The 129,646-nt window shown below is 43.0% G+C and overlaps 1 protein-coding gene across 1 annotated transcript; it reads left to right on the top strand.

Annotated features, from left to right (window-relative positions):
• The first annotated feature begins 12,789 nt into the window (after nt 1–12,789).
• On the top strand, nt 12,790–126,112 carry FOXJ3 (forkhead box J3). Its single transcript, XM_089688883.1, has 13 exons — nt 12,790–12,873; nt 67,944–68,009; nt 68,740–69,200; nt 89,488–89,562; nt 91,104–91,187; nt 95,290–95,391; nt 105,409–105,540; nt 107,167–107,326; nt 109,320–110,165; nt 112,959–113,048; nt 119,247–119,438; nt 121,684–121,788; nt 123,781–126,112. The coding sequence occupies exons 3-13, from the start codon at nt 68,877–68,879 to the stop codon at nt 123,891–123,893; spliced, it is 2,223 nt and encodes a 740-aa protein (XP_089545009.1). The 5' UTR covers nt 12,790–12,873; nt 67,944–68,009; nt 68,740–68,876; the 3' UTR covers nt 123,894–126,112.
• The last annotated feature ends 3,534 nt before the right edge of the window (nt 126,113–129,646 follow it).

Here is a 129,646-nt window from a genome sequence, read left to right as displayed (position 1 = left end):
AGTCTGCCACTGACCACCAATGCTGGGGGGAGACCATCACTACAGTCTGCCACTGACCACCAATGCTAGGGGGAGACCATCACTACAGTCTGCCACTGACCACCAATGCTAGGGGGAGATCATCACTACAGTCTGCCACTGACCACCAATGCTAGGGGGAGATCATCACTACAGTCTGCCACTGACCACCAATGCTAGGGGGAGATCATCACTACAGTCTGACACTGACCACCAATGCTGGGGGGAGATCATCACTACAGTCTGCCACTGACCACCAATGCTGGGGGGAGACCATCACTACAGTCTGCCACTGACCACCAATGCTAGGGGGAGATCATCACTACAGTCTGCCACTGACCACCAATGCTAGGGGGAGATCATCACTACAGTCTGCCACTGACCACCAATGCTAGGGGGAGATCATCACTACAGTCTGCCACTGACCACCAATGCTAGGGGGAGATCATCACTACAGTCTGCCACTGACCACCAATGCTTGGGGAGATCATCACTACAGCCTGCCACTGACCACAAATGCTGGGGGGAAGTCATCACTACAGCCTGCCACTGACCACAAATGCTGGGGGGAAGTCATCACTACAGCCTGCCACTGATCATCAATGCTGAGGGGAGGTCATTACTACAACCTGCTACTGACCATCAATGCTGGGGGGAGATCATCACTACTGCCTGCCACTGACCACCAACGCTGGGGGGAGGTCATTACTACAGCCTGCCACTGACTTCCAATGCTGGGGGGAGGTCATCACTACAGCCTGCCACTGACCACCAATGCTAGGGGGAGGTCATCACTACAGCCTGCCACTGCCCACCAATTCTAGGGGAGATCATCACTACAGCCTGCCACTGACCACCAGTACTAGGGTACTAGGGGGGAGATCATCACTACAGTCTGTAACTGACCACCTATGCTAGGGGAGATTATCACTACAGCCTGCCACTGACCACCAATGCTGGGGGGATCATTACTACAATCTGCCACTGACCATCAATGCTAGTGGAATTTCATCACTACAGTCTGCCAATGACCACCAATGCTAGGGGAAGATCATCACTACAGCATGCCACTGACCACCAATGCTGAGCGGAAGGTAATCACTACGGTCTGCCATTGACCACTAATGTTGGGGGGAGGTCATCACTACAGCCTGCCACTGACCACCAATGCTAGGGGAATATCATCAATACAGCCTGCCACTGACCACCAATGCTGGGGGGAGGTCATTACTACAACCTGCCACTGACCACCAATGCTGGGGGGAGGTGTCACGGATTCCCCACACGCCACGCCCACAGCAACTAGCTAACCGAGGAGCACACGTGCGGCCGTGACTGGGGGTAAGAGGGAATAAAGGGGACTTAACTTTGAATATGTAAAACCGTATATAAGATCAGACTTGATATACTTTCACAGCCCGCATTACCTTTTGGCCACCACTAGAGGGAGACTCCACTCCAATCCAGATGGCTGACCACACACTGGCAGATGCAAATCTTACATACAATCTGGTGCACTGATTAGAGTTGAGGAGCAGATTAGTAATTACACACCCTTCTAGGATCCCTTCAGCTATCCTACAGCTTGAACCCTGGTGTTAATCACTCTTCCACTGTCCACACACCCCCACACCAGACACACCACAAAAGGTAGCCTGCCACCACCCAACAGTTTATCCACAGAATGGTCTGTTGGGACACCCCACGCACACAGATCTCCGTCTGGCAGATCTGTTACCTTTTACAATCTGCATGCAATCTGCCCAAACGCAGTGCAATTGCATACAGATTGGCAATGAGTTTGACCGAGCGTTTAAAGGCACTAAAATACAATACAATCTAATCTAATCCAATCTAATCTCTCCAAGATATGAGCCTTAAATACACAGAAGTCACTAAGACACACAAATTACTATTCACTATAAAATAAAAGGGAATAAAAAACAGAGATAAAACTTTTATCTAGATCTATCCTGCGACTGGAGCAAGTCAGGGAGAAACAGCAATCCATTGGTCGATCGAATCAGCTCCATACAAATTACCATGTCCCAATGCCAGGGTACTCAATTTATGGGGATATGGATGTAGGTGAGACATTAGTCCTCGGCCAATTGACCCTGTGGGGTGTTCCTGTACCCTCCCACAGGATGTTCTGGGTGCTGACCTGCCCCAGGTCAGTCGGACCAAGACCGGCTTGGATTACCAAGTCAGGGATTGGATTTCCGACACCAGTGCATCAGCCCGATCACGACAGTACCAATCATTGTTCGACTGTCGCGATCCAGTGCCACTTAACCATTTCCTGCATTTTCCTGGCATTCTACTTCATCCACAAATACGGTTTTTATATGTCGATGTGACCCACAGAGTGCCCAATCAGAAGGAAGTACACCCTGCCAGTGACCACTGGGGGCTAGAAAGAATGTCTAGCTTCGGCACTGCACTGACCACCAATGCTGGGGGAAAATCATTACTACACTCTGCCACTGACCACCAATGCTGGAGGGAAATCATCACTACAGCCTGCCACTGACCACCAATGCTGGGGGGAGATCATCACTACAGCATGCCACTGACCACCAATGCTGGGGAGGAGGTCATCACTACAGCCTTCCATTGACCACCAAGGCTGTGGAGGGGGTGGGTTATTAGAACAGCTGCCACTGACTTCTGATGCTGGGGGTGGTTCTTATTACAGCCTAAGTGTGTCACTGACCATCAATGCTGGGGGGGAGAGGTCATCACTACAGCCTGCCACTGATCACCAATGCTGGGGAGGGGATGGGTTATTAGAACAGCCTGCCATTGACCAGCAATACTGGGGAGAGGGTGGGTTATTAGAACAGCTTGTCACTGACCACCAATGTTGGGAGGGCAGTCATCACTAAAGCATGCCACTGACCAGCAATGTTGGGAGGGCAGTCATCACTAATGCCTGCTACTGACCACCAATGCTGCGAAGGTGGTGGGTTTTTAGAAGAGCCTGCTGCTGACCACCAATGTTCTGGGGAAAAGGGGGTGGTCCTATTATAGCCTAATGGTGCCCATACACTAGGTGAAAAATTCTTTGAAAATCTGTCATATGGGCAGTTCGTTTTTCATCCAGTTCATGGGCACAAATAGAAAATTGGTTTTGGAGGTTTTAGAGCCCCCAAAATTTGAAAGCCGAAAAGAAAACATTTGGAAAGTTTCTGCCAAATGGATGATAAATTGGAAAGTTATTGTGTTTCTCACCTGTTAAAAATCAAACTGTTTGTACACATGCAGTATGTGACAAAACAAATGAAAATCAATCATTACATAAAGGCAATATCACTTGCTGTCATGCCTATGTGTTTGTTTTTTATTTAAATAAGTTTGAACAATTTTTCATCTAGTGTATGGCCACCATAAGCCTGCCACTGACCACTACTGCTGGGGAAAATGAGGGGGTTATTAATACAACCTGCAAATGAAGGCCAATGAAGATGGGGGTCTTGTTATAGCCTAAGTCTACCGCTGACCGCTAATGCTGGGGAGGGGGTTTGGTTATTATAAAAGCCTGCCACTGACCACCATTGCTCTGGTGGAGGGGGGTCTATTACAGCCTAGGCTTACTGCTGCCCACCAATGCTGTTGGGGGTCCTATTATAGCCTAGGTCTGCCACTGACCACTAAGGCAAGGAAGGGGGTGGGCTGTTAGAACAGTCCGCCACTGACTGCTGGGAGAGGAGGGTTCTATTACAGCCTTATCTTGCAGCTAACCACCAATGCTGTGTGTGTGTGTGGGGGGGGGGGGGTCCAATTATAGCCTAAGCCTGCCACAGACCACCACTGCTGGAGAAGATGAGGGGGTTATTATTACAGCCTGCAAATGACCACCAATGAAGGTGGGGGTCCTGTTAGAGCCTAAGCCTGCCATTGACCACTAATGCTGGGGAGGGAGTGGGTTATTAGAACAGCCTGCCAGTGACTACAATTGCTTTGAGGGGGGTTCTATTACAGCCTAGGCTTGCCAGAGACCACCAATGCTGTTGGCTGTTGAGGGTCCTATTATAGCCTAAGCCTGCCACTGACCACCACTTCTGGGAAAGATGAGGGAGTTATTTTCACAGCCTGTTAATGATCACCAGTGAAGATGGGGAGTCCTATTAAAGCCTAAGCCTGCCACTAACCACTAAGGCTGGGGAAGAGGTGGGTTGTTAGAAAAGGCTGCCACTTACTACTGATGCCGGGGGGCTTGGGGGTCAGCTGCAAGCTAAGGCTGTAATAACAGCCTTAGCTTGCAGCTGACCACCATTGCTGTGTGTGTGTCACCACCAATGACGGCAAGGGGTCCTATTACAGCCTAAGCCCGCCACTGACCACCAATCCTGGAGGGAGGTTTCTATTGAAGCTTAAGCTTATCACTGACCACTAATAATGTAGGGGAGGGGGGGGGGGGTTATTATAGCCTAAGCCTGCCAATAACCCCCACTGCTGGGGAGGATGAGGGAATTATTATTACAGCCTGCAAATGACCACCAATGAATGTGGGGGGGTCATGTTATAGCCTAAGCCTGCCACTGACCACTAATGTTGTGGAGGGGTGAGTTATTTGAACAGCTTGCCACTGACCACCATTGCTTTGTGGGGGGGGGGGGTGTTCTGTTAGAGCCTTAGCTTGCAGCTGACTAACAATGGTGTGTGTCTGTGTGTGTGCGTGTGTGTACTAAACTGTGTGCAGGCAGATCATATTAATGAATGGATACACATCGGCTGTATTGACTTACTCTCACTTATGCTACAGAGACTGTCACATTTGCTTTTTAAGTGAATAAAAACAAAAAAGCACGGCCTCATTTCAAATACACACAGAGATTAAACAAATCCTCCTACATACGTTGTACCTGTTTATCTATACATCCATTCAAAGTAGAGAATTTGCACTAAATTTCTCAGCTCAGAAAAGCAGGGGCGGGGAGCTGAACTGACTCTCAGTAAAGCGAGCTCTGAGAGCTGATTGGAGGGAAGGGGCACACCCCCCTTCTGAGGCTGTCAATCAGCTGGAGGTCCCTTCCCCTGTCACCATTTTTCTCTTGGTGTCAGAAACACTTGTCAGAAGTGATTCATGCTGATAGTAGAGGAATGATCCAGCAGACAGAAATTGAGACAAGTACACACTCGGGAGGGATATGCTTTGTTTATTTTTCATGTCCGAGTTTTACAACCGCTTTGGATAAAAAGATTTATTGTTAGCCATAAACTGGACTGATATAATAAAATGTACCCTGATACGCAAAATTAAAAATTCCATTAATTGCGTGTCTGTCCTTGTAAAAGCAATGCCATTAGCTGATCAGCGATGGTAATGGACTTTTGTAAATTGCCAATGCACATTATAAATAGACAGTGCATTTTAAAACTTGGAAGAAATAAATACACACAATTGACCTCACTAACCTGTTTTATTGTTCATCTGACAGCAGGCACATTTCTTCTTAAACAAATATTCCAGATACAAATGTTAAAGGGGAACTGAACTCTGGAAGCTATGCCTAATAAAAGGTAGTCTGAGGATTAAGGGTGAGTCCTCATAAAAGCTTGTGGTCTCTCATCAGCTGATCTTTTCCTTTTACTGACTTACCATGTCTTGTTCTATGGTGTCTCTATGTGGAGGCAGCCATCTTGGTGGAGGCAGGGTTTTGCTTCCTTATGTCAGAGCCTCCAGCAAAGAGAACAGTGCATATCACAGTAGTGACATCATGAAATCTCACTCCACATCTGGTGAAACTAGCAGTCAGAGGCAGCAGTGCCTTAGATCTCACACTACAGATGCACACCTAAGAGGCTGTAGGTACACTGCCATACATTGCAGTGATGAGATTTGGTTTCACCGCTACCTTAGGTTTACAGCAAAGCCCAGGGATTTGTGAAGTTTGCACATTGTAAATGTTTCCTTTATAGTCTACTTCTCCCCCATCAGAGTGTACCCAGCAGTGATACATACTTACCATCATATCCACTCTGCAAACTGTTACTGTGCAGCTTTGGCTGTCAGCAAACAGCCATTCATTGTACATAGTGCTGGTTGGGTCATGAGTCTACTGTGACTTATTCATTTCTTTGGATAGGTCATCCAAAGGAGTACATGGCCATTCATTGGAATACAGTCAGGTCCATAAATATTGGGACGTCAACACAATTCTAACATTTTTGGCTCTACACACCACCACAATAGATTTGAAATGAAACGAACAAGATGTGCTTTAACTGCAGACTGTCAGCTTTAATTTGAGGGTATTTACATCCAAATCAGGTGAACGGTGTAGGAATTACAACAGTTTGCATATGTGCCTCCCACTTGTTAAGGGACCTAAAGTAATGGGACAATTGGCTTCTCAGCTGTTCCATGGCCAGGTGTGTGTTATTCCCTCATTATCCCAATTACAATGAGCAGATAAAAGGTCCAGAGTTCATTTCAAGTGTGCTATTTGCATTTGGAATCTGTTGCTGTCAACTCTCAAGATGAAATCCAAAGAGCTGTCACTATCAGTGAAGCAAGCCATCTGGGCTGAAAAAACAAAACAAACCCATCAGAGAGATAGCAAAAACATTAGGCGTGGCCAAAACAACTGTTTGGAACATTCTTAAAAAGAAGGAACGCACCGGTGAGCTCAGCAACACCAAAAGACCCGGAAGACCACGGAAAACAACTGTGGTGGATGACCGAAGAATTCTTTCCCTGGTAAAGAAAACACCCTTCACAACAGTTGGCCAGATCAAGGACACTCTCCAGGAGGTAGGTGTATGTGTGTCAAAGTCAGCAATCAAGAGAAGACTTCACCAGAGTGAATACTGAGGGTTCACCACAAGATGGAAACCATTGGTGAGCCTCAAAAACAGGAAGGCCAGATTAGAGTTTGCCAAACGACATCTAAATAATCCTTCACAGTTCTGGAACAACATCCTATGGACAGATGAGACCAAGATCAACTTGTACCAGAGTGATGGGAAGAGAAGAGTATGGAGAAGGAAAGGAACTGCTCATGATCCTAAGCATACCACCTCATCAGTGAAGCATGGTGGTGGTAGTGTCATGGCGTGGGCATGTATGGCTGCCAATGGAACTGGTTCTCTTGTATGTATTGATGATGTGACTGCTGACAAAAGCAGCAGGATGAATTCTGAAGTGTTTCGGGCAATATTATCTGCTCATATTCTGCCAAATGCTTCACAACTCATTGGACGCCGCTTCACAGTGCAGATGGACAATGACCCAAAGCAGACTGCAAAAGAAACCAAAGAGTTTTTTAAGGGAAAGAAGTGGAATGTTATGCAATGGCCAAGTCAATCACCTGACCTGAATCCGATTGAGCATGCATTTCACTTGCTGAAGACAAAACTGAAGGGAAAATGCCCCAAGAACAAGCAGGAACTGAAGACAGTTGCAGTAGAGGCCTGGTAGAGCATCACCAGGGATGAAACAAAGGATTTGCAACCAAGTATTAAAAAGTGAAAGTTTGATTTATGATTATTATTCTGTCCCATTACTTTTGGTCCCTTAACAAGTGGGAGGCACATATGCAAACTGTTGTAATTCCTACACCGTTCACCTAATTTGGATGTAAATACCCTCAAATTAAAGCTGACAGTCTGAAGTTAAAACACATCTTGTTCTTTTCATTTCAAATCTATTGTGGTGGTGTATAGAGCCAAAAATGTTAGAATTGTGTGGATGTCGCAATATTTATGGACCTGACTATATGGAGAAAGAGGTGTGTATTCGCAATGAACACATGGCCTGGTTGACACTATGTACAATAAAGGGCTCATTCACACCTATGGCAGGCCTTGTCTCCACTCTGAAAAGCAATCTGCAGTGGATCACTTTTCAGGAAGGTGTAGAGCAGTGACTGCCAGGCATTGAGGAGATGATACTGTTAGCTCTTGAATGCCCTTTTTTAAAAAAAAAAAAGCTGAATAGACTTTCAATATGCAAATAGGCAAGCATTTGGATTGTCTTTGTGAAGTGACCCCAATCAGCTGAATGGGTGGCAATTTGGCACTAGTACTATCCACTAAACTCAACAGAGGGTGTCATTTTTGTTGTGGCCATGAAGCAAAGCTGGCTACCTGTGTGAATGAGGCTGAAATTCTGTAAGACTCTGGAGAAAGGTGCACAGTAAATATCCCTGTAATGGGGCCAAAGGTAAGTATTTAACACTGCTGCATACTGAGGGGAGTAGGGAGGTCCTTTGCCTGACTACTTCATACTTAACCACTAAAATGAACTATCACCCCCCACACCAACTGTAGACACAACCTGTCCCTGGATGCTTAACCATTTCTCCAACTCGAATATCTAATCAATAAAATGAGCCCTTAACACTTAAAGCCCAATGTCATAGTTTTGTTGCCTCTTCCCCACTCCATACATAAAAAAAAATCATAGCTTACTTACCTTAAAGTGGTTGTGAACCCCTACATATACCCAGTAAAGTGACCGGCCTCCTACATAGGTTGTACCTGTTTATCTGCGGAAACCTTCCCCTACATCCATCCAAAGTGCAGAAGTTACATAGGATCTCTCAGCTCTGAAAAGCAGGGGGCGGGGAGCTGAAGTTACATCAGTGAGGTAGAGATCTGAGAGCTGATTGGCAGGAAGGGACCCCCTTCACACAGCACACAGGAATAGAGATGAGCCTGTTAATCACAGGCTGTGCCCTCCCCATCGCCATTTTTCTGTTGGTGTCAGGAAAATTCATCAGAAGGGACTCATGATTATAGCAGAGGAACAAGGCAGCAGACAGAAATGACACTTAGTGCTCTGGACTGAGACAAGTATACACTATAGAGGGATATGCTTTGTTCATATTTCATATCTGAAGTTTACAACCACTTTAAATCCAGGTTTTTTCCAGCTGGACACATGACAAGGGTCCTTCTGCATCTCTAGTATTGGAGGTTGCCAGTCCTTACTGCTGGATAGAATGGTGCACATGTTGTGACATTGAACGTCATTCTCTTCTTTCTTTTGTATGACCCCAGCCTGTTTGATGATGCATCCTTGGGGGCAGGGAAGGGGGGTGGTCCACAACAGCTTGAGCTTACAGGAAGTGTGTTGAATGACACAGGACAACTAGTAGAGGAGGTCCCTCAGAGGTTCTCAGGGTTCTTCCAGACGTTGCTATGAGCAGTAAACCATTTCTGATGGACGGAACCACTGGTATCAATTATATTTTAGCTGTCTGTAAGGGGACAGCCTTCCCAATGACCAAGAATGTCAGGGTATCAATCTCCCACTGACCACCATCGTAAGAGGGCACCTCTCCCAGTGACCACCAATGTAAGAGAGCACCTCTCAAACTGACCACCATTGTAAGAGAGCACCATTGTAAGAGTGTCAAATCCATATCTGTACCAGTGATCAACATCTGTCACAGAGTACCAGTGTCAAATCCATATCCGTACCAGTGGTCAACATCTGTCACATAGTACCAGTGTCAAATCCATATCCGTACCAGTGATCAACATCTGTCACAGAGTACCAGTGTCAAATCCATATATGTACCAGTGATCAACATCTGTCACATAGTACCAGTGTCAAATCCATATCCGTACCAGTGATCAACATCTGTCACACAGTACCAGTGTCAAATCCATATCTGTACCAGTGATCAACATCTGTCACACAATACCACTGTCAAATCCATATCTGTATCAGTGATCAACATCTGTCACACAGTACCAGTGTCAAATCCGTTTCTGTACCAGTGATAAACATGTGTCACACAGTACCAGTGTCAAATCCATATCTGTACCAGTGATCAACATCTGTCACACAGTACCAGTGTCAAATCCACATCTGTACCAGTGATAAACATGTGTCACAGAATACCAGTGTCAAATCCATATCTGTACCAGTGATCAACATCTGTCACACAGTACCAGTGTCAGATCAGTATCTGTACCAGTGATCAACATCTGTCACACAGTACCAGTGTCAAATCTGTATCTGTACCAGTGATCAACATCTGTCACACAGTACCAGTGTCAGATCAGTATCTGTACCAGTGATCAACATCTGTCACACAGTACCAGTGTCAGATCAGTATCTGTACCAGTGATAAACGTCTCACAGAATACCAGTGTCAAATCCATATCTGTACCAGTGATCAACATCTGTCACACAGTACCAGTGTCAAATCCACATCTGTACCAGTGATCAACATCGGTCACATAGTACCAGTGTCAAATCCGTATCTGTACCAGTGATAAACATGTGTCACAGAATACCAGTGTCAAATCCACATCTGTACCAGTGATCAACATCTGTCACACAGTACCAGTGTCAAATCCACATCTGTACCAGTGATCAACATCTGCCACAGTGCACCAGTGAACATCAAAATCTGTTACACAGTACCAGTGATCAACATCAGCAATATCAGCAGTGCAGCATCATGTCTAAAAAATTATACAGCAACGAGGAGGCTTTCTGGATACTGAGTATGATGGATGAGAGTAACGGGGAACTATCTCTGTCAGACTCAGATTCTGAGTATGAGCCAGTTGAAAGCTGTGGGTCAGCAATGGATTGTGAGGAGGAGAGAGTCCAAACAAAGAGGTTCAGGAGATCTGAGGAAGAGCAGGCATCCACCAGTGGCACTGCAAATCCTGGTGCAGTGACGAGTACAAGCAGGGCAGCATTCCCAGAAGATAGGCCAGGCACTAGTAATGGGGTGTCCTGTCCACAACAACGAGGTAGGGCTCCTACTATCCTCCCAGACTTACATTTTCCCACATGGCTGCCAACTAATTCAGCAGAACCTACAATTCCCCCTTTTACAGCACAGCCAGGCACTCAGATACATACAGAAAATGTTACCCCAATTTATTTTTTTCATTTATTTTTTACTGATGATCTGATAAATTACATGCCAGCCAAAATGTTACCAGCAAACCTAATTCGTCATATGCCTGCCCATTTGTGTAGAAACCCCTCACTGAGGAAAAGTGTAAAATTTTTCCTTGACTTACTTTGAACTTGAGAATGGTGAGGGGGGTGCGCGCCGCACTGGGTGATACCTACCGCACGGGGTGACACCAGACCCGCTCCATGAAAAGGTAAGTTGTAAAGCAAGCCGATGATCCCCGCAGGATGGATCAGATCTGCGGATTGAGCATAATGGATCGGAGTCCGATCCATTATGCTCAATCCACAGATCCGATCCATTCTGCGGGGATTGTTGGAGGGGGTGTCACCAAGTGTGATCGCACCGGGTGACACTAACCCTAGGGATGCCCCTGCCCTGTTTAATTTGTATGTCATCTTTTCTAAGTGCACCTACCTGAAATACCAAGAAGACATTGTTACAGCCCTTCTCTATCTGCATGGCCATGCCCATGAACAAATTCGCTCTGATTCATTGACCAGACTCCATGAAAGGCATTTCCCCGATGTCCTCCCGATATCCAGGCCGCAAACCCCAAAGAAAATGTGTATGTTCCAGTAATGGAATTTGATGTGACACCCAATACTACTGTCCCCAATGTCCCTCCCAGCCAGGCCTCTGTATTGGAGAGTGCTTCCGGATATATCACACTATTATTGAAGTATATGTGACGTGAAGATATTTTTCCAGTGTCTGCTATTTCCCTGTATGTCCTGCACTGTTTATCAACAAGGCCTCTGCTTGCTGCCTGAACTGACCCTGGACTGTATGTCTTTAAAAATAAAAATTTACATTTTTGGAATGCATTTACAAATATATGTTAAAATGACTTTTTTAGATGTAAAAAAATATCTGAAGAATATATTTAAAATATATATATTTTTAAAAATATATTTTTTTAAAATATATTCTTCAGATTTTTTTTACATTTTAAAGCTAAGCTTGTCACCCGCAAAGCAGCAGCAGCAGCCTTTTTTGGATGACAAACACACATAGGGCAGACCCTATGTGAAGTGAAGGGGCTGCCTTGTGCGCAACTTGGGTGAAACTCACACAACAAAAATCGTGAGTAGCAATGCTCGTTCCCACTATGCGATATGATAAAACAAAGACATATGCACACAGGGCAGCTCTTAGAAACCACAGGGCAGCTCTTAGAAACCACAGGGCAGCTCTTAGAAACCACAGGGCACCATACAGCCAACCTGACAGGGCCCTTTCCAATAGAAACACCGTTCACTATGCTTCAGTTTATGAATGAACACAGTGAGCAATCAGTACCAATCACTCATTGTGTTCATTCAAGAAAGCAAGGGCCTGGTAAAAGTGACATATTTACCAGACCCTTCCCCCCATCTCCCTCCTGAAGAATCCAATTGAGTGCTTGAAGCTGCCAGAGGGAAGGAGAGGAGGAAAGCTGGCAGTACTGTGGGGGTACACAGGCAGCTGGGGGGGGGGGGCAATTACTATAACCAATCCCCTGTATGTCTCTCTTTGCAGCAGCTGATAGCCAGCAGGAGGGAAAAAAGAAGCTTTCAGATGCTACAGAGACAGCCATTCATCGGTTCCAGTAATTGCCTCCTCCCCACCTAGCTGATCACTCTCCCTGCCCACATCTGATTCACCCAGCTGCCTGGACCCCCCTGCTGACCTGAGCCCCATGCAGGAGGACTGGTGGTGCCCCCTTATCCTCAGCCCTGTATGCACAGTAGAGGAGCTGAGAGGCAGAGCAGTCCATGCACAGTGGAGTCCTCCCTGTCCTCAGCCCCTCTGTTCACACACTGCTGTCAGTGTCAGTAAAGTTGTGACGTCTTGAACCCTCTCCCACCTTCTTCCGGTGTCTGCAGGCGAGGCATGCCGGGAGTTGTAGTCTCGGCGCTCCTCTGCATTTGTTCCTCTCCTGGCCGACACGTCGGGACCGCACGGAGCGGGCGATCAGGTGAGCTGGCGGGCCGGGTGGTGTGCGGGCGGGAGCGGCCCGGGGAAGGGAGGTGAAGGGGCCCCGGGCCGGGCTGTGTGTACACCTCTCCGGAGTGATGGCTGCCGTTGTGGAATAGAGCGCCTGGCTGGGGCCCGAGGCTGCCCCCTGGACCGGGGAGGTGTGTGGAGGCGCCTGGCTGCCCAGGAGGGGGAGCTGAGGGCCCTATACAGGGGGGCCCCTGTGTCTCCACACCTCTCCTGACTGGGCCCGGCCCTCCAGCTGCTGAGGAACCATAAATCCCAGCATGGCCTATCAGAGTCCGGCTGGAGGGGGGTGTGTGGGGCCCCTGTGGTGGTGACATGGGGGTACAGGGGTGCAACACCTCTCCCAACCACAGGGGGAGCTGCATTCCAGGGGTGTCATGTCTGTCCTCACACACCATACAATGTGATTGTACAATCTCCTTCATATCTATGGTACCAGGCTGACAGATTGTGTGCAGATCAGGAGCTCCTCCTATTACACGGGGGTGGCAGGTCTAGGGCCACATTTATGTCTTGCAAACTGAAACGCGTGTTTTTTTAAACTTGTTTTTTATACACGTATTTCCCACGACACACACAGGGCAGCCCACTGGAGCTTTGTTCCTTGTTCTGGTTTGTATGTTAATTTTAATATTTTTAGCAAGTTTTATGGAATTTGTCACTTTTTTTTATGTGTGGCAAAACGCACGATTGCTTCATGCGTTTGGGGTGCCCTTAACAATTAGCATGGCGAGCGTCAAAAATGCCACGTTTAGGCCGTGTCCGCGGCAGAACGTGATACGCCTGTTTGGGTGCTGTTATTATTAATGGTGCCTCAAATGCAACAAAATCGCACAGCAAAATATACGGTTAAAATCATGCTAAGCGTATCAGAAAAGAGGAGGAGCTTCTTTTGGGCGACAAACGCGCACAGGGAAACCCGTTGATGTGAATGGGCTGTCCTATGCATGGAGTGTGTTTCCACGTATAAATCGCACTTTAACAATTGTATAAAGGAGCGCTCGTTACCGCTCTGCAAGGTCTGAATGGGGCCTAAGGGGCGTGGGACGCTTTTTTCTGCCTCTAACTGCTCCTCCATGTTAGCCTGTGTGTCTGTGCAAACAGGTGTTTACTGGCATTTAGAGGCAGGGATGTTTAGAGCAGTTGTGGTCTACTTTCCTGGTATGAGGGGGGCTTCATGTGTGGCCCCCAACATGACCAAAGGGATACTTATAAAATTGTCCTTGTCAGGGATAGCAGAAACTCAACAGGGTATAGTCAGAGACTGCGGGCATGCTAGAAAAGACGGTCATAACCTACGGACATAGTAGAAGAAACGGTCCGAGGCTGCGGGCATGCTGGAAGGGACGGTCCGAGGCTGCGGGCATGCTGGAAGGGACGGTCCGGGGCTGCGGGCATGCTGGAAGGGACGGTCCGAGGCTGCGGGCAGGCTGCAAGGGACGGTCCGAGGCTGCGGGCAGGCTGCAAGGGACGGTCCGAGGCTGCGGGCAGGCTGCAAGGGACGGTCGGAGGCTGCGGGCAGGCTGGAAGGGACGGTCGGAGGCTGCGGGCATGCTGGAAGGGACGGTCGGAGGCTGCGGGCATGCTGGAAGGGACGGTCGGAGGCTGCGGGCATGCTGGAAGGGACGGTCGGAGGCTGCGGGCATGCTGGAAGGGACGGTCGGAGGCTGCGGGCATGCTGGAAGGGACGGTCGGAGGCTGCGGGCATGCTGGAAGGGACGGTCGGAGGCTGCGGGCATGCTGGAAGAGACGGTCGGAGGCTGCGGGCATGCTGGAAGGGACGGTCGGAGGCTGCGGGCATGCTGGAAGGGACGGTCGGAGGCTGCGGGCATGCTGGAAGGGACGGTCGGAGGCTGCGGGCATGCTGGAAGGGACGGTCTGAGGCTGCGGGCAGGCTGGAAGGGACGGTCGGAGGCTGCGGGCAGGCTGGAAGGGACGGTCGGAGGCTGCGGGCAGGCGGGAAGGGACGGTCGGAGGCTGCGGGCAGGCGGGAAGGGACGGTCGGAGGCTGCGGGCAGGCGGGAAGGGACGGTCGGAGGCTGTACTCTACTATAACTGGGCAGTAGGGAAGCACAGATTGATGTCTGCACAAAAAGTGCCGCATGCAGCTCCTAGACTGCATGCAGGTTGGGCACTGGGTGTTTAGAGGCAGGAAAAAGAATCCCAGAGCCAGTTCAGAACCATTCAGAAAAGGAGCATTTTGCACCTAAATGCACAATAATTGAGGCGTGTGAAGCACTTTAGTGTTCATCCATTTCAGATGGCAGAATAAATGAATATAAATGATTATTGCGGCCAGTGACATAAATGAATTCCCAGCGTTTGAGACGCCTAAATGTGTTCGTAAAAACGCAGCTTTAGGCACCTCTTGACACTGTTTTTTTCCTGCCAGGTGAAAGAGGAGCCCCGTGTACATGAGGCCTCAGGCTGCCTTCACACCTGAGTGTTGTGTTTTTTGCTCGCTTCATTTCAGCGTTTAAGCTCCAGGCGGTTTTCGTATTGGCCTATAGAGTTCTGTCAACAACAAAACGCCCGTATTTCGCGTTTTTGCACGCACCAGTGCAAATCTTTGTGACTGGGAACTCCCCAAAACACTGCAATCTGCCCGAAGTGGCCTACAGAAGAAGCTCCAGAACTTTGTTGAGCTCCAGGCGTTGGTCTACAGGTGTTTCCATGTCCAGGTGTGAACAGGCCACAGAAAATAATCGATTTTTCTGTTTGAGCGTTTTTTAGCTTTGATATACAAGACGCTCAGGTGGGCATGCAGCCTTAATGGCACCACAAGTGTGGAGTGCGGTTTTCACATGTTCCGGGAACACAGATGTGCAACTCTCCCTGACTTGATATGCATGAGATATTTACACGAAGCTCACAGGTACACACAGATAAGACGTGAATGGAGCCTCAGGCCTCATTCACATGTTCGTGTTCTGGAAGCTCATGCATAAATACATGTATGTTCCCAAAAGCTCAGTTTGAGCTTGTGCTGCCATTATTTATTAATGACACCCCAAATGTGGCTAGCAGGTGCACGTTTTGTGTCACACTGCCAAAAAAAAAGTGCAGGAGGTATTCTGGAGTGCATAGGGCAACCCCATACAATCTTTGTACAATCCGGTTTAGATTTACCAACGCTATGTAATATTAGCACCTATTCAATCTCTCCAATCAGGCAGGCCCTTGTACTACACAGTTGTTAGTAGATCTGAAGGAGATTGTACAGTCTGATTATGTGTGCTGAGCTAAGAATAATTGTACAGACTGATTGTAAAGTGTATGGTGAGCCTAAACCTTGCCATAGATGGTTATTTTTTTTTTCCATTTGCCCAGCAAGCAAACAGATAACAGATTCCTCCATATACAAGTGAAGTATTACCCCACCACCTGGACATTGTATATTGACAGCAGGACCTGGCACTGTGAGAACATGCTGATCAACATTTGGATCCAGGGGCGGACTGACCATTTGGAAACTCGGGCACTGCCCGAGGGCCCGGGGTCAGTAGGGGGCCCCATGAGATGCCCCTGGTACCTTTTTCATAGACTTTTTTTGAGTTTGGGCAAGGACACAGGGGCCCCATGATCCCCTATTGCCCGAGGGCCCCATGAGTTGTCAGTCTACCCGTTTGGAACTGATCATCGAGACGTTTTCCAACATTATCCTTCAACAAGAGGCAATCAAATGATAAACCTCTGTCAAGCGGGGACAGCCAAACACTGATCATCGAACTTTGTCCAGTCCTTGCTGAACCATCTATGGCCAGTTTATGGCTGATTGTACAATATACAGTGTGCTTTAGGCTCATTTCACATTAGTAGCACTAGTTACCGTCCCCTGAAAAGTGATCTGTGGTGGATCACTTTTCAGAGGCTAGTATAGCAGCAGCTGACAGGTGTTCAGGACTTGCTACAGTTGCCTTTTGAACTCTTATTATATATATATTTTTTTTTTTATTTCTACTTTGATTCTTGAACTGTTGAACAGCATTTTTACATTGTGGGGCTGCGCCTCATGTCAAATTCTGCACCCCAACCTAAAGCCGCAAAGCATCATGGTTGAAGCATGTGTACAGCCCTGTCTGGCTATATAGTTACACTGAAAGAAAATCCCAAAGTTTGGTTGACAACAGAACAGGAAAAGAGGGGAAATCTTCCAATGGGGATGCTAGATCTGGTGACAAGCAGGGATTCTCTCACTTCCTGTTTTGGCTATGGGACGGGAAGTGAGGGGAAATTTTTCCCCAAAAGTTTTACCTTCAGTTATACTTTAGGATTAGTCCCAGCACAGACTCTGACCTGACAGGGGGGGCATGTGGTGTAATCTTTTTGGGGGCCGGGGGTGGTGCTAGGTTTGTCATGTTCAGTGTTCATGCCATGTGATTAGCTGTGAATGATATTAATACCAGACGTCTAGTAGATGTGACCCTGATCACTAGAATGTCAGATTAGCTTCATCATGTCAATGTGACATCAAAAGTCATTTTCATTTGATTTGTAAATCAGCAACTCTCATTAAAATGACGCCTGGATCCTGCCATGAAGGGCACTTCCTGTTATAGGGTGACAGTCCTCTGTCTCTGCCTCCCCTGGTTGTCACCCTGTACACTTATCAAAAAAAAATATTTTTAAGCCTGATGATTAGTTAAAACAATCAAACAATAAAGATTTTCTTTTCCGTCGAGAATAAAATGGTAGCTCCAATATTTTTATGTTCTAGGAGTGCAATGGTTTATCAGGTGCAACATTTCAGTAAAAAATAAAGTGCAGTTAATGTCATTGGAATGCACTACTTAATTGGTAAATATAAAACATCGCCCCACGTAATTATACACCCAACTGCGTGTGACCATGAAGTGGCAACAAACTTCGCTACCCAAATTCTTCCATAGGCAATGCTTTAAATGCCCCTACAGCTCATCCGTTTAGCGTTCAAACCTAAACTCACCCCCACATTCCAGCGATGCATCGGTGACCACGCTCGCCACTGACATCTTCTCCCCAGGTTTTGGACTTCTTGATTGGCCAACGGGATGACATTGTCCCACGTGTTCACAGAAGTCATTTGGCGCAGCTAAAGTGTGCAGGAATTTACTTTTGGGGGGTCTGAGTGCTTGGGTGTACCTTTTTCACACTTTTATTGTTTTCTATTTGTACTCTATTGCTATCACATAATAGATCAGTACTCCCCTATGTGACTGCAACAAATAGTGACAGGTTCTCTCTATTGATGCATGACTCCTGCTGTCTCCCCTGCACTCCACTGAAGCTAATAGAATGCAGATGTGCGAATTTCTCGTCTCCTCTGGGTTCACTTTAGCCAGGGGAGTTCAGCAAATGGATTTTCACTGGGCTCCCTTCCTTCTATCCAGCAACATATGGGTCCCAAGCCGCAGGTGGGATAGTGGACGCCCAGGTGGGGGCGTTGCACTTGGGTGGTGAAGGCCCATTAGAAGCCAACAGTCAGCTTGTCAGACTTGCACACACTCCCAGCTGCTGTAGCAGCACACAGGTGCAGGGGAGACCTCTAACAGATCCCTGATGTCTCAGTAAGGAGAACCTGTCACTAGGAGTATGCTGTAGCAGTCAGGATTATGTGTAAAACCTGGGTCTTAATGGCGGGATAGACTTGGCTGTCATAGTGGTCACGTGATCAGGAGTCCATTCCTCCAGCTTCTGATCGCATGAATTTACGTGGTCAGTAAGAGGTTTGAAAAGGGCATTTGTATATCATGCATTGGTACTTTAGCAAAATAAATGTCATTGAAGAGTCAAAACAACAACAATGTAAACAAAAAAAACTAAAATAATGTGGTTGCATAAGTGTGCACACCCTCTTATAACTGGGGATGTAGCTGTGTTCAGAAGTTAGCAATCATATTCCAAATCATGTTAAATAGGAGTCAGTACACACCTGCCATCATTTTAAAGTGCCTCTGATTAACAGTGAAGCATGGTGGTGTCAGCATCGTGCTTTGGGGCAGTTTTTCCTCAGCTGGAACTGAGGGCTTAGTCAAGGTAGAGGGAATTATGAACAGTTCCAAATACCAGTCAATTTTGGCACAAAACCTTCAGGCTTCTGCTAGAAAGCTGAACATGAAGCGGAACTTCATCTTTCACCATGACAACGACCCAAAAGATACATCCAAATCAACAAAGGAATGGCTTCACCAGAAGAAGATTAAAGTTTTGGAATGGCCCAGCCAGAGCCCAGACCTGAATCCGATGGAAGATCTGTGGGGTGATCTGAAGAGGGCTGTGCACAGGAGATGCCCTCGCAATCAGACAGTTGGAATGTTTTTGCAAGGAAGAGCTGGCAAATATTGCCAAGTCAAGATGTGCCATGCTGATAGGCTCATACCCAAAATGACTGAGTGCTGGAATCAAATCAAAAGGTGCTTCAACAAAGTATTAGTTTAAGGGTGTGCACACTTATGCAACCATATTATTATTTTAGTGTTTTATTTTTACTTCCCTCATCCTAAAAGATTTCAGGTTGTTGTTCAACTGAGTTGTACAGTTTATAGGTCACATTATCTTTGTCTCTTTTTTTTTTTTTTTTTACATCATAGAAACCTGACATTTTAACAGGGGTGTGTAGACGGTTTATATCCACTGTATAGCATCCTATGATATGGTTCCTATGTGTTGTACCTGTTGAATATCAAAGCAGCTTTTTGCTGTAAAATTTTTGTTATCCCCAGTGCTGTACCCCAGATTGAATGGCAACCATCTTTATCCAGCCTTTTTCTGTGGGCCCAGACTGCTCTGGACTTGGAAACACACCCCCTGAGGGTCCACTATTGGCTAGCATGGACTACCAGCAGTATTGGACTGAGCAGTAATAGTAAAGTAGCCTAGCAGTTGTTGCACGGACAAAGATATCTGCAATGTGAGATCCAAGGCACTCCATGACTGCTATGCTGAGATTTGTGATGTCACTACTGTGCTGCTCACTGTTCTCCTTGCTGGAGACTGACATGAGGAAGCAAACCCCCTGCCTCCACACACAGACACACTAGAAAGCCAGTAATAGGGAAAGAGTAGCTGCAGGGAGATCAAAGGCAATACTGGTGAATAGTCCTTTATCTTCTGGAGTTAATTTTTTTTAAGTATTTAGTTTTTGCCAGTGGAGCCATTTGGGGCAAATTGTAAGAGTTTGTAATCTTGTAGCTTTTAAAGTGTTACTAAACCCAGGACCCTGTATTCACTATATCTGGTGTCCCACAGTACACAGAACATGGAAATGCAATTATTTTAGTAAATATTAACTGCTAAATGCCTTTTCTCATTGGCAGTTAGAGCAGTCTTGTGCTTCTATCAGTGTTCAGCAGAGCACTGGTTAAAGCATGTAAGAGGAGTTTTCTTTCAGCTCTAGGAGGATGTAGAACACCTGATCTCTGTGTGGACATTGCTGATTGGCCCTGTGCTGATCACATGCACTCTCCCAAGAAAAAAAAAAAAACCTCTCTAGCAATACACACCAAACTGAGCATGTGCAGAGTGTCTCCACACTGTCTTCTCAGGAGATAAGGGGGGGGGGCACTGGAAGTTTGATCCAGAGAAGTCAGGATCAAACAGCCTTTTTACACAATGCAGAGGATTAACCCCTTAGGTTCCCCAGTGAGTATAAGAAGCCTGTTTGCTGCATATACAGACTGTTGTGGGTTTAGTAACACTTTTAAAGAGCCATAAATCTAATGTTTCTCTGCAAAATAAAAATCTGGAACAAACATGATCAAAATTTGTGTGTTCAGCCGGGTCAGTCACTGGTGTTTGTAATGTCACATTTATTTCTATCCAATATAAAGGCTGTCATTTCCTATAGGAAGATATAAATGTTGAAGTATCTCTGCTACAGAGAACACATACTGCTGATGCTGCCATTATTGTCTCAGGTGTTTCTTAACCTATCACTTGTCACATCACTTGAGAAAATTGACATGCATCTCTCTGGGGCCCGTCTTGGCTGAAGTTCCTCCTCTGCCTTTGTTTTTGCAGTGCGGAGAAGTAGATGTCTTGCTACACTGATTCACTGTCATGACTTTTAAAGCGTGTAGTTGTGGAAGAGGAGCGATGAAATCATCTGTGTGATACTCGTATGAATGAATATTTTAGTTGTGCATACTTTCTGGCAAGTTTCTATATGTAATGTACTTGTCTGCCCAGGGTCAACGTGTGTGTACAGGGTGCAGATTACTACCTCAAGTGTAACTAAAGGCAATTTGTTTTTTGCTTTGGATGGAGCGGACAAGGATTAGATCACCAGGTTTTTATTGCTGTCTGTGCCCTCTTTAGGGAGATTCACCCTCTCCATTTGTCCTGTTTACTGTTATCACCAGAAATGAAAGTACAGTAATACCTCGGTTTACGAATTGAATTCGTACTGCAGGACTTTTCGTACAGCCAAAAATTCGTAAACGGAAACGCCGCTTCCCATAGAAATGCATTGGAAACCAATTAATCTGTTGAGGAGATCAGAAAAAAGTAAATGCTACTAAAATATCGCATGAGTTATTTTATCAAGTCATGCAGTGTTTTAGTAGTGATAACCATGTGTTAATGTTTCAGCTGTCAACGGGGTTCCCCACTGACAGCTGAATGTAAAAGAATTGCTGGCAATTAAAAAAAAAATGGCGTGGGGTCCCCACTCCCATCCATACCAAGCCCTTTGGGTCTGGTATGGATTTTGAGGGGAACTCCCACGACAAAATAAAAAAAAAGGCGTAAGGGTCCCCCCCCCCCCCCCCCCAAAATCCATACCAAACCCTTATCTGAGCATGCAGCCCGGCAGGTCAGGAAAGGGGGGGGGGGTGAGTGAGCGAGCGAGCAACCCCCCCAAAGCACCTTGTCCCCATGTTGATGGGGACAAGGGGCTCTTCCCCACAACCCTGGCCGGTGGTTGTGGGGGTCTGTGGGCAGGGGGGTTTTCGGAATCTGGAAGCCCCCTTTTAACAAGGGGGCCCCCAGATCCCGCCCCCCCCCCCATGTGAATGAGTATACAGTACATAGTACCCCTACTCATTCACAAAAAGTGTAGTGTGAAAAAAGACAGCACACGGTCTTTGGCAAGTCCTTTATTAAAAGAAAAAACTAAAAGTGTCCCCCGCAGTAGATCCACCATCAATCACGATGCCCGCCGTCACTGGCGCCGCTGCTGACCCGAAAAAAATTATTAAAAAAAAAAAAAAGGCTCCGCTTACAATGATGGCTTCCAGCCTTCTGCCAGCTTTGGTGGTTTGACAGTTCTTAAATATGTAAGGGGCGAAGCCACCCGGGGACATCACGCATGTGACCCCAACCCAATGTGACATCAATGATCAATACGTTGATATTTACATGTCAGAAGTAAGCAGTGGCAGCGGCCAATAGGGTTCATGTACACTGGATGCATGTACAAACAGCAGCATGCATGGACCCATAGCACCATAGCATAAAATACTGCTACATTCCAAAATGTACAACTGTGTGCTCAGCCCTGCTAAAAATGACTATAGCTACAGCATACGGTCTGTAAAATGTAGATGTAATACATAAAACGTGAAAGCTGATAATACACCTAGAATATTTGTAAGGAAGAACGTTTTTTTAACATGACCTGCTCTATGTGTCAAAATCATTTTTGGTCTTTAAAAGAAAGGTATGCCCAAGGCTTTTCTGGCCTTGCTTCTCAGATTCGGCCAACAGTGGGCTAAAGTCTACTGTCAGCTCACGCCATAGAGCTGCTCCAAATTCTGGAGGGATCCAAACCATGTTAGGATCCATACCATATTTCAGACTAGCAGCTGGCTTAGTGTCTGAGCTCGCTGATGAGAGCCTGAGCCAGCTGCTCCCACTCCTCCTATTCTTGTCTGGTGCTCCAGTGAACATTGGAGAGGCAGAGCACAGAGCGGTGACTGACAGTTATCGCTCTGTGCTCAGAGCAGACCATGAGCTGTGTGATCAGCAGTTCAGGGACAGCTACAGCAGGGAGGTGAATATGTATGTTCTGTTATATGCCTGCACTTCTCCTTTTAGGAATTAAACAGGTGATCAGTGGGAAGAAAAACTTCATTGGTAACTAATGTACTAGAGGAGAGGAAGCACTGGTCCCGCTCATATGGCTCTGGCCAGAACTATGCAGGCACCACCAGGTGGTAGGTCAGTCTGCACTAACCCATAGTGGAAGGTGAGTGGACCCTAGGGTTTCACTGAACCTTGGTTGAGATCGGCTGACCTAGGCTATGTGACAGTTAAATAGCTTTACATGAATACATGGGCCACCCTATAGCTCCATGGTTGTTTTTGTGGCTAATGGGTCAGCCAACCAGACTTGATGTGAATTCCCTCACCTTGTAAAACAAATCCATTCAGTTAGAAATGACAGAGAAATGTGTCTATACATATAAAAAAAAATTATAAAGACTTTTTTTTTCCCTTTTCTTTTATAAGTGATCACATACCCTCTGTTCTCAGCTGCACAATGAACTCCAAGAGCTGGGGGAGGAGAAACAGCAGCTCGCGGATCTTCCTAGTGAATGGCTGTGTGTGTGTGTGTTTTTTAGGTCTCGGGGTACGGTGGGGACATGTCAGCAGACGTCTGATCATTGGATTAGATCCCAGTACATCCAGAAAACTGATCACACTGTGGTATATCAGGTATATGTAATGTTGGGTTTACATGTTTTCAACCACTTGCCCTCCTGAGGATTTACCCCCCCCCCCCTTCCTGACCAGGCCATTTATTGCTTTACTTTAACTGACAATTGCGCGGTCATGCAACGCTGCACCCAAATTAAATTTTCGTCCTTTTTTTCCCACAAATTGAAATTTCTTTCGTTGGTATTTGATCACCTGTGCGGTTCTTATTATTTTTGCGCTATAAAAAAAAGACAATTTTGAGAAAAAAAAACAATATTTTTGACTTTTTGCTATTAAACATGTCCAGTAAAAAAAAAAAAAAAAATCAAGTTTCGTCAAATTTAGGCCAAAATGTATTCTGCTACATGTCTTTGCTAAAAAAAAAAATAATCTCAATATGTGCGAATGAATTGGTTTATGTGAAAGTTATAGCGTTTACAAATGGCATAGATATTGGAATTTAAAAAACAATTTTTTTTCTAGTAATGGTGGCGATCAGCGACTTATAGCGGGACTGCGGCGGGCATTCTGACACTGGGGGGAACTGACTTGGTGTAACTGACATCCCCAGTGACACCAATACAGTGATCAATGCTAAAAAAAAAGTGCTAGAAAAAGCTGTTTACATACAGTTCTCCCCGACAGAGATACTTGGCAATGAGTAATCACCGGCCGGGACCCGGTGGTTGACAGCTGTGGCCGCGAATGGCGGCGCAGTTAGGGCACACGCACCCCCTACCCAGTAATACAAAATCACGTATATATATATGTGATTGTGCGCGCCCGTACCACCCTGTAGCACTATCTCTGCTATCGGGCGGTCGGGAAGCGGTTGACTCAGTTTACCAGAGTCCCCCTCTGGCTCCTTGTACCTCTTGTTGTACTTCCATGATTCTATTTTGATTCTATTTTTCCTTTCCAATCTGCAGTGCTGTAATTTTCTGTAAAATGCAAAGCAATATGGCAGCTTAGGGACATTCTGTACACCGATTGGTATACACAACGCCCCCAGTAATGTAATTTCCTGCTTGTGTGATTGGCTTACCAATTTTCACAGAAGCCTGCACTAAGATATAAGTGAGATTTTTGGCACCCCCTGCAACAAAAATGTCATTTTTGGTGAGATACTCCCAGAGGGGAATCATGTCTAAAGGGATACAGACCCTGCCACTTTCTTCAGAGCCCTGCAGGTGCTGCAGCTGATCGAGGACTATAAAATCACTGCTATACAGATTCACTCGGCACATGGACACAAACATACAGCGATTTCTTCAGAATAAAATAAAGTAGGAATCTGCAACAAAGTTTGTTAAAATCCTTGTAATGTACATAGATCACCCGGAGGGGAATGTTTTCTCAAGGAAAATGGAGTTACCCTTTAAAAATGGAACAGGTGAGCAGTGCTTCTGACTGTGGTGTTATGATTTTGTTATACAAGGGATTATAGAGCAACCTGGAAAAATACTCGCCTACGACAGCCCAGGCTGAAAAATCATGCCTTTTGAATGGCTATATGTGGGCGGATCTGTCCCGAATAATGACAGGCAGTGATATACCTTTCCCTTCTTGTTGGGGCCTTACTTTTCCTTTTACCTGTCCAATCAGTACTTGCCGCACATGGAAGTGGTAGAGTTCATATCCTCTTCTCTGCAGGAAAAGTATCTTTGGCAAGCGGGCATTGCAGAGATTATCCAATAAGGCACACAATATTTTCCTGCAAAATTGTGTTTTGTCCATGCCTGGAAGTATGGAAGGATCTGATGTGAATCTCTGCATACCATTTCCATACAGGACTTCTCCCCCACAGTACTTTGTTTCCACCACATGATCCCCTCTGTCTTCTAGGTTGAATGATGACCAGCATCTTCATGTCCTCTAAGCCCAGGCAGTCACTGAGCTTCCCCCAGCCTGTGACTGGGCATTGAAAGGAGAAGCAGCTCATCTGTCACTTTGCTGTCTCTTCTTCTCATTAGCATTATGCTCATTGTTTGCACATGAACTGTTTGGCTTCTTGTGCTGCTTCTTCCTTTGCTAGCCTCAGCTCTTCTGTACAGGTACTACCGAAGGCTGCTAGCAGGTCAATTTCAAGTTTATACAAAGCTGTCATTTTAAAACTAAAGCGTTAACCCACAACAGTAAAATCAATCTGAGTATGCAGAAAAGCATGCTTGGTAAACTCACTTGGAACCTAAGCGGTTTATCCTCTGCCTTGTGTAAAAAGGCTGTTTGATCCTGTCTTCTCTGATTCTCCCCTTCTTTTGATGTCCTCAATCCATCTGCCAGAATCCAGAGCAGCAGTGGCAAGTCTGCACATGCTCGGTTTGGTGTGTATTGCTGAAGAGGGTGCATGCAGCCAACACTGTGTCCAGACAGAGGGGCAGGGGTCATACAGCCTCATAGGACAGTCAGAGCAGAATGAAAACGCCTCCTACAAGATTAACCAGTGCTCAGCTGGACATTGATAGAAGTCACAAGACTGCTATCCACTGCTGAGGAGAAATGGTATTTATCAGTTTATATTTAGTGAAATAATTTCACTTCCATGTTCTGTGGAAGACTGGATATAGTGAATGCAGGGTCCGGGGTTTAGTAACACTTTATGATCATAAAATGAAACTGATGCAGTTCTGTTTTCATTATTAATCTAACTGGAGTTTGGTGGATTAACTGTGTGTTTTTTATTTATTTTTTAATCCGATCTGTTGAGTCCATAGTATATTACAGTAGCTGTTTGCTGTGATAATTGCAGTGGGCTGTTTAGGTAGGTCCTGCAGTTTCTGATCTGGCAGCTCAAAGCTGAAACAACACCTGACCATAACTACCCGTAATATGACTTGTGGCAATGAGACCGGCCTGCCAGCCACACCACCAACCTCAGAAGCAACAATTCGGCAAGTTAGAAAACCCTTTGTGCTTGGAGATGAGCCTCCTCCTCCCCTGCTCCCTGCGGTAGGACTGTTGGGATATACATAGCTGCCCAGCTACCTTCAGGTGTCTGGAGTGTGAGAAGAAACCAGAGTACCTGAAGGATAATCACACAAGCACAGGGAGAACATGGACTACATGCAGATAATGTCCTGGTCAGGAATATGAACTAAGGACCTCAGTGCTGCAAGGCAGAAGTGCTAACCACTAAGCCACTGCTTTACAAGATTCCAAGTTACTGTACGAAGGGCGCTCAAGTCAAACCAGGACTGTTCATTTTCCAGGTATAAAAAGGGATGCTAGCGTGGCGGTACTACACGCAGTAGTACGTGGCAGGTGTGTCCTATTACTGATAGGCGGCGCGCATGACGCGTGCCAGTCCAGAGACCGTTAATCAAGATGGCCAACAACCGCGTTAGTGCGTGCATGGAACAGTGTGTGGTGATGCAGTTTCTTGTGAACGAAGGTGTAAAACCGGCAGATATCTACAGCAGACTTCAAGCACAGTATGGTGATGAGACGCTCCGCACAGTAAGACATTTGAATGGTGTAAACGTTTCAAAGATGGCCGTACATCCGATACTGGCTGTGATGGTCCCCAGCCCACAGAAGTCATTCTTGTGAACATTCAGCATGGGAAACACGTAATCTGTCGCGAAATTGCGCAAGAGACAAATCTTTCTTGAACGGTGAACACAATGATGACGAAGTGAAGCAAGCTGTCCTAGGAAGGTTCAGGCATACTGACAAATCTTTCTATGCTGAAACTTTCCAGGCATTAGTTAAACACTGGGATAAGTGTATAAATGTAGCAGGGGAGTAGGTTGAAAAATAAATGCAGTTTCCACCCCTTGAAATTTTTCCTTTTTTTTTTTTATATAAACGCTAAAGTCCTGGTTTGACTTGAACCCTCCTCGTAGTTCTGTCCTTACCAGAGAGTTGAGAAAGCTTGCATTGTTGGTGGGCATTGAGGGCAAATGTTTTAGCCCTCCAGGCCCAGCTTCATTGATTTTGTTACGTGTGGTGATTAAACAATTAATGTGGGTAATGACCGTTAAGTGATGCTGTTTAATTCATCGGAGATAATGAAGTGGATGCAGACAGCTGGCGGTGGGTTGGGTTTTCCTTATGGTAATTGGTTAATCCTGGTATTTCGCACTTAAATACTAAACCATTCTCCCCTGCGTTCCCACTTGTACACAGTAATTATTGCTAACGTGCTTTCTACTTAGTCATTTGTAATGAAAACTCCTTTGCTGCGTTTTGATGATATACTTCTGGTGATGTCTCATTCTGGTTTTATATAATTGCAGCATTTCCACTGACATTTGTGGTCACGGGGGCCTACTTAGGATCTTTTTGACTTCTCATGTAAAGGAAACCAGTCTTCATAGAAACTTGGAGGCTGGGATTTTTTAAATCTGCTGGAGATGCTAAGCCTGGTTCTGCCATGCTGACCCTCATTCACACAGGTGCACTTCAGCATGGACCTGTGTTGTGGCCATGTTTGGCCCGCATGAGATACTTGGGTGTTCTGCGAATCCACATGCAGGCAGGTGAACATAGCCCCTGGTGCCAGTTTGACAACTGTGTGGACTACCTGCACCCACAGGGCTGTCAGATTGGGATCAGCTGTTGTCAGCGCAGATAAGGACATCTAACTGTTCTCTGGCAGCATGGGTCCATTAGGCTACGTTCACACTAGCGTTGTGTGCAGGCGGCAGAGAGGCGTTTGGGAAGCATTTTTACCGCTTCCCAAACGCATCTGCCAATTCTGCACATTACAGCACATGGTGCTGTTCTAACCGGAGCGTTTGCTTCGTCTTTGTGTCACGGCAAAACGGACGCCTCTGGTCGAGTCAGGAGGCTTTAAAGCCTCCTATTCTCGTCTATGGTGCCGCTCCACAAACGCCCGGCCGGCGTTTGCGGAGCGGTAACACCACTCAAACTGCATTATAGGCGTTTGTGGGGCGTTATTAACGCTCGGCAAACGCCTAGCAACCCCCACTAAACCGCACATGCGGTGTTTGCGGAGCGTTAAAAAACGCTCCGCAAACGCCGGACCAACGCTTGCCAAACGCTATAGGGGCGTTTGGCAAGCATTGGTAAAACAGCAAAGTGTGAACGAGCCCTTACATTGCTTGAGGGCTGGTGTAACAGCCAGGCCGTTGGCATTTCAGAAGGTCAGCAATGACAGCCTATGAGTTCACTGCACAAGCTGCAGAGTGCAAGATCTCCACCATAATAGAAGCAGCTTCATTTGGCACCTCGCACATAGCTGAAGGCTAGATTGGCTGATTGTTGTTCTGGAAATGGCTTTTTGCCGCCTTTTGATATGTTTTGAGTATGTTTCAAGGAAACTTTTTTTTTTGCTGTAATTGGACTCTCTTCTTGTAGAACAATCTGTGATATGAACTTCTTATTTGGTCTTTTTTTAATCTGTTAGTGATATTAAAGGCTTGATGATGTGTGTATTATTTATTTTTTTATAACATTTCATACTTACCTGCACTGTGCAGTGGTTTTGCACAGAGCAGCATCGATCCTCCTCTTCTCAGGTCCCCCACCAGTGCTTCAGGCCCCTCCCTCCTGTCTAGCGCCCCCATAGCAAGAAGCTCGTTCCTGGGCCGCTGCTCTGTCTGTCCATTCAGATATGGAGTACGGCCGAGGCTGTCCTGCAGATTGCTGGATCGAGATGGGACTTGGGTAAGTATTGGGCCCCTTTCACATGGACTTTACGCCTCCCCGTTTTTAAGGTGGAGTCCATTCCCCTTCCATCCATCGGATCAGATGGCAGTTGGATGGAAATACACAGGCGGTCCATTTCCATCCAACCGCCCATAGAGAACAGGGGGCTGTGTCCATGTTCGCTCTGCATGAGGGCTACAGAACAACACCCCTCTATGATATGGAAAATAGGAGAGGGATGGGATTGCGTATTCCTGTCTTGTTTCTGCTGTCTATACACATCACAGGGTGTGAGCATGGTCACCCTAGGGCAGGAGGTGTGTTACTGGCAGGATCATCGGGTAACAATAAAAGAGAGAAAATGATGCAGCCACCACACATTAGGACTGGATGCTGCAATGTATTACATTTTCTTTTTAAGTTTAGATACGCGCTATAAGCTTGGAGATGCACACAAAGTCGTCGTCCCCCCCCCCGGAGGCCAAATGAGATGAGGCCATTGATTTCTCCCATCTATTCTAAACAGCACCGATTAGCTGCTGGCTGTATTTAGCAGCTGCGGAAGGTCAGGTATAATTTTAAAGCAGGCTATTTAAAAAAAAAAAAAAAAAAAAAAGTCTGAATCTATAGTACCTAACTGACCAACGGGTTAACAATGTAACAGGTCTGCTTGCACCACTACTTCCCCTCTGTCTACTCCTGCATTGACCTAAACAAGAACGCTCGCCAGACCTTAATGTGTTCATGTTTAAGAAGTGCTGTACATTCGTGCCAACGGTGGTCAGAGCCGTTTCTGCATTGCGTTTTTGTGTTGTGTTTTTGCCACATTTTTACTGCGTTTTTGTTTTTTTTTCTTGCTAGGCAGATATAAAACACAAAACGGGGCAAAACCGCAGTACATGCATTTTCTGCAGCATTTTCATTGAAGTGTAAAGAGCCTAAAACGCAACTTTTCACGTTCAAAAAAGTCCCTGACCCTTTCCAAAAAAAAAAAGGCGGGTGAAAACGCACAGGTGTGAACATGTCCCATAGGAAATCATGTTAAATAGACTGTACTGCGTTTCTACAAAGGGTAATGCAAAAATCACATCCCGTTGACTTGCAAAAACAACAGTCAGTAGCAATCCTATGTGAACCCTTATCTCTTATACCACTCTACGCTATCACTTGTGACTCTGGGACACAAGCAAACTCACACAGGACCCTTTCCGTAGTGGCACTCAAAACACTGCGTGTGGATCGCATCTGTGTGAACCACCTCAAAAGAGAACCCGTAATATCTAGCCTGTCATGTAAATCTGTGAGTTTAAAAATGCATCCAGAATGGCACTGAAACCGTGGTGACGTTTTGCCGTGATTGTTGTGCGGCAGATTGCATCGCTTGAAGCTTGTCTCCCAAAAGTCGCCTTGCCCCGAACGCTGACAACCCACACTACGCTAAAAAAACCACTGGCTCCTAGATTCAAAGCAAATCTGTCAAGCCCTGATTTAAACAGTAGAATTCTTAAGCCTTGATGAAGACGAAGTATGTTTGGTCCCCAAAATGTGTTGGCTCTATTCTGCTATGAATCAATTTTTATCATTTCCTGACGGTGGCTCTCCAGTTCTGGGAGGACATCCATGCCACCTGCGCTCCCCCTGGGGCTCACTCTGTGACCGATGTGTCCTTTGGACACAGCTGATCCCAGCTCACGGTAAAGTGCCAGTCACAGCGGCCCTTTACCATGTGATCAGCTGTATCCAATCACAGTTGGTCACATGTAAACAGACTTGCTGGTTATTGGTATTTCTTTCCTGACTTGCAGTGTGAGGAAAGGAGAGCCTTTAACCGGCAAGTCTGACAGGGCATGGTGAGTACATTGTTTACACTGATAATCGGGGCACTGATCATCAGTGCAGCTTATCAGTGCCACCTTATCATTGCAGCCTCAGCAGTGCACATCAGTGAAGAACAAAAAAATTACTTATTTGCAACATTTTATAACCGAAACTAAGAAAACCTTTTTTTTTATTTTCAGTCTTTAATGTGTTTAGCAAAAAAAACAAATTCCCAGTGGTGATCAAATACCACCAAAAGAAAGTTCTTTCTGTCTCACAAAAATGATGAAAATTTCATTTGGGTACGATTTTTGCATGACCAATCAATTATCATTCAGAGTGTGACAGTGCTGAAAACTGAAACATGGCCTGGACAGGAAGGAATTGAAAGTGCCCAATATTGAAGTGGTTAAATGACCTTGGACTTTGATGTTTGGCAATCTCATCTGTCTGTATGTATGTAGATTCATAGCTCTGGATCCTTTCCCTTTTTCATAAAGGCGATCCCCATTTTGTGGAGTGCTGCTGAACTGGAGCCAATGTATCTAGTGGCAATTTCAGTGACCCTTACAGAAACAATTGAGTACTGTCCGTGATACTTTTTTTATTTATTTGCACTAACATACAATTTTGAGTACAAGCTTTCGGGGTATGTCCCCTTCTTCAAAGTCCAAACAGTACTATCCTAGTATTGTTTGGATTTTGAAGAAGGGGACATACCCCGAAAGCTTGTCCTCAAAATTGTATGTCAGTGCAAATAAAAAAAAGTATCACGGACAGTACTCAATTGTTTCTGTCGCAAATGCACTAATATGGCTACAATCACCTCAAGCAAAGTGGAAGTGACCCTTACAAAATCTGAGTCCAGACTCCTGTTTGTTCTTTTGTTTGTTCATTTGATAGGATGCAGTCACTGTTAAACCAAAGATTTTCCACCTATCTCCTTTGATTTATCAGTGGAAGGGTGTCAAGCAAGGTGTTACGAACAGAACCACCCATTGCTCAAATTTCGTCCACTTCAGTCATGTATGGCCAGCTTAACTCTACCTAAAAGAAAGAATTGGTTAGCGTAGGGAAGCGTAGTCTTTCCGTCAGATTTCTACTTCAGTGACCCTAATACGGAGATTTTCCCTTACCCCATGCCCATGTTGCACATCTGGAAGAAAGCCGGTATGTTGTCATGTCCAGGATAGGAAGACCACAAATTTTGTGTTTTGTCTGTGTTCTCATTGGAGAGATTTCTTATCACTTCCTTCCTTGACAGGGAATTAATTGAATCCTCTCCAAAAGCGGCACGCAAACCCCAATTGAGGTTAGAACCCTTCCTTGCCCTATCCAAAATAAAATAAGTTTTGGAGTTGGCCTTTAGAGATGGTGTCACATCCAGTGTCTCCTTTAATGGAGACTCATTGAAAGATTCAGCCTCCTAAATCTGAATCTACATTTTGGATGAAGACGGTTTCTCGTACTTCTGCTATTTTGTGGTGTAAATGTGGCGGTGGGAAATCATTTTATAAAGCTTGGTCATTGGTCACTTAGCTTAGTTGCGGGTTGAAGTTTTTTCTTCTTCTTCTTCTTCTTTATCCGTCCTTATGAATGAAGGAATCCTCTTCTCTCGAGATGAATAACTTTAAATATACACTTTGAAGCTTGCGTAAAACATTGCTTTTACCACAATGTTTTCTCTCTGGCCTGGATCTTCATATGATCTGAGGTTTCGGTAATCACATCTAGTCTCCTGTAGATGCGTCATTGCTTTTCTGTAATACTGAACTAGGAATCCAGCTTACTAAACCATTATACATTTTTGCCAGGTGGTGTTAAAGTTTTAATAGATTTAGTAGTGAGATCTGTCCTACTCATCTCAGATCTTCAGTTATGAATCATAGCAAGAAGTGTGAATTGTATGTGTCACTTTTACAGTAAATGTCAGTATAAACCCTTTTCTAAAATGAGGACATCTGACTTTTTCATTTTTTTTTTCCCCCTCCATGTGAAGAAGCTTCATCTGAATGTACACCTTAAAGTGACTTCTCTTTTAGACACTTAAACATTTAAAATGTGTGTTACCACAACACATGGGAGTATGTATATTACAGAATGCCGCAATTTCTTTTGAATGGCACATCAACGCACACATTCACAATGCACCTGTGTTTATAGCGCACAACAACACACATGTGAATGCTTAACTTTTGATGAGCTACCTCAACACGGCATGCCATGTGTGCTTTAACCTCCCTGGAGGTATTCCCGAGTGTAGCTCGGGGTAAAGTTTCAGCACCACAAGCGGTAACCCCCGAGCTACACTCGGGAACTCCCTGCAGCGTTGCTCCGGGATCCCTCTAGCACTTACCTTGTCCTTCGCTGCTGCGATGTCCCCCCTTGCAGCATCCCTGGCAATGTCCTCCGGCCAATGCTGGCATCTGTCTTCCAGGTTCCGTTCCCTGCAACGTCAGGACATACAGGGACGGAACTGGCGGGAAAGTTAAAAATGTCAAAAAGTGATATTCACTAAATACACTAAAATCACATAGTAAAACATTACTGTATCAAACCATTTCACATACATTTTGTCCTGAGTGCTTTGTCCTGTGCCCTGCCTGCATTTTTACTGTTCTTTCTGCCTGGAAACTGAGAAATGTCCATGGCGTCCAAAAAGCGTCCCTTTATGTCGAAAGCGGTTTTAGACCAGCTAGAATACAGCGATAGTAAATTAGAACCACTTGCATTCGTCATCGGACACTGAAAACGATTCTGGGACTTTGCTGAGTGATGTGCGAACTTGGCACTATATTTCAAATTTCAGTGTTTTTGGTTTGATTATATTGTATTAAATTTATTATTATTTTATTTTTTATGATTATTATTAAATTATAATTTTTGATTTCGTGTTTCAAATTTTAACATACCCAGGTTGTTTACTAGACTCTTGTTTGGACAGATTTCAGTGAGTTATTCCTAAAAAATTACAGGCCTACAATAAAAAAAATGACATATTTCCATGCAAAAAAAGTACCGCTTTGAGCACAGAAATACTGACATAATCAGACTGCTAGGGAGGCTAATGCTGAGACAAGTGTGAATAGGACCCTAAAGGTCATGCTGACAGGCAAGGCATTGCACCCATTGGATTGTATGTGATAGTTAGCGGTTTCCATGCATTAAGGTGTGGTGCTTTTGGACAGCCCATTATTTCAATGAGCTGCTCAACGTGTGGAAATCCTAAGTAAGAAGTGTGTGCATTTCACTAAGGTACAATTTCACACGTGTTCCCCTAGTGCATAGGTGGGAAGGGGGGTGTTTTAAACTGAGCTCTTGTAGCTTTGTGTAAAAGAGAAAAAAAAACCAAAACCTTTTTTTGTTTAAATATAAAAGATGAAGTTACGCCGAGTAAATAGATACCAAACATGTCATGCTTTAAAATTGCGCTCACTGGTAGAAGGGCAACAAACTTATGTGCTTAAAAAATGTCCGTAGGTGATCCTTTAGAAGCCTTTACTGTTGACCAGTTTAGAGTTTTGCAGGTCTGATGCTAGATTTTTTACTCTTCCTGTGATTTTCGCAGCAATACCTCAGATGTGTGGCGTGAACACGATTTACATATGCGTGACCTATGTATGGGTTTGTCTTTGCACAGGGGAAAGGGACCACTTTAAATTTTCTCATAATTTTATTTATTTTTACGCCATCTCTATAATTTTTGGTTGATCAACTTTATTGCGGTCACAGGGGATGAACAACATCCTTGATAGCATGGGGCTGTGACACATCCCCTTTATAGAGAGATCTGAGGTCTATTAAACTCCAGATCTCGCCTCTAGCCTCCAAAGTAGCGATCAGACGCAGATCGGTCTGATCGGCTGTTACACTGACTGATAAAAGGCCAGTAAACGCAAAGCCAAAAGTGGAAATGACAAAATACTGGTCGCTACTGGTTTGTTAGGCCATTTTTGTTTTGTTTTTTTTGATCAGTTGCTTTATTTGAGTCACTTTATGTTTGTAAGAGGTTTACTAACCTTATTGGAGCCAGTGTGTGGCTGTTCTCCCTCTAGTTGTTTTGTAGATGGAGGAGGTCTGAACTGGGAATCTCTTGAGATTTGGATGGAGCTTCCCTTCCTGTGATGGTGTAGAGTTGGAAACAGGCCCACATACTGCATGACTGAAGATCAATACAAACAAATTTTTCTGGGTGTCACTCTAGGAGATTAGCTAATTATCTAATTAATAAACAGCAGTAAAAGAAGGTGTGGTTCACGTTACATGACTTTATAATCCCCGTCTGTACGCTGCCCTAAAAGACTGGGGTTGGTTTTCCCAGTTATAAACTTTAGTTCATACAAACATTGATTACATGGGTGCTAAATTAGAGAGGTGCATTAGAAGTTCTGCTTCTGTTCTGCCACTAGGGATCTCTGCATCCATTGTAAATGTCTGCTCCTCCTTCCTCTGTCTGACCCCCAGTGATCTCCCTCCCCCTTCTTCTTTATTGCTCTTTCCTGTTCTATGACTGGAAACTGTGTGTTCCTGCCACAGCAGGGGTAGGCAGTTGATAAGATTTGGAGATCACCTGGGTTTGGTGCTCTTCTTCTTCTTTCTTCTTCCTTCTTCTTCCTTCTTCTTCTTTCTTCTTCTTTCTTCTTCTTTCTTCTTCTTTCTTCTTCTTTCTTCTTTCTTCTTCTTCTTCTTCTTCTTTCTTCTTTCTTCTTTCTTCTTCTTCTCCTTCTTTCTTCTTCTCCTTCTTTCTTCTTCTCCTTCTTTCTTCTTCTCCTTCTTTCTTCTTCTCCTTCTTTCTTCTTCTCCTTCTTTCTTCTTCTCCTTCTTTCTTCTTCTCCTTCTTTCTTCTTCTCCTTTCTTCTTTCTTCTCCTCCTTTCTTCTTCTCCTTCTTTCTTCTTTCTTCTTCTCCTTCTTTCTTCTCCTTTCTTCTTCTCCTTTCTTCTTCTCCTTTCTTCTTCTCCTTTCTTCTTCTCCTTTCTTCTTCTCCTTTCTTCTTCTCCTTCTTTCTTCTCCTTTCTTCTTCTCCTTTCTTCTTCTCCTTCTTTCTTCTCCTTTCTTCTTCTCCTTTCTTCTTCTCCTTCTTTCTTCTCCTTTCTTCTTCTCCTTTCTTCTTCTCCTTCTTTCTTCTCCTTTCTTCTTCTCCTTCTTTCTTCTCCTTTCTTCTTTCTTCTTCTTCTCCTTCTTTCTTCTTTCTTCTTTCTTCTTCTCCTTTCTTCTTCTTCTTTCTTCTCCTTTCTTCTTCTCCTTTCTTCTTCTCCTTTCTTCTTCTCCTTCTTTCTTCTCCTTTCTTCTTCTCCTTCTTTCTTCTTCTCCTTCTTTCTTCTTCTCCTTCTTTCTTCTTCTCCTTCTTTCTTCTTCTCCTTCTTTCTTCTTCTCCTCCTTTCTTCTTCTCCTTCTTTCTTCTTCTCCTTCTTTCTTCTTTCTCCTTTCTTCTTCTCCTTTCTTCTTCTTCTTTCTTCTCCTTTCTTCTTCTCCTTTCTTCTTCTCCTTTCTTCTTCTCCTTCTTTCTTCTCCTTTCTTCTTCTCCTTCTTTCTTCTCCTTTCTCCTTTCTTCTTCTTCTCCTTCTTTCTTCTCCTCCTCCTCCTTCTTTCTTCTCCTCCTCCTCCTCCTCCTTCTCCTCCTTCTCCTCCTTCTTCTCCTCCTCCTCCTTCTCCTCCTCCTCCTCCTCCTTCTCCTTTTTCTCCTCCTTCTCCTCCTTCTCCTTCTCTTCCTTCCTCCCTTTTGGGGGGTGTTACCTGACCCCTGATGTTTCACTTTTGAGACAGTGAAAGGAGATTCAGGACACAGTCCTCAACATCCATCTCTGCAGTCTCAGCTGCACCGAATAAATGAACAGGAAGAGCTCTGCACGGTCTCGTTGTCTGGTATTGGCAGTGCAGTGATGGGGGCGAGGGACAATGGGAGCACATGGGGCCTGGGCAGCAGAAGGAAGGAGAACTTCGACAAGAGATGCGACGGTTTGCCACATTTACAGGAAACGATCCCCTGTATTTTCCTCTTGCAGCAGCTGAATTCCGGTGAGAGGGAGAGGAGCCAGCTTCGGTTCCTGGAAATGCCACCTCTGCTCTTGTCCAGAATCTGGCAGTCAGCAAGGACGGGACATGATCTACCTGTCGCAGTTGATGACCCCCATGTTGATGACTGCAGTCTCCACTCCCTCATCCCACACCTGGACTTCTACTGTTGTGGGGGAAGAACTCACACAGGGCTTTCTCATACATTTGCTAACCGGCTTGGGGATGGAACACTTCCCTACAGTGGCGGTACTGGCAGCCTGAGCAATTTAAAGTATAGAAGCCCTGATCTCTGGGGTTGGCATGGAGCTGCTCCTACATATGTACCAACCCTCACCTGCAAAATCGTTCCAGAACCCATACATGACAAACCCAGCACCACACCTAGGCCAGGGGTAGGCAACCTGCGGCTCTCTAGCTGTTGTGGAACTACATTTCCCATGAGGCATTGCAACATTACAAAACTGACAGTTCCAGCTTTGACTTGCAGAGGCATGATGGAACTTGTAGTCCTGCGACAGCTGGAGAGCTGCAGATTGCCTACCCCTGTTCTAGGCTCTTCTGCACGGGTCCTGGGCTTTGAGAAGGAGAAGCTTAAAGCTTTCACAGCTGCGAGCAAAGTAGCCAGGATGAGCACACACGAGAGATGAGAGCCTCTTGCATGAATGATATGCTGTACCTGTGGGAAATGTGGGGATAAAGTCTCCAACCCTTTTCCAAAAACGCATCCTCCAGGGCAGCCACACCTTATTTTCTGATGTGTGGAAGTGCTATTAAAGTGTGCTATTGGAAGTGCTGGTAAAGAGCACATTTTGGCTGTGGGTGCAGGAACACTTGTGATTTTCACAGGTTCCTGGATATGTGTGAGCCTAGGCTAAGGGATTATAGAAAGCCAGTATGATGCATTTATTAAGCTGGCTCCTGCTTTCTGTTAGGCCAGCCTTGATGTGTTTTAAAATGGATGTAAACCCTTCCATATACCCAGTGAAGTGACTGGTCTCAGGTGATACACAGAGATGAAACAAATCCTCGTACATACGTTTTACCTGTTTATCTGCAGTCTTCTCATCTCTACATTCATTCAAAGTGTTACATTTACAAAGCTTGTCTGAGAGTTTAGAAAAAAGAGGGCGGAGAGCTAAAATTACACACTACAGAGCCCAGTGAGGAGAGCTCTGAGAGCTGATTGGAGGGAAGAGACTCACCCCCCCCCCCCTTCTCCACACAGCTCACAGAAACAGAGCTGAGGCTGTCAAACTGCTTGAGTTTCCTCCCCGTCACCATTTTTCTCTTGGTGTCACAGTGATTCATGCTGATAGAAGAGGAACGAAGCAGCAGATGGAAATGACACCAATGCAGGCCATACATGGTTTGAATTCCGAACAATTTTTCATCCGAAAATCGGAAACGTTCGCTCGGTAATCCGATGGTGCCATCATTGGTTTTGAAAATCGGCCGACCAAGTCATAAAGTTCACCTCATATAACATTATTATTATACAGTATTTATATAGCGCCAACAGTTCGCTCAGCGCTGTACATTACAATGGGAGACAATACACGAGACAGTACAATAACAATGCGATACACGAGGGGTTCGAGGGCCCTGCTCCTTGGAGCTTACAATCTAGGAGGGAGGGGATAGTGGTACGGGAGGAATAGCTGTGGGGGATGGAGTGATAGGAAGAGTGGAGGAGATCGGCAATTAGCAGAGGGCGGGGTAGGCTTCCCTGAAGTGGTGGGTTTTCAGGGTGCGCCTAAAGGAGAGGAGAGTAGGTGATAGTCTGATGGATTGGGGTAGGGAGTTCCAGAGGATGGGTGAAGCTCTGGAGAAGTCCTGGAGGCGGGCATGGGAGGAGGAGACCAGGGAACTATAGAGAAGGAGGTCTTGTGAGGAGCGGAGAGTACGTTTTGGGTGGTATTTGGATATCAGGTCGGTGATGTAGTTTGGGTCAGTGTTATGGACGGCTTTGTACGTCAGCGTTAGCATTTTGAATTTGATCCGTTGGGCAATTGGAAGCCAATGGAGGGATTGGCAGAGGGGGGTGGCGGAAATGGAGCACTTGGTAAGGTGGATGAGTCTGGCCGCGGTATTCAGGATTTACTGAAGCGGGGATAGCCTGCGGTGAGGAGGGAGTTGCATTAGTCGGGTCGTGATATGATAAGGGAGTGAATGAGTTGCTTTAGTAGTTTCCGGGGTTAGGAACGGACGTATTTTGGAGATGTTGCGGAGGTGGAGTCTACATGAGTTTGTCAGCGATTGGGGCTTGAAGGACAGATTGGAGTCTAGGATGACACCAAGTACTCTGGCTTGCTGGGTGGGACTGATGGTGGCATTGTTGGTCGTGATGGAGAAGGGGGGGGCCCGGGCTGGGGGGAAAACTAGGAGCTCGGTTTTAGAAAGGTTCAGTTTGAGGAAGTGGAGTGACGTCCAATCCGATATGACGTTCAGTAGGCTAGTGATTCGGGTGGAGACTGAAGGGGTGAGGCGAGGGGTAGAGAGATAGATTTGCGTGTCGTCGGCATAGAGATGGTATTTGAAGCCGTGAGAGTGAATCAGTTGGCCAAGGGAGGAGTTGTAGATGGAGAACAGAAGGGGCCCGAGGACAGAGCCTTGAGGGACCCCAACAGAGAGGGGGAGGTGGCAGCGTTATAGGTAACCCTGAAGGAGCGCTGTGATAGATAGGAAGAGAGCCAGGAGAGAGCAGAGTCTCTGAGGCCAAGAGAGTGTAGTTTTTTGAGGAGGAGGGGGTGGTCAACTGTGTCGAAAGCTGCAAAGAGGTTGAGGAGTAGGCGCACTGAATAGTGGCCATTAGCTTTGGCGGTTAGCAGGTCGTTGGAGAGTTTGAGTAGGGCAGTTTCGGTGGAGTGTAGGGGATGGAAGCCAGATTGTAGGGGATCAAGGAGGTTTGTTGTCGTTGAGTTGGGAGCTTAGGCGATTATAGACTAAGCGCTCAAGGAGTTTGGATGTAAATGGCAGCAGGGAGCTGGGTCTAGGGTTGTTCAGGTCGGTGGGGTCCAGGGAGGGCTTTTTAAGTATGGGAGTGATGTGCGCGTGCTTCAGAGGGGAGGGGAATGCGCCAGTAGAGAGGGAGAGATTAAAGATGTGGGTGAGGGAGCGTAGGATGGAGGAAGAGGGAGATCGTAGGAGTTGTGAGGGGACAGGGTCAAGGGGGCAGATGGTGAGGCCACCTGCCCCCTCGACCCTGAACACATGCAGAACTTCTGTTCCTTCCAGGTCACGGCTCATGCGCATATTCTTTTTGGAAAAACGATCGTACAATTTGACCATCATTGAGTCGAAAATCGGTAGTTTTTCACAAATTTTCCAACATGCCCGATCACTGAAAAGGGGAGGAACCATGAAAATCTGTCGGTGCTATTGACCCACTAACAGAGCGAAAATCAGCCGATTATTAGGTACGATTTTCGGATGCAAAATCGGTCAATTTTCGATCCATGTATGGCCGGCCTTAGTGCTCTTTACACTCCACTAGCAGTTTTTTTTTTTTTTTTTTAAAGCACAAAAAATGCTGGATAGAAAAAGCGGGTAATAGCATGATTTAGGAGCGTTTAAGAATATTAGTGTTTTATAAGTAGAAATAGAAAAAATACGAGCGCTGGATAATCGACCAGAGAGCGGCTAGCATGAAAGGCAAATACCAGGAGCCTCAAAAGTAATATATATCCAACAACCATGCAGCACTAATACGTACAATAATGCATGCAAATAATCATTTGGTGCAGGTAATAACTAGTGAAGTGAACACCACTTGATATTAAAAAGGATCTTAATAGTTATCTAAAAAGTCCAGGAGTATTAATGATGATGAATATAACTCATTTAACAAGCGTGTTCTTGCGGTGCATAATAAATAAGAAAATTGACACAATATGTGACTTTTGTGACCATATTCCTCCCGCAGAAATGAGTGTAGATTGCACTAACCAGAGAGCGCAATCTTAATGCGCATTTGAGTATTAACCAACTCCTGGTCATCCGGCTAATGCAAACTGGAACTGGATCACAGAGTGGTCATCTGGCCTGCATCAGCTGGGCAAACATCACAACCTCAGGGACACCAGATATTAGAAGGCGTGTAATCGTCTCACCACCAGGGGGAGTCTAACCAGTCCTGATGTGGCCACCAGATCATCCCAATAAGCCTTAAAGGAGGGGGGGGCTCGGAAGTAACGAGCCAAGACAATAGAAGATTCTGATAGTGTAGTACTTTTATTATCCACATTAGAACAGTAAACAAATAGCTGAAAATCTTACTCACATGTGTAGTGAGCAGCTGGTAGCAGGGAATTCCAAAATGGCCGCCGGCCTTCCACAGGGGCCAAGCAGAGTGACGTCACAGGGTATACAGGCACCTCCCTAGTGTTTTATAAGTGTTTTTACAGTATTATTATTACATTGAGTTTATATAGCGCCAAAGGGTTTGCTCAGCACTGTACAATAGAGGGGGGGCAATACATGAAACAGTACAGTAACAACAAACAGCACACGAAGGGTTAGAGGGCCCTACTCTTTCGAGCTTACAATCAGTACATGTAGCGGAAAGAAAAAAAGCTCTTAGGAGTGTTTAGCATTTTTTTTTTCTGCTGGAAAAATCTCCCCAAAACTCTACAAACACAACTTTTTTTATCCGCTTCTAAACACTGAAGCTTCAAAAACGCTACTAGCCTAAAATAGTGTGCATGGACATTGGCTTCTATGAGCAGACAAAAAAAAAATGCTGATAACAGCTTCTACAAGCTTACAAAAGGCTAGTAAGTGTGGAGCCTGACTTGAGACCATTACACACTATAGAGGGATATGCTTTGTTCATATTTCATGTCTGAGGTTTACAACCACTTTAATAGCAGTTGACTTGCGCTGTCTACTTGCTGTCCCATGGTTTTGTAGGATGTGTGTAATTGTGGGTAAAAGGTCTCCTCTATAGTCTATGTATGTGACATTTTGGTGGAGATTCCTCCAAACGTGGTATGAAGACGTGAGCTTGTTTGGACTTCTTGCGGACTCGTCATTTAGCAATTCAAAGTGGTTTGTGGCATTCTGTTGACGCAGTGAAGTAGTGTGACCTTGTAGGCCATGTTTGTTCATTTAGACTTAAGCCATGAAGACGGTTACACAGTGGTACCAGTTTGTTAGTCACACATGTGTAAGCCAATGCGTATTTGATATCCATGTACCACATGGGTGCTAAAATCCAGGAAGACTGAAACCCAATGTATAACGCTGCTAGTGATTTTTTTTTTTTTTTTATCTTGCATAGTGAACCTAAGTTTTATAAACAAAAAAAAATATTGGAAATATTACTTGTAATTATTCCTCATTTTATTCGCTCTGACTGCAGCCAGTGTATTTTGGGACATCATTAGAAAGTGTAATCTAAAGCAGTATTAAACCCAAAACCAAGGCTGTAATATATTGCAGATTACCAATCAGTAAATGTGGTGGATGCAATAATGTATTTTAGGCTTTATCCCCTCTGTTTTCACTTGATGATCTGGCCAGTAACATTTCTCCTATATTAGGCTCCATGCACACTAGTAGTTTATTTATTATTATTTTTTAAGTGCAAAAAACGCTGGATAAAACCCACTGGTAATAGCGTGTTTTAGTATCTTTTAGCAGCATTGACCCTAGGTTCACATCTGTGCGGGTGGTGCCGCTGCGGATCCGCACGAAAATCCGTGCAGCCTCACCACCCGCACAGAGAAATGCGGACCCGCGGGCGGGTGCTATTAGTTCTAATGGCACGCCGCCCACACGGGAAAACACAACCATACTGGGAACCGTGTGGGCTGCGTTTTCCAAAGAAGTGCAAGGACCTCTTTTCCTGCGTGGCACGGGAGTCCATTCAAATGAATGGGCTCTTCTGCCTGTGCAAAACGTGGCCCGCACGGCCGCATAGATGTGAACCGGGGGTAAGAGCTGATTTACACATGTGCGGTGAGGCTTGAAGCTCAAGTTTCACAGCTAATTGATACAGTACTTGTTCACAGGTTTACATCAGGTTCAGAACAGAATTAACTCACAATCTTCTGTTCACACATATGCGGATTAGAAACGGTTCCCATAGACGTCAATAGCCTGTACTCTGCTCCTGAACCGGACCGCACTGCTCCGAAATCGGACATAACTCTTTTTAAAACCTCACTGAAGCCACACCGCCAGTGCTCCGGACATATGTGAACAGGCACCATTGAAAGCAATGTTTTTTCACATGTCATGAGGATTGGATGAGGTTCAAATCGCATCCAATCCACATATATGTGAACAGGCACTCAACGTTTTTTTTTTCTGCTGGCAAAAAAACTTTTTTTTTTGTTTTTGTTTTTTTTTTGCTCCTAAAAGCTGAAGCTTGAAAAACGCTTCTACGCTGTGTGCACAATTATTCGGCAAGTGACTATTTTGACCAAATCCTAATTTTTATTCATATTGTCCAACTCCAAGCTGTATAACCTTGAATGCTTATTGGATGTAAGCATATCAGACGATGTGTATTTGTGTAATGAGGGAGGATGTGGCCTGAGGATCAACATCCTATATCAAGGTGTGCATAATTATTAGGCAGCTTCTTTTCCTCAGGCAAAATGGGACAAAAAAAAGATTTAACTGACTCTGAAAAGTCAAAAATTGTAAAGGTCTTTCAGAGGGATGCAGCACTCTTGAAATTGCTAAGGTATTGGGGTGTGATCACAGAACCATCAAATGTTTTGTTGCAAATGGTCAACAGGGTCGCAAGAAACGCGTTGAGAGAAAAAGACGCAAGTTAACTGCCAAAAATTTAAGAATCAAAAGTGAAGCTACAAGAAACCCATTATCCTCCAGTGCTGTCATATTCCAGAACTGCAACCTACCTGGAGTGCCCAGAAGTACAAGATGTTCAGCTCTCAGAGACATGGCCAAGGTAAGGACGGCTGAAACCCGACCACCACTGAACAAGACACACAAATTAAAATGTCAACACTGGGCCAAGAAATATCTGAAGACAGTTTTTTCAAAGGTCTTATGGACTGATGAGATGAGTGATTGTTGGAGGACCAGATGGATGGGTTGTGGTTGGATTAGTAATGGACACAGAGCTCCACTTCAACTCAGGCGCCAGGAAGGTGAAGATGGGGTACTGGTATAGGCTGTTGTTCTTAAAGATGAGCTAGTTGGACCTTTTTGGATTGAAGATGGACTCAAAATCAACTCCCAAACCTACTTCATTTTAAGAATACACTTTTTCTTTAAGCAGTGGTACAGGAAAAAGTCTGCATCTTTCAAGAAGACCATGATATTTATGCAGGACAATGCTCCATCACATCCATCAAAGTACTCCAATGCATGGCTGGCCAGTAAAGGCCTTAAAGATGAAAGAATAATGACATGGCCCCCTTCCTCACCTGAAACCTTATTGAGAACTTGTAGACCCTTCTTAAACGGGATATTTATAGTGAAGGAGAACAGTACATCTCTCTGAACAGTGTCTGGGAGGCTGTGGTTACTGCTGCACAACAAGTTGATCATCAACAGATCAAGAAACTGACAGACTCCATGAGTGGAAGGCTTATGACTGTTGAAAAGAAGGGTGGCTATATTGATCACTGATATTTTTTTTTTTTTCTTTGTTTTATGTCAAATGTTTATTTTGTAAATTTTGAGGAGTTTGTTTATTATTTTCACTTTGAGAATTGTGCGGTCATGCAACACTGCACCCATATGAAATTTTTATAATGTTTTTCACACAAATAGAGCTTTCTTTTGGTGGTATTTAATCACCACTGGGTGTTTTTATTTTTTGCAGCCCTGATGGGCACTGATGAGGTAGCACAGATGGGCTGCACTGATGAGGCGGCATTGATGAGGAGGTACTGATGATACTGCACTGATCTGCAGCAATGATGGTCACTGATAGGCGGCACTGGTGGGAGGCACTGCTGGGCACTGGTGGGAGGCACTGCTGGGTGTTACTGCTGGCCATCACTGCAGGGCACTGATCATCAGTCCCGATCTGCTCTGTGACAGCTGCCAGTTATCGGCAGTACTTTCCTCACGCTGTGACAGTGTAAGGAAAGTGCTGACTATAACCGCAACTCTATTTACTCCGTGATCTGCTGTGTCATTGGACACAGCTGATCACATGGTAAAAGGCCATTGTGATTGGCCTTTTACCTCGTCATGTGATCAGCTGTGGCTGTAGGACACGGTGATCATGGAGATCGCCGGGTGTGCAGGAGGGTGCGTTCTGGGAGGACGTCATATGACGCCCTCCCAGAACTGGCCGGCCGCAGTGCAGCCGACACAGCTGATCACGTGATGTGGTAAAAGGCCAATCACAGCGGCCTTTTACCACGTGATCAGCGGTGTCCAATGACACGCTGATCAGAGGGAAATGCAAGTGCCGGTTCTCGGCTGCACTTTCCTCACGCTGTCAGATCGTGAGGAAAGTACTGCCGAGAACCGGCAGTTGTCAGAGCGGGGATCGGCACCGATCATCAGGGCCCTGATGATCAGTGCCCTGATGATCGGTGCCCAGCAGTGCCGCCCGCAAGTTCCGCCCACCTGTGCCCAGCAGTGCGCCCACTAGCTCCGCCCAGCAGTGCACCCACCTGTGCCCAGCAGTGCACCCACCTGTGCCACTCTGCAGTGCCACCTACCTGTGCCCAGAAGTGCCACCTACCTGTGCCCAGCAGTGCCACCCACCAGTGCCACCCACCAGTGCCGCCAGTCAGTGCCCAGGGGTTGTGCCAGTCAGTGCCGCCAGTCAGTGCCCAGCAGTGATGCCAGTCAGTGCCGTCTATCAGTACCAATCATCAGTGTCACCTATCAGTGTCACCTATCAGTGCCCTGATGATCGGTGCCCAGCAGTGCCGCCCGCAAGTTCCGCCCACCTGTGCCCAGCAGTGCGCCCACTAGCTCCGCCCAGCAGTGCACCCACCTGTGCCCAGCAGTGCACCCACCTGTGCCACTCTGCAGTGCCACCTACCTGTGCCCAGAAGTGCCACCTACCTGTGCCCAGCAGTGCCACCCACCTGTGCCCACCCACCAGTGCCACCCACCAGTGCCGCCAGTCAGTGCCACCAGTCAGTGCCCAGGGGTTGTGCCAGTCAGTGCCGCCAGTCAGTGCCCAGCAGTGATGCCAGTCAGTGCCGTCTATCAGTACCAATCATCAGTGCTGCATATTAGTGCCGCCTATTCGTGCCACCTCATTAGTACTGCCTATCAGTGCCCATCAGTGCCGCCTATCAGTGCCCATCAGTGCTGCCTCATCAACGCACATCAGTGAAGGAGAAAAAATACCTGTTTGAAAAATTTTATAATAGAAACAAACTTTTTTTTTTTTTCAAATTTTTTACACTTTTTTTATTTTTAGCGCAAAAAGTAAAGCGCCCAGTGGCGATTAAATACCACCAAAAGAAAGCTATATTTGTGAGAAAAAAATGATCAAAATTTCATATGGGTACAATGTTGCATGACCGCGCAATTGTCAATCAAAGTGCGGCAGCGCTGAAAGCTGAAAATTGGCCTGGTAAATAAGGGGGTATAAGTGCCTGGTAGGCAAGTGGTTAAACATTGACTACATTTTTTGAGCCCATGCTATGCCTATCTTTATGGACATTTGTAATATGTCATGTGCCGACATTGAGCATGCTCACTGTGCTTCTGCAAAGTTTGCTAGGCAATGCAGAAATTACCCAGCAAGCACTGCAGGCTCATGAATGGAAGGGAATAGACATTATGGTTGAGCTATTGTTATGGGCTTGAGCTTGCCTTTAGTCACTTGCCTTTAGGAGCACAGAAAGACTGCACTATGCTTCCTCTAGTAAATTCTCCATAGGAGAGTATGGACTGTATGAATTCCTAGAGAACCCAATAAATACATTTGACAATGGTAATCGGTTTTCTAAAAAATGGTTAGTCTATCTTGCTGCAACTGCAAGCTCTGAGAGAGCCATAACAAGTCTTATAAGGGATTGATCCTTGTCCCACTTGGGATTCCTGTAGATTGTGTTACATTTTAAAGAGACCTTGTTGTTTAAAAGAAAATAGTAAAGGACAGTTATAACCAGTAGCACCTCTTAGCTGACTCTACAGAGCTAGATCACTGCCCGTACCTTTAGCACCCAACACTTCTGGGTGTGTCAGATGGCTGTGGCTGTCCCAGAGGGGAAGGATACATTAGTGACGTAGCAGCTGTGGAGGTGGATGCCACGATGCGCAGTAGGAAGATGCAAGTATCCAGTTTATTGTGAAGTACAGGTGTACCTCGGTTTACAAACGCCTCGGGTAACGTAACTTTCGGTTTACGAATGAAAATCCATTGAAAATAATGCCTCGGTTTACAAGTTTTTTTTTTTCCTTCACTATAGCTCACAGAGTTAGCTGTCGCTTTCCCTGGAGTTAAAGGAAACCTTGTTTCTTTTAACTTGGGGAAATAAACTAAAAGGAAATTTTCTTTCTTTTAGCTGGGGGGAAAGTGACAGCTGAATCTCTGAGCTATAGTGAAGAAAAAAAAAAGGTAATTCCATAATAAATTTAAAAAATGGCGTAGGGTCCCCCCCCTCCCATACATACCAAGCCCTTTGGGTCTGGTATGAATTTTGAGGGGAACTCCCACGCCAAAATAAAGAAAAAAATGGCGTGGGGGTCCCCTCCAAAATCCATACCAGGCCCTTATCCGAGCATGCAGCCAGACAGGTCAGGAAAGGGAGGGGGAAGAGCGAGCGCCCCCCCTCCCCCTCCTGACCCATACCAGGCCACATGCCCTCAACATGGGGGGGGGGTGTTGATGGGGACAAGGGGACCCTGGCTGGTGGTTGTGGGGGTCTATGGGCAGGGGGCTTATCAGAATCTGGAAACCCCCTTTAACAAGGGGGCCCCCAGATCCCTGCCCTCCCCCCCGTGTGAATGAGTATGGGGTACATGGTCCCACTACACATGCACAGAAAAACAAAAAGTGCAGTGTGAAAAAAGACAGGGCATGGTCTTTGACAAGTCCTTTATTAAAAGAAAAAACTGCCGCCCCGAAAAAAGAATTAAAAAAAAAAAAAGACTCCGCTCCCGACAATGGCCCCCAGCCGTCTGCCTGGTGGTTTGACAGTTCTTAAATATGTAAGGGGCAGGGCCACCCGGGAAAATCACGCATGTGACCCCACCCCATGTGACATCGATGATGTTCCTGGGTGGCCCCGCTCCTTACATATTTAAGAACTGTCAAACCACTGGAGCAGGCAGACGGCCGAGGGCCATCGTCCGAAGTGGAGCTTTTTTTTTTTTTCTTTTCTTTTCGGAACGGCGGTGGCGGCGGACATCGTCATTGATGTTGGATCTACTGCGGGGGACATTCTTTTCTTTTTTTTCTTTTAATAAAGGACTTGTCAGAGACCGTGTCCTGTCTTTTTTCACACTACACTTTGTTTTTTGTGAATGAGTAGTGGGACCATGTACCCCATACTTATTCACATGGGGGGAGCAGAAACTGGGGGCCCCCTTATTAAAGGGGGCTTCCAGATTCCGATAAGCCCTCTGCCTGCAGTCCCCCACAACCACCGGCCAGGGTTGTGGGGAAGAGACCCTTGTCCCCATCAACACGGGGACAAGGTGCTTTTGGGGGGGAAGCCCCTCTGCCCCAAAGCATCCCCCCATGTTGAGGGCATGTGACTTGGTATGGTTTCCTTTCCTGACCTGCTGTGCTGCATGCTTGGATAAGGGTCTGGTATGGATTTTGGGGGGACCCCCACCCCATTTTTTTAATTTTGGCATGGGAGTTCCCCTCAAAATCCATACCAAACCCAAAGGGCTTGGTATGGATGGGAGGGGGGACCCCACGCCGTGTTTTTTTTTTTTTTTTTTTTTTTAACTGCCAGCAATTCTTTTGCATTCAGCTGTACAAAAAGTCCCACAGAACTAATTAAATTTGTAAACCGAGCTATACCTGTATTGGATGCTGAAGATTCCAGGGACAGCTCCAGTTCTGCAGCAGAGTGAGGACCATCCACAATGCAGGCAATAGTGGTCATATTACATAAATACTTCACTATTGCATGCTTTTTTTTTTTTTTCTCTCGGGACAGGGTTTCTTTAACAGAAGGAAAAATTTCTGTAGTTCATATTCACAAAGAAAAAAGCATTTGTTCGCTTATTTTATTAACCTTTGTGCCGAACATCGCCCTTAAAAGAAACCAAAAAAGTGGAAATGGGACACGTACATACTTGCCATAGAAAAAAACCCCACAATACTGGCCAAATTATTTAATTCTGATTATTAGTTCACTTATGAGTTTCTTTGAAAATAATTAAAGCAGCATTAACTACTTGCCTACCGAGCACTTTTACCCCCTTCCTGCCTAGGCCAATTTTCACCTTTCAACGCTGTTGCACTTTGACAATTGCGTGGTCATGCGACATTGTACCCATATGACATTTTTATCATTTTTTTTCACACAAATAGAGACTTCTTTTGGTGATATTTAATCACCACTGGGTTTTTATTTTTTTGTGCTATAAAAGAAAGACATGAAAATCTTGCTGAAAATGCATTTTTTTATTCGTTTCTGTTGTAACATTTTGCAAATAAATAATCTTTCTACACATTTTAGTACAAAATGTATTTGCTACATGTCTGGTGAAAATAACCCAAATCAGTGTTTATTATTTTGTTGGTCGGAATAGTCCACAAACTATGGTATATATCTAAAAATTGATAATTCCTGATGTAATGACAGCTGAACTTATTTCTTGAGGCCCAAAAACGCCAGGATAGTGCAAATACCCCAAATGGCCGCTTTTCGGAAAGTAAACAGTCTTGAGGTATTTTTAGTGAGAGGCATGCTGAGTTTTTTGAAGTTGTAATTTTTTGTTTGATTTTGTGGAAAAATGAAATGTAAAGAGTGTTTTCACAATTTTTTTCTTTTTTTATACTGTCACCAATGCAGTACAGCGTCATTCTGTAACTGGTGCTGCAGTGATCAGGGACACTGACTAGTGACAGTATGTGTAGAAAAAAAAAGAAAAACCCCTTTTTTTTTTTTTTTTACACAAAGTAATTTTTCATTAAAGGGTTTTTCTTTTTTTTTTTTTTTTTTTTTCTTTTTTTTTACATTTTACTATTTGCTGTTATTTTTTTTCCTACTCTCAATACAATGTTACCATAGTAACATTGTACTACTCTGGGCAAGTGATCAGGCTTTTTTTATGATTGCTTATACCAACAAATTACATTAGTATAAGCAAGCATTTTTACTGAATGAAACTGATTCATTCAGTAGTTTTTGTTGTGATTGGCCATAGCTGATCACATGCTACAGATGGGCTGTGATTGGCCCAGTCTGTACATGTGATCACTGTGACCAATCACAGCTCGCAGCACAGTTGTAAGCAGTAAATGGCATGAATGGAAGTTATTGATGGTAAACAACTGTCATATCATCTGCTGTGATTGGTCACAGCGTTCACATGACACTGGCAGGGGGCCAATGTAGTGATCTGTCATCGGCCGTGAGCTGGGAGGATGACATACAGTGGATATAAAAAGTCTACACACCCCTGTTAAAATGTCAGGTTTCTGTGATGTAAAAAATGAGACAAAGCTAAATAATTGCAGAACTTTTTCCACCTATAATGTGACCTATATACTATACATCTCAATTGAAAAACAAGCTGACATTTTTTTTTTGGGGGGGGGGGGGGTTAAACATAAAAAAAACTAAAATAATGTGGTTGCATAAGTGTGCACACCCTCTTATAACTGGGGATGTAGCTGTGTTCAGCATTAAGCAATCACATTCAAAATCATGCTAATTAGGAGTCAGTACACACCTGCCATCATTTAAACTGCCTCTGATTAACCCCACATAAAATTCAGCTGTTCTAGTAGGGCTTTCCTGCCATTTTCTTTGTCACATCCTACAGCAAAAGCCATGAGCAGAGAGCTTCCAAAGCATCAGAGGAATCTCATTGTTAAAAAGTATCAGGAGAAGGGTACAAAAGAATTTCCAAGGCATTAGATATACCATGGAACACGTGAAGACAGTCATCATCAAGTGGAGAAAATATGGCACAACAGTGACATTACCAAGAACTGGACGTCCCTCCAAAATTGATAAAAAGATGAGAAGAAAACAGGTCTGGGAGGCTGCCAAGAGGCCTACAGCAACATTAAAGGAACTGCAGGAATATCTGGGAAGTACTGTCTGTGTGGTACATATGACAACAGTGTCCCGTATTCTTCATATGTCTGGGCTATGGGGTAGAGTGGCAAGACTGAAGCCTTTTCTTACGAAGAAAAACATCCAAGCCCGGTTAAATTTTTCAAAAACACATCTGAAGTCTCCCAAAAGGATGTGGGAAAATGTGTTCTGGTCTGATGAAACCAAGGATGAACATTTTGGCCATAATTCCAAAAGATATGTTTGGCGCAAAAACAACACTGCACATCACCAAAAGAACACCATACCCACAGTGAAGCATGGTGGTGGCAGAATCATGCTTTGGGGCTGTTTTTCTTCAGCCAGAACTGGGGACTTGGTCATGGCAGAGGGAATAATGAACAGTTCCGAATACCAGTCAATATTGGCACAAAACCTTCAGGCTTCTGCTAGAAAGATGAACATGAAGAGGAACTTCATCTTTCAGAAAGATGAACATGAAGAGGAAATTCATCTTTCAGTATGACAACGACCCAAAGCATACATCCAAATCAGCAAAGGAATGGCTTCACCAGAAGAAGATGAAAGTTTTGGAATGGCCCAGCCAGAGCCCGGACCTGAATCTGATCAAAGATCTGTGGGGTGATCTGAAGAGGGCTGCCTTGCAATCTGACAGATTTGGAATGTTTTTGCAAGAAAGAGTGGGCAAATATTGCCAAGTCAAGATGTGCCATGCTGATAGACTCATACCCAAAAAGACTGCGTGCTGGAATCAAATCAAAAGGTGCTTCAACAAAGTATTAGTTTAAGGGTGTGCACACTTATGCAACCATATTTTATTTTAGTTTTTTATTTTTACTTCCCTCATCCTAAAAGATTTCAGTTTGTTGTTCAACTGAGTTGTACAGTTTATAGCTCACATTAAAGGCAGACAAAGTTCTGAAATGATTTATCTTTGTTTCATTTTTTTTACATCACAGAAACCTGACATTTTAACAGGGGTGTGTAGACTTTTTATATCCACTGTACGATGTCCTCCCAAGGTAATAGGCCTCCCACACACCCGTCAACTTACCATAAGCCGGGCAGGAAGGAGTTAAACCCCAAACCCAAAAACAAAAAAATAATGTATTGCAGCTTACCGATCCATTAGATGTGATGGCTGCATTTTTCTTTTTTAAATCACCCCCCATCCTCCCGTTTTGGCCAGTAACACACCTCCTGTATTAGGGCCAATTCACACCAATGCATTGATCTGCATCTTAGCGCAGCTGTAAACACGGAAGGACATCTGGAAAAAAAAATAATTTCCAATGTGTCCTATTCACACTATAATGATGCAGATGCATGTCATCGGACAGAAAAAATTGATGTCAATGGACGTCAGCCCGTGGTAAGACGCAGCTAATATGGCTGGAAATGTACATTAATTTTCCAAACATTTTAATGCAAGTCAGTGTGAATTGGCCCTTAAATTGTCCCTGCTCTGGATGAAGAAGCACAGGGGGCACCTTTGGACAGCAGCTTTGGTAATCCTGCGGGGAGTTTTATGCAGGCCATAGACGGGTCGTTTATTGGCCAAATTTTTGTCCGCACAAAAATCGTCCGATATTCACGCCGTTAGTGGGGCCAGCTCGTCGGCAGTTTTTTCGTGGATCTTCTCATTTTGTTTTATCGGTCATGCTGGAAAATCCACAAAAACGGCCATTTTTCGTGGACATGGGTGGCAACATTGGCAATGGGGCCGACTGATTTTTCATTTATTTGCTGAAAATTCGGTCGATAAACGGCCCGTCTATGGCCTGCCTTAGATGCACTAGTAGATTTAGATACACTAATCAAGTAAAGCTGAACTCCTCCAGCTACCACTTTTATAAGAATTTGTAGAAAACAGTTTTTGTGCTTTTAGGATAAGGTTTTTATATAAATAAAAGCTGTCCTTTGTAAGCACCCCTGCCCCTGGTAAATGGTTTATCTCAACCCTCTAACTGCTACATCTGTAGGACAGCTTGTTCTTTTGAACAACACCAGACATACTGGTCAGATTACCAGGTGAAAATAAAGGAGTAAAGCCAAAAAATAAGAAAGCGAATGTAGCCATGACATCTAAGAATTGGTAAGCTGCAATATGCTGCAATATGTTTGCTTTTTGGTTTACTACTGCTTTAAAATCATGTTTCATTTTATCTGTTGCTGAAATGAGGCTTGTAGTGGGAGTGTCTGCAGGTATCTGCTGGGCAGGGGTGGGGGAGGATACTCCTTTATTGTTTAACTCCTTGTCTACGGTATTGGAGAATGCAGTACAAGGAGCCATTAGTTACCATTGGCATAGCGGCGTGGGGGGTGTCCTATACCAGGAAGATGCTCAGGTGATCTCAGTGGTTTGGTATCTGATTTCTCTTGTGAATGCCTCCCCTATATACCACTTCACTTAGAACAAGAGGAAATTCATATGGAATCAGATAAGAGATGTAGTCATACTTGATGTACATTTCCATTCATTAGTTTGTTTTCATAAAAAGTGTTCCTGGCACACTAAAATAAACTTATCATAAAAAACACTTCACATGTGAGTAAGGGCCCCCCCGGGTCTGTGCATTGCAGGTAACATGGTAAAGTGCCTCTTTGATGCGTTGATGTTGCTATGGGCTGGTTTGGTGCATTAAATTGCCATTTAAAAAAACTGCAACACATGTTCATTTTACCGCACTGCATTGCACAGATATGAGCCATCTCATCTGTGCTGTGTATTGTGTTGATAAAAACAAATGGTGCAGGTAGTTTTTTATTGTACGCTGAGATGCCCTTCCAGGCCGTCTAATTGCAATACTGTGTCTATGCTGATTCTTCGATCCGCTGATCTTTTTTTTTTTTTGTTTAATTTGCAAACAATCAAACCCTGGTGATTGTACTAGTTTAGAATCCTGCAATGTCTCCATCAAACCCAAGCCCTTTCTGGGATGATCTGATCACTGTGCAGGTACACCATCCCTGTCTTTTCAGCAGGCTGAAGGTGGGTCAGTGACCAAACCACATACTGCAGTGGAGAAAACTGAGGTCAATAACCTGGCTTTGTCATCTGGATCATGACACTGGCTGAACAGAATTGCAAATCTTTTGGCAGGTGAAACCATTCAAATGTTTGTATTTAGTGGCTTGCCAGGGATTCAGCTTCAGCTTTCCAACATCTACCAAAAATTAAATAGAAGTGGGTGGCCTGGTTCTCTATATTATAGTGTATGTGTATATATATATATATATATATATATATATCTGTACAGTTAATGATGCACTGTATCTAGTGCACCATCACCAAGTTTTAACCACCTCAATACCAGCACGTTTTTTCATTTACAATAAATTTTGGCAAAATATGAGATCAACTCGGGATATATATATATATATGTGTGTGTGTGTGTGTGTGTGATATATATATATCAGTGGGGATCATAAGTTTGGGCACCCCAGCTAAAAATTTGTATTAATGTGCATAAAGAAGCCAAGGAAAGATGGAAAAATCTCCAAAAGGCATCAAATTACAGATTAGACATTCTTATAATATGTCAACAAAAGTTAGATTTTATTTCCATCATTTACACTTTCAAAATAACAGAAAACAAAAAACTGGCGTCTGCAAAAGTTTGGGCACCCTGCAGAATTTATAGCATGCACTGCCCCCTTTGCAAAGCTGAGACCTGCCAGTGTCATGGATTGTTCTCAATCATCGTCTGGGAAGACCAGGTGATGTCAATCTCAAAGGTTTTAAATGCCCAGACTCATCTGACCTTGCCCCAACAATCAGCACCATGGGTTCTTCTAAGCAGTTGTCTAGAAAACTGAAACTGAAAATAGTTGACGCTCACAAAGCTGGAGAAGGCTATAAGAAGATAGCAAAGCGTTTTCAGATGTCAATATCCTCTGTTCGGAATGTAATTAAGAAATGACAGTCATCAGGAACAGTGGAAGTTAAAGCAAGATCTGGAAGACCAAGAAAAATATCAGACAGAACAGCTCGCAGGATTGTGAGGAAAAACAATCCAAAACTCACGTTTGCCAGATCTTTCTGGAGGGATCGTGCAGTCAGACACTGGAGTTGTGGTACACTATTCCACTATAAAAAGATACTTGTACAAATATGGTCTTCATGGAAGAGTCATCAGAAGAAAACCTCTTCTACGTCCTCACCACAAAAATCATCGTTTGAACTTTGCAAATGAACATATAGACAAGCCTGATGCATTTTGGAAACAAGTTCTGTGGACCGATGAGGTTAAAATTGAACTTTTTGGCCGGAATGAGTAAAGGTACGTTTGGAGAAGAAGGGGCACAGAATTTAATGAAAAGAACCTCTGTCCAACTGATAAGCATGGGGTTGGATCAATCATGCTTTGGGGTTGTGTTGCAGCCAGTGGCACAGGGAACATCTCACGAGTAGAAGGAAAAATGGATTCAATAAAATTTCAGCAAATTTTGGATGGTAACTTGATGCCATCTGTGAAAAAGCTGAAGTTAAAGAGAGGATGGCTTCTACAAATGGATAATGATCCTAAACACACCTCGAAATCCACGGGGGATTACATCAAGAGGCGTAAACTGAAGGTTTTGCCATGGCCTTCACAATCTCCTGACCTCAACATAAGTGAAAATCTATGGATAGACCTTAAAAGAGCAGTGCGTGACAGACAGCCCAGAAATCTCAAAGAACTGGAAGACTTTTGTAAGGAAGAATGGGCAAAGATACCTCAAACAAGAATTGAAAGACTCTTGGCTGGCTACAAAAATCGTTTACAAGCTGTGATACTTGCCAAAGGGGGCAGTACAAGATATTAACTCTGCAGGGTGCCCAAACTTTTGCAGACGCCATTTTTTTGTTTTCTGTTATTTTGAAAGTGTAAATGATGGAAATAAAATCTAACTTTTGTTGACATATAAGAATGTCTAATCTGTAATCTGATGCCTTTTGGAGATTTTTCCATCTTTCCTTGGCTTCTTTATGCACATTAATACAAATTTTTAGCTGGGGTGCCCAAACTTTCGATCCCCACTGTATATGTATGTGTGTGTGTGTGTGTGTGTATGTGTATGTATGTATATATATATATATATATATATATATATATATATATATCAATAAAATATATTATATTCAGTATGCTCTCCAATTCATACGGATTAAAAAAAGGAAGTAATGTAGTAAAATGTTAAAAATAATAAATAAATTAATGGTGACAGTTCGTGATAAGTGAACTATTCAGGAGTTGATAGTGACTTTCCAATCCTGTGGTCTGGTGACAAATCGAGAGAATGTGTACTCACCAAATGTGTATTTTCAATATACAGTACATGGCCATAATAATGGTTCTCTATATTATATTGGCCACAAATAGTGAAAGTCTTAGAAATGTCACTGTGCTTGTGGTGTAGGTTTGTTATCAGAGTTCCACTAATCGGCCAGACTGAGCTGTTGTAGAACCGGTTGTGTGGCTGCTTTACTGCCAGTACATAACCTGAAGATTCTCCTTTTTTTTCCCTCAATAAACATGTGTTAGACCCGCACAGGGTAGCTGTCTCCTCCATGCTGCTGTAAAAACACCAAGTGACTCATCAAACAAAATCCCAAGGATGAGTCATTGAGAAAGTCAATATTTTCAGGAATCTCCCTGTCGGCTCTTTCCAAAGTGTACCTGTTGCACCGAGGATGTGTCAACATACCCAACACCCTATTTACTGGGGGAGAACAATGGGTTAAGGCTGGGACTTTACATGTATTATGAGCGGCAAAAACCTGTGATCTGCCCATTGTTAATGGTTTCAAGGAATGCACCATTTGACATTGAATGTTTGTTCATCTAAGAATGGTGGTAAATGATTACCATCTGAAAATCCACTCTGAGTTGCAATTTTTCTAAGCAGGCATATTATATTATTATTATACAAATTGTCCATATACTTTAGAACACGGGTGTCAAACTGGCGGCCTTCCAGCTGTTGCCAAACTACAAGTCCCATGAGGCATTGCAAGATTGACAGTTACAAGCATGACTCCCAAAGGTAGAGGCATGATGGGACTTGTAGTTTCGCAACAGCTGGAGGGCTGCCAGTTTGACACCCCTGCTTTAGGGGATCTTTCACACCTGTGGTGCCTTCTGAACAACGATCCATGTACAGATTGCTTTTCAGAGGGGATTTGACAGCCTAAATTAACCCTGTAAATGCTACACTACCATGTTGCAATGTATTGTATGCGGTTGTGGGGTGGTTGCACAGGACAGTTGCAGTACATCCCCATTGATCTCAATGGGTGAGTTTGACAGGCAGTGCTGCTTGTCAGACTCTGCAGCCCGAGTTTAAGTGGTTGTAAAGGCAGAAGGTTTTGTACCTTACTGCATTATATGCATTAAATTAAAAAACCATCTGCATGTAGCTTCCCCCACAACCCCTCCTAAATTCTAATCTGAGCCCAATCTTGATCCATTAATGTCTCTCTTGGCTCTCTATCTTCTCATTGGCTCAGATACAGCAGCAGGAGTCATTGGCTCCCGCTGCTGTCAATCAGAGCTAGTGGGGGGGGGAGCTGATTCCTGCTCTGTGTGTCTTATGGACACAAACAGCAGGGCTTGGGAGCAAGCACGCACCAGTGCCCCAAAAGCTATGCTATCGGTACACTGGGGCACAGGACCACCTTTTTTTTTTTTTTTTTTTTTTTCCCTCTTCCTTTTTTGCTATTTTCAGATGAGAGCAAGACAACTGCTGTTTTGTTGAAACACAAAATATTGAAATTTTTGCTTTTTTTTTTCTTCTTCTAACTGAACTATATAATATTATTATTATTATTATTATTATTATACAGGATTTATATAGCGCCAACAGTTTGCGCACCGCTTTACAACATTAGGGAGACAGTACAATTACAATACATTTCAGTACAGAAGGAATAGGGGGGCCTTGCTCGTGGAACTTACAATCTAAAGGGTAAGCAAATATTGTCTGAATACGAGAGGCATGTGAATTCTTAATTCAATCTTGGTGTGCTTTGTGCATGTCTTCCAGATCTGTGTGAAACTTCTCCTCTGTGTAGGAGCATCCTGTAATAAAGACTGGTCACTGCTGCTTTCTCTCCTTGTGCAGGCTGACTGGTCTGGTCTCCTCCCCCTCCTGTAGTGGGTGGGGTCTGCTGGGCCCCTCCCACAGCTCTGCTCTCTGCACATGCTATGTACAGCACAGTAAGGTCACTGCTACTAATAATACTGTATCTGTGTTTGCAAAGCATCCGGTGCACACAAAATGGATTTGTATCCTTGTGGCTCCATCTGCCGACAGTTACAATAGTGACATAGGGGTCTGTATCCAGAGCTGTGCAAGAGAGCAAGGTTTCAATAGGCTGTCTGTTGGAAAGGTGAGTATTCATCTTTTCTTGCAGGCTTCTTTCAGTTTTTTTTTGGTTCGTTTGTTTTCATTGAATAAGTGACAGGGTTGCTCAATAGGCTTCTATGCTAAAAAATGCAGTTTTCATGGAAGTTGCTATGTGTTTCTGCCTGCCAATTGTTGAGAAATGAAGTATATCTAAAGTTATAACTTTTTTATGGATAGAGTAGAGGGTTGGATTAAAACTGATGCCAGTTACTTGTATTTATTTATTGCTGTCTCGTTCGAATGATTCCTTTTCACTCACTGTCCTGTAGACGCTATAGAAAGTGAAAGGATAGCTTTTTTCCAATGCTCAGTGGAATATCCCCTCTTGGGCATTTGTCACAGGAACAATTGTACCCCCTTCCCAAGCCTGTGTTGGTGGCAACTCAAAATGTTGGCTTTACAGATGACAGGGTGTCTCACTACTAGGGCCTTGTATACACTGGCATCAAACATGCCGCTTTCAGAGGAGGAAGGGCTCGTTCACACTTGACTGTTTTACCAATGCTTGCCAAACGCCCCTATAGTGTTTGGCAAGCGTTGGTCCGGCGTTTAAGGAGCGTTTTTTAACGCTCCACAAACGCCACAAGTGTGGTTTAGCGGCAGTTGCTAGGCATTTGCCGAGCGTTATAAACGCCCCACAAACGCCTATAATGAAGTTTTAAATGGTGTTACCGCTCCGCAACCGCATCGCAACCACACCGCAAACACCAGGCGTTTGCGGAGCGGCACCATAGACTAGAATAGGAGGCTTCAACGCCTCCTGCCTCGACCAGAGGCTTACGTTTTGACGCAATGCTAACGCTCCCGTTAGAACAGCACCATGTGCTGCAATGTGCAGAATTGTCCGAGGCGTTTGGGAAGCGGTAAAAACGCTTCCCAAACGCCTCTCTGCCGCCTGCACACAACGCTAGTGTGAACATAGCCGAACTCTGCCAATATTTGGACCCATAGCATTGAGGGCTCTTCCACCTGCAGCGCTGACCGTATTCTGTATGTTGGCTAATCTCTCCGTGCACCTGAAGGCATTTAAGCACATATGTGTGCACAGTGTTCAGGGGTCTAACGAGAGAAAAAAAAAACGCCCAGAACCCGCATTCCCGGAGAAGCGGACTTGCTCTTTTTACAAATAGACGCTCCTATATATATGTGTATATATATATATATATATATATATATATATATATATATATATATATATATATATATATATATATATATATGTGTGTATATATATATATATATATATAAATAAATGTATTCTAGTGGCTAGAATATCTGAATTTTCTAGCCAGTAGAATGAGTTTGTGCCTGCACCTCTGATCAACCTGCGCATGTAAACATACGTAATTACGTGCCAGAATAAGCATTTTTTTTTTTACATTGGATTTTTCTGCCATCTCCAGGCAGATCCAGTGTACATTGGAGTATTTTAATACACCCATGTGCCTGAAGCCTAACAGGGACACAGGTGGAGAAAAGAAACCTGACAGTGGCTCTAACACTTCGGCATTCTATATACGGTAGATCTAGAAAAAAAAAAGTTTCCTTTTATACTTTGAGCTCTAGCTGTGCAATTGTTTCTTTTTGTCCCCCGAAGTGTCTTACTGTTGGCAGACTCAGGCCTTGGCACAGAGAGGTGTTTGTGATATCAGAATTAGATTCTGCCAGTCCCTAGACAGCTGGAGAGATCAGTGGAGGATTCGCAGCCTATGTCCTCCTTGTATGTATGTACACATGTATGTGCTTGTAAGACGTTCAGAAGATGTTTGGAGGATCAGATGTCTAACAAATCACCCATTCAAGGAACTGTGTACTTGTGATTATTGTTGGGGGAAATGATGGTATTCTATGGGATTTCTGTGTCCATAAGATACCTGCAGCATCCTTGTCACCTAGCAACCAAAAAAGGTGTCACCCACCTGCGTCTAGTGCACAGCCTGCAGACAGGGGCAGGACTTCTACCAGGACGGCTCCTAGGAATGCTCAGGACATCACAAGTCTCCAGCACCCAGTCATAGGTGAACCAAGCACTGCTTTTGTTGCTGGGTTGTCGGTCTAAACTGGCATTTCTGATACCAGTTGTAACATCCTAAAGTGACGGCAAATTTTGGTTTTTAAAAAAAATCGATTCAAGTGTGTTATTTTAACTCAAAGTCCCTTCTGTTGTTCTCGGCCTCCTCCAAATCTTTTTTTTTTTTTTTTTTCGTTTTTTTTTTTATTTTTGCTTCTGTGCTGTTTGTTAGAGGATGGCTGCATTTGTTCTCCATGGTTCCACTGTGTCTAAGAACATAGTTACCCTCTCTTGCTCTCACTCCTTAGATGTACTATGAGATTTGTAGTGTGCATAGAGCAGGGCACATAACCACAACTAATGTACACCACTTGTTCCAAACAAAAGGTAGCATGGGGGGTAAAGGAGATGTTGGGGAGATCACAGAGGACCGTACAAGGGGATATGAAACCATTTCAAAATGAGATTACAGGATCATTAAGTAGTGGATGTGTTTGGTTTATTTTGGACAGTAAAGATGTTGTTTAGTGTTGCCTTAATCTTACCTACACAAAATACCTACATAGATGATTTGTTATTAATATCAAGTACACACATCCTTAAATGGTTAGTTAATTTATTTAATTTAGCTATTGGACCCTCATAAATGCAGTCAGTCAGGTGATTGAGGCACCTCTGCCCGATGGCACAGCCAGATTCTTGACTTCCACTGCAATTGTACGTCTTAAGACCATTTCCAAACCATCACTTGGCTCATTCTGCTCCCTCTTGCTGATATTCTCCACGCTGACACGAGCTTTAAAGGAGTCTCATGGCTGTTCAATATATACATGCTGTTCTAATATTAATGTAGAAATATTTCACTACTTCCAAAAAACTCTAAACTGTTCTTTAGAGAATCTCTTCTTCTCGCTTTCATTGCGGCCTGTCAGCTCCTCCCTTGTCTGAAGCCCAATTTGTAGGCTGTCCTTTTTGTTGAGCACAGTTGCCACAGTCCCCTGTCCCCTTGTTCAGTGAGCATGGTTATCAGCTGAGCCTGTTGAAAATGAACACTGGCAGAGCTCACTTATTTCTGCTCCCTTCACTGTCCCTGTGTATGCTTCCAGGCAGTTGCTGTGACATGTTGCCGCTCTCTGATTGCATTGTGACACCGCTGGAATCTGGAAAGCGCGCATTGCAGAGACTAGTGCTGTCAATCGGTGCTGAATACATATTCATCTTGTACAGAGCAGTGATGGAGGGATGAGGTACGCTGTTGACTAGGCTGTGAATCCACAGCACCTACAAAATGGGCTAAAGCTCTCCATGTACTTAGTCCCTTGAGGGACAGAATGAGGAAAATATGATTGTGGTAAACTTTTTTTTTTTTTTTTTTTTTTTTTAACCAAATGTATTAACCTCCCTGGCGGTATTCCCGAGTGTAGCTCGGGGTAAAATTTCAGTACCAAGAGCGGTAACCCCGAGTTACACTCGGGCTTACCATGCAGCGCTGCTCAGGGAGTCCCTGCAGCGCTTACCTTGTCCTTCGCTCCTGCCATGTGTCCCCTGCAGTGTCCCCGGCCATCTCCTCTGGCCGATGCCGGCATCCGGCTTCCGTGTTGCGGTCCCTGTGACGTCGGGACGTATGGGCGCCGGAACCGGCGGCAAATTTGAAATTTTTAAAAAATGTCATTTTTAAAAAAATGATTATTATATAGTAAAACATTGCTGTTTCAATGCATTTCACATATATTTTGTCCCTACTGCTTTGTCCTGTGCCCTGCCTACATTTTGACTGTTCTTTCTGCCTGGAAACTTCGAAAAGTCCATGGCGTCCAAAAAGCGTCCAAAAAGCGTCCATTTATGTCAAAAGCGGTTTTAGACCGGCTAGAGAACAGCGATAGTAAATCAGAACCACTTGCAGAATTGAGTGATAATGATTCGTGGGGAAATTCGTCATCAGACACTGAAAACGATTTTGCGACTTTGCTCAGCGATGTGCGAATTTGCCTCTGTATTTCAAATTTCAGTGTTTTTGGTTTGATTATATTATTGAATTACATTTATTATTATAATATTATTTTTTATGATTATTAATTAAATTATAATTTATGATTTCGTGTTTCAAGTTTTATCCTACCCGGGATGTTTACTAGACTCTTGTTCGGACAGATTTCAGTGAGTTATTCCTAAAAATTACAGCCTACAATAAAAAACTACATATTTCCATGCAAAAAAATGGTACCGCTTTCAACACCAAAAATCGGAAATAATCATACCGCCAGCGAGGTTAAACATCCCATACATGTGAGATGACGTTTGGTTTTAGCGAGATCCAGTGGGGGTCTCATGTCTGTTGTGGCAAATACCTGTTAGCCAAAGCTCTCAGGGGAGACATCCAAGATTCCCATCTGTAATATTCTGCCCCTAAGATCAGTGGGGGCACCAGCATCTATCTGTGGCACTTCTCTCCTTCATCTTCCCTGCATACATATAAGTTGCTTTGTTGGCACTCTGACCTTTGTTAGTTTAGGGAGCCCTCAATGCTTCCAGCATCTGGTCCCTTTTTAGAATGGCGGTGCTTTGGTCTTGCCTATAGAAGAGTGAATGATTGGCCTCTCGCCAGGGCTGTGGAGTCGGTAGATAAATGTTCCGACTCCTCAGTTTTGTGTACCTCCGACTCCCCGACTCCGACTCCTCTGTATTAATATGCAAATGTATTTTATACATTCCTTGAAGGAAAGAAAGGCAACATACATGTCATTACCACAGGACTACTGGCTGGGAAGCCAACAGTCTACTGTATTGAACAGTTTAAGCAAAAGACAAACACAATGAAAACAACAAAGTTTTATTAATTTTTTTTATTTTTTTATTAATCAAGTGGCTGGATAGTAGCAGCAGGCATAAACATCAGGAACAGGAACTTTACCAGTCCAAAAATACAAACCACATTATTTGGTTGTTTTAGAACAAAAACAAAGCTTATCTATATGAACCAAAAACAAAATCTGTAAAACCTAGAAATGGTTTATATTAATCTTGAAATGTAGTTATAGGCTTAGCAAATGCAAATCAATTCAATGTAGAGTTCTAAGGAAGAGAATTGCCTCTGCCAGATCCTCTTTCATAGAGGCTCTTAAGTCAGACTTTATTATTTTTAGGGCTGAAAATAATCTTTCGACACTGACTTGGGTGGGTGGCATTGCAGTAACTATTCTGGCCACATCACTAACGATAGAGAGAAGTAGAGAAGTCATTGATTATAACTTTTTGTGAATTGGGACATTTAAACTTGCTTTTTTTTTTTTAATTCCAATCTAAATTTAATCGGAGTTGGAGCATTGTTTGCCGACTCCGACTCCAGGTACCCAAAATTTCCTCCGACTCCACAGCCCTGCCTCTCGCACAGCACCTCTGGTGGTCCCAGGTGTCTTATGATCACCCTCCTAAGGGAGGTTTACCTGCAACTACATTGTTGAAAGTAGTGCTTGATTTGCAGGTGTCACTTTCAAACCACAGGCTGTTTTCTGGCCAACCCTACAGCTGTTTTATCTTTTCACACATCTGCAAGAAATTACAGATATAAATATTCACAAGGCAGTCAACGCCTGTTTAGCGGCATTTAGCTTGGTCACGATGCTTTTCAAAACAATGGCTGGCATTGCATTTGGGCTAATAAAAAAAAGTGACAGCCGCAAGGCTTTGGAATGCAGTTAAAGCCAGCAAAAAAGCATTATCATGCATTTTGCTTGTTTCTATTTGTTCTGTGGACCTCTAAGCGGGCCTAATGGGGTCATGCTATAGTATGTACAGCATTTGAAAACATGGAACTGTGCAGCAGTGGGATTGTAGCATTGTGCAGCATATTACTTGTTGCAGAGGCGTGCATTGGCTGCAGGAAACTGCACAAGTGTGAATAGACTCTTAAATTATTATTACTATTATTATAGCAGAGGATTTATATAGTGCCAACAGTCTGCGCAGAGATTTACAACGTGAGAGCAGGCAGTACAGTTACAATACAATTCAGTACTGGAGGAGTAAGTGGGCCTGCTTGGTAGAGCTTACAATCTTTATTGACTACATTTTTTGCATCATGTAAAAGCTTCCACTACTCTACTTTGCTTGAAAAATTTGTAGTAGGTAACGTTTAGGATGTCTTTTACATAATTGTCATTCCTGTCAAGGTCTGTTACACAATTAAAGTGAATAAGCAGTGTTTACGGTTTTTGATTTGTTCATATACAAGAACAGGAAGTGCCCAACATATCTAGCAAGGTGTGGGGCCGTGGTGTGAATCCGTAGACCCATGAATCTGTGTCCACTGCTACTTCACACCTATCTTGTGGCTTCTGACACATTATACCTTCCAGCCAAATGTATAGATGTGCAGTTGAAATACCTCCTGTTATGTGTTTTACCTGCCTAAGGAATTGTAGTTTCTTTGCAGCTCTCTTGAAAATACTAGTTGTCCAACTCTGCTAACACCTATGCTTACTAACCTGTGTACGAAAGCTATACAGTTAGTTCCATATATATTTGGACACAGGCACAATTTTAGTTTTTTTCAGGCATTTACCAGAACATATTCAAGCTATAGTTCTATAATGGATATGGGCTGAAAGTGCGCATTCTTGGGTTTCATTTGAGGGCATGTTCATCCAAATTGGAGGAAGGGTTTAGGAATTAAAGCTCTTAAAAAAAAAAAAAAAAAGCCACCCCCCCTTTTTTTCAAGGGACCAAAAATAATTGGACAATTGAATCAAAAGCTGTTACATGGCCAGGTGTGGGCTACTTCTTCGTTATTTCTTCATCAATTAAGCCGGTAGAAGGTCTGGAGTTGATTCTAAGTGTGGTATTTGCATTTGGAATCTATTGCTGTGAACCTACATCATGCATTTAAAGGAGCTGTCCCTGCAAGTGAAACACACCATTGTAAGGCTTCAAAAACAAAACAAATCCATCAGAGAGATAGCAGCAACATTAGGAGTGGCCAAATCAACCGTTTGGTACATTCTGAGGAAAGAACACACTGGTGAGCTCAGCAACATAAAAAGGCATGGACGTCCATGGAAGACAACAGTGGTGGATAATTGCAGGATCCTCTCTATGGTAAAGAAAAACCCATTCACAACATCCAGACAAGTTAAGGACAACGTCCAGGAGGTGGGCAAATCTGTGTCAAAGTCTAAAATCAAGAGAAGACTTTACGAGAGCAAATACAGAGGGTTCACCACAAGGTGCAAATCATTCATAAGCCTGAAGAATAGAAAAAACAGATTAGACTTTGCCAAAAAACATCTAAAAAATGCCAGACCAGTTCTGGAAAAGCATTCTTTGGATGGATGAAACTAAGATGAATCTGTACCAGAATGACGGGAAGAAAAAAGTGTGAAGAAGGCTTGGAGCAGCTCATGATCCAAAGCACACAATGTCATCTGTAAAACATGGTGTGATTATTATTATTATACAGTATTTATAAAGCGCCAATAGTTCGCTCAGCGCTGTACATTATGGCACGGGCATACATGGCTTCCCGTGGCACTGGGTCATTGGTGTTTATTGATGTGACAGAAGCAACCGGATGAATTCTGCAGTGTTTAGAGATATACTGTCAGCCCAGATTCAGCCAAATGCAGCAAAGTTGATTGGACGGCGCTTCACAGTACAGATGGACAATGATCCAAAACACACTGCAATAGCAACCCAGGAGCTTTGGAAGGAAAAGACGTGGAATATTCTGCAATGGCCAAGTCAATCACTTGATCTCAACCCCAATTGAGCATGCATTTCACTTGCTGAAGGCAAAACTAAAGGCAGAAAGACCCACAAAGAACAACTGAAGACATCTGCAGTCAGAGCCTGGCAAAGCATCAGAAAGGAGGAAACCCAGTCTTTGGTGATGTCCATGGGTTCCAGATTCAGGCAGTCATTGCCAGTAAAGGATTCTCAACAAAATATTACAAATGAACATTTTATTTAGGATTATATTCAATTGTCCAGCTGCATTTGGTCCCTTTGAAAAAGAGGGGATGGCTACTCTTAAGAGCTGTAATTCCTAAACCCTTCCTCCTATTTGGATGTAGATACCCCCAAATTAAATACAAGAGTGTGCACTTTCATCCCATATCCTTTATATGACTATAGCTTGAATATGTTTAGAAAAATACATGAAAAATCTATAATTGTGCCTGTCCAAATATATATGGACCTAACTGTATATTTAGCTATTTTCATGCAGATCCGGTCTGGTCATGTGATGTGGCTCCCCTGTTCTCAGCCAGTGGTGGCTGTATGGGGAAAGAAGGGAGCACCAACAATACATGGGACACTGGAGCCTATGGGTAATGTCACCACCCCAGGCTTTACCAGCCCTTGTCTAGTGTGCTTTCCTCTTCCCGCAGCCAGCCACTGGCTTACAGAGGATCATGTGACTGGCCGGGAGCAACATGAAAATAGGCATGTCTAACCATCTTTCGTATGCAGGATAGCAAGTATAGGTGTTAGGAAGGGGAAAGCAGTATTTTATGATTAGTAGTGTTCTGGAATTCTAATTTAACTGCTTCCTGTCCAGCGTATTTATATAAATGCCCTGATGGGAAGCAGTAATTCCAGGATATGTGAGGTAGCTGTAGCCATGATCCTGGTGTAATATTTTTTTTCAGCCAGTGATTGGCTTTCATATAAAAGGGATCAACGCAGCTCTACAGCCACCTGGCTTCTTCCATTCCACCAGAGAGCCTGGGACCACTGGAAGCAGTCAGGTCAGATTTCTCTTTGATTGTCTGCCTTGGAGGACAGAAGAGGGATCAAGATCCTGATCTGTCCATAACGAGTACCTACCACTGCCCAAGTTATCACACAGGATTTTATTCATCCCTTGTGATATCACCTGCTACCTCTTTTAGCTGCAGAGGCAGCGGCTGGGGGCATACACATCCCATGGCTGAAATGCTTTGCTTCACAGCTGCAGTGGGGATTATACCCCCTGTAGCTTCAGGTGACTGGGACTGCTCTGCAAGCTCCCCGAATCATGTGCAATGTATGCAATTGTGTCGCACTTGTGCAGGATTCAAGGAGGTAAAGAAGTCCGTAAGGAAGCTATACTACACCGTTTAATTCCTTGTCAGATGTTCTCTGAAGAGCAATTCAAACGCAGATCTCTGTAAGACTTTTCAGGGTGCACTCACAATGAGCCTGGTAAACTCTACGGTGCCCAAGTTGTATGGCCCTCCTATGCTGGCCTGCACTCACAATGGGCTATAAGCAAGTGTTCCCGGGCCATCGCCTCTGCCAACCAGAGAACAGTGATCCCAGATGTAAGGGCACCTTCTGAAATGCAACCAATCCTTTTATAAATTGTGAGATTGACTTGTGCGCTCTTATGTGTGGCTACATCCAAAGTGACTATTGTTTTTATTTTATTTCAGCTGACTTATTCCTGTCCAGATGGGTTTACATGAAAGGAGCAACACATTGGTAACACCGCACACCAGGTAAACACTGTATTTCTTACATAAATTCTGCCTCTAGGAACAAAGCAGCTTTAGACACGAATACTTCTCCGAATGACACTGTAGCTCTAAAGAGATTGTGTGGATCAATGAAGTTGTAGTGTGGACCATTCAGAATATCACTTCATAGCACCCTTTGGTAACCTGCGCCAATGCCACCCCTTCAGATTAGGAAATCTTAGCAGACACAGAAGAAAAAAACAGAGGTGCAAAGGACTGGTGCATTACCAGATGAACCTTTTATTAAAACACAAATAAATGCGTACTCACTAAGGCCCAAGGCTGATATGCAATACGGCTAGACTCAAGTGGTAACCCTTGTCAAAGGTAGTGTCAATACACCCTGGTGTCACCATCACTTGCCAGCTAATGTGTTTCCAAGGCCAAACTTTTCATCAGAGCTCTTGACGCTCTTCATTCAGTTTCTTCTGGTAAAGCACTTGGCCTTTGCACCCTTTTTATGTTTTTTTTTCTTGGGTAAAGCAGTTTTAGAGATTGACTGTTTATTAATGTGCTTTGGTGTAACACATTTAATGACAGAAGTGTGTTTCAGCCCTAATACACAGATGAGATACATGTATAGGGGCTCTCTTATCCCCACAAGTTATTCCTCTAGATTTTTTTCATAATGCATATAATGATGTTAATGCATACAAGCATTTATCTTTTTCCAGCTTTAAAATCCCACCTGCTATTGTCTTCTTTGTTTCAGATTAACTCTCGGTCATCCATTCATTTGGAAATCTTAAAGTTACAGTACTTGGACACCTATTTGCTTTGGTTTTTTTCCCCCTTCCCCTCCCCCAAGCACAGTGTCTACTCTGTCCATCAAAAACCTAAAAGCTAAAAATGACTTCAGAGCTCGAGAGCAGTCTCACCTCTATGGACTGGCTTCCCCAGCTGACTGTGAGGGCTGCCATTCAGAATGCTGACTCCGCCCAGAGCACCCATGGATCCGGCATCACCAAGAAGAGCGCGCTCATCGACCCCAACACCACACTGGACCAGGAGGAAGTACAGCAGCACAAAGACGGGAAGCCACCCTACAGCTACGCCAGCCTTATCACGTTTGCAATCAACAGCTCGCCAAAAAAGAAAATGACTCTTAGTGAGATTTATCAATGGATATGTGACAATTTTCCGTATTACAAGGAGGCTGGCAGTGGCTGGAAGGTAAGGACCACTTGATAACGCCTGCTTTAAAACATCCATTTTTGAAGATTGTCAGCAGTCCAGAAATGTATGAATGTTCTGGAAGGAAAAAATGGGTTTTTGCTGGTTTAGAGGCTTGAAAAAATAAAGCAAAGAGCCACATGATACTTGTGTTTTTATATGTTTACTGTTTATATAATGGAGGTGCCTGAATGCACAAAAATGCTATATTTAGGAATTGTACCAAACTGCAGTGCATAGATATGAACTGGCTACATGGAACCTCTGGGATTTGCACTTGGAATGCATTTTCTTGTAGGTGTTTTACTGCAAAAAAACAGACAAGTGTGAACAGGTTCTGACAGAGACTTTACGGCACCCACCAAGTCACTTATGTGGCTCTTGGCCTGCTTTCCTTCTATTACAATTGGACAGGTTAATGGAATGTAAAACATGTCTGTGCTGTCACCTTAAAGCAACACTGACAGTATTCCCCTTGTGTTTTATAAATTGGGACACTGAATATTTGTCTGCAGACACCTCTGGCTGATCTTCTATAGGATGACCATGAGGCTCGCATTCTGTTGAGCTCCGTAACTTTCTAGGGATTGGTGAAGTCCGGTAGTGGATTGGGGTCAGGCAGTACCTGTGTTATGCAATGGATTGCCCAGTCAAGCCAGGTGTGGCTTTGAGTAAAGCAGCAGCTTTGAATAAAGCTGACAGCATGATTTAGAACAGACAATCCACAGGGACACCTTCACCCATCAACTACTGAGGTTGGAGAGCATGCGAACAGGTTTTCCACTGTCTGCCTGAAAACTTGAAAAACATTTTTTTTATTTTTAGTGTATCTAAGAAAAAAAAAAAAAAAAACTAAAATCACAAACGTTATCACTGTATTTCTCTTCCCCCCCATTGATGTACTAATGTAGCCTTTCGTTTATGCATAATCTAACCCCCCACTAAATGGTGATTCTACCAATTCCCTCTTCGATGTAGGGGTTCTTTTGGTTACTGACCATGGTAACAATGGGAGTAGATCCTGGTTAGCATACCTAGTTTGCCTCCTTTCTTTTTCCCATAAGACCTACAGGTCCCCATGCTAATGCACGACATGCCTGTACTCAGCCTTCAGGCTGATATACCCTCTGCCCAGCCCTGCAAATCCTGACTGATGGCAGCTTCTGGCAGGGATCCCCGGCATTTCTCAGTGGGAGATTCTGCCCCCATCCCTCAGCGCTTAGACCAAAAGAGAGGGATATAGCAGTCACATGACCGCCAATTAAAAGAAGCCAAAAACTTATTTCAAATGCATTTTTGATAAGTTTGTCATGTTCAAAAAAGCGCTTTTGAATGTGAACATAAATTCATGGACTGAAATGTTTCCATAAACTTTAAGGCTTGTTTCATGTCCACTATATTCTGCTGTGCTCAGAACATGCTTGATCATGCAGGCAGTCTTCGCACGTCTTCGTTACAGAAATGCCTCTGCATATTTGTCTAAATGGTGGTGTGTGTTATAACAGCGTGCTGAGCGACTCGCACTACGTTTGGGTGATCTCCCTTCAAAGTTTGGCCAGGTCTGGGGACTTAATTGCAGATTGGTCTGAAAGGATAGTTCCATGGACACTGTTTTCTTTAAAGTGGTTGTGAAGGCTCAAGGATTTTTTACCTTCATGCATTCTATGCATGAAGTTAAAAAACCTTCATTGTGCAGCAGCTCCCCTAACCCCCCCCAATATTCACCTAAGCCCCCTCTCGATCCAGTGATGTGCACTGGAGTCTCGGCAATCCCAAGACTTCCTCTCTTTTGCTGAGACAGCAGAGTGAGCCATTGTCTCTCACTGTTGTCAATCACAATCTGTGACCCAATGAGGAGAGACATGGGGGGGGGGGGGCGAGACACGGCTCCGTTTGTGACTGGACACAGAGCAGCTGGTGCCCCCATAGCAAGCTGCTTGCTGTGGAGCCACCTGACAGGAAGGGGAGGGGCCAGGAGTGCCAGCGGGGGACTCGAGAAGAGGATCGGGCTGTTCTGTGCAAAACCACTGCAGAGAGCAGGCAAGTATTATGCGTGTTTTTAAAAAGAAAAAAAAAATTAAGCCTTTAATATCAATTTAAGCTCCTTAGAAGCTGTTATCAGCATTTTTGTCCTTCTTGAAGCTAAATACTGTTATCCTATGTGTCCATGCACATTTTAGGCTAGTAGCATTTTTTTAAAGCTTCAGTGTTTAGGAGCAAAAACTAAATTTCGTTTGTAGAGTTTTTGGGAGCGTTTTTCTGGCAAAAAAGAATGCTGAACGCTCCTAAACTCCTAACAGATTTTTTTTCCCCTACGTGTCCTGTAAAAATGTTAACGCTCCTAAATGCTGCGACAAGTCGGCATAAAATGCTATCTGTGTTTTTCATCCAGATTTTTTTTTTCTAGTGTTTTTTAGAGCTTTTAAAAAAACGCTAGTGTGCATGGAGCTTTTAAGTGGCTGTGGAGGATGTATTTTTTTTGTTTTTAATTGAAATAATAAACATGTTATACTTGCCTGCTTTGAGCAATACTATTGCACAGAGTGGCCCCGGACCTCCTCCTCTGGGGTCCCCTTGTCAGCGCTCTCAGCTCCTCCTTTTCTGTGTGTGTCCCCATAGCAAGCAGCAGACTCGCTCCTGAGCTAGGTTGTGTGTGTCCATAGACATATACAGTGGGGCTCAGACCCGCCCCCCCTTCCCTCCTCACAGGCCAATGGCTCCCTCTGCTGCCTCTGTGTTCTGTTTGGCAGGGAACACAGACCATTGCCGCTGCAGATGGGCACATTGCTGGATCAAGATAAGACTCAGGTAAGTATACAGGGAGCTGAGGGGGCGATACATCTACTGGGGCTATTTTTTTTTATTTATTTATTTTACCCTATTGCAGGGAATGCATTAAGGTAAAAATTGTCTGGTCTCTAGAGCCACCTATAACCCATGAACAAAAATGGTTTTACTGTATATTGCAGCTTACCAGTGTTTAAATGTGTGGCTGCATTTGTTTTCACTTTTAGGAAATATTTCACCGAGTGCAGAAGCTAACTTTATTTAGCCAGCAGTGCCGCCACAGATTACACACTATTGACGTCTATATCTTCTCCTGACTCGTGCAGAATGACCTCTGCTGATTTTGAATGAATGAAGGTTGAGGTTGTTCTGCAGATGTGTCACCAGAAGCCAGTTTAGGCCACGTACACTGGACACATGTAATTGTTAGCACAATCATTTATATGTGTACTGTGTAAAAATACAGCCAAATATAGAAACTTGAACGCATATTTTTTTTTTTTTTTTTTGTGCATGAGCCCATAGAATCCATTACTGCTGTTTTCAGATACAATGCAAATTGTATGCCTGTGTGAATGAGCAGGTCTGCCACTGCAGAGCCAACAGCACTGAGAGCAGTTTCTGCACTCAGATGTAAGCCCTCGTGCACACTTGACGCTGGTAACGTTAGCTGTGTAATCTTTTCTTTTTGTGGTTTTGCATTAGGGTTTAGCGGTGTTTTGCCACAGTTAGTAGCATTTTTCCACATTTGCATTTTTTAGTGTTTTTTTTTTTTTTTCTAACCGAAAAAAAAAAAAATTATTTATGGTCAAAAAAAAGTTCAACAATGCCAGTTTGCCACGTTAAAAAAAACTCCTCTAGAAACCCACTAGTCCTGGGTTTTTTCTCCAGCCAAAAAAGGTTGATTATTTATTACAGGTACTTATATAGCGCCATCATTTTACGCAGTGCTTTACATATATATTGTACTTTCACATCAGTCCCTAACCCTCAAGGGGCGTACAATCTAAGGTCCCTAACTCACATTCATACATACACATGCTAGGGACAATTTAGACAGGATCCAATTAACCTGCCAGCATGTCTTTGGAGTGTGTGAGGAAACCAGAGTACCAGGAAGAAACCCACGCAGGCACAGGGAGAACATGCAAACTCCAGGCAGGTGGTGCCATGGTTGGGATTCGAACCAACAGCCCTAGTACTGCCAGGCTGAAGTGCTAACCATTTAGCAATGTGCTGCCCATTACAGTCTATGTGTGTATGGACACGTAGGATAACATGCTGGGGAGTTTACTGGCTGTAGAAAAAAGCCAAAAATAGCAGCTGTAAAAACATCCAGTGTGCATGAGGACTAATGATGAAGCTCATTAACTATATAATACAAATGAACTACTTGTGTCCGTATGATTCACTGCTCAGAGTCACCAGTACCTGGATGTTTATAGCTCCTCATTCATGATACAGCTGATACTGGTTTATCAAGGCACAGCCCGCATTAATAGCCTATAATGACGTGGATAAAGTGGATAGTTTTATGAACCTTTCTTTAAAATTAGAGTATCTGTGACTCATTTGGGCCTTATGTAAGATAAAAAAAAGTCAGCAAGGGAAAAGCCTGATTCCAGCCAGTCAGCATTTTTTCTAATTTGTGCTATAAATGACAGTTGGAATCTAGTTGCTATGGACAACACAGACCTCTTAAGGATCGTTTGTAAAAAAAAAAAAAGGCGTCAGGAAACCCGTCAAGTCCTATGCTTTGAGGAAAAAGTGTAATTTTGCTCATTGTTTTTCTGAAAGCGTAGTCTAAGGTCTTGTTCATATCCGTGTGTCTTCGATGTGCTGTAGGTTCTTTGTACATTGTAAGAGTTCAATGGTAGTGAACCTAAAGCTCACCTAGAAGCTAAGCACAGGTGTCAGTCATGGTTAGAATGATTGTGAAAACTGGTCAATATAGAAGAATATGCAGGACACAGAATGTGTACTTTGTACCTCTTGCTCTAATAATTGACATAATACTGTTCTATATTTCTTTTGTCAGTCTTATATTATTGTTTGATGCCCTGTTTATGTGTCAGGATATCCCACAGACCCTTTAAGGACTGGCATGCTGCTCACATTCCTTTTTACGCTCAAACTAGATCACCCTGCCCATGTGCACCTTTCTTTTTTGCTAGCTGTAGGGCCCATTCACACCGGATGCATTAGGCTGGCAGCTATTTCCAGCGCAGGCCCAATATATAGACCAGGCAAAATGCTTTGCTTTCTATAGTGTCAGTGCATCATTGCTGTGGTATGGTCTAAAAAAGCCGTACAAAAAGCGGCTCTCGTACTATGCACAGTGAAAGCTAAGGGGTTGCTCACACTCCTCCATTCATAAAAAGTATTGTGTTCTTTTCACTGAGTACAAGGCATTCTGTGACTCGACAAGGGGAGATTGTGGTGTTCATCAGCTCCTACCCTTCTCCAATCACAGAACGCCTTTTATTTAGTGAAAAGAAGAGAAGTCTTTTTATCGAACCCCTCGTGTGCTGTTTTGTTACTGTATTGTCTCATGTTCTGTCCCCCACTATAATGTACAGTGCTGAGCAAACCTTTTGGCGCTATATAATAATAATAATAAGTGGAGGAGTGCAAGTGAAACGCATAGCCTTCACTGTATGTGTTGTATGAGAGACAGAATTGTAAACCTCGGCACTGAAAGTTTGCTGCTTACTGTACTTTTTGGGACTGAATGAAACTGTTCTCTACCTTTTAGTGAAATTTGAATAGTTTGTTTGGAACAAGCTGGTCCAAACAAGGTAGGTACTTCACTAAGGCATGCACAGTGCTGTATGGACTGTATATGGTCTCATCTACATAAAGTATACAGTGCTGTGTTCCGGCAGTGGGATGGGAGCTTCACATCTCACACACAGAACAAAACTGAGTTGGGCTGAGTGCTGCCTACCCACTCACAGGAAGCTTTATAATATTTTTATACAAAGCTACCTTTGATTGGCTGAGGAGGTAAGATTGTGGCATCATCCGCCCATTTCTTCACCTCAGCCATTCAGAGAAGGCTTTGTATTTCTTAGAATAGAATATAAAGCTTCCCATGAATGGGTGAGCAGCGCTCACCCTGGCTCTATTTTGTTTCAGGTGTGGGGGGGGGGCAGGAAGTTCCCATCCTGCCTCCAAAACGCAGTGCTGTATACGGTATATAGATGAGGCTATATACAGTTCATACAGTGCTGAGTGCATCTTGAAGTGAAGTAAATAGTTTGGACCAACCTAAACTTCAATAACAGCCAGAGATCAGCGTTAACCACTTTCTCCCCAGAGGATTTACCCCCTTCCTGACCAGGTCATGTTTTTCAATACGGCGCTGTGTTACTTTAACTGACAATTGCGCGGTCATGCAACACTGCACCCAAATGAAATGTATGCCCTTTTTTTTCCTCACAAATAGCTTTCTTTCTATGGTATTTGATCACCTCTGCAGGTTTTTACTTTTTGAGCTATAAACAAAAAAAGACCACCAATTTGAAAAAATACTATATTTTTTTTACTTTTTGCTATTAAACATGTCCAGTAAAAAAATTTTAAAAATCACATTTCATCATAAATTTAGGCCAAAATGTATTCTGCTACATGTCTTTGCTAATACAAATTCCCAATATGTGTAAATTAATTGGTTAACATGAAAGTTATAGCGTCTGCAAATGGCAGTTATATATACTGGAATTTTTTTTTTAATTATTTTTTTTAGTAGTAATGTTGGCGATCAGCGACTTATAGCGGGACTGCAGAGGGCTTTCTGACACTGGGGGGAACTGACTTGGTGTCACTGACATCCCCAGTGACACCAATACAGTGAACAGTGCTAATAAAAAGCACTGACACTTTACTAATGGCACTGGGCAATCAAAAGGGTGTGCTGTGTGTTGTTTTTACTATGTGGGCTGTGTGTTCTTTCCACTGTAAGCACACTGCTTTGTGTGGCTCTTCTATGCAGAGCCATACAAAGCGGGGTGCATGAGCTGATGGGAGAGATCTGTATTATTTACATACTGGTCTCTCCCCTGTCGGTAATGCTTGGAGATCGCTGGGTTCCGGCGGAGAATCACTGGCCGGGACCCGGTGATTGACAGCCGAGGCTGCGAATGGCGGCACGGGTAGGGAGTGCATGCTCCCTACCCGGAAGTGCAAAATCACACACACACACACACACACACACACACACACACACACACACACACACACACACACACTAACACACACACACTAACACACACTAACACTAACACACTAACACACTAACACACACACTAACACACTAACCCTGTAACAGTATTTCTGCTATAGAGTGGCGCGGAAGTGGTTAAGTATCGCAGCAGCCATCCACACATGACAGACTCATTAAAAGAGTAGTATGTCTTTTTTTTTTTAAATCCTACTTACCTAGGTGAATGCAGAATTGATCCGATGCTGCATTTGTCCCCTGCTGAGGACTAGGCAGTCAAGCACCACTGATCTCTCAGTTCTCCCTGCTGCTTTGAGCAGAGAGCGGTGACTGTCAGTCACCGCTCTCTGCTCTGCCCCCCTCACTCACTGGAGCACTGGGCTGTGGAGGGGGCTGGAGCGGCTGGCTCAGGCTCTCAGCAGCTTGCCTAGCAGGGTCCACATGATTGCGATCCTTCCTAAGTTTAGACCGGGGCTGTGACATTAGCCAACAGCAGGTTTTAGCCCGCTGTCAGCTGAGAATGGGTCACGGGAGTGCAAAACGAGCTGCACTGCTGTGATCCACAGGAGAAATTCAGCTAAATGAGCTCTGGCTCTACTTCTCCTTTAACCTCCCTGGAGGTATTCCCGAGTGTAGCTCGGGGTAAAGTTTCAGCACCACAAGCGGTAACCCCGAGCTACTCTCGGGAATACCTTGCAGTGCTGCTCCGGGATCTCTTCTGATTTTACCTTGTCCTGTGCTCCCGCGATGTCCCTCCTGCAGTGTCCCCGGCAATGTAATCCGGCGGATGCCGGTATCTGTCTTCCGGGTTCCGTTCCCTACAACGTCAGGACGTACGGGGGACGGAACTGGCGGGAAATGTGAAAATTTTAAAAGTGACATTCACTAAAATCACATAGTAAAACATTACAGTATCAAAGCATTTCACATACATTTTGTCCCGAGTGCTTTGTCCTGTGCCCTGCCTGCATTTTGACTGTTCTTTATGCCTGGAAACTGAGAAATGTCCATGGCGTCCAAAAAGCGTTTCTTTATGTCAAAAGCGGTTCTAGACCGGCTAGAGAACAGAGATAGTAAATCAGAACCACTTGCAGAATTGAGTGATAATGATTCGTGGGGAAATTCGTCATCAGACACTGAAAACTATTCTGCGACTTTGCTCAGTGATGTGCGAACTTGGCGCTATATTTCAAATTTCAGTGTTTTTGGTTTGATTATATTGAATTACATTTATTATTTATAATATTTTTTATGATTTATTAAATTATAATTTATGATTTTGTGTTTCAAATTTTAACATACCTAGGATGTTTACTAGACTCTTGTTCGGGCAGATTTCAGTGAGTTATTCCTAAAAATTACAGCCTACAATAAAAAAACGACATAATTCCATGCAAAAAAATTTACCGCTTTGAGCACAGAAATATGGACATAATTAGACTGCTGGGGAGGCTACAGGTGATTTATTGTTACATAGCAAATATCCAAAATCCATACCAGCATGGCACTCTCTGCATCACGACACCCTCCACACTGTTCCTTGTACGCAGGGAGTACTGCGCATGCACCAGTAACGTGATCGGCTCCAGCCAATTATTTATTTATTTCAGGTACTTATATAGCGCCGTCAATTTACGCAGCACTTTACATATATATTGTACATTCAGATCAGTCCCCGCCCCCAAGGAGCATACAATCTAAGGTCCCTAACCCTCAAGGGGCGTACAATCTTAAGGTCCCTAACTCACATTCATATGTACACATACTAGGGCCAATTTAGACAGGAGCCAATTCACCTACCAGCATGTCTTTGGAGTGTGGGAGGAAACCGGAGTACCCGGAGGAAACCCACGCAGGCACAGGGAGAACATACAAACTCCAGGCAGGTGGTGCCGTGGTTGGGATTCGAACCAACGTCCCTAGTACTGCCAGGCTGAAGTGCTAACCATTTAGCCACTGTACTGCCCTAGAAACACCGCATAGAACAGGATAGAGCAGGGATGTTCTGCCAGCATCAGTGTATAATCCAGCAGATGACAGTCAGGAATATGATGGACTGTTCACTACACAGGAAGTCATCTGGACTGTGGACTGTCTGGATAATGCTTTAGAGATTGCAGAAATTCTTTTCAAAAATTCACATATCATGGATGTGTTCCAGATACAGACACTGCACTTTGATGAGAATATGAAACCATCTAGAATATGGGATACATTTTTCTGTACATTAACAGACACCAAGCTGTGGCTGGGCTTTGCTATCTAAAGAATGCAGGCTTTTCTGGCTGTCAGCCTTTTCTTTTAGAATAGTTGTGTTTTACAGATACAACTAATGTAGCCAATATCCCACAGTGGTAGAGAAATGTGTGAAATCTAATTGAACTCCCAGAAATGTGTACGCAATCAGATGGATGTTGTACTCACAACCTTTTTATAGTCTCCCCTCCAGTTTCCTGTTAGAGCATTTACATAGGGTGTCTACATATGAATGTGTAGTTTAATTGCCAGTAGAGTTTGCGCCCGTGCACTTAGTAATTGGCACCTTGAAATCAGCCAGGTTAGCTATGCCCCCTCTCTTCCTCTGTAGCACAAGTCTGTAAGAAGAGGACCCTTGTGAGGTGTGGCTGTTACTGAGTTCTGCCAACGCAGGGCACTGCAGTGGGAGGGCACTAAGCACTAGTCGGCGCTAATCTCCAAGCAAACCACTAATACATAGATGAAATATCTAAGAGGGGTGGTTTTTCCTGCCAAAGGATTTGCATTTCTGTCCATCAAGTTCTGAAATTGACACAGCTCTGCCATATGGTTTTGACACTGGCAGGGTAGAAGACTTTTTTTTTAATATGCAGTTAACCACTTCCCGTCCGGCCCATGTATATAAATGGCCGGACGGGAGCAGTGCAGGAGCAGGTTGCTGTTCATAAACGGCGCCCACCATTTTAACCTGTGCGCGCTGTGTCTGGATTGATCGCTGTACGGGACCGCTGTGTGAGGTCTTGATTTATGTGATCACTGATTGGCCAATCAGTGATCACATGAATAGTAATAAGCAAGATGTCACTTCCTGACATCAATGCTTACTACTTGTGAAATCTGTGAATGATCACATAGTACAAGGCTATTCACATCAGCCTTGTACCATGTGACAAGCAGTGACCAATCACAGCTCACTCAGTAATTCTCAATGGCTGCAAGAATGCTGCAAAAAATTATTGCTTTTACAGCCTTTATGGGTATAAAAGCAACCAGTGTAAAAAAAAGAAAAAATCTTGACCCCAGTACAGTGTCACTATTGTGACACTGTACTGCTAGGGTGACAGTATGTTTAAAAAAAAAAAAAAATTATATATATATAATATATATATATATATATATATATATATATATATATATATATATTTTTTTTTTTTTTTAAAAAAAAAGTGAATTCTTTTTTTTTTTTTTAAATTATAATTTTTGGTTATAAACTAATTTGGATTTTTTTTTTTTACTAAAAAGATAACTGAATAAATTTTGGCCAGGATTTATGAAGAAAGATTTATTTGCAAAATTTGATAAACACTTTTTTTGAAAATTTTTGGACCTTTTTCATTTATATAGCAAAAAAAAAAAAATTCCCAGTGGTGAATAAATACCACCAAAATAAAGTTTTATCTGTCTCAAAAAATGCTAAAAAATTCATATGGGTATGGTGTTGCATGACCGCGCAATTGTCATTCAAAGTGTGATAGCACTGAAAGCTGAAAATTGGCCTGAGCAGGAAGGCAAAAATTGGCCAGCAGCAGAAATCGGTAGCTTCCTCCCCAACCCAGCCTTTGAGTGGACTGTGAAAGGTCAAACAGCAGACTGATGAGCTCCTCTCTATCACCCTGTTCTCTCCATATATCCGCATGCTCCTTGTTAACACATGAGCACTGCAGCATAACTCACTGGCTCCCAGTTCTGCAGTACAGTGTTTTGCAAGAGGCAGATGGCAATCAAATTCAGGTACTTACACTGCATTTATTTAAAAATATTACACATGTAGGCTGCTTTCATACTGATCCATTATTCTTCTGCTTTTGCATGAAAAGAAGCAGAAAACAAATGTGTGACCATGCATTCCTATGGAACTCTTCACACTGATCCTTTGCGGGTCTGGTGCATTTTTAAAGTCCCACTTGCTGCATTTTTGGTGCACTTCCCCATTGAAATCAATGGAAAATGCAACACAAACGTACCTGCAGTGCAGTGGGGGGGATTGTCTGGTCCTGGGGGGTGGGAAATGGTGCTGGGGGGACCAGTGATAGAGGAAGGTGTACAGTAAGGAGGTTATGAGCATTTTAGTGGCCAGTGCAGCAAGGGATGTGGAGGGACAACAAGCTGTAGTGGACAGGCAGGAAGTGGCGGTTGGAAGGGGGGGAGGGGGATGTCACATTTAGGTTAATAGTTCTGATCAGCAGTTGGTAACCAATAATCAGAGCTATTGTTTTGTTCAGGAGTGCCCACTGAACAGTTCTGTTATAGGTTTATGGTCTCTGGAGTGACCCTGAGCTTGTAGCAGAGAAATGACAGGTCCGTACAGCGTATGGACCTGGCCAGATGGAAGCAGTGCTGTAGGTCCATATGCCATACGGACGTAGCCGTGACAGGGTTAAATGCGCATGGAAAGGAGTAATATATCCAGGTCCTAGAACCACCTACTATCCATAATTACTAGCTGTATAGGCAGCATAGGATGTTTATGTATGGATGGAACGCTGTTGGTGGGACACATCGGACATTATTTGGACTGACCCTATGGACCATCAGTAAAATGTTATACCCATTGGGGTGTCCTATCAAGCAGGAAGTGTCTGTTTATAGACTAAAATATAAACCTGTGCCATCTTTGGATATTTTTGCTCAGTAATCTATTGAAATATGTTTACCCAGAATTATTCTGCTAGCCCCCACTGTGGGTCACTGGTTTGCACACCCAATTTGAGGTGACATTTAGGCTATTTTTCTCTGCCTTCAAGAATACAAGGCCCTGAAGAAGCAAAGCATGCGAAACGCGTCGACCTATTGGATAATATTTTGGCACAGAGAATAGCAAAAAATAACGCCTCTATAAGGGTTATGAGCCAGGGATTGTTTTTAGTTCTGTGATTTTATGTAATGTGGAATACATTTTGTATTTTTATACATACATGTATGGGTCCTACCTTGTACCAAGAAAGTCCCATATACTTTTTTTGGGATATTCTGTAATATTCAGGGATGGGGTACATTGCAGTTTATTTATTTCAGGTACTGATATAGCGCCGTCAATTTACGCAGCGCTTTACAGATATTTATATTGTACATTCACATCAGTCCCTAACCTTCAAGGGGTGTACAATTTAAAGTCCCTAACATACATTCATACATACACATACCAGGGCCAATTTAGACAGGATCCAAGTAACCTACCAGCATGTTTTTGGAATGTGGGAGGAAACCCACACAGGCACAGGGAGAACATGCAAACTCTAGGCAGGTGGTGCCGTGTGTGGGATTCGAACCGACGACCCTGGTAGTGCCAGGCGGAAGTGCTAACCATTTAGCCACTGTGCTGAAGTTGGTAATTCGATTATTTGGTTTGGGAGAGACCATGATATTGCATTGCCATTTTATTGTAGACCAGGTTATAAGCGCCTTTTCTCACCACTCTTTCCATCTCCACCCACCTTGCCTGCACACCCACCACCCCTGCACCTCATTTTCTTGTACCATTCACCGCACCTGAACCCATTCTTTTCCAACAGTACCCCTACAAAAGCACACTTTTGCTTTGCGAATAAAGACCCTGCACATGTCCTGGAGTTGTCAATTTACTAAATGCCAAACGCTAACTCAGAGCTTGTGTCATAGATTCTAACAGTAGAGAGAATCTTTGGTAATTTATTTCCTGGACCACAGCCATTGGATTGATGTGGCCGGGCAAAGATACCGCGTGGCTCCCACTGACTCCCAATCATCTTAATGCCAACCGAGCTCAGCTGACAAACTAATATGGCTGTCTGGTCTAGGAAGTCAGCTAATTAGCAGGAACAAAGACAACATTTTTAGAATAAATAACTGAATAAAACCTAATTAGAGCTGTAACTGCTATTAGAGGCTATGGAGTCGGTATTATGAATTTTAAGCCCCCATGTACATGGGACACTTCTGAATGCTGGAAAACGTAGGTTAAAAGACGTCTGTTTATCCGCGTTTGCATAATGTGTTTGTGTGTTTATGTGCGTTTGTGTTTAGAAGTGTTTTTTAAAGATAAGCACAGGAAAACCTCCCAAATGCCCAGAATGCACTGAAAAGTGGTAAATTATTAACTATTTCAGACTGTTTCAGAGAAATACAGAGAGTAGAAGCAGAGACAGCAGTATGTGTTGATATAATTAGGTGTGAGTTGTTCATTAACATTTCTTTTGTTTCCAATGGTGGGAAAGGTGTCTGGTGGAGCGAGTCATAAAATTCACCTGGCAGGGGGTCTTCATGAGGCGTTTGAGGTGTGAATGGTCATTAACATATTTTTGTTTCTAAGGGTGGGAGAGTTCTGAGGTGTGAATTGGTCATTACAATGTGTGACAAGCGTGGCAGGAACATCCTGTGTTCAGTGTTTTGTCCATCTGAGTACCTTGAAAACTTTTTGCATGTATTTTTCATGATGAAAAAAGGCTCTGGACAGATTGTAAGCTCCAAGGAGCAGGGCCCTCAAATCCCTCTTATATTGAACTGTATTGTTGCTGTATTGTCTCCCATTATATTGTAAAGCACTGAGCAAACTGTTGGCGCTATATAAATCCTGTATTATAATAATGAAAAAAGGCTCTGGACAGCATTGGGAACTGGAAGAGTTAAAAAAAAAAAAAAAAAAAAAAAATTCAGACGCAAACGCTTATAAACGCGATTTTGCACGTTTAGCCACATTTAGAAGAGTTTGAAAAGCTGATAAAATCGACTGCTGAACGCAAGTTTTCTGCGTTCAAAAAAAACGACTGTAAACTCAAATGCCTGCAAGCGACTTTAAACGAAGATGTGTACATGGACACATAGGAAAACATTAGGGAGAGTTCAGGGGCTGCTGAAAAAAAAACTGCTGAACAGCTCCTAAACGTGCGTTTATCAGCTGCAGTGTACGTGAGCCCTAAGAGTCTTGTCCATCCCACCTCTCCCAGCAGTAATGCCCTAGAAGAGAGAAAACAAAGAGCATGAGTGACAGGAGGCATCGTGAAGAGCACCTGTCTGAAATGACTTTGGGAAATGCTTCTTTTAATAACTGTAGACTCACAACAGCTGTGTCCCAGCCATTGCATTTTTATAGTGGGAACTTTTGGCCTTCTCCATCCCTTGAAAATCTCTGCGTTTTTATAGATGCGGCCTTTAAAGAGAGCAGCTGATGGGCAATTAAAATTCGTCCTTGTAAAGTCTGTGTAGAAAAGACGGGTGGATGCAGGGTTCTGATGAATGAATGGTATGGGGGTGTGACCTTTGACCTTCAGATCTTGACTGAGATGCCAGATCTGCTTCATAGCTCTCTGGTTTCAATTGTTGCCTCTGCATTGCAGTTATAAATCTCCGTATAGTTAGACACTGGCACCAAGCTGGCAGATGAATGTAATTATCACTTGTGTATGGCTTGGCACCACTTGGCAGGCCAAAGTGAGAGCTTTATTCTTCTGTATTGCCAGCATATTATGGCAGATTTAGGGTGACATGCAGAGGAATTGAGGTACTCCAGCCAAACCGCTGAATACAAAGTTCAGACACGTAGGATGAGGTCACTTGAGCGTTGTCGCACACTGCCCTCGAAGGGGACCTGTACCCCTTTCAGATTTTTTTTTTTTTTTTTTTTTTAGGCGTGCACGTGTAATCAGCTAATTGCAAATCATCTTATCAAAGTGTGTAAGTGTTTTCTCAGCCTTCTTCCTAGGAATAGCTTTTAATTATATACAGTATGTTCATGGAAATGGATATATTTGATTGTTGCGTACGCAGATTGCACTTCCTGTTTACCTTGTTATCTTACTGATAAAGCTTCGTTGATTCAGACCAGTTGGCTTTGCGCAGTCGCTGATGATATTAAACATCTGCTGTAGCTGCCTCTGTCAACTTAAACTGGATTTACACTTTTACAGCAAAATTGGGATAACACCTGCTTTATAGTTGTTACAACAATGTCCCCCATTCACATAGCAAAAAAATAAAAAGAAAATTGCAACTGTCCTTTTTTTTAGATGCTATATTCTGCACCCTCTAGCAAGGAAAAATATTACATAGTTCCCTTTGTTTATGAGGGGTGCTGGGCAGCTGTGTTTGTCATAATTACCACTGTCTGTACTATGCAGGAGCGTCATCTTTATCACTTGTAACTGGATTTGAACTCTGTGTGTCCTGACAGAGGATTAAAGTGATAATAAAGTCTTTGTTATTAAAAAAAAAAAAAAAATGAAATTGTTCTACTTACCTGATCTGTGTAATGGTTTTGCACAGAGCAGCCCCAATCCTCCTCTTCTTGTCTCCCCGCCGGTGCTCCTGGCCCCTCCTTTCTGTTGGGTGCCCCCATAGCAGGCAGCTAATTTGATATTTTAAATGTGCTTTATACCATGCAGTGCTCCCTCCCCCTCTGATCTGTTCAGCCAAAGATTTGGGCGAAGAAAGTCCTGCATAAGCTTCAGAGGACTGCTTATGCAGGCCATAGACGGGTCGAACATCGGCCAATTTTTCAAACGATAAATGAAAAATAGGTCTTTCGTTAAGCCGACGTTACTACCAATGATTAAAAAAATCGTCCGACTAAATCATAAAGTTCTCCCCATATAAGAGCCAAACTTCTGTCCCTTGCAGGTCACGGCTCATGTGCAGATTTTTTATCGTTAAAACGATCGGCCAATTTGGCCATCATTGCCGGGAAAATCGTCCGCTTTTCCAAATCGGCTGTGTATTTTCCAACATGACCGATAATCTCAAAGTGCAAAAAACCCGAAAACTGGCCAACCAATTAACCCACTAACAGTGTGAAAATCGGCCGATTTCTCTTTTGGCCGAAAAATAGGCAGATTTTCGAACCGTCTATGGCCGGCAATACCTAAATATGGAAGTGCTATGTATTTAATTCACTCTGTGTAACGTAGTGCAGCAGGCGATGTAAAAGAAAGGAGAGTAAATGCTACTGGTCAGGGGGAGTAAAAGTGTTACTAAACCCACAACAGTAAAACCAGTCTGTATATGCGGTAAACATGCTTGTTATACTCACTGTGGAACCTAAGGGGTTAATCCTTTGCATTGTGTAAAAAGGCTGTTTGATCCTGACTTCTCTTGTCCTCCCCTTCTTCCAGTTTCCCCCTCTTATCTTCTGATAAGACATGTCATGGGGAAACACTCTGCACATACTCAGTTTGGTGTGTATTGCTAGAGTTTTTATTTCATGGGAGAGTGCAGTGATCAGCACAGGGCCAATCTGCACTGTGCAGACAGAGGTCAGGGGTTCTGCATCATCCTGGAGCAAAATAAAAACTCCTCCTACAAGCTTTAACCAGTGCTCGGCTGGACACTGATAGAAGTCACAAGACTGCTCTAACTGATGATGAGAAAAGGTATTTAGTAGTGGTGCACCAAAATGAAAATTCTGGTGCCACAACAGACACCGAAAATCCAGAATACATGTAGTTGAAAATTGAACTGAACTGTCTGCGTATGTGGGGAGGCTCCAATTTTTAATTTGTTTTTTTTGTATTTTTTTTTTCTACTTTCATGTATATTCTGCTTCCTTTTTTTTTTTTTTTTTTTTTATTAATGATTTTCTTGCTATCACATAGGGGACCAATTGTCCCCTATGTGATTGCATATGAGTAGTGGCAGGTCCTCTTTGGGGGGGGCGGGGGCAGGAGAGGAGCACTGTATACAGTGAGGGAGCAGTGTATAGAGTCTCCCTTGCTGGCTGTCACTATGTCAGTGCCGTGTCTTTTTTTTTTTTTTCTTCAACAAAGCTCAGAGAATGAATGAAACTTTGTTTCTTTTAGCTCTGGAAAGAAACTAAAAAGAAACTTTGTTTTTTTTTTAGCTTGGGGAAAGCTAAGCTTTGAGAACTGTGGATCTGTGCAGCTCCTCCAGAGTTAGCATGGGTCTCTTGGCTGCTTCTCTGATTAATGCTGTCCTTGCCCAGCCTGTCAGTTTAGGTGGACGGCCATGTCTTGGTAGGTTTGCAGTTGTGCTATACTCTTTCCATTTTCAGATGATTGATTGAACAGTGCTCCGAGAGATGTTCAAAACTTGGGATATTTTTGTATAACCTAACCCTGATTTAAACTTCTCCACAACTTTATCCACAACCTGTCTGGTGTGTTCCTTGGCCTTCATGATGCTGTTTGTTCTCAAATGAACCTCTGAGAGCTTCACAGAACAGCTGTATTTATACTGAGATTAAATTACACACAGGTGGACTCTGTTTACAAATTAGGTGACTTCTGAAGGCATATGATTCCACTAGATTTTAGTTAGGAGTATCAGAGTACAGCTGAATACAAATGCACGCCACGCTTTTCAGATATTTGTGTACAAAAAAAAAAAAATTAAAAACCATTTATCATTTCCAATCCACTTCACAATTATGTGCCACTTTGTGTTGGTCTATCACATAAAATCCCAATAAAATACATTTACGTTTTTGGTTGTAACATGACAAAATGTGGAAAATTTTTCAAGGGGTATGAATAATTTTTCAAGGCACTATACATTGGCAGTTAAACCGCTTCCCATATTTATGTGTTGGTTTTTAATAAAAACTAAAACTTGCCACTTGGCAAGGTGAAAACAGGATTGCAGTAGAAGTATTTAAGTATTTGTTTTGTGAGCTGGGAAGGTACCTGAGTTGGGTGGGGCTGGGGGGTTGGTTAGGGAACTGCAGGCAGGAGAGTCACTCTAGTAGTTAAAGCTGCCCAAAGATTGATCGAAATTCGTGTTCAGTAGGGACCGGCCAAATTTTCCTCCACTTGTGGTCATTCTGGCGGAACAGAAGTTGATCTAAAGAGCAACTTCTGTGGAATGGGATTCTTGGAAAACATTTTTATCGGTCACCTACTAATCAATTTATTATTACAACAGAGGAATCCTGCTGTCAGAAAACAATGGCCCAATGGGGAGGAATCCTCCAGCCATTTCGCGTGTATGGATGGGGGGAATTTGTTTTTTGTTTTTTTGTTTTTCGATCAGCCCGCTGGCTGATTGAAAAACAGAGGCATCTATGGCCAGCCTTAGGTGCACTCAATAGGCAAATCAGTAACCTAGATTAGGTAGGTGCATTCCAGAAATGTGTCAAATACTTTATAAATGTCTTTGACAGGTGAACCCATTCCAACAGAAGAGGTAAAATGATGTATATTGCCATTTTTGGCACAAGTTTACTTTTCATCCTGCAGAATTGCTCCATACTATGACTCAGCAGCACCCACAGCATGCCAAGTTTTATCACCAGCAAGGATGTTAATTAACACCTTTTCTTTGCCAAGGAGCATGTAGGGGGAATACTGAGCGCTGGAGGGGTTAAAGGATCTGTTTTCTCAAGGTAGCCCCACAAAAGTAGCTTTTATGATGCAGTACTCTCCCTTGCATCCTCTTTACTGGGATATAAATGTAAGTCTGGCGGTTTTCTCCTGTCTTATTCATCCGATGTAGCCTTGTAATAGCTGATAACTATGCCAAGCCTGCGTGGTGCATAGTTTTTATTTTATAGCCCAGTAGTAAAACCATCAGATTAGATCCAGGTGAGCACATAGTGGATGACTTATTAAAAAAGAAATCTCAATGTAGGCCGTCATGACTGTGCAATAAATGTTGCCTTCAGACAGTCTTATGTCTATGGGTATTGCACACAGATGCCTGCTTCTAGGGAGAACAGTTGTTGGGAAACCATACCCTGTGCTGTTTATTCTCTCTAGTGATGAGTGGTGCCGGAAGCATCTACCACTGTTATCATCCACCTTCTCCTCTTTGTTCACACCAATATTCGTAGAGAGGTAGGTACCAGTCTGACTGCCCTCAGTTGTCTAGAGGCACCTTACGAAACTCCCATTTTATACAGCAAAATTAAAGTAGAGATCTAATTGAATGAGAACTTGAGTAAGTAAATTCAACATATTGGTAATTCTTTGGATGTATCCTTGTCGGTTCTCAATGTCTATTTAGATATTGGATGGCCACTAGGACTGCACTGGTGGGCAAAGCCTTGCAGGAAGGATTTGTTTGCCATTGTAAGCCTTGGACTAGAACTATGCATTTCTTTTTATGTTGTGGCTCCAATCATCAGATGACACGTTTTTGGGCACCCCAGTATATGGTTTACTCCTCTTTTTGACATTTCCTAAAATGGACCCTTTCACTAGAGCTCACACATCACAGGAGTCCGTAGGACATGTCAGCATTTTCAAATCACATCGTTTTGAGTAAATAAAGAGACATGAAGTCAGGTCCTCCTGACCCACTGATACTTGCCTTGCCAGCACTCCTCCATTGCTTCTTCAGCTGCATCAGCTGACAAAAAGCCTGGTGCCTCGGTGTATGGGAGATCATGTAATCTCCTGCCATGTGACAGTGCTCTGGTTTAGTAGCCAATTGCTAGGTCAGGTCACTGGCATATGGTGAAGGGAGTGATGTATGTGCTCCGCCTAGCATCCAATACTAGTTGACACTGAGAATTTTGGTGCTGACTGCGAAAGAAGGAATTGCTGGGAGCTCTAACAAGGTATCTATCATTAGTTTGGGGGGCTTTACACAAATGCCATCACTTTACCCTGTTTTGGCAAATTGGCATCACCCTTGAATTGGGGGTGTCTACCTTGTTTTGGCCTTAAAAATGAATCGAAACATTGATCCCCAGATACATCATGGCACCTTTTTCCTGGATGTTTTTCACATTACGAACGATCAACATTGTGAGAATTTCTCATTTAAGAGTTTATACAACTGGAAACTTGGTAGCGTCACATAATATGTGAAGCGCAAAAAACCTTTCCGCTGCATGGTGGATTATGACCCTTGGACAAGATGGCCGAGTCTGTCTTGAAAAGTGTGGCTAAATTTTGTGTGGAACCTAAAAACTTAAACAAAATGTACTTCCTTACCTTATGTGACCTCTTGATTCTGGCCTGGGTGCATTGTGCAGCACAAATGTGTCATCAAAGCATTTCTGGATATAATCTTTTGGATGGCAGCTCCTCAGTGATGTCTTATTATAATAGAATGCTGACAAGTCACCTCTGTGTGTTTTTTTTCTGTCTGCAGAATTCTATACGACACAACCTGTCATTGAATAAGTGCTTTCTGAAAGTGCCTCGATCCAAGGATGACCCTGGAAAGGTAACTGGCCTCATTCCTGCGTTTTAATGTCACTCTTGCAGAGAGATGTACATTAATATACATCTATTAATGATACGTGGTTATCAAAAAGAATCTGTGAGCACAGAAGTAAGATTGCTGTCATTGTTGACTTGCTATTGAAGAAGCATCCTCTGGGCCTGTCAACCTTGTCCTTCCTTCACTTCATGGCAAATCAATGACCTGACGCAACTATGTGTCTGTCAAGTGTCCCAAAGCTTCACTTGCTGCTGTTCCAGGTCAGTGACTTACTGAGTAATTAGTAATCTGGACGCTGGGATAAGACTGAGATCAAGCTACCCAGTCAAAAAAAAATTACGGATACCTTTCTGGGGGGCAGTTTGTTAAATATCCTTTTGTTCAAGACCTACAGGTGCCACTTCTATCCAGCACTTTCAGATGTGTTGTCTCGCATGCATCCTGAAATGTCAGCTTGGTTAGTGTCAGAGTATAAAGTCCCTACAGATGCTAATCTGTCTCCTGCCTAGCACAAGTTAGATAACTGACGATTCTTCTGGGCTTCTGGTGAAAAGTAGTAAAGCCAGCCATAGATTATTATTATACAGTATTTATATAGCGCCAAAGGGTATGCTCAGCGCTGTACAATAGCAAGGGGGACAGAACATGAGACGAGACAGTAACAATACAATACACGAGGGGTTCGAGGGCTCTGCTCTTTCAAGCTTACAATCTAGGAGATATGGATTGAATCTTGGCTGGTTCCGCATGTACCGGCTGAGATTTGATCCATCTATGGGCAGGCTGCTTGTACTGAAGCCGATCCATCAATAGACTTCAATACAACCAGCCTGTCGGATTATTTTTTTTGTCATGTAATCACTGCCGGCGACTATATCCGCTAGCAGTGATCATTGTGTTCTGCTGGCAAGGAAGGCTCCTCACTGACAGGACACAATTGCGCTGCAGGAGTAGTTCCCTCATCAACACTGAATATGTAGATGGGGGAATCGCGCAATTTTCTTTCCTTCCACCCGTGGAAGCTGTCCCCGCGAACAGAACACAGTGATTGCTAGCGGCTATAACCGCGCTAGGAATAATTGCATGTAAAGTCCAGCAGGGTAGTTGTACCCAAATTGAACGATCGATCAGCTTGGATACATTCAGCCTGCCTGTACATTGGTTCGACTCACATGCAGTTCCTGCTGAACTGGCTGAGATTTGAACTGTCTATGGCCGGCTTTAGACACACATCCGCCATGAGATGGGAGGGCTGCTGTAGGAGTCTCATACAATGTCACATCTGCTCTGACACAGAAAATACAAGTAAATAGTAATGCCTTATTTAAGCAATTCAAGAGTCAAGATCTAAATTCTTTCAAATGTTCATTTATGGACTGGTTCCCTTTACGGATATCCAGCACAACTTTCCATAACCATATCTGATAATATCCTCCTTTTGTAAAAACTACTTTGTGATTTTGAAGTTTTCTCATGTAGAGTTGGTATGATGATGAACCCTATTTGCAGCCTGCAGCAACTAAAAAGCACTCTTTGTTTTCTAGGGTTCCTATTGGGCAATAGACACAAATCCAAAGGAGGATGCGCTACCAGCTCGGCCAAAGAAGAGGCCGCGATCTGGAGAGCGGGTATGTACTCCTGTCTCTGCTTCTGGTAGCCAAGGAATGCAGAGAAGGTGGCTGCTGCACCTGCAGAACTTTTATTCATTAAAATAACTAATTTAAACACCGAGCACACAGCCTGCCTACATAATGCCTATATTTTGTCCTGGATTTAATTATGTGCTTTCAGAAAATATATTGTATTGTGGGTTTTTAAGACCAAAATTGCAATTTTTAATATGTGAGCTAAAAAGGCCCAGTAGTGAAAGGGTTGGAGGCTTCAATGTGTTTCTGGAAATGAAGAGAGGACTCATACTGGGCATGTAGGAGTTAAACACATGCTACCCTGCCTAGCAGGTCTCAATTGGGGAGCCCCTTGCTGCTCCAAAGTGGGGTGGAAAAGCCCGTACATCTAGGTGACTTCATCATAGTGACATCATATACAGCTGAGAATGAAACTATGCAAATGCAAACTTGGGCAATAAAAGAAACTATTCAAGACATTTCAGAGAGCAGACATAACACAGCCGCTGAGAAAGATGTTGCCACTCAGCAATGAATGAGGAAATCAGACCAGGCCAAACCTCTCTAGTGGAGATACGGTCACAGAGTGTGACAAATGTCTTTAATTTTCTCCCGTCAGCAGCAGAATCCTGCATTTGTCAAGGTTGTTTTGCCATGGCCTTTGCAAGCTACAGGACAGACTCCGGACTCAAACACTCTTTGTTCCCGTTGTGCATTTGGTAACAAAAATAATGAACTTAATAAATAAACTGCATTTTAGATTCAGCTGGTATAAGTGCCCTGAACTGCAGAAATAAAGCTGGACATAGATGGATCAAAATTTAGCTGGTTTAGTGGAGACTGTCCAAAACGATCAGTCAGTTTTCCAACAGTCTCATGGAAACATTTTTTTTTTGATCACTGGCTGCAACACTGATCAGTGTTCTGACAACAGACTAAATGAGGGAAAAAAAAATGAAAGGATTCCACCATCCACACAAGCCGGGTGGATGGAGGAGTCCTCCCTGTTGAGACATTCTGACAGCTGGGACTCTCCACCATCAGAATACAATGATCATTGTCTGCAGCTGCTGACTGAGATTCATTTTCCAACAAGCCCATTCGACAGAACTCAATTGTTAGACTTCTGCTGAGTGGAAGCAGCTACACGTTGATCGAAATTCAGCTAGTCCCCGCTGATCCGCCTGAATTTTAATAATCTATGCCAGTTTAAGAGTTTGTATGCTGCTGCTTCTTGCTTGATCAATCAGCAGGTGGGGGATCATAGATCAGGGCTTGAAATGCCCGCTCGCCAAATGCGAGGGGAAATCCCGTAGTGGTGAGCACAGATGGAGCAGGTGGCTTGCAATGCGATCCCCGGGGATCGATTTGCGCTCCAAGCCTTGTTGTGAAGCCGACTTCCGGTTTCTTCTTTGCCGCCGCGGGGGACACGAGGAGAGGCCCGCTCTCCATCACCTTGGGGGACATGAGGCCCGCTCTGCACCGCCTTGGGGAACAAGAGGCCCGCTCTGCACCGCCTTGGGGGACACGAGGCCCGCTCTGCACCGCCTTGGGGGACACGAGGCCCGCTCTGCACCGCCTTGGGGGACACGAGGCCCGCTCTGCACCGCCTTGGGGGACACGAGGCCCGCTCTGCACCGCCTTGGGGGACACGAGGCCCTCTCTGCACCGCCTTGGGGGACACGAGGCCCTCTCTGCACCGCCTTGGGGGACACGAGGCCCGCTCTGCACCGCCTTGGGGGACACGAGGCCCGCTCTGCACCGCCTTGGGGGACACGAGGCCCGCTCTGCACCGCCTTGGGGGACACGAGGCCCGCTCTGCACCTCCTTGGGGGACACGAGGCCCGCTGTCCACCGCCTTGGGGGACACGAGGCCCGCTGTCCACCGCCTTGGGGGAAAATGACTTGTGTATGGCCAACTTAAGGTGATCTGCTTGCATGCACACTACAAGTCGTTACTCATTGTCACAGTTAGAGTGGAGCACCACTCAATTGTTTTAAGTTTTGTATAGAGAGAAAAAGGGCTAGAACCTATGTATTTTACTGTTGTCTCTGTCTGGCCTGGTGAGATTACAAAGACAAAGAAATTGGGTACAATGCCCCACCATTTACACTGTTATTGCCAACATCCCAAATATTGAAACCGACAACTATGGAAATATCCCCCTGGGACATTGAAAGGCAAAAAAAGTGTGTACACAGGTATAAAACAATAAATGTTTATTGCAACAAATTATTTTTTGATAAAAAGAATCGAAAGACTCAGTGAGGTTGAGCTGCAGTACAACAATGCATGACTTAAAAGTAGAAAACATACACGGTGTGCATATTCTGACAGTCTGACAGCCGGGGGTGGGGTTGGAGGCGGACCTGGGCAACTGGTGGAGAGTAAGGTTTGTGCCTGGCTAGTAGGTCTAGACTCGAATTTTTAATCCCTGATCACTGTCATCCTTAGTCCTCATGCACACTGGACATTTTTACAGTGGCTGTTTTTGGCTTTTGAGGTTTTTTTTTTTTTTTTTTACAACCAGTAAACTCCCCAGCATGTTATCCTATGTGTCCATGCACAGACTGTAATCAATGTTTTTTGACTGGAAAAATAACCCAGAACTAGTGGGTTTCTAGAGGAGTTTTTTAGCTGTAAAAATGCTCTTACACTGAAAAACGCTGTAAATTGCAGCAAACCAGCATTTTTGGGCTTTCTTTTAGCAAAAAAAAGTGAAAAAACGTGGCTAAACAATATTGCAAAAGTGCTGAAAAACTGCACAACTAACGTTACCAGCGTTATTAAACTGCCCCGTGTACATGGAGCCTTAACGTGTATGTTGTATGTTTTGGATAGAGTAGGAAAGTGTTTTTTGCTTTACTTCTTGTTCCAGATGTACAAGAGAGAGGTAGAGGAAATCCCCCAAAATGGACCAAATTTCTCTTGCTGGCAGATGTCTTAATTAGAAGATTTTCCCTCTCTTACATTTGGGTTTTCCTTTGTTTGTTTTTTTTGGGGGGGGGGGGGTTTCTGGTGACAAAAAACAGAGGGGGTTTGTAAAAATAGAGGAGTGACTCTTTCCAAAGGGAGCTCAAACAGCAAAGTTTCCCTCTCCCACATCTCTCCCATTAGTCTCTCTCTCCTCCCCTCTCTCTCCTTCTCCTCCCCTCTCTCTCCTTCTCCTCACCTCTCTCTCCTTCTCCTTCTCCTCCCCTCTCCCCCCCCCCCCCTCCCCTCTCTCTCCTTCTCCTCCCCTCTCTCTCCTTCTCCTCCCCTCTCTCTCCTTCTCCTCCCCTCTCTCTCCTTCTCCTCCCCTCTCTCTCCTTCTCCTCCCCTCTCTCTCCTTCTCCTCCCCTCTCTCTCCTTCTCCTCCCCTCTCTCCCCTTCTCCTCCCCTCTCTCCCCTTCTCCTCCCCTCTCTCCCCTTCTCCTCCCCTCTCTCCCCTTCTCCTCCCCTCTCTCCCCTTCTCCTCCCCTCTCTCTCCTTCTCCTCCCCTCTCTCCCCTTCTCCTCCTCTCTCCTCTTTCTCCTCCCCTCTCCCCCCTTCTCCTCCCCTCTCCCCCCTTCTCCTCCCCTCTCTCTACTTCTCCTCCCTTCTCCCCTCAATTTACTAAAATAGACACTTATTAAGCCACTTGAATCTGTGCTCATTTCAGTGAACCGATTATTACAGAAAAATGATCAAAAATGCAATTTCTGCTGTATGATTGAAGCAAATACAGCTTCAGTGGCCGAATGAAATATTCTACTCGTTTGGTAAACCAGCTTCAACCAAGCTTCTAGTCCCTCGCCTTCCTCATACTACTTCTTCTCTTGTTTCCTTCCTTCTGCTGCTCTGATATGCCCACATATGACTGTTCTAGAAAGGTGTTACTGACGTGAAGGTCATCAGATGACTCAGTTCAATATGAAAATGCATGTCTTGACTTTTTTAGTTTCAAATTGTAGCCAGAGATATAAGGCAGCCTATTTTTAAGTTTTTTTTTTTTTTTCTTTTTCTTTTTTTTTTTTTTCTGAGTGATGCTCAGAGTTTACAAAACTAAATTATTCATATGCTGGATACATTTTCACATATCTATGAATGCAAAAATCAATGAAGCCTTTTTATTTGTCATTTCAGGCCTCAACACCTTACAGCATCGATTCAGATTCCTTGGGAATGGATTGTATAATCTCTGGAAGTGCCTCTCCGAACATGGCTATTAACACTGTGACTAACAAAGTAAGTGCTCCTTATATTATGGGAATGCAAAACCCACTTGCCGACACAGGCTCCTAAATCTGCAAACTGCTATGTAGTACAACAGTCTGCCTGAACAGGTAGGCTTTCGCATTACTTAGCTTTGATTAATCTAAAGAAAATTGTAAAATATTAAAGTGATGGTAAATGTGAATAAAAAAAAAAAACAGGTTTACACTCATTTGTTCTGTGCAATGGAATTGCACTGAGCATCCCTGAACCTCCGGTTTCCGGCTCCACCTCTCTGGCAAGTGCCCCCATAGGAAGCAACTACCTTTGGGGCTATTCATGTGGGCTCACTCCTGAATGTGGGCTCATGTAAGTAAAAGGAAGGGGGGGAGGGGGTAATACTGATCAGCCGATGAGGAGAAAGAGTCCACAGACAGCAGAGGCTGTCAAACATCGCTGGATCAGACGGGCTCAGGGTAAGGATGTGGGGGGGCCGCTGCACACAGAAGGTTTTTTTTACCTTTATGCATAGAATACATGAAGATAAAAAACCTTGAGCCTTTACAGCCACTCTAAATGACAGCGATTCACCGCCAGTGAATATTTGATGAAAAGTCACATTCACTGCTTAATGAGTAAGCCTCTAAATATACCATTTTCTTAATACTTGTTGTAGATGTAACAATACAATAGTTTAATATGATTATTTGAATGATAGAGTATTGTTTTTACAGAAATCAGTTGCACTAAACAACCATTTCGATAAAAGCAATCATTTTCATTGCAAAAGAATCCATCCTGGAGGGAAATCTGGTGAAATGCAACACAGATTGATGCTTTTCTTTTCAGTGTTGAGTGACTGTTTTCAGGCAAAGGATTGTTGCAAATCACTTATTTTAACATGCAAGGTCAGCATTGGATATCAAATGACTTTAATAAAAATGGAATGGATAGTTTAGGGGGGACCCACAACAATTCATGGCTTGTACATTTTAAGGAGGCTATACAGAGTTTCTTCAGTCAGATTTTTAGATGTATTAACAAGCTGTTTTCTTGGCGCACAGATCCCCAGGAGGGATGGAGAGGTGTCCTGTCCAACCAATTAGATCCTTCTTTTTATTTGTTATGCTGTGGAAGTAAGGGTCTTCACTTTTTAAAAATAAATCACTTTCAGTGGGTGCTAAGGGAGGTGTGTGTTCTTCCCTGAATCTTGATGTTCTTTTATGTATTTCTTCCAGATCTGTGCAGTAAGCTAGGGTGAAACAACTTCTATGCTTTGCCTTTGTTTAGGAGTTCCCTGTAACACAGACCAGTCACTCCGTAAATGGAGAGCGCGCAGCAGTGACTGGTCTGTGTATCCGCCTTCTGTAGTTCTCTGCATTGGGAGGACCTGCTGAGTCCCCCTACCACAGCTCTGCTCTCTGCACATTCTATGTACAGCACATTGATAATATCACCACTAATTTTACAAGGTAAAATCTAGGTTTACAGTGACATTTGGTGAGCACAAAGTGGAATAATATAATTTGTGGTTATTTATAAATATATTTAAATAACTGGCTTTGTGCCTTAGTTTGGCCTAAAAATATGCTGCAGCAGAGAGTAACCAACCAGATAATTGCTGTTATCTTATAACCTGCTGTAGAAGAAAAGGCGGACATGGAGTGCTTGTTTAGCTTTGAATCCCCATTTTTTTTTCTCAAGGTGATAATTAAGCAGATCATGAAAAAGAGTGATCTTGAGTGTTTGTTCCCATTTGTCTGTCAGCAGTAATCTTTTGAAGAAGATAGAGGCTTCCTCTTTTAGCAGTAGCAGTGGGAACACATCTTTAGGGAAGTGATGCCTATAGCAAGTTTTATGTTCTTTTTGTCCTAAAACTGTAGTGTCTTATTTATTAAGGATTAAAGTATAACTAAAGGCAAAACTTCTTTTTTTGTTTTGGATAGAGTGGTGAGGGATTAGAATACCTTTGAGTCTGTTTTTCTTTATATATATATATATATATATATATATATATATATATATATATATATATATATATATATATATATAAATTATTATTATACAGGATTTATAGAGCGCCAACAGTTTGCTCAGAGCTTTACAATAATAATATGAGTGTATGTATGTGTGTGTGTGTGTATATATGTGTATATGTATATATATATATATATATATATATATATATATATTTTTTTTTTTTTTTTTGCCTTCACTTTTCTGTCCCATATCCAGTACAGGAAGTGAGAGGGCTAAAGCCCTCTGTTAGCTGACATCACTCAGCTGGTCCAGGCTCTGGATCAAGCCAACTTTACAGTTGGGATCCACCCAGATGCCTGGACTGGCAGCTGGCTCAGCCTCTCAGCGAGCCGCTGCCATCCACTACCAACTCCTCCACAGCCCAGCACTTCAGTGAGGAGACTGGGGGGGCAGAGCAGTGAGCTAGTGACTAACAGTAGTGGCTTAGTACGGAATGGAGAACTGAGTGGTCAGCCGTGGTTGATTGCTCAATTCTCCGTGCAGAGCTGGTGAGAGACAGAGGTAGCAATAGGTTGATGCTGCATCCACCAAGGTGAGTATGTATGTATGTATATGTATATATATATATATATATATGTATGTATGTATGTATGTGTATATATATATATATATATATATATATATATATATATATATATATATATATATAATATAATTTTTTTTTTTTTTTCTAACCCAGTTCCATGTTTCTCTTTTGGTGAATCCCTCTCCTCTCTATCCAAAAAGGAGCCCTGAAGTCAACAATAGCATATATTAAGAAAACGAATAGACAGGAAGAAGAGGAGTTGGTTGGAATGTGTGCCTATACAGAGGCCAACCAAATAAAGATGGGAGAAATGAGATAAGATACAAATGGAAGCTAATTGGAAAATAATTTATTTATTTTCTGAATTACCAGAAATATGAGCAAGGGAGTCAAGCTAGTAAGTTACTAGCATTTATAGCTGAAAAACAAACTGCTACTTTGGCGAGGAATAAAGAAGGGGAGATGGTGTATACGGCTACTTTAATGTTTCTATGAATATTAGGTCTCCATGTATACGACAAGGTTAAATTGTACAGATAATGAAAAGGCGCAATATTTGAAGTAAATAGAATATCCTAGTTTGACAGAGGAACAAGCTAGAATGCTGGAGAAAGAGATCACAGAGATGGACGTGTGAAAGGCAAATTATCAGGCCCGGATGGTATTCCATTGGAGGTGTATATTCGGTATATACACTGTTCCAAAAAATTAAAGGGACACTTTTTAATCAGAGTATAGCATCAAGTCAAACTCCTGGGCTATTGATCTGGTCAATTAAGTAGCAGAGGGGGTTGTTAATCAGTTTCAGCTGCTTTGGTGTTAATGAAATTGACAACAGGTGCACTAGATGGGCAACAATGAGACGACCCCCAAAAGGAGAATTGTTTACAGGTGGAGGCCACTGACATTTTTTTTTTTTTCTTATCTTTTCTGACTGTTTTTCACTAGTTTTGCATTTGGCTAGGGTCAGTGTCACTACTGGTAGCATGAGTCGATACCTGGACCCTACAGAGGTTGCACAAGCAGTCCAACTCCTCCAGAATGACACATCCATATGTGCCATTGCCAGAAGGTTTGCTGTGTTTCCCAGCACAGTCTCAAGAGCATGGAGGAGATTCCAAGAGACAGGCAGTTACTCTAGGTGAGCTGGACAGGGCCATAGAAGGTCCTTAACCCATCAGAAGGACTGGTATCTGCTCCTTTGTGCAAGGAGGAACAGGATGAGCACTGCCAGAGCCTTACAAAATGACCTCCAGCAGGCCAGGGTGTGAATGTCTTTGACCAATCAATCAGAAACAGACTCCATGAGGGTGGCCTGAGGGCCCGACGTCCTCTAATGGGCCCTGTGCTCACTTCCTGACACCATAGAGCTCGATTGGCATTTGCTATTGAACACCAGAATTGGCAGGTCCGCCACTAGCACCCTGTGCTTTTCACAGATGAGAGCAGGTTCACCCTGAGCACATGTGACCGTCTTGAAAGGGTCTGGAGAAGCCATGGAGAACGATATACTGCCTGTAACATCGTTCAGCATGACCATTTTGGGAGTGGGTCAGTGATGGTCTGGGGAGGCATATCCATGGAGAGATGCACAGACCTTTACAGTCTAGGCAATGGCACCTTGATTTTCCATTAGGTATTGAGATGAAATCCTTGGACCCATTTTCAGACCCTAGGTTGGTGTAATGGGTCCTGGGTTCCTCCTGGTGCACGATAATGACCAGCCATGTGGCGAGAGTATGCAGGCAGTTCCTGGATGATGAAGGAATTGATACCATTGAATGCCCCCCACTCTTACCTGACCTAAATCCAATAGAACACCTCTGGGATATCCTTTTTTTCGTTCCATCCGACACCCCAGGTTGCACCTCAAAATGTCTAGGAGCTCCTGTGATGCCCTGATCCAGATCTAAGAGGAAATACCTCAGGACACCATCTGGCGTCTCATTAGGAGCATGCCAGATGTTGTCAGGCATGTATACAAGCACCTAGGGGCCATACAAATTACTGAGTACCATTTTGAGTGGCTGCAATGAAATTTTAGAAAAATGGACTAGCCTGCTGCATCATTTTTTCACTTTGATTTTCGGAGTGTTTTTGAATTTAGTATTCTGTAGGTTGATAATTTTCATTTCCATCAAACGATGGGGCATCCTTATTTTCCAAACACATTACCCAGTCCATATCCGTATAGATAACCAACATGATATTTTTCCCCATTGAGATTTGATGTGTTTTCAAAGTGTTCCTTTAATTGTTTTGAGCAATGTAGAAATATTATCGCTGCTTTTAACTACGATATATGCAGAAGCCTTTAAGCATGGTGAATTGCCTACATCGATGTATGAAGCCACAGTGGTGTTAATTCCAAAGCCAGATAAAGACTTAAGGGAATGTGCCTCATAGAAGCCAATTTCCCTATTCAACAGTGACTATAACATTTTGGCAAAGATTCTTGCAGGAAGGCTTAATAATGTTATTCCATCTATTATTCATAGCGACCAAACTGGCTTCATACCAGGGAAGTCGACATCCATCAACATAAGAACACAGCTGATGAGAGAATAAATACCAAAGACATATGACCTTGCATCTTTAGATACAGCTAGGGCCTTCGATTCTATTGAATGGCCGTTCTTAAAGAAATCACTGGGACATTTTGGGTTTGGTGAAAAAATTTAGAAAATGGACTACTATCATTTTTAGCCAGCCATGTTAGAATTTGTTGATGAATGGATTACTATCTCTCACAATAAGTCTACATAGAGGGACAAGGCAAGGGTGCCCATTATCTTCCCATCTTTCTGCTTTAGCAATAGAAACGTTGACCTTGAGATTTAGGAAATCTGAAGAATTTAAAGGAATACCTATGGGGGATAGTAAGGAAGTAATAGGCCTTTATGCAGACAATATCATATTATATATGAGATGCACAGAAAAAACTTTGGTAGAGGCAATGAAAATAATAGATAATATTGGAAACTACTCGGTAAAAAAAATTAATTGGCAGAAATCTGTTTTGATGCCAATTGTTTAAGATGCTCATGGGGAATGAGGATTCTTGTCCTCTGCTGAGGATAGTGGATTCATTCAAATATTTGGGCATATACATTACTTTGAATCCAAATGAGTTTCTGGTGGCTAATGTGTATCCTCTATTGGAACAGATTAAACGTAAATTAGGAACATGGACAAAACTACCATTGTCGGTGGCAGATAGAATACAACTAATTAGGATGATAGTGTTCCCTAAATGTTTACATGTATTTTCTCACTCCCCTGTAATTATACCCAAACATAGATTTAGAAAGTTGAATTCTCAATTTATTAAATTTATATGGGCCAATGGTAGGACAAAATTAAAAGAATCAACACTTCAACGACCAAAGAAGGAAGCAGGGATGGCACTTCCAGATATGCATTTATATTATTTGGCAGGACAATTGAAAAATCTACAGGTATGGGTAAAACAAGAGAGGGAGGACTGTAAAAATATTTATTAAAAATCCTTCAATTATATGAATTAATAGTTGGAGACAACGTTTTCGAAGTTACCTATGGTCAGGTTTCCTTTTTTTTTACGTTGGCAAGAGCAGTATGGAATGAGGTTAAGAAATAGGATTTAAAGATATACCCCAGGATAGGATTTAAAGATGTACCCCAGGAATCCCCAATGCAGAATAATCCATCTTTAGAACAGCTAACTGGAATTGTAGATGGGAAGTTTTGGAAACAGGAAGGGATATCAACGTTGGCACACATGTACGAACAAGGGCTTATGCGAATATTTGAGGAAACAACATGGTATCCCTCATAAATTTTTTATATTTACAACTGAGGCATGCTTTAAATGCACAATTTGATAAAGAATGTAGGATATCAAAATATCCCCTAATAGAAATCTTGAGGTCTTGGGGGCCTATAGCATTAATCTCAATATTATATTCATTCTTATTGCAAGCTACAATTGGTTGAGAACTGTTGAATGTGAGGGACAAGTGGCAAGAAATTATTCCAATTATAACAGATAAGATATGGGAGGAGATATTTTTCTGGCACTTGGCGGTTTCATCAATTAATAATAAAATGACACAATTGTATATTATACATCAAACATATTTTGTATAAAATGGGTAGGAGGACTATGTGTGAATGTTTATGCTGTCATGAAAGTGAAGCAGATTTTGGTCATTTGATATGAACATGCAGTGAGGCAAGGAGATACTGGAGTCAAATAACAGATAAATTATCAGAAATACTTAAAAAGGTGATACCTTGTAGTCCAGAAGTATGTTTGGGGATATTGGAGGAAAAGAGATGGTCGAGATATGTAATGATTTTTCTACAAGAAACACTATTTATGGCATGAAAACAGATTGCTATGAAATGGATGGAAAAAAAACCTCCCCTCTATTAATCAATGGATTGAAGCAGTTAATCATATTATATCAAATGAAAAAGTAATGTATGAATATAGCAGGACTTTACAGAAAGTTTATAATATCTGGAGTGAGTGAAGTAAGGTTGAAGTGATTGATTAATCAAGAGAATAGAAGGGATGGAAACTGAGAAATAATAAGATTAGAAATGTAAGGTAGTGGACGGCAGTAATCAGGATGATTGAAATGTGAGGTTGATTAAGTGCTTGGAAGGAACATGTAGTAAATGTGTATTAAAGAAATGTATTGCATTTTGTACTATCTATTTTAAATGTATAATAAGCAATAAAGAGTATCTATATAAAAAAAAAGCTACCGATCAAACTTCAAGGCTTGCAGTGTATCACTTGAAGAGGGTTTTAAAACATCAGGTCTCATTGCATAGTAGTTGCTAAATGAGATTCCAGTTAAAGCAGAACTAAACCCACTCTTAACAACGTTTTTTTTTTTTTTAGTTATTAATTATTATTATTATTATCCCTTTTTTATTTTTATTATTATTATTATTATTATTAAACGCGGGTGGAGCATGTAACATGTTCCGAAGGTGAACTTATCCTTTAAGTCAAAACTTACATTGGGCTAAGTACCCACGTAACAGCTGGGCCTTGTGACTGGTTGCTTGGACACAAAGTGCTGCATTGTATAGAGGCAAGGACAGTAAAATGACTTCTCTATCTGAAAGTACCAGGCTTTGCTGTTGCAGGGGAGTCTCATGGTTTTGTGACTTTGTACTGACTGGCAAAATACAGGTTTGCGCTAAGGTAGTGCTGAAGGGACAGGGCAAATTAATGTTTTGTGATTGTTCTCTCTTCTATGCATCACTCTATGGATCACTAATCTGTGGCAGTACTTTTTATATTCGCATAACTCCCAAGTTCCTACATTTCTTGTTCTACGGAACAAAACCATATAATGTAAAGCGCTGAGCTGACTATATAAGTCCTGTATAATAATAATAATTACTGAACATACCCGAAGGCTTTGTTAACCCTTTGAGGACCGTAAGATTTTGGAACGCCAAAAGATTCAATTTTTTTGTTTTTAAAGTTCGTACACTTCAGTTGCTGTAACTAAGCCATTTCATGAAATAATTGGCAAAAAGCTAGATCTGTTTGTTGATCAGAACTAAAATTTTGACTCAAACCAAAAAAAAAAAGAGAGTTTTAAGTTCTTAATCAGATGATACACGCAATTAAAAACATGGGACAAATACGTCCCTTGGTCCTCAAAGGGTTAAAGAACAGCTCATTGGCTAGATTTCAAGGAGTATACCACTATATAGCCGCCATCTCTGTTACACCCTCCTTAAAGTGTTCTTTTGTCAGCAGAGCAGACCCCTCCCCACAGGATTTACTGCCTCACTGTGTTTCCTCTATCTTGCCAATGTGAGAAAACTCCTTTAATGAGATAGTAGATCTGGATCATATTCTGTAAAAACTAGTCATGCTAAGCAGTACAAGCAGCAATGTTAAGTATAAAACTGGACTGTGTAACATCAAACATGGTTTTTCAGAAGATAATGTAAATAGGGTCTTTTTTCTCTGCTCCCTGAAGATATAATGTGTGTACTTCAGTTTGGCAGAAGATGTCATTAAAAAAAACAATTGCTGGTTCTAATTATGGACTGACAGAATTCAAAATTAAAGTAATAATCGCAAGGATTTTAACATGCTAATGCAGATCTTTAGCTGCTTCATTTTTGTAGGTAATGAGACCAGCCATGCCATTACACATGATGAAATCCTTTAAAAATAGTCCTGCAGATACCTCCTGTTAGTCATGAGATGTCAGTTCCTAGCTGGATGTGGCAACGATTTCATATCTGTTGAAGGTCCCCTGCACGTCTGTTGAATTCTCTCTAAAACAAATACATAAAATATATAATAAAGCCTTTTCCCCACTCACCAATCGGATTCAAACTTTCTGTGGAAATTTAAAGCTGCGCCCTGCAGAAGCCCTCATCAGTGGGAGGGTGAAACATGTAGGCGGAAGGGACCACGTCGTCCTCCCACATGCGATCCCCTGTCTCCTGACCCGCTGTGAGGACACTGCTAGTTGTGCTGGCTGATTTCAAGGACACTGGTATATTTTACTGGACTACACATCCAGCTAACCGCACAAGAACGGATGTCTTTGGGCCCACATAATGAGACTGTTCCACTTACCTCCCGTATGAAGACTTATCCTATGGCCTATGGATATACAGAGTCAATCAGCTACCAGGATGTAGGCTGGACCTGTCAAGTGCCGATCATACGTCCTTTCTTGGAAAGCTCCAGTAATGGTGACAAGGACATTGGAGAATTTGAGCAACTATATGGAACTGTGTTTATTCCCTTGAGGCATAATTGTTGCCTTATTGCTCTTCTCCACAGAGGACACACACTCTGTGGCCCAGACATACTTAGCTGGACATACCTTGGTTCCTATTACGTATCCGTACACATCACAGCAGGGTCTTCAGGGAGGTTACATCTGCACAGGAAGGGGGACTTGGGGAGAAGTGGTGGGCTGGCCTTTGTTACCCGGGTCACTCATCGGGAGGGGGAGGAAGGCAGGGGGGGCTCTTTGGGGATTGGGGGTGATCCGGGACGGTGAGGGTAGAGTGGGCTGAGTGGGACTCCTTAGGGGGTTCGCATGGGGAGATGTGTTTTGGGGGGGTCGGCTGGGTGGGGAAGGGATGGATGAGATACCTGCACTGATTTATGTAATGTTTTACTGTTACGTCCAGAATAAATATGTGCTATTTATAAGCCTTGAGGTGCTCTATCTTTTTGTGGGGGGCTTTCTTTGTGAATTAAACACCTATTGAACATTTAAAAAAAAAAAAAAACTGATACTTTGTACAGTGTTTGTTTTGATGCTTCTGGAATATATTTAGCTGATCTAGAATGGAAGGTCGATTTGGGCTTTATGTACATTGTGACTATCACAACTGGACTGTTGAGCAGCTCTCAAATTTTTCATCTGTTGCCTGGAAGTGCTTTTTTTAAACCTATTAATACAATTTACTTGATCATTTTTTTTTAATTTCTCCCCCAGGTAACTTTATACGGTAACACGAGTCAGGATGGCAACGACAGTCCTAGAAGTAGCCTTAACAACAGCCTCTCGGATCAGAGTGTGTCATCCTTAAACTTGAACAGTGTTGGCAGTGTGCACAGCTATACACCGGTGAGCAGACCTCTTCTATACATTGTGCAGGCACTCCCACTTCACACGTCTCCTTCCAACAATAACAGCCTAGGCCTGACCAGGCTATTTTCACAAGCTGTAATGTGTTTTACTAGGCACACCGTGTACTTATGACATAAATCACTCACACTTCTGCCACTGAGAGCCTGTGTTTGGGGTTTATACCTTGTTTAAAATAGCTGAGGATGGGTGCTGCAGAGCGGAGTATACCAGTTACAAAATAGAAAGCATTGCTGTGTAGGTGGAGATAATGGCAGCTTTGTTATTTAATAAACAAGACCGATAAAATTATAAAGGAACGGTGTGCTAAATAAAAGATAAAAATGCTGACTTTTATTTGAAGGAAAACTACAGAGTATACACAGAAAGTGCACATTGTGTATTATTGTAAGATTTGCCTGAAAATGATTTTGATGTGACTTTTCTGCTTTCCTTTGGCTTGGTGTTCTGTGTTTTGATGATCTTTATGTACAATTCTCTGTTTCGTGGTCGTCTGCATATCAGGTGGTGTGGATAGTGTTACCTTCTTTAAAGCCCATTTCGGTACCAAAATTAACTGCTTGCACCCTGAAGCCCCACACCCCCCTCTTACCCTACCAATGTTTTTTTTTTTTTTTTTTAAATATTATCCTATCCTTGTGTAGCATCTTATATTCACCCAAGCCCACTTTCCATGTCCTTCGCCAGCAGTGTTTCCAGGTGCATGGAACTGGTAATGCACAGCTAATATGTCTGCACCGGACATTTGCTGATGTCCGCTTCTGGATCCTGAGTGCGTCCCGCCGCTGGACAACCAATAGGCAGTGTTCCGTCATGCAGGAAGTGACAGACCCTTGAAGGACCCTGCCTTCTGTACAGAGAAGAAGATAGAAGACTCAGGACTGGAATGTCACACAATAATGGATTTAGATGAGTAAAAGGGTTGACTGGAGTTAGCTTTAAAGCCCAACTCCAGGCAGGAAAAGAATCCTGTCCCCCCACACTGCAAGGAGTTAATGCGCTACCTATAGAAATGCTTGTTAATGCATTGCAACCGAGAGTAGAGATTTGAATGGGTGCTAAAACTCTCTCTCAAAAAAAATTAAAACTTTCATAAAAAAAGACTAAAGCTGGCCATAGACTGTTAGATTCAAATCATGTTGGGCAGACCGAATGTACGCAAATTGATCAATCGATTAACTTTGGTACAACCAGCCCTGCCAGATTTTCCATGCGATTATCGCTAGTGGCGGCTTATAGCCTCTAGCAATAATTACAGTCTTCTCCTGGTGGAGACGGCTTCTACTGCCCACCTTCCTGCCAGGAGAAAACAATGGCTTGGCGGGAAGGATTCCCCTGTCAATACTGTCTATGTTGATGGTGGAACTAAGGTGCAAAGAAATTTGCATCGGCTTTGGCCTGCCCTGTTTTCTGCCTGTTGAAAGGGTGAGGATTAATACTCATTTGGTGTAGTTTATTAGCAACCACGGGCTGGTGCAGCTAATAATTATCCTCTAATTGGATTAAAGGTTGGATTTTTAAGGCATGCACTCTTTTCTTTGTGAAATTACCTGTTATTCCACATTATAGTAGAAATTGCTCATTAGGCTTCTCATTCAACACCAGGTAACAAGCCATCCAGAGCCATCTGCTCCAACATTAACACAGCAGTCCCAGTACAGCACACCAGAGCGAGAAAAGCTTTTCCCCGAGTATAACTTTGAAGATCTCAGCGATTCATTTCGAAGTCTGTACAAGAATGTATTTGCTCAATCTGCAAGCCAAGGTGGGTTACAGTGTTTTTGAGTTAAATGGTAATTGGCTTAAAGTGGATCTGCACCCAACTGTTTTTTTTTTTTTTTCACTTTTGAATGGACTGGAAAGGGCCAAGTTCACTGTCAGGGTTTTATTACTAGGTGTCTCCACTGGAAAAATATCCTATCAATGCCTGTCTGTGACAAACCCTTGCTATGATGCTATGAGCTGAACTTCTTTCTTCCTCTGGATTGTGTTCTTTTAACGGCTTGTTCACACATGCATCTGTGTGAAGAGCGACTCGCATTGTATTGCTTTTCAAAGAATGGTGCAAGCATGGCTGACAGGCATTTGTGAGGTGATACTGGTGCCTTCTGAATGCCTGTTTTTATGACAACCAAACAGACAAAGCAGCTCAAGGGGGGAACGGGGTGGTTGTGGAGGCAGTAAAAATGTGGCTCAACCAATGAAATGAAAAATCTGGTGCCAATACTGAAAATTCAGAATACATGTGGCCGAAAACTGAACCAAAATGTCTGCGTATGTGGGGAGGCTCCAATTTTTTTTTTTTAATTTCTTTCTACTTTTATGTATATTTGTATTTATTTTTTTTAACTTATGATCTTATTCCCTATCACATAGTGAACCAATAGTCCCCTATGTGATTAGCATATCAATGACAGGTCCTCTTTGTAGGGGAGAGGAGGTGGGGAGAGGAGCAGTGTATACAGTGAGGTAGCGGTGTATACAGAGAGGCTTCCTCACTGGCTGTCATTATATGTTGGTGCCAATTTTTTAAATGCAGTTGACAGCTTTTTTTTTTTTTTTTTTGTCACCATAGCTCACAGAATTAGCTGTCACTTTCTCCGTGCTAAAGGAAACTGTTTCTTTTATCTCGGGAAAGAAACTAAAAGGAAACATTGTTTCTTTTAACTCCCGGAAATAAACTAAAAGGAAACTTTGTTTCTTTTAGCTGGGAGGAAAGTGACAGCTGATTCTCTGAGCTATAGTGAAGAAAAAAAAAAGCTGGTAATTACATTTAAAAACCGGCACTGACATATAGTTACAGACAGTCACTGTATACACTGCTCCTCTCCTGCCTTTCTCTGCTGCAATCCCCCCCCACATCTGCAGTACACACAGTCTCCTGTATCGACACCTGTATCGGCAGAATGCTGATGGCTATTTTCGGCCGATATGTTTCGGTGGACGAAATTTCGGTGTATCCCTATTAACCACCTGTTGTTTTTACTGCTTCCCAACAGCAAGTGTAAGCTATGCTTTAGATATCCAGTGACAATGACATTACTTCTTGGTAGGTTCTTCAAAGGAATACACAAAAAGAATATAGTGAACAAAAGATGGGTAGTTCGGTTTACAACTGTTCCCTGAATTTTACCAGGAAGCGAGGGAAAATCTTCCCAGCAAGCACACGCCAGTAAGAACTACCTGATAGAGGCCTTTGCCAGTTTTGGACAGAGTTCCAGTTCAAAATGACCCATGCCATTACTCTTACCTGTACATATTAACCATTGTAAACTCTTTATTGCTGCTGTCATGTCACCGCTCTACACCAGTTCCAGATAGCAGATGTGAATACTCTGTAAAATTCCACTTTATTTACTTTCACTTTCTCCACCTTAATCCCTCTTTTCCCTATTAGCTATGATTATTTAGTAGTAGTAAAGATATCAAAGTATTTCCAATCAGTTAGGAAAGGAGGGATGATATCATTGTGTCCAGACAGACTGTATTAAACTGCAAATCAGACTTTTAAAGATAAAGCCACTTCTGGGTTTGACAGCTGACATAGATAAATATACAGTAGATATAGATATACACAACAAGGTGTGGATGAAGTTAGGGCATAAAGTTATTTTTAACAAAATTACCTTTTTTTTTTCTCTGCAGTCGTAAACCACATGAAATGTTTATTTGTTATGTATTGTTTTCTAAATGTGTTTTTTATGCTGCTGTTCTGTATCTGTATAGTGGAAATAACAGTACTCCTGTTTCTGTTTCAGGAATGCTGAATCTGCAGTCTGAGTCCTCCCAGCAGACACACTCACCTTGTTCCTATCAGCACTCCCCTAGTAGCACAATGAGCTCTCAGCAGCACGGTAGCCAAAGTAACCTGACAAATAGCCATGCCAGTAGTCTTGGCAGCACCGTAGGTGACTCCTTGGGGCAGGTTCACATGTCTCACACTCCACTACACAGTCAGCAGTCCCAGCAGTCTCCACATATACACCACACTGTAGTCCACCATCAGCAGCACCCAGCACAGCATGCATCTCACTGTCACCAACAGGTTTCACAGCACCAACCTCAGCATCCTCAGCAGCGGGCTCCCCATCCAGCACAGCACCCTGCCACCCATCCGGCACAGCATCAAACCCAGCACCCTGCCACCCATCCGGCACAGCATCAAACCCAGCACCCTGCCACCCATCCTGCACAGCATCAAGGCCAGCACCCTGCCACCCATCCTGCACAGCATCAAGGCCAGCACCCTGCCACCCATCCTGCACAGCATCAAGGCCAGCACCCTGCCACCCATCCTGCACAGCATCAAGGCCAGCACCCTGCCACCCATCCTGCACAGCATCAAGGCACGCACCCTGCCACCCATCCTGCACAGCATCCTGGCCAGCACCCTGCCACCCATCCTGCACAGCATCCTGGCCAGCACCCTGCTACCCATCCTGCACAGCATCCTGGCCAGCACCCTGCACAGCATCAAGCACAGCACCCTGCCACCCATCCTGCACAGCATAATGCGCAACACCAGCATCTACAGCACCACGCCAACCACCAGCACCAGCCCCTCACACATCAGACCTCTCTAACACAGCAGCCCTACAGTTCAGGTAAGTGTTTGCTTCTAACACTCATTACAAGTGCAATATGTTTTTAGATCTAAATGTGTAGCTCAAGCCAAAATGTTTTCACTTTAATTAGAGTTTTTTTTCCCCTAAATCCCCACTAAGAAGTCACCAGACAGGTGTTCTTGGAATATAACCATTTGTACTTTCTGGTGAAAACTTTCCATTACTGGACAATAGTCAGTAGGACAAATGAGGTGAACATCTCCAGCGGGGACATAGTAATTAAAACATAAAAAGGGGTTTTAATACTTTCTTGTTCTATACACAACCAAAAGGTAATAACGTTTTTTGGCTTTAAATATACTTTAAATAGGAGCTTCAGTTGCTTGTGCAAAATTTAAGTCTGTAGCTGCTGACTTTTAATAAACAGACACTATCCTGTCCAAGAATCCAGTGCTGTCCTCACCCAGGCTTGTTCTCAACCGGCCTTCAGGTCCCCAGTACTGGCATGATAACTGTGGGCAGCTGGCTTTGACTTCTTACAGCTTCACAGGCAGCTTCCCACTGCGCATGCTTGAACCTCGCTGCACTTTGTGAATGGTCCCACAGCCTTCTGGGACCTGTGATGTGTTCCAGAAGGTTGTGGGCAGGGATGGGGGGGGGGGCTTCTGGTGGATCTGCCATGGCGATCGGAGCTGAAGTGGGATCGGGTACCTGTGAAAGCTGAGCGGAACTTCCTTTTTTGGGTGAAGTTCTGCTTTAAGTTGGCTCTGTATGGTATGCTCTATCTGCAGTGTTTAGATTAGTGCAAGGGCACATCCTTATAGTCCACTCAGTTGGCATTGAATCAGGCAGGCCCTCCCCCTTCATAGTTAGTGGTACATCTTAAAGTGGAACTTTGTCAGAAAATTAAGTCCTACTAGATCACTTCAGTCTGGCCTGTTAGGCCTGGTCAGGCACACCCCCTTTGTGTATCTGCAATACATGGCTGTATAAGTATTGTGGTTGTTAATGCTTCTCTGCTAGCATAAAGCAGTGAGAAAAAAAAAAGGTATTCTTACTTATTCATTGTAGGACACGGCTCTGCTTTATATCATCAGCTACTGGTATAATGCCAACTACAGGAGTAGGATGCTAGATACAAAAAAAAAAAAAGACATCCCGGGATTGAGCCCTGCTAATAGCCAAATTCCCCACACTGTAGAACAAGCTCAATTACACCACAGTGCAAAAACAAAAAGTATTTAAACACAGGGCTGCAGTAAAGCTAGAGGAGGTGATGTGTCCTCCAAAAAATGCAGAATACATACATTTATGATGAGTCCAAAAAAGCCTATTTTTTAAGGCATTTGGAAGCACAAATATTTCACAAAAGTTCACAAGATGGGGTACAGGACTATAAAGAGAAAAAGTGCAAGACATAAGTACATAAATTGGGTTTAAACTTTAGCTGTTGAGTTGCTTTTGTCTGGAGTTCCACTTTAAAATAAAATGTATCATTTTTCAGTGAATAGTTTTTAAGCCTATAGACAATGTAGTCAGTGAGCATAGTATTTGTCAAATTAGAAATAAAAAAGATATGGCGCCTTTCCTCCAAGCTAAATTGCTGCCTGTGCAAAATCATATTACCATTCACATAATACAAAAAAGTAAAACCCAAAATGTAGTGAAACTTTGTGTACGCCTGCACCATATAGTTGTGCTGCGATATTTGTGTAGCTGCCCCTTTAAGAGAAAGGCTGTTAGGATATTTTTGTAAGGCTGCTTACGGTTTATCCCGCCAAATCCCTAAATCGTTTCCGGTATTTAGAATGCACACCGAGGTTCAGGAAGTGGCATGGCGGTGCACAGACCCTGAGTGTATTAGTGGCGAGATATTGGGCGCCACGTTTTGTACGTGTGAAATTTTAATACCTTTTTATTGCCAGGTTTTGATTAAACACTGCACAATGAGAGACTCTGCTTTTGTGGTCTTTGGGTGACATTGATGAAAAGACATCGGGCACACAGGACAAGTGATGATTGGAGGAAAAATTAGAGCAACAGTGCTTGGAGAGCATCTGGGGCAAACAGCACTTTATGACCTTTTCTTAGAAATAAGAGGGTCATGGATCGTGGTGGTCGTGGTGACACAGGAGGTGAAGCACTTTGGGAAGATTCAGTGGCACAGAAACAGTATTTCTATATTGGTGTTGGACTGCATGTAGTACCATTTATTGTTTATGATGTTTTGGGGTATAGTATTTGGAGATTGAGTGCGGGGAGTCTATGGGGAATGTAAGCGCCCACTTATAGTTTCACTTTCACAATTGGGAGCACCACTAGGTGCTCTTAAAGGGGCAGCTACAAAAATCTGCAACGCACCTGCCCTTAAAGGGGCAGCTATAAGAATATCGCAACACACCTATATGGTGCAGGTGTACATAAGGTTTCACTATATTTGCATTTCACTTTTGGGTATTATGTGAATGTTGTTATGGTTCTGCACAGGCAGGAAAGACGCCATATCTGTTTTATTATTTTTCTTTTTATTTGTATTTGGTTTATTTGGCTCATGGGCTTTAGAGATTGAGTTTGGGGTGGCTATGGGGCATGTAAACGCCCACTTATAGTTTTTACTTTTATTTGTCAAATTAGACACGCTGACATTTCCCAACTAGGGTCTATAGAATGGTGGCGCAGCATTGTAAAAAATGTGTATTGTTTTCATAATGAATATTTTATAGGCATCTTTGTTGTGTATTGACGGTGAAGCTGTGAGTAACAAATTTAATGGGTAAAACTGAAGAACTGATGAAAAGGTCTGTTTATTAAAACATGGTGTTCTCCCCGCAGACTGGTACTCAACTTTGGACATGCTGAAGGAAAGCTGCCGAATTGCCAGCAGTGCCAACTGGTCTGATGTCGATCTCTCTCAGTTCCAAGGTATACACAACTTCTTCTACAAAGAGGCCTGTTCATAGACTGGTGGGGGTGGTAGTTTTCTCAAATATTTATATATATGTCTGTGTGTGTGAAAAAATAGTTTGCATAATGAGAGGAGACACTTATCCTTCCCGTTAGTTACTTAACCATTCTGCTTTGTAACATTGTGTGCTCTGGTAAAAGAATTTATCACAGTTGTTCTACAGAGCTGTTGTGTAGGGCTTAGGTCCTCTTGACAGCCCAGTGGCATAATCTGAGTAGCCATATACAGAAGGTGACATGAAGGATTAAGTGACATGAGTAAATAAAAGGACATGCTGGTCATATTATTGTATTTACTCTTCTCTTCTACACAACTGATGTCACCACAGTGGCTGTGGCAGAAAGTGAGGCCTTATAATGGTAAACTGGGTGCCACTTGTATTCCTAAAATGAATAACTCTGCCACAAAAAAAAAAAAAAATTATACAAAAGTGCATGTTTATTCACAGAAATAAATAGCCTCCCTCCTGACCCTATTAAAGCGGTAAATGTAATAACTAGTGGTGCACCGAAATTAAAATTCTGGTGCTGAAACCGAAAATTCAAAATGCACTTGGCCGAAAACCGAAATGCGCAGATTTAAAAATGAATATATTTTTTGGAAAACAATACACTTTGATTAAAAAAAATTAATTTGATATATATATATATCCTAATTTTTATGTAAAATATGAAAGAAGATGTTACGGCGAGTAAATGTTGGGTACAACATGTCACGCTTTAAAATTGCGCACACTCGTGGAATGGCGTGAAACTGCAGTACTTAAAAATCTCTACGGGTGATGCTTTAAATTGTGTACAGGCTAGCAGTGTAAAGTTACAGAGGAGGTCTAGTGCAAGAATTATTGGACATTCGTGGCGATACCTCACGTGTGTGGTTTGAACACCATTTACATATGTGGGCCTACGTAGGCTTTCACCACTACATGCAAGCACGGGGGGACAGGGGCACGTTAAACTTTTTTTTTTTTTTTTACATTTATTTAATGTTTTTTTTTTTCCTTGAACTGTCCCTTTTCAAAAAATGTTTTAATCACGTTTATTCTTATCACAAGAAATGTATGTATCCCTTGTGATTATAAATAATTAGTGACAGGTCCTCTTTATGGAGAGATATGGGGTCAATAAGACCCCATGTCTCTCCTCTGCTATGTAAAACATTGAATCAAAAAAAGCATTGATCTAGTGCTTTAAAAAAAAAATAATAATAATTGCCAGAACCGGAAGTGGCATCGCGCCGATCCTCCTTGGGCATAGAGATGAGTGGAGGCCATCTTTCCTTCACTCATCTCTATGCCCAGTGCCGGGATCACTCGATGGTTTCTCAGGTAAGGCTGAGAACTACCAAGCGGCGAAGGGCAGGGTTTTTTCGGTACCTGTATCGGTGCTTTTTTTTTTTTTTTTTTCAGCAGATGACCCAAAGGGGTGTTTTTGGCCGAAACTACAGTGCATCCGTAGTAATAACTACCTTTCCCACGCACTGGAATAGTTAAATGCTCCTGTTTGTCTTGGGTACTATTAAAAAGAAGTTTTACCTTCCCTTATTCCTTGCTCCTCTGCCAGCTGGCACTCTCCTCTTCCCTTTTATGAGCCGGGTTGTAGGCAGGAGTTGTCCTTTATAATGCAGGGCCTCTGGTCCTGCATTGTCCCTGATGACAACAGAATGCAATTGCTGGATGAAAGCTCCCAAAGAGCAGAGACTTCATGAAAGCAGTTGCACAGAAAGGAGCCTGTAGGAGCAAGGCATAAGGTAAGTAAATCTACTTTTAATGTTTCCATGAACTAAAACAAGCATTTAATCCAGTGTTGAAGGGAACCCATTTGCAAATGTAGTTTCTAAATGTTGCCAGAGTACAGATGGGGTTTTTTTTACTTAGAAACCGAAGCTGCTGCACACAGCACATGCATCATTACTCCCCATATGCTGTGACTGGTTTGTCTTGTGAATGTGCAGGTTTAACTTAATTTATTCACCCTGTGAGCTGCAGGGCACATTTACAGACTTTACAAGTTTGGTACCCTTTAACAAGTTCCTGCTTGACCAATAGCAAAATGACAGCTGAGCGGGACTTTCACTGATCCAGGTGTGCATCCTGTGACGTCCTCCCGTATCGCTGCCTAGTGCGCATCCACGGGCCCATTCTGTGTCAAGATCTGTCACCGTCCATCGGACGCAGCTGATGACCGATCCATGTACCAGCCCGTTGCTGGTACTATGTGACAGCTGTGGCCAATCACAGCAGGTCACATGACAATCACAACAAAAAACACTGAATGAATCAATTTCATCCAGTTAAATTCTTGCCTATAGCTGTGAAAAAAAACAAAATACTGATAGTTTCCTCAGAGTAGTACAATGTTGCTATGGTAACACTATATTACTCTGGTCACAATGTTTGATAATAGAAAAAAAGGAAAAATAAAATATATATATTTTTTTAATACTGTTACCAGTCAGTGTTCCTGATCACCACCACACCAGTTATATGATGACGCTGTACTGCACTGGTGAGAGTACGTAAAAAATGTGAAAACAAAATGGTGAAAATTTTTTTTCCATTTATTTTCCAAAAAATTACAACTTTAGAAAACTTACCATGCATCTTACTAAATACCGCAGAGTACTTTCCATAAAGGGGTAATCTGGGGGATTCTGTCCTGACTTTTTTTGGGCCTCAAAAAGGTCATCAGTACATGAGGATTGATTGTCAGATATATACCATAGTTTGTGGACTATAACTTTCCTGCAGACTAAATAATATACACTAATTTGGGTTATTTTCACCAAAGAAATGTAGCAGAATACATTTTGGCCTAAATTTATGAAGAACAATTATTTATTTGCAAAATTTTATAACCGAAACTTAGAAAAACTTGTTTGTTTTTTTCAAAATGTTTGGTCTTTTTTCATTAAAAAAAACAAAAAAAAACCCAGTGGTGATTAAATACCACTAAAAGAAAGCTCTAGTTGTGTGAAAAAATAATAAAAATGTAGTTCAGGTACAGTGTTGCATGACCGTGCAATATAAAAAGATTATTTTTAACTTTTTGCTAAACATCCAAAAATAAAAAAAAAAAGAAATCGGCATAAATTTTGGCCAAAATGTATTCTGCTCCATGTCTTTGCTAAAAAAAATCCAAATAAGTGTAAATTAATTGGTTTACGCGAAAGTTATAGCGTCTACAAATGGCAGTATATATAATTTTGTAAAATTATATTTAATAAATTTTGTAAAAATGTAATATTTATTTATTTACGTTTTATACTAGTAATGCGGCGAGCACTTATAGCGGGGTGGCCGTGGGCAATCTGACACTGGGTGGGAATTGACTAACTGCCACTGACATCTCCATTGAGATGCAGTGACCAGTGCTAATGACACTGGGGCGAGCAAAGGGTTAACTGTGTGTTAGGGAGTGATTTTATTGTTTATGGTGTGCTTTTTTTTACTAAGCAAACCTACTGCTTTCTATCTCTCTGTACGGGGAAATAGAAAGCAGCACGTCCATCCTGACATCCTTTACACACAGATCTCTCCCCTCTCAGTTGTGCCAATGCTCACCGAATCCCGGACGAAAATTGCTGGCTGGGACCTCATCAGGAGCCACTAGCAGCGCGGGTTGGGTGACGCGCACGCTCCCCCTACCTGGAAATGCGAAATCACGTTTATTTGCGTGATTTTTTCCCAGTGAAGCCGCCCTATAGCAGTACATCTGCTATGGGGCGGCGAGTAAGTGGTTAACAGGTGATGCACAGTAGTAAAAACTATCCTATTTATTCTTTCCAAGTTTATCCAAAATGAATTAAAGGCCAAGTCCATAATTTCATAATTTGCCTTCAGCACATCTCTGGGCTACTCTGATCACATAGCTGCATCATCTAAGTCTGGGTATTTCAGATTCAGTGCCTACACGTCCCAGTTGTCACCCCAGCAGAGGAATTCTGCAGTGTGCCGACATGGTCGTGGGGCCAAAACAATTTGTAGTCAAATTGCAATTCTTCCATCCCTATAACTTCAGGGACATAACTGTACAGGCCTGAGGTTGGAGGAAAACATTTGAATGAGTCCATGCATTGCACCTGTGCTACACTGATCACATTTGGAATGCTCAGCAGGCTGCATTCCAAAAACTAGTATTTTAACATTTTTTTTTTTTTTTACTGGAGCAGTTTTGCTGCATTTACTGTTTGCAAAAGGTGGACTACGCCTTAAAAAAAAAAAAAAAATTGGAGTTGGGCTTTTCAAGTATTTTTATTTCCCTTTCACTGCATGCAGAACTAGAAAAATCGTGTTCGCTGAGGTTCTGCTTGAATATGTAAATTTATGGTAATATTTCTTACATAATTGATGAAAAATGCCAGTGTCCCTGTAATGGCACATGCTGAATTCTCACTTCAGCAACATGTACGGTTTCTAGATAAAAGTCTCTGGAAAAGGAACCGAATCCCAGGAATTAGCACCAATGATTGCGGCTTGCCTCTCGAGATTTAGCAGGCTGTGATTCAAGTCCTGGAATCTTACAATAAATATGCAGCTGCAATAAGTAGTCTGACATCTGTATACGAAGACTGTATACTGTGTACATCTTCTGCTCACATCTACTGCTGACTAATGTGCTGCACAAGCTCCCACAGCATGATTTGTAGATTTAAAAAAAAACCTCAGCCACTTATCCATCTCAGCGGTTTTCTAGACAAACTCCAAATTGCCTTTTTCTTCACACCACCGGCTTACGATTGTAGGTGAACTCAAAGTGAACCTTTTTATTATTGCTGTAAGACATACAGGCAGCATTCAAGAAGGAACAGTTGGCATTGGTAGCGTCCATGTTTCTTTCATAGCAGTTTTTCTTGTAAACCAATGTCAGATCAGGTTATGAAAAGATCTTCAGTAAATTGCCTGTCTTGTTCATCAGGAGCAATATAATTTATACCATAGTTAATACAAGGGTTCGGCAAACGCCATGGAAACGCCAGGTAGAAAAAAACAAAATTTTTACGTAATATGGCGTTGGAGCGTCTTTGGCATCCAGGACATCCTGAATTCTCCTGAGAATTGACAAATCTAAATCTTGGATGGTGGGAAAAAAATGGTCTGCCAACGTGTATATAGTCGCTGGCAGTGACCCTACCCTTCAAGGTGATGATGGGGCCTGCAGAATATCAAGATATGGCTGCACAAATCATGATTGCGCCGCCACCATGCTTTACTGTTGGCACAAGTCAGTCCTGGTCGTAAGCTTGGAACAGTGTTTGCCACACAAAAACAAGTCCGGTGGTTGGGAACAGTGTGAAGCTCGGAAGACCATGTTAGCCTTCCATTGATCGATAGTCCACAATTTATGGGTGTTGCACCACTCTCTCCTTTTCTGAGCATTAATATCGATCTCTAGTGGCGCTTGCAGCTCAACCGTTAGTGTTTTGCTTTTTGTAGACAAGGGCTTTGGAAGACTGATATATTGAGCTCTGCAATCGCTTTTGCAGCAGTTACTTCTTATTCCGGGTCACAATCCTGTGCAATGTCCTTTTTGTCTTTCAGTCAGTTGACCATGTCAACAGCACTTGTGATTATCAGACATTTTCCTGGAAACTGTATATGCCGTCATAACCTTTGATACTGTACCTTGCGACATGACAAATAAATTGGCATCTTCAGTCAGAGGCATCAGCTAAGCGGGAACCAACAATTTGCTCTCTTTGAAACTCTGACCTGACTGTGTATCACTAGCAGCTCATGCAGTGAATGACGAAAGTGAGGCTTCCCACCTGTTAGCTAGGTGTCTCATCACACAGCGGAAGCCAAAATTTGTTACATCACTTCCGCAAAACATGTCGACCCTTTCACACTTGCAAAGCATGTAGTGTTTCCATATTTCTGTCCATCCCCTGTATATCTTCATGCATTTGGATTACAGGTTCTTATTTCTTCTGCAGGAACTAGTGGCTGAGATAAAAATGTAAGAATGCCATTTTAACATTCGCCGTGTCCAAAGCAATGTGTTTCATTTTATAAACCGTATTGAAAAAGGTGCAGTTGTATGCTGTTACAGACACAGACCGTTCTCATTCCTGATACTCTGACAGATGTGGGTAGTAGTAGGTTCATACGTCTCTGTAGATGCTGTTAACATAGATTTTGTTTCCTCTGGTTTTAGGTTTGGTGGAAAGCATGAGACAAGCAGATCTGAAGAATTGGTCACTTGATCAGGTCCAGCTGGCAGACTTGTGCTCCTCCCTCAGCGAGTTCTTCAATCACACCGGCTTCATCCATCCACAGAGCAATGTACAGTCACCCGTGTGTCATGGGAACATGCACAGCTCCAAACCCTCACAGCACCTCAGCACAGGCAAGTATTTTTTCTTTTTTTTTTAAAGACTGTTATGCGGATTTTCACATAATCGATACACCAATGTGCAATTGATGACCAACTTCTCAAAGGCTGATGTCCAACCTGCATATGGCCTAAGCTGCCCTCCATTCTTCTACTATATTATCAGAGCGTGATGGTCAGACTCCACCCCCCTGACATCTCTGTTCATCCCAGTGAGAAGTTTAGAAGGTAAAGAATGAATTGGAATATGATAGCTGACAGAACACTGTAAAACATAAAACAAATATTGCTGAACCCATCGAGGTGAGCCGCATATGGTGGTCCAAATTTACATCCATTCCTGAATCTTCAATGATGGGTGGATCAATCCTTTACAGGCACTTGCGAATAGAGACCGTATGTATGATGGGAATTTGTGTAAATGTACGCTTGGCGATCTATCAATAAAAATGCTAAGAGGAGTACCACCAATTTTGTTAAAGAAGCTGTGTACTCTATATAACATTTATTGTTACTTTTGATATTCTCATCTAATGTAAAATTGATTTCCTTCTTGTCATGTGAGGGACACTGTTGGGATTATACTGCTGCCTACAGGAAGATTGTACACTGGCAAACAAAAAAAAGCCCCCAGCCTCTTCTCTACCCAGCGTGCCTCAGCTTTTTGCTAGTGTCCTAGTAGGTTGGGATATCTTTTCTTCAGCTCTGCTGAGGAAAGTCCAACCAGTCTTTGCTCCTTGTCTCCTTCTGTTCTGCCAGGTGAGGCAGAATCCCCTTCCCTGTCATTAGGGGCCTGTACTGCAACTCAGAACTTTGTGGCAAGATTCACCTAATTCCTCATAGATATTGAGCACAAGGACCCCGGTGCTATCTACTGCAGAGTCCATTTCTGAACTTTCTGAGACCTTAGAACAGGCAAGGCCACTGGTGACTGTGACCATCTCTTATTCAGAGTATCAACAGTCTATCTGTTTAAGACACCTACGGTCTCCTGCTGTCACCTTGGAATTACAAGGGGTTGTTTTGGATCATATTGATGCAGTGTGTGCTACCCTGCATTTGGCGGATTAGCCTGCTGTCTCCAGCCCGGGGTCTTTCAGTGCTTCTACTCAGGGAAGGCCTTTCACTACACCTGTTATTCGAGGTAATCCTATATGTAGACCTGAAACACTCTAATGGTCCTGAGCCTCACCTGAAGCTGTTCCCTCATGATAGAGAATTTGTTTAACAGTGATTTATACCCACTGTGGATTCCCCAATGACCTACCTTAACAGGAAAACTACTAGATTGGTAGAAGGCATGCTTACCTATAAGGACTCTACTGACTGGCAACTGGAATGCCTCCTTAAATCCCAGTTTGATCTGGCAGGTTTTGGCCTCTGTCTTGTGTTGGCAGTGACCTTAAAGTGATACTAAACTCTTAACAATTGTTGTGTTGCCCACCCCTCAGTTGGACTTTTCTTGGATGTCCCAACAGTACTTGAATTCCTGTGCTTCCTAATGAATTAATAAAAATACTTGCCAATAAATTATTTTATTGGAGTCCATTGAGGGTCACAGGTCCCATCCCTCATGGAGTTTATAGTCTTGGGTACTGCTTGCTATATAGTGAGTTATGCTGAATGGCCTGACCTAGAATTTATTTGTTTGCCATTGCCCAGTCCTCCTGCAGGTGAAAATATAACCCCAACAGTACCTGAATTCTTCTGTTCCTCAAATGATTCCAAGAAAAGTATTTTATGGTGAGTACAGCAATCCAATTTTTGCTTCCACTGTGCTACACACTGTTACATTACTCCTGCCAGTTATTGTGAAGAGAGTTGTTCAAAAGGCAGAGACCTGCCAGACAACCAGCTTTAATCTCCCAGATGACACTCTGCCCCCCGAGTTACATTGCAAGAGGCAGGGTGAGCAAGCTAAACTATATGAACTGAAGAGAAGAGCTGATTATGCATGGTGTGCTACCATATACCCAGTCATGGGCCTATAATGCATACAGGGAATAGTAGTGTGGAAGAAGGTTCAAATCTGTATTTGATTCAGCACAATTAAAAAAGGTTAAGCTTGCAACCTGACAGACCCACACGTCTCGCTTAGCAACCTGGAAACCGGTTGGATATGATGACCAGTAGCTGAATAGGAAAGGAGCGCAGGAGGAAGGGAGTGAAACAGGAATGGTAGAGATAGTTTGTTGGTCTTGGAAATTTACTTGGCAAAACGACTCCACAGACTGCTATAGATGCTGTTTCTTTCCTACAGGTAATGTGTATCTCGACTCCAGACAAAATGTTCCTACATCAATGATGGGACCTCCGAATTACACTCATATACCGCCAATGAGCACTACAGGATCTGGTTTAACAGGTAGGTGCCTGCTATGTATGCGTACCATCAGTAGACAGATTTGCTGCATCTTTTCAATTCATAGGTGCCAAGCAACCCCTTCATGTGGGAGACAACCAAATCAGTTGTTGGTTTTGATTGCATTTCCCAATGTGGCTCCTAAATGATTACATCTTACACCTTATCTGTTTATTATCTGAGCATCTATGTCCAGTTCAGCACTGGTCCAAGCACCGGCAATTACCTGACCTCAGTCTGCAGCTTCTGTTAATGCGTATGACTTTCTGTAGTTTGCTTTGGATTGCAGCTCTGCATAGATCAGACTGATACGCGAACCTTTGCTAAACATAAAGACCTGTACGGTCACATCATACATTGCTGTACATGCACTAGTGTCTTCACAAACCCCCTTCTGGCTGGCATTTGATTTGTATGGTGACCCAGACTAGAATTTTTGATGAGCATAATCAAATTAAAGGCCAAATGAAGGGATTTTTTTAGAACTTGCTTCTTTCTCTAGAAGTCAGTGGGAATGCAAAAGAAACGGGAATCTGGTTTATGCAATTTAAAAGGTCAAATGCACTTGCCAATGAGTGATATCAGAGGCATCTCAAACACAAACGGAATGCATCTGAATGCTTACTACAACTGACAAGCCCAAAGCCCGTCTACAAAGATCCTATATCTTTCTGTGAAGATTCTGGGTTTTTTCTTTTGGGGGGCGGGCAGATGAATTGCAGAGCTAGTAGTAGTAGTTTCTTCTGATTAGCTGGACTTCTGTTTCTGTAATACACAAACCATTTTGCAGCTCATCCAAATAGCTCCATTAGAACTGAGGAAACTACAGTAATGGGATGAGTGGCGAAAAGATCTTCCACATTGCAGAACCAGAAGTCCACTCTAATGTGACCAACTACTAGCAGGCCACATTAAACTGCTCCATGCAGAGCATTTAATGCTGATGTATTCAGTAAAATGGAAGGAGGATCTGGTCTAGGCACAATTAAACTTGGCTTCGCTGCTGATGTGCTAATGGGTTACATGCTGCAAGAAGGGGGAAGAAAAAAATGACTAATCAGTGTGCTGCTTCTTCATTCTTCAGTCAGCAGGCTGGGGGTTGTTTTTCACTAAACTATGTTTCTGCTGCAACAGTTAATAAAGTCTTCAATCACTAAGGAGGACTGTTTTGCCTCCACCATGGAGTTGGTGTAAGGTTCTGTTATGCCTTTTCCATCTCAAATCTTCCAAAATGATAGGAACTGCACATAAATATCCAGATTTGAGCTTCTTTGTTATCTGGAGATCTTCTGTGATGGTTGTGAATCTGGCTGTGCTGCCTGGCCAGCGTGTCTGTATTACAAGACTGGCTGCACAGAATTGTACATTATTTTTTTTTTTTTTAGCAGGTAAAATATTTGTTAGATTTATTTCAGCTGCATTTGCAGATGCTTGACTTAAAATCCACTTTAAAGAATACGTTTACCTTTTGAGAACATGTTACATGTTCCACCCATTTTTAGACTGGAACATGTAACCGGTTCCCTCTGTTATTAGAATAGAACATGTAACATGTTCCCAATCCTGCAGCCTACTTCCAATTCCCCTGCTAATTGTGACAGCAGGCCAGATATCTTCTCCTTACACCTGCCGTCACAATTTGAAAATATTGTGGCTGTGCTGGGCTCCAGCCCCACATGGCGATGTCATTCATTTACAGAGATATGTGAATGAATGAACTTTTAAATACTTGACAGCCTTTGCGACTGCTGGCTTGTAGTCCTCAATGAACTATCAGAACTAGTGAGCACTCCTAGGTAGTTCATTGAGTCATCCTGTAAACGCTGCTATACGAGGTACAAAGCAGATGGATGCAGGGGAGGCCTGCTGATTGCGGGTGAAATGCTTTACAGGCACCTAAAAAAAAAAATTGCACATTTTTTGCCTGCAATTTATAATTGACATGGGCATCTAAACAAAACTGGGCACTAAACATTCTTTTTCCTCTGTCACCAGGACACCACGGAGTAATGAGTCAAGCTCACATCATGCCATCCAGCTTCCACATGCGTCGCCCTCTTCCTGCAGATGACATTCAAGATGACTTTGACTGGGACTCTATTGTATAGCACTCTTACAATGCAGTACTTCTTTCGTCTTGTTACCCCGTTGTTCTTGGTGTAAGTGACCATGAATGTGATGCGGAAAAAAAAAAAGTAAGGTAAAGCCCTCAAAGTGAGGAAAGCAAAAGAAAACAAACTGCTAACCATGTTGACTTTGATGACAATCAAAACTTTACTTAGCAGGATATGTGAAACATGTTTTGAGTTGACCCTGTAAATCATGTTCGTCCCTCTGATAAGCTGCAGCCGCTCACTGTTGTCTTGTGACTCTTGACAGCTTTTTTCGGCTTTTTGTGTTATCTGATGTCGACCCGCGAGTGCAATACTGACCCCCTGGACAGAATCTCTCTGAACGTATCTCCCACCAAACTGCATTTCAATCCCATCCTCTTCCCCGCCCTTCTGGACAGACTGCATTTCTGGGACGCTGCCTGTCCTTTTTATAAGTCAGATTTATTTATATGAGCTAAGTAGTGTACTTTTTATTTTATTTTGAAGGAACTTTTTATTGTTACTCTTACACTGCCATTTTGAAGAGCAGCAGAAATCTGGGGTACCATGTGCCCTGTGCCGATGGAGTTAGTGCAATGTCAATCAGCCCCCCTTTTTTACTTGTATGTATATAAAAGTGCTTGCAAAGGGAAGTTTCTGTGTTGCCAGTAGCAACTGTTCCAATTCTTTGCCTTGTACTGGTAAAGTTGGCTACATGGATTCTGTTTACTACAGACAATGTACTTTCATTTCAGTGGCTTGTACATGAGGTCTGCTGTGCCATGGTTGCTTTCCTGACTATGGAGCCCTTGTCCGTTCTTTTGCAGCTGAGCTTTTACTGTGGCCATGGTTCTATTGTACCTGTGCTGAGATTTCACAACAAAGGATGAGATCAAGAATAAAAGGTGAACTTTAGGACTACAAATGTATACAATTATGTATTAAAATCATTACATTGAGCTTGTGATCATTCCTGAATCTCTCTAGTTAGCAGCCTCCTGTTATCACCTGCACAGCAGTGCTCAGGCTGGGAGAGAGAGAGCCAGATCTCTAAGCCAGTTGGGCTTTGATGCATGCACATGTGCTATCAACTTTATTAGGTACATCTGTTCATTTGCTTGGTAACACAAATTGCTAATCAGCTAATCACATGGCAGTAACTCCGTGCATTTAGGTATATAGACATAGTGAAGACTACTTTCTGAAGTTCAAACTGTGCATCAGAATGAGGAAGAAAGGGGGATTTAAGTGACTTTGAATCTGGCATGGTTGTTGGTGTCAAACAGGCTGGTCTGTGTATTTCAAAAACTGCTGATCTACTGGGATTTTCACGCACAACCAGGGGCGGACTGACCATTTGGGTATTGCCCGAGGGCCTGGGGTCAGTAGGGTGCTCCATGAGATGCCCCTAGTACCTTTTTCATAGGCTTTTTTGGGTGTGGTTTGAGTGTGGGCAAAGACACGAGCCCCATGATTTCCTATTGCCCGTGGGCCCCATGAGTTTTCAGTCCTGCTACTGCGCACAACCATCTGTAGGGTTTACAGAGAATGGTCCAAAAAATAGAAAATATCCTGTGAGTGGCAGTTGTGTGGACGAAAATGCCTTGTTGATGTCAGCGGAGAATGGCCATCCCTTTATGACTACAGTGTACCTATCTTCTGATGGCTACTTCCAGAATTATAGTGCTTATATTAATTCCAACACCTTGTTGAATCTACGCCACGAAGAGTTAAGGCAATTCGGAAGGCAAAAGGGGATCCAACCCGGTACTAGCAAGGTGTACCTAATAAAGTGACCATTGAAGTCTATAGGCCATAGATAAGAGTAAGCGCTCACAGGATGAAAACAAGAATGCAGATTTATTATGCCCGTGTTTGGGTGAGTCACAGCCACCTTTCTTGGGAAATGCTCCAAGATTTTATAAAATTAATCAAAAGTTCTAAAATATCAGTTTTAATCTATACCCTTATAATACAATTAAAACCTTTCTAGTTCCTCTTTAGCTCTTGATCTCCTCTTTTGTTGTTTAATTCTAGTATAGGTTTGTTTTAGTGTTTAGATGCAGTGGACTGTATGGTTCCATTTTCCCCCCTGTATGCATAGAAAGATGACTGATCCCAGTCTATTTTTTTTACGTGGAGTCTACAGTTTACACTTCATATCGCTGCCTTTACTGGGGAACTGAACCATGGAAGTGGGCTATTTTGAACAATAAAGACAAGTTGCATTATCACGGTTTTCCTAGATCAGCTCTGTTAGAACATAAATTAGATTATGTGGGTAAATATGAATCCCAGTGCCAATTAATACTGGGTAGTATGAGCTGTGATGACCATGTTTTCCCAACACGGCCACTTTTGGTTCCATCAAGAATCTTTGCACGCCCACTAACTGAAAAACGTTTCAAATAGCAAGTGAGACCACCAAGATGACTATACACACGATATGATATTTAATGTCAGATGTCTGTGAGAGCGATCGTCTTTACAGATGGCAATATCTAAAAAATGTTGACATCCATATCAGCTACCCAGCTTTTTAGTGGCTTTTTAAAAGACATTAGCAAAGGGATCCTGGTCCCAGTTCTGAAACTTTTTATTACTGTACTTGGGTTGACAGGGTGAGGTGGTATATTCTTACTTTTGTAGAAGTAACAAATGTGTCTTCAGTTACACTTCTGCCTAAGTGTTTCCTTAACTGAATTTGCACAGTGTGAAGAGCAGAAGTCTTGCGTATTGAATGCTGAATGTTCTGTACCATTTCATAGTTCCACTGAGCAACTGTGGAAAATGAAGTACCGTAACATCTATGGCTTCAATGCTGCATCTCTCGCTGCTGTTAAAGCCCAGCGCTATCCAAAACCCCATCAGGTTTTGTCGCAGACTTTGACCCACTTGTGAAGTGCTTTTTGACACCAAGGTTGATTTACTAAAACCGGAGAGTGCAAAATCTGGTGTCACTGCAAAGAAACCAATCAGCTTCCATTTATTTTTGTCTAAGCTTTATTGAACAAGCTGAAGTTAGAAACTAATGGGCTGCCATGCACGGTGCACCAGAATTTGTGCTCTCCAGTTTTAGTAAATCAGCCCCACCGTGTCACTCACACCAGAATTAAGGGGGAATTTCACCAATGTCAATACAGATAGCAGCTAAAGGTTTGAGCCCTTTCACACTCTATCCAAACTGCGGGAAAAGGAAAAATATTTCTAAATTGAGTTGAATGTTTATGTTCTCACAGACCTAGGATAACCATCTCCTCATCTGGCCTATTAGTTACACCGAAAAGGATTATATGCCTGTATGTGCTACCAAGTCTCTAACGACCCTCACTGGTGACCCTTCTTGGTGGAAGAATCAGCTGTCCCTGCTGGATATTCTAAGCTGATTGATATTCTTCTTCTGATTTGTTCTGCCAACAGGAATATCCTTTTGATCTTCACATCTGCATAAGCATTAAAGGATAAGTTCACCTTTGTAAATGGGAAAAAAAAAAAAAAAAAACTATATAAAAAGATAAATGCACAAAAGATGTGCATTTAATATATATATATATATATATATATATATATATATATATATATATATATATATATATATATATATATATTAAATGCACATCTTTTGTGCATTTATTTTTTTTTATTAGGAGCCTGTAAAGCATTACTGATCATGGGTGCAATCTCATGCTCCTTCAGATTGTCAGTGTAGCTCTCTGCCCATACCTCGTATCGGCAGGAAGTTACTGAATGATATGAAGCACCATTGAACTACCTAGAGCACTCGTCAGCACCCTAGTAGTTCATTAATAACTACAAAATGTCAGCTGCAATGGATGATGGTAGTTTTAGTTCCCCCATTCACAGAACTCTGTGAATGAATGATACATTCAGTTGGGCAGAGCCCCACATGAGTTGTTTTTTTTTTTGTTTTTTGTTTTTTTAATTGTGAAAGCAGGTGAATATCCCTGGCGCACTGTCACAGTGGGGGAATGAGGAAGGTGCGGGGGCTGTTGCATCAATAACATGTTACATGTTAGGAAAGGTGACCTTATCCTTTAACATGCACATTTGGCCAATCTCAGTGTGCTAGTTCATGGGGAACTTTGTATAGTCTGTGGGTGCTTTGCTGGGGGGACATGTAGTTAAAGTTGTTGATGGGGTAGGGACGGCAAGGTCAAACTGCAGGATTGTTTTGTTTAGGCTGAAAAATTAAAATCTAGTTCTACCCTTCGATTCATGCAATTTTAGGTATTGATCATGTTGGGTTGCAGGGCACTTAGAGAATCTTCTGGCACAAAACTAGAGGCTTTGTTTGCATTATTAACCACAAATGTTTGATTTAAAGTTTGAATGTCAAAGCTGCTCAAAGCTTTGGATGGTTTTGGTGGAACTTTGCAAATGTATTTTGAACTCAAGTTCAGAAAGATCTACGAATACATCTTAGTACACAAGCCTCATTAATTGCCATGGCAGTCTAGCTCACAAGGTCACCTATAAATTGAATTGTGGGTTTTTGTTTTTGTTTTTTTCCTCGTGACATGCCTTTTATGTGACAAGTCTTTTATGACCCTGTCTCACCGCTTTCAACCTTCATTTCTAACTGATCTACTGTTTTGTGCAATATTGCCGTTGTGTTGCAGTTGTAAATGTTTACATTTTTCTAGCGCTTACACCCTAGCCGTTCCTATGCGACTTTGGCATAATAAATCAGATACTTCTTTTGATATAAATTATTTAGCTGTAGGGCAATAGAAGCCAAGTCTTTTACCTTTTGAATTTAATGGGCAATGATGTCAGAACAATCATGTATTTATGGTGCTAAACACTCTCCCAGTTTCTTTTATAGTTTAATATATCCAGTTTATAAAACAGCAACTGACAATTACCCTTAGTACCATGCAGTTTGCACAAGACGTTTGTAAAACGATGTAACTGTAGTTAGGTAAGCCTATGAAAGTTATACAATTTTTTTAAATTCTAATATAAAATAGGAATGACACGCCAGAAAGTCTGTGTTCTAATATGAAATGAATAAATAATGGGCCACTAAACCCCAAATAATTTAGCTTATATGAAATTTGATAACATTTCTGCATACCTTTTTTGTAAAAATTCCAGGAGATCACTAGAAAGAAAAATATTATCCTGAGGGCAATATTTTGCTACACGCACCCAACTTCCTGCCTCGTATTCTCACTGAAAGTTGCTGCTGTTTGTTTTTTCTTAGCTCCTCCTCCCCTTAAAAAAAAAAATCAAGGGCAGTTAGCTGCACATGGCTACGCAGTAAGTGTAAAAACAGTTTGAAATTAGTCAAATTTCATTGTCTGTGTAATTTTACATCTGTGGCTGTGTATGTTTATTTTCATGTAATGTAACTCATTTTTAGGTTTAGTTGCCGTTTTTAAAAGAGGTTCTTCACTTGAAAAATGAACATCCTAATAAAAACACATCTCTCCACTAAGGGCCAATTTGCACCTTATACTCTGATATAAAACGTGCCCACTGGTGTGCTATGGTAGAGAAGTGATACATTGTTACAATGCATTGCTCTAATGCTGCTGTGCATTGACGTCTGTTGCTATGCATTAAACTGCATAAAAATGCAGACATGATACACTTTTATACAACGCACATCACTGCACTTTTGTTATGTGATCAGGGCACATAGAAAACAATTAAGTGACCCTTGATCGATGCAGACTCAATACATGGTGTGAACAAGTTGTAAGTCTTCGCTATACACATGTAGGCCCCTTTCACATGGGTGA

This window comes from Staurois parvus, unplaced genomic scaffold, assembly GCF_062004578.1.
Source record: "Staurois parvus isolate SC_StPar_1 unplaced genomic scaffold, SC_StPar_1.0 ptg000458l, whole genome shotgun sequence".
Classification (NCBI taxonomy): Eukaryota; Metazoa; Chordata; class Amphibia; order Anura; family Ranidae; genus Staurois; species Staurois parvus.
Note: the sequence above shows the minus strand (reverse complement) of the source record. Positions and strands in the feature narration are given on the sequence as shown.

Excerpts from the sequence above, each read along its gene's own strand:
- FOXJ3 (XM_089688883.1), top strand. The coding sequence starts at position 68,877 with ATGACTTCAGAGCTCGAGAGCAGTCTCACCTCTATGGACTGGCTTCCC. Across the intron at positions 69,201-89,487 it reads AGGCTGGCAGTGGCTGGAAG|AATTCTATACGACACAACCT; the intron begins GTAAGGACCACT and ends TTCTGTCTGCAG. Across the intron at positions 107,327-109,319 it reads TGCTCAATCTGCAAGCCAAG|GAATGCTGAATCTGCAGTCT; the intron begins GTGGGTTACAGT and ends TTTCTGTTTCAG.